Here is a 144,179-nt window from a genome sequence, read left to right as displayed (position 1 = left end):
TATTTCAAGAAACTCAGTGTTACCCATGACCCAATATTAGTTGCTTCTATTAAAATAAAAGTGTAAAGAGAAAAAGTATGAACTTTCATGTGGTTATGTGGTTTTTAACAAATGAATTAGAAATGGTGTAATTTATTCCTATATAAGCTACCTTTTTTGAATCGGAAGAATTGTGATGGTGAATTAATACCTTTTATTTATGGTAAAATAACATTGCTTAGAATTCAAAATGAGTCACAAATATAATATTGGCTTCTCACAACAAGCCTTTGAGGTAGTTGAGGCAAATGACATCCTTTTTATTCACAGGTATTCTAACAGTGAAAATGGAATTGTTAAGCATTGGACTTGAAACTGAGCGCTTCAGGTTGGGGACGGGGGTCTTGACTCTGTTACAACAAGCACTGTGAACTTGGGTGAGCACTGTCTATCAAATAAAAGGGTTAAAATTGTGTTTTTCATAGCAGTCTTATGTCTATAATCTGAGAAAGAAAACTTCACTAATGAGAAATTGTGCCAGTTGGTCCCAAAACTGTCATTTAAAAATGTTTTTAAAAATTTTTAAATTCTATAGTTATTTTAGATATTTCCTCTCCTTCTTTCCCTGTCTCCTCCTCTGCCTTCCTCTTTCCCTCCTCTCTTCCTTCTTTCCCTTCTAAGAATTAGACATAATAAATCATAGGAAAAAAAGTCCCAAGAGACAGCAGCTTCTGGGTTGATTGATTCAGCCACGCAATAATGACATTATCTAAAACTTGAATTCTTGTCAAAGTTTTACTCTCCATTCCTCAGCATATTGACTTGTTTTTGGCTAATGCCCCTTCTGTTTGCAAGATAACTGTGACAGTTCCATGGAAATGTGAAAACATGACAATGTCCAGAAGAAGACATACTGAAGACATACTGCTTTTTCAGTGTGTCTCTTTGTATATGGAAGAAATACCACTTCCTCCTCCAGACTTTCTATGTGTCATTGGCCATAGAATTGCTTCACATATTTATGCCTAATTCATTGGTGGCAAGGAAAATGGAATCATCACAAATGGATTGGACCAGTCGGAAAACACACCTTCCCTCTGGAGCTGGGGCCAGAGCCTCCTTTCTTGCTACATGTATCTTGAGAAAAATGGTATCTTTGCACATGGGATTTGCTTCCTGTCTTACTCTACTGTGTCTGTACTTGCTGATCTTTTGCCTGGAAATTCCATTCTCAGTTATCTGCCAGGAAAATCTTCATTCTTCTTTCAAAACACATGTTGGATGTTACTTTTGTAGAAATCATAATGATGAGGAATAAAAGCACATAAGTTTGTACATTCAAGTATAAATGGTATTTTAGAAATAGTCTTTAATATCTGAATAAAAAAACACGCTTACAATAAAAACAAATTTGAGAGTATGGGAGCAATGGAAAAACAAGTCATTGAACATCAAATAGTGTCAATAAGATATAATGGGAAGCAAATATTCTGGTTCCTTGGAGAATCTAGGTCACCAAAACGTAATATTTGCACTTCTTGCAGGGAAGCAAATAACATCAAGGTTTTTGGACAAAGGAATTCACAGGCTCAAAATGAGGTAGCACGGACACCAAAACACTCCTCACACTGTAAGGTTGTGGCAGTCCACAAAGGGGGATGTACCAGCCCACTCTGAATACAGCAGGCAGCAATCTTAGTGGAAACCCGAGTAGAGTTGAAGGAGGGAGCAAAGAAAATGGTATGTATGTATATATGTGTTTATGTATGTATTTATTCATACTTACTTACCTACCTACCTAAACAGGATCTACCACATCTGGGAAATGACAGACCTCTTATTTCTCCCTCTCTCTGACTGACAGTGTAAATGAAGAGACATTTGCAGATTTATGTTGCTTCACTTCCTTTTATCTTAGGATGTGGGAAAGAGAGTAATTCACTCAGCAATCTTTGTTGGTTGAACTGGGATCATAGCCGCTATGACAGGTCACTACCGTGACCAAACCATCCTCTCAGCTACTTACGAGACCTGAGAAGTTGTGAGTCACCTGGCGCATGAGTCAGAGACGGAGGTTATTAGCAGCCTCCTCCAGGCAGTCCTCTTTGATCCTGCCCAGCCCTGAATGCAGTTACCTTCTCCGTCTGTATATTCTCTGACTTGTTATTATTCTATATTTTGTACTGACTTTTTAGCTTATGTATTTTCTCCTCAATTTCCAAAAGACTGTGAATGTCATGAAGCTCTAATCACTTTTTATCCCTAGTCCCAAGTCTTTAATACAGTAGGTGCTCAACACTTGGGCTAATCTCACCACACTCTGTGGCTGCATTCAAGTAGCTGAATGGAGCTGGAGAAAAACACACAACCATAATGACTGGCTCCACTTCATGACCACAGACCACAGGAGAACTTTCAGTACTGCTCGAGAATCCTACTATGACCTTGCTTCTTATTCCCCTGAGGAAATAGAAGTCGTAGAAGACAACGTCCACATGTGCCCTTGAAGAATACTCCAAATTACCTGCGTCCATATACTGTGCATTCCCTTCTTTCACAATCAATGGACTATCTGAGGCTGCATCCTATCTTGGGCACTGGATCTCACCCTCTCTTGTCAGAGGTTTTGGTCCAAAAGTGATTTATTTCTCTGTCTCATCAATATTCCTCTCTGCACTGAACCTTTATCAATAGCATACAAATATAGTATCTTCCATGAAGAAAAACCTTGTTCTCTACATTCTTCTCAAGCCACTGCATCACTTCTGTTCCCATTGATAGCAAAACCCTTACTCGTAGAAAGTATTGTGTCTTCTCACTGCCTCTATTTTATTTCTCTCACATTTAGATCAACTTTCTGTCGATACCACACCACTGAGAGAGCTCTTGCGAAGGTGACTCCTAACTGCTAAATAGCATCCTCACTATATGTGGTCTACCAGTTACACTTTCCATAATTGATCATCCTTTTTTTCTTAGAACACTCTCAGCACCAGGTTTCTGGGTTTCAGCTCTTTCTCATTCTCCTTTGCCCTGACTGGCTTCTCCTACTCAGTCTCCTGTGCAGGTCATCCTCTCCCCAGCCATAATTGGTGAGAGCACTTCAGGCTGTGTCTTTGGACCTCTTGTCTTTTCTAGAAATACTCATCCCCTAAATGCCTTATTCAGATTCATGGCTCCTGTCTTCATCTGCTTGGGCTGCTATAACAAAATACCATAGAATGGGTGGCTTAAACAATACACATTTATGTCTCACAGTTCTGGAGGTTGGGAAGTCCAAGATCAAGGTGTCAGCAGATTTGGTTTCTAATGAAAGCCCTCTTCCTGGCTCATAGATGACTGCCTTCTTGCTGTGTCCTCAAATGGATGAGAGAGAGTTCTGGTTTCTTTTCTTCCTTTTGTAAGGACACTAATATCATCCTGGTGACCCCACCCTTATGACCTCATCTAAACTTAATTACCTCCCAAAGTCCCTGTCTCCTAATACCTTCACACTGAGGGTTTGGGCTTTAATATATGAATTTTGGGGATACACAAACATTCAATCCATAACATATATATATATTCTTAGTCCATAATCATATATTTAACTGCCTATTTGACATCTCTGAGTGTGTTCCTGGCCTCCTATTACTTATCCAACCTCTCTAAGCTCCTGTGTTCTTCACCTGCCCGAGCCACATCAGATCTCTTGTGACTCTTTGAGGAGACCAAGCATGCCTCAGCAGCAGGGACTTTCTTTTCTCTGCCTAGAATTGTCTTCTCCCACAAAAGCATGGCTTACTTTTTCCTTTACTTCAGATCTTTGTTCAAATATGCTATTATCAGAAAGCTCTTCCTGCCAACTCTCTATAAAATCTGGTCCCTTTTACTTTCCAAACTTTATTTTTCTTCAAAACACCTTTCCTCACCTGCATATATTATTTTTCTTTATTATCTCTCCTCCCCACTAGTTCATGAGAGCAAGAACTTTGGCTGTTTTGTTTATTGCTTTGTCCTGTGTACTTTAAAGAATGCCAGGCACATGACAGGTCCTCAATAAATATTTCTTATAAAGAGGGAATGAATGAAGAAAGCATTGAATGATTATACAGTTGATGGGACAAGGGATTGAGCATTAAGGAGAAAGCATAGCATAGCATAGTAGGATCACCGATTTTTGCAGTTGAAAGGGAACTTAGATGGTTGAATTTCCTTACTTTGAATATTGAGAACCTAAAACTCAGGAAGTTTAGGAAACTAGTTCTCTCTTAAAGAGTTAGAGGCAGAGATAGTTCTAATTTGTAGGTGCCTGAGACCCTCATTCTAGTGTTCTTTTTGTAGATCATGCTGAACTTTGGCTGCTGGTAGTATAATTTTATTGAGGTCTCTATAATTCAGTTAAAACCCATTAATATAAATTTTCATTGAGCTGACAAGAATGTAATATACAATAAATATGATATTTAGATTGTCTCAGATTTTGTCTTGCTGACAATACCCATCATATTTTCTTCTACTTTTGTCTGATTTACTCTATCTTAATGTCCCTAGCCCTTTCCCCTTCTCATTCTATGTGCTACTATATCTATTACCATAATTTATTCTACCATTTTTATTGTGACAACTTCTGTATCTTAAATCCACATTTTCCTCTTGAGCTCTAGACTTGCCTTTTAGGAATTTGTGTTCATATGTCCAATACAAGTTGAAGGTATTCCAAACTGAGCCTTATCATCTCCTGCCCTTCTTAACCAGGATCTCCACCCCTACCATCCCTCCCTCTAACAATCCCCTTCTTCCTCCTGGGTCTTGTGGTCCATGGATGATGCCATGATTAGCAAAGCCCTGATTAAGTTAGTAAAGCAGCTTTGTGGGAATCACCCTTGACTCTTTTCTTTGCTTCTCTCCCATGTTGAACCATTGCCAAATATGGGTGTTCCTTGCTCATAAATCTCTCTCCAATTTCTCTCTCTCTCTTTTTTCTATCCTAAATACCATATTCCCTGCATCGGTTTCTCATGTCTCTTCCTTCATCACTGCATTAAGTCTCCATATAGGGTATGGTCCTCTAGTGTTCCACAGTGTTGCCACATCTTTCTAAAATCTTATTATGTCTTACCCCTTCTTAGAATTCTTTAACAACTCCCTATTGCTTCTGAGAGTAAAATCTCGAAGTTTTAATATGACACAAAATGCTCTTTCTTTCTTTTTTTTTTTTTTTTTTACATAACTTACTTTTTATTGAAAGTATCTTGCATTCGTGACTGATGCTTTCTGGGTAACGCCATACATTTTAACATTAAAGGTTAAATTATTTTTTACATGCAAGTAGTGTTTATGGTTTTCCCCACATAGGATTACTGATTATAAAAAGATGACACACCACATGGGTTAAGTGTCTCTTTTAATAGAAAAGCCAGCAAACTGTCTAATTCTGTTTCCTCCCAAACCACAAACTGAGTAGTAAATGAGCCTCTAGCCAACATATTCAAAGCTGAGAGGATTAAAAATGCAAAAATAAGTCCTCAGATCCAATTAAGGGAGCCCTGCTACATACAGGTTAATCAATACCAGTGGACTCCAGGAAGCTGGAAGACATTCTGATAACATTTACCTCAATTAGCATTTCTCCAGTTTCCAACTCATGAATAAAGATAATATATTGTTAATTCTATTTCAGAAAATGTTTTGCAAGTTGTTTTATTTACAATGCCAACTTTTAAAAGTCACTAAACTAAAGTTAACTGGACAATAAACTAGGCATAAGTTGCTTTACAAAAAGAGGGAAAGCCCAAAATGCCACTTTCTATAGAGAACCCGCAGTTCAATTTTATTCAGAGCAAAGAATAAAGAACTTTTGATCATACTAGAAGAAACTGAGTCATAAGTTTGGAATCTGTACTGAAACTACACATGCATTGAGGACAACATTCTGCTAATACAACTGATTTGCTGCTGCATTTGTGGACTGTTTTTCTAATATTAACAATTATAAACAAAGCAGTGCAACCAGTATTTGGAACAATCCTTACAGTGTTACAGCATCAGACACAAAATTTCACTTCTCCTCACACCACTTGTCCTCTTTGCGTACCTGGGCTTCCTCTTCTTCAGTAAAATCATTTTTGATATTGAATGTCTTTCGAATCTCCTCAGGAGTTTTCTCCTTGATCATATTGGCAACAGTCTTGCAGGTAACATCAAGCAGACCTTTGATGTCTAAGTAGTTTGCTGCCAGTATAATCTCAAAAAGTTTTCCTTGGTCAACTTTCAGGAATTCTTGATCCCAAACAGGGATATCATCTGTTCACTCTTCTTTGTGCTCACCATCCTCAGGAGGAGGCGGATCGTCCTTGTGGTGGGTGCACCCCTGAATGACCTTTTTTAATATTGCTGCATTAACCTTTGGCAAGGGGACTGGATCATCACCTCCTTCATCATCCATTCCTAAATCTTCTAACGTGGTCTTAATAGTCACAGATTGTTTCGCAATTTCAACATCAACTTCAAATATCTCTCCGTCACAACTCTGCAACTTAATTGAAGGCATGGTGTTAAGATTCAAGGAGATGGCGGGCCAGAGGCTGATGAGAGCAGGGTGGCGTCTGCAAAAAAAAAAAAAAAAACACAGAAAATCGGAGAACAAGGCCAACACTCAAAATGCTCTTTCTGATTTGACTCCTGCTAAACTTTCTGGGCCTGTCTTCTTGCTTTTCTCATCCTTTCTCCTTTCCAACCATGTTGAAACCTGCAGGTGTCTGGTTATGCCTTGAACTCTCACCCCTTCCTGGAATTTGCTTGACTGCTCTGTCCACTTCTCCTCCTTGCAAGCTAGGAGCCATCTCTTTCAAGGAGCCTTTTCTCCCCCCAGACTGGCTTTGAGGCTGCTCTTTGGTGTTCTAGTTGTGCTTGCCAGACACCCATAATAGCATCACTGAATTTCACAGTAGTTATCAGATTACCTGTTGAACTCTTCCGTTAGACCATAAGATGCTTGTGGACTGAGGTGTGTTCATATCTTTTGCTTATTTAGCATTTAGAAGGCTGTCTGGCACGTGAATGTTGATTGCACAAAGAACTGAATGAGATGTCTGCAAAATAGCATCTTTTGCTATGTGTATTGTCATTCAACGTATTTGATGATAATGAGCCTGAGAGATCATGAGTTCACTTCTGACTTGTCTTAACTCTGGCCCACTATAGTGCTTGCCTGGTTTTGATTACAATTATCAATAGTATGATTCAATTACAGTTCCCATTTTTATATCACTCAAATTTTATGTAATACTTAGAGATACATAGTAAAATTCAACTTTCCTCAAACAAAGAGCGCTAGTGAAATTATTATGATCGCATTTCTACAAATGAGAGTACTGAGAAATACAGAGGAAAACTGACTTGTCCAAGGTCACACATGTGGAAGTCACAAACTGGGAATTTGAACTCGGTTTTTCTGGGTCTTTGTTAAGTGTCTTACAAGTATGCCTCCTTGGTTCTATGCACTTTATTTACTTTAGTTACAGTGATTGAAAAGCATCATTTTGCTTTATACATTTCTCAGATGTCCAGAGAGTAACATTTCAGAGAAAAATCCTGTGCTACCTTAGAGTTTAAGGGCAGAGGGAAACTGAGAATTTTTTTTTTTTTTTTTTTTTTTTTTTTGCTGTACGCGGGCCTCTCACCGCTGCGGCCTCTCCCATTGCGGAGCACAGGCTCCGGACGTGCAGATTCAGCGGCCATGGCCCACGGGCCCAGCCACTCCGCGGCACGTGGGATCCTCCGGGACCGGGGCACGAACCCGCGTCCCCTGCATCAGCAGGCGGACTCCCAACCACTGCGCCACCAGGGAAGCCCGAGAATTGTTTTATAGTGATGTTTTCATTTGAAGGATGATGGGAGAAGAAAAGTGAGAAAAGATGAGAGAAAAAAAGGACAGTGTATAAAAGGGGATTCTTTTGGATATTAAGGGATGCATAAGTTCAAGATTGAATTTCAGACACAAAATTGTCTTGATCTGAAACTTCTCAGAGTTCTAAAATTTCCTTACTCTGTTTTTTATATTTTTTTCAATTTGGTTTTCTCAGGCTTCTTATTGTATCACATACAACAAAGAAACTGTTACATGAAGACAGCTTCTCTGGTGATATTTTAGAACAATAATAAATTGAGTACCAAAAATTACATAAGAAGTAGTTTGTTTATTTTTAACATCTTTATTGGAGTATAATTGCTTTACAGTGGTGTGTTAGTTTCTGCTTTATAACAAAGTGAATCAGCTATATGCATACGTATATCCCCATATCCCCTCGCTTGCGTCTCCCTCCCAACCTCCTTATCCCACCGCTCTAGGTGGTCATAAAGCACCGAGCTGATCTCCCTGGGGTATGCAGCTGCTTCCCACTAGCTATCTGTTTTACATTTGGTAGTGTATATATGACAATGTTATTCTCTCACTTCATCCCAGCTTACCCTTCCCCCTCCCCATGTCCTCAAGTCCATTCTCTACATCTGCGTCTTTATTCCTGTCCTGCCCCTAGGTTCATCAGTACCGTTTTTTTTTAGATTCCATAAATATGTGTTAGCATATGGTATTTGTTTTTCTTTTTCTGACTTACTTCACTCTGTATGACAGACTCTAGGTCCATCCACCTCACTACAAATAACTCAATTTCATTTCTTTTTTATAGCTGAGTAATATTCCGTTGTATATATGTGCCATATCTTCTTTATCCATTCATCTATTGATAGACACTTAGGTTGCTTCCATATCCTGGCTATTGTAAATAGTGCTGCAGTGATCATTGTGGTACGTGACTCTTTTTAATTAATTAATTAATTTATTTATTTTTGGCTATGTTGGGTCTTCGTTTTTTGTGAGTGGACTTTCTCTAGTTGTGGCGAGTGGGGGCTACTCTTCATTGTGGTGAATGGGCTTCTCATTGCACTGGCTTCTCTTGCTGCGGAGCATGGGGTCTAGGCATGTGGGCTTCAGTAGTTGTGGCTCGCGGGCTCTACAGTGCAGGCTCGGTAGTTGTGGTGCACGGGCTTAGTTGCTCCACGGCATGTGGAATCTTCCCGGACCAGGGCTTGAACCCGTGTCCCCTCATTGGCAGGTGGATTCTTAACTACTGTGCCACCAGGGAAGCCCCATGACTCTTTTTGAATTATGGTTTTCTCAGGGTATATGCCCAGTAGTGGGATTGCTGGGTCATATGGTAGTTCTATTTTTAGTTTTTTAGGGAACCTCCATACTGTTCTCCATAGTGGCTGTATCAACTTACATTCCTACCAACAGTGCAAGAAGGTTCCCTTTTCTCCACACCCTCTCCAGCATTTCTTGTTTGGAGATTTTTTGATGATGGCCATTCTGACCAGTGTGAGGTAATACCTCATTGTAGTTTTGATTTGCATTTCTCTGATGATTAGTGATGTTGAGCATCTTTTCACGTGTTTGTTGGCAATCTGTATATCTTCTTTGGAGAAACGTCTATTTAGGTCTTCTGCCCATTTTTGGATTGGGTTGTTTGTTTTTTTGATATTGAGCTGCACGAGCTGCTTCTATATTTTGGAGATTAATCCTTTGTCAGATGCTTCTTTCGCAAATATTTTCTTCCATTCTGAGGGTTGTCTTTTCGTCTTGTTTATGGTTTCCTTTGCTGTGCAAAAGCTTTTAAGTTTCATTAGGTCCCATTTGTTTATTTTTGTTTTTATTTCCATTTCTCTAGGAGGTGGGTCAAAAAGGATCTTGCTTGATTTATGTCATAGAGCGTTCTGCCTATGTTTTCCTCTAAGAGTTTTATAGTGTCTGGCCTTACATTTAAGTCTTAATAGTTTACTTTTGTGTATGGTGTTAGGAAGTGTTCTAATTTCATTCTTTTACATGTAGCTGTCCAGTTTTCCCAGCACCACTTATTGAAGAGGCTGTATTTTCCCCACTGAATATTCTTGCCTCCTTTATCAAAAATAAGGTGTATGGGTTTATCTCTGGACTTTCTATCTTGTTCCATTGACCTATATTTCTGTTTTTGTGCCAGTACCATACTGTCTTGATTACTGTAGCTTTGTAATATAGTCTGCAGTCAGGGAGCCTGATTCCTCTATATCCGTTTTTCTTTCTCAAGATTGCTTTGGGTATTCGGGGTCTTCTGTGTTTCCATACAAACTGCAATTTTTTGTTCTAGTTCTGTGAAAAATGCCATTGGTAGTTTGATAGGGATTGCATTTAATCTGTATATTGCTTGGAGTAGTATAGTCATTTTCACAATGTTGATTCTTCCAATCCAAGAACATGGTATATCTCTCCATCTGTTTGTATCACCTTTAATTTCTTTCATCAGTGTCTTATAGTTTTCTGCATACAGGTCTTTTGTCTCCTTAGGTAGCTTCATTCCTAGGTATTTTATTCTTTTTGTTGCAGTGGTAAATGGGAGTGTTTCCTTAATTTCTCCTTCAGGTATTCCATCATTAGTGTATGGGAATGCCAGAGATTTCTGTGCATTAATTTTGTATCCTGCTACTTTACCAAATTCATTGATTAGCTCTAGTAGTGTTCTGGTAGCATCTTTAGGATTCTCTATGTATAGTATCATGCTATCTGCAAACAGTGGCAGTTTTACTTCTTCTTTTCCGATTTGGATTCTTTTTATTTGTTCTTCTTCTCTGATTGCTCTGGCTAAAACTTCCAAAACTATGTTGAGTAATAGTGGTGCGAGTGGGCAATCTTGTTCTGTTCCTGATCTTAGAGGAAATGTTTTTTAGTTTTTCACCATTGAGAACAGTGTTGGCTGTGGGTTTGTCATATATGGCCTTTGTTATGTTGAGGTAGGTTCCCTCTATGCCACTTTCTGGAGAGATTTTATCATAAACGGGTTTTGAATTTTGCCAAAAGCTTCTTCTGCTTTTATTGTGGTTATCATATGGTTTTTCTCCTTCAGTTTGTTAATATGGTGTATCACATTGATTGATTTGTGTATATTTAAGAATCCTTGCATTCCTGGGATAAACCCCACTTGACCATGGTGTATGAACCTTTTCATGTGCTGTTGGATTCTGTTTGCTACTATTTTGTTGAGGATTTTTGCATCTATCTTCATCAGAGGTATTGGCCTGTAGTTTTCTTTCTTTGTGACAACTTTGTCTGCTTTTGGTATCAGAGTGATGGTGACTTCGTAGAATGAGTTTTGGAGTGTTCCTCCCTCTGCTATATTTTGGAAGAGTTTGAGAAGGATGGGTGTTAGCTCTTCTCTAAACGTTTGATAAAATTTGCCTGTAAAGCCATGTGATCCTGGGCTTTTGTTTGTTGGAAGTTTTTAAATCACAGTCTCAATTTCAGTGCTTGTTGTCAGTCTGTTTATATTTTCTATTTCTTCCTGATGCAGTCTCGGAAGGTTGTGCTTTTCTAAGAATTTGTCCATTTCTTCCAGGTTGTCCATTTTATTGGCATATGGGTGCTTGTAGTAATCTCTCATGATCTTTTGTATTTCTGCAGTGTCAGTTGTTACTTCTCCTTTTTCATTTCAAATTCTATAGATTTGAGTCTTCTCCCTTTTTTTCTTGATGAGTCTGGCTAATGTTTAATCAATTTTGTTTATCTTCTCAAAGAACCAGCTTTCTGTTTTATTGATCTTTGCTATTGTTTTCTTCATTTCTTTTTCATTTATTTCTGATCTGATCTTTATAATTTCTTTCCTTCTGCTAACTTTGGGTTTTCTTTTTTTGTTCTTCTTTCTCTAATTGCTTTTGCTGTAAGGTTAAGTTGTTTATTTGAGATGTTTCTTGTTTCTTGAGGTAGGATTGTATTACTGTAAACTTCTCTCTTAGAACTGCTTTTGCTGCATCCCATAGGTTTGCGTCATCGTGTTTTCATTGCCATTTTTTTCTAGGTACTTTTTGATTTCCTCTTTGATTTCTTCAGTGATCTCTTGGTTATTTAGTAGCATTTTGTTTAGTCTCCATTTGCTTGTATTTTTTACAGTTTTTTTTCCTGTAATCGATATCTAGTCTCATAGCGTTGTGGTCGGAAAAGATACTTGATACAGTTTTAATTTTCTTAAATTTACCGAGGATTGATTTGTGACCCAAGATATGATCTATCCTGGAGAATGTTTCATGAGGACTTGAAAAGAAAGTGTATTCTGTTGTTTTTGGATGGAATGTCATATATATATCAGTTAAGTCCGTTTTGTTTAATGTGTCATCTAAAGCTTGTGTTTTCTTATTTATTTTCATTTTGCATGATCTGTCCACTGGTGAAAGTGGGGTGTTAAAGTCCCCTACTATGACTGTGTTACTGTCGATTTTCCCTTTTATGACTGTTAACATTTGCCTTATGTATTGAGGTGCTCCTGTGTTGGGTGCATAAATATTTACAATTGTTATATCTTCTTCTTGAATTGATCCCTTGATCATTATGTAGTGTCCTTCTTTGTCTCTTGTAATAGTCTTTATTTTAAAGTCTATTTTGTCTGATATGAGAATTGCTACTCCAACTTTCTTTTGATTTCTATTTGCATGGAATATCTTTTTCCATCCCCTCACTTTCAGTCTGTATGTGTCCCTAGGTCTGAAGTGGGTCTCTTGTAGACAGTATATGTACAGGTTTTGTTTTTGTATCCATTTAGCCAGTCTTTGTCTTTTGTTTGGGGCATTTAATCCATTTACATTTAAGGTAATTATCGATATGTATGTTCCTATTACCATTTTCTTAATTGTTTTGGGTTTGTTATTGTAGGTCTTTTCTTTCTCTTGTGTTTCCTGCTTAGAGAGGTTCCTTTAGCATTTGTTGTAAAGCTGGTTTGGTGGTGCTGAGTTCTCTTAACTTTTGTTTGTCTGTAAAGATTTTAATTTCTCCATCGAATCTGAATGAGACCCTTGCTGGGTAGAGTAATCTTGGTTGTAGGTTTTTCCCTTTCATCACTTTTAACAAGTCCTGCCACGCCCTTCTGGCTTGCAGAGTTTCTGCTGAAAGGTCAGCTGTTAAGCTTATGAAGATTCCATTGTATGTTGTTTGTTGCTTTTCCCTTGATGCTTTTAATATTTTTTCTTTGTATTTAATTTTTGATAGTTTGATTAATATGTGTCTCAGCATGTTTCTCTTTGGGTTTATCCTGTATGGGACTCTCTGTGCTTCCTGACTTGATTTACTATTTCCTTCCCATGTTAGGGAAGTTTTCTACTATAATCTCTTCAAATATTTTCTCAGACCCTTTCTTTTTCTCTTCTTCTTCTGGGACCCCTATAATTTGAATGTTGGTGCATTTAATGTTTTCCCAGGTGTCTTTGAGACTCTCCTCAATTCTTTTCATTCTTTTTTCTTTATTCTGCTCCCTGGCAGTTAATCCACCATTTTATCTTCCAGCTCATTTATCAGTACTTCTTCCTCAGTTATTCTGCTATTGATTTCTTCTAAGGTATTTTTAATTTCAGTAGTTTTGTTGCTCATCACTGTTTGTTTTCTCTTTAGTTCTTCTAGATGCTTGTTAAATGTTTCTTGTGTTTTCTCCATTCTGTTTGTGAGATGTTGGATCATCTTTACTATACTTACTCTGAATTCTTTTTCAGGTGGGTTGCCTATTTTATCTTCATTTATTTGGTCTTGTAGGTTTTTACCTTGCTCCTTCGTCTATAACTTTTTTTTTTTTTTTTTTTTTGCGGTACTCGGGCCTCTCACTGTTGTGGCCTCTCCCGTTGCGGAGCACAGGCTCTGGATGCGCAGGCTCAGCAGCCATGGCTCACGGGCCCAACCACTCCGTGGCATGTGGGATCTTCCCGGACCGGGGCACAAATCCGTGTCCCCTGCATTGGCAGGAGGACTCTCAACCACTGCACCACCAGGGAAGCCCTATAACATATTTTTTTGTCATTTCTTTTTTTTTTTTTTTTTTGATGGGTAGTCCTGTATTCCTGTCTTACTGGTTGTTTGGCCTGAGACGTGCAGCACTGAAGTTTGCAGGCATTTGGATAGAGCTAGGTCTTGGTGCTGAGATGAAGACCTCTGGGAGGCCTCACTCTGATTAATAGTCCCTGGGGTCTGAGGTTCTCTGTCATTCCAGCGGTTTGGACTCAGAGCTCCCACCACAGGAGCTCAGGCTCAGCCTCTGACCTGGGAACCAAGATCCCCCAAGCTGGTCACTGGGTGTTCCTCCCGTCCCCCACTCGTACCTGGTAGGTGCCCTAGTTGTGCAGGGACGTGAATTCCACATCCTCCTGGTACGCCATCTTGACTTTGTCCCCAGAAGTTCTGTTTTTATGAGACTCTTTTTAGGACAGATTTGGAGGCTCTAAAAATTATTCAACCTTCACATCTATACAAATGTTCAAGCCTCTGATGTGTTTTCAGTTGTCCAAAAGGTTACATCAACATTCTGTATTATTTTGGCATTTATTATTTTTCTTTTTTCTTTATTGTCGGTGTTGCCACCAAGGAACCAATTTCTAGCCACAAGGCAGGGCAGAAGGCTTGCAGCCAGTGCTACAATCAATGCTAATGTTGTTCTTTAGCCAACTAGAAATTTGACCTGGGTATTTCTCTGGAGCCTGAAATCATCAGGTCATAACACTAACATCTCCCAGCACACAGCCCAATCTTATTTAACCTTGCTTCTGGGCATTGTACATTTTAAAACTATTTTACTTTCCTGAACAGGCCTCCAACTGACTTATGTTGTGAGTATGAAATTATTTTTTTTATGTAGAAGAAAATACAGTACAAGAAGTGAGCAATAATTCAATAAGAATTAGATAAAGAATTAAATTAGATAAAGAATTAGATAAAGAATTAAATAAATGGTGTGGAGACCTTACCTTAATTTGTTAAAGATGCAGATGGCTGATTACAAATTGATGCTATGGATAATTGAATTTCAAATGTGTTTAATAACTAAAGTAAAGGTGCAATTTCATATTTTGAAGTTTTTGCTTTTGATTTCTGGCAAGTCATCATCATTTTGGAGTAAAAATAAGTTTATGGAAATCCTTATAGTATAGGAACAGCTTCAGTGGTTCTCTGTCACTATGGAAAAGGTGTGTTTAACTGTTATCTACAACTGACTGCTGGAATAGAGTAGGTATTTTTGTATCAACTGGAGCAATGAATAGCTGATGAGTTTAACTCATGTTACTGGGGAATCAAATCTTCCCATTGGCTCCTCTCATCATTGTTTCTTTCTTGTGTTCTTCTAGCAGCTGTAGTTTATTTAATCAACATTAAAAGGAGTTGGATCTTTTTTTCCAAAGAAGAGTATGTCAGTCTGTAAGATCATTTGGAGATATACTTTCCAGAGCACCTGTCTGATCCTGGTGTCTATGGTGGCTAACATCAGATATCTCCAAATGTATTAGTCGTATTTTGATGCAGTTCTTATCTATTAAAGAGGCCCTGACTGAAGTGCAGCTACTCTGAGATTTGGAGCACCAGATGTTAAATCAGAGACATAGTATTGTCCAGTGGTTGTAGGATGGGAATGCAAATCAGCATTCCATTTATAGGATTTACTTATTTATCAATAATAAGAACGATTTAAATCATATGTAGTGAATCTCATGGGTTCATTTGCTCAGCGATTGCTCTGGTAGACTTTCAGTGAGTGACTGAACTCCCTTGACCACATTAGGAGAAGGTTGACCCTAATTGAGACAATCAGAATCTCCCTCACCCGGGAATTGAACTCAAGGAAGGTAAGGAAGGATGGAAGATGGTGGGAATGAAGTCACCTAATGGTAACATTTCTGTGCATTCCTGCCACAAAAGCCTCTGGTACTGCACTGATACTTCCCCTTCTTGAAGCAAGAGAAATAGTCTCTTTCCCTTTTAGAATTTTCTGAAGATAATTGGAATCTGTTTCTTTTGAAAACAAAGAATCAGAACTGGTTCAGCCTATTTTCTGCCTAATTAAGGTATAGAATATGGCTAATTAAGAAACTTAATTTTCACATAATTGTGAAATATTTTAATTCACAAGAGATATGAACTTGCTAGAAATTATTGCTATGAGAGACAATTACTCATAGAATTGGTTGTAAACAAACTTGTGAAGTAGGCTAGATTTATCCTGAAGTTTTCTGTTTCATTTTTCTGGACCCTTTATTACCATCCTTCTCCTGCCCATGCCCCTCAAAAATTTTTTATTTTTTAAGCCACTGTTACAAGTGACCCCACATCTCAAATGTCTAGCAGTTTGGGTTTATGTCTATTACACTGGTGTAATTACTAATGACGCCGCCTTTTACTCGCAAAAGTCCCTCAGTTTACGGCTATCTTACTTAAATGTTTTTAATAGCCTTGATAGAAACTTCTACCATGAAGAAAAGTTGACATGATCAAGTGATCATCAGATTACTGAATTTTTCTGTCATCTTTTTTATTTAAAAAAAATAGATATAAAGACCTCATACAACTCACTAAGCAAAAAAAGCAAACAATGTGATTTAAAAATGGGCAGAGAATCTGAATACACATTTTTCCAAAGAAGACATACAAATGGACAACAGGTACATAAGAAGATATACAACATCACTAATCATCAGGGAAATGCAAATCAAAGCCACAATGAGATATCACCTTATACCTGTTAGAATGGCTATTATCAACAAGGTAACAAAGAGATAACAAATGCTTGTGAGGATGTGGAGAAAAGGGAAATCTCGTACACTGTTGGTAAGAATGTAAATTGTGTGATCTGACAAGTAATCCTATTACTGAAATAGCTAAAATCATATCTTAAGTGAGCCACTTTCTGTACTGAAATCTGTGATGAGTTTCTTCATCCCATTGTAAATTGATCTTATTTCTTTTGTTTGAAATTTTTCTGCCCTGGCTTCAGTTATAAACATGTCAGCATTTTTCCAGGGTCCAATAATAGCTTATTAACAAGTGGGACTTCAAAAAAAAAAATCCAAAAAACAGAAGTTCTAATTACCCAACCATGGAATTTTGGGTATAAAATAAACTGAAAATTTTTCTTTAAAGGCAGCATTCCCATAAGAATGGTTGCAACTATTGCCCTTCTTTGAAAAGCACACGTATTTGCTAATCTGCCAGGTAAGTCTACCTGTTTCCACTTGGCTTTAGTAGTTTTTCTGAACTAAATGTAGACAGATAGAAGCACCACAGCACCTCCTTTACCGCTGCTTAATTCTCCTGTGTAATTTTCTTTATTGCAGATGTCTACCTTTAAACAGATTTGATGAGCTTTGTGAGGTTTTGACTTCAAAAGGGGCTCTTGAATTTTTAATCACCTCACCCAGGAACAATGTTTTCTTGGTGTGCCTTCCATTTCTCTTTTATATGGGGAAATTACACACATTTTTACTAAGTCATCAATTCCTGCTTGAAATTCTACCCTCAGCTTCATGCATGCATGGCTTTATAAAAGTGGGATAAGTTTTATATGCTTCAGGGACTGTGCAGCCAAAGCAGTGTCCAGCAGAGATTTGGCCATATCTGACAAATACCTGCTGTCAGATTTTTCCCTTCTCCTCTGTTTGACACGATAGAATCCCTTACAAACATGTCGATTCAGACCAGCACGCTGCATACTAAATTATGACAACAGTATTCACACATTAGCATCAAAAAAAGTGGACTCATCATGTGGTATTGTTGTGAAGTGAAACCTTGGTGATGAGACAAGAAAAGAAGGCTGTCCATCAATTATCTCGGTATTTTGAAGGCTGTAGCATAGGGTGGATATTTGACTCTTGCTGGGGGATGGCAGGTTTGCTGTGATTTGTGTGAATCTCACTATATGATTTTGGTTTTGCTGACAGATGTTAGAGGAATAATATTCAACTTTTCTGATGTGTTCTAAAATCCTTGGGGTAAAAATGAATCTATGCAGAATTGAAGAATATTGTAGTTGTATTTGTTAATTGAAGCTGCTGCGCTTTGTACCTTATTTCAGAGCATCATGCCTGAACAGACATAGAAGGAAAGCAATTATTTTTAGCAAATGTGAGATTGGTTTGCAGCCTTGTTGGCATGTGGTGAGCCTCTAGACACATAGGGAAGGGAAAGTGGGGGGAGGGGTCAAAGGCTGGGTTTTCACTTGTAGGATATTCTTGTCATTTCTGGAAAGCAATAGTGTTTTACATGTGTTTTGTTCCAATCCTTGATGCACAGTAAGTTGGCTTTAAATATGATGGAGTTAAGTAAAGTCGACGTATCTGTGACAACTGAAAGATCTACAGCCATTCTCTCATTCTTTCAATGATTTAACAATTTAGCCATTTTAAATCCTTATAACACGTAGCATTGAAGATTATATTTTCCTGTTCCACATTCAGGCTGGGAATCATTAGAATAGAAAACACCCTTAAGTATATACCCAGTGGAAGGGGTCTCCATGACACATAACAGGAAAGAGTTAGTCCATGGGGAGTGAACACTCAGGAGCAAATGTTGAGACAACTGAAACAACCACACTGCTCTCTTTGCTAAAAATGAGCAATGGGAAATGAATTTAACAAGACATTCTTTTGTCCAAACCATTCTGAATACTACTTCACAATTAACTCTTAAATATATTTTAATCGTGTCACTGTATTGATAAAACAATGTAAATGACTCTGCATTTCCTAAACTACAATGGCCATGTGGCACACTGCTAGCAAGGTCTTTCTCAAACAGGCTGGTGAATCTAATCCCCAAGGTAGACTCTCTTGGTCTTAGCTTTGGGTTTCTACTAAAAGGCATCGGCAATTATGGTGTCTAGCCTATTGGAGAACTTCTTAGCCACTGTTAATAGTAATTGCTAACATCTTTAAGTGCCGGTTATTGTACTGAGTGCTTTATGTGCATCAGCTCTTTACCTCTTTTATCTCATTTATCTCTTATCACAACAACATTGTGCAGTAGGTTTTATTTTCCTCATGATGAGAGTTAGACGCCCAGATGGATGGAACTTCCCCAAGGTTGCAAAGCTCAAATATGAGGCAGTCAGTATGACTCTAGAGTTAAGAGTAGCTTAATTCTAGAATTAACCACTAAACTGCACTGTTTCCATTTTGCTTCAGTTTTTCTATTCAATATCTCTGTGGATTCTGCCCTAGACTAAACTCTTGGGCTTGCTACCTTGGCTGGTCTGTGTGCGTGGCTTTCCGTGTTGCACCTGAGCCCCGTCTCACGTCAAACTTGGCTTCACATTTCCTAGTCCTTAAACCACCCTATGTCCTCTAGATCCAATCTGACCTCCACTTCCTGCTGGGGGCAGCCTCTCTGCCAATATCCTGAAGAAGCATTATATTAATTTACCTCTGCCTCATCACTTTCATCGACTTTTCTTTCATCTGTCCAGAAGTCTTGGAAGTATCTCCTTAACTATCAATTAATGAATTCCACTTCTGTGGCTTTCTGAAAACAGCATTAATCTAGTTCTTCTCCATCCTTTCTAAGTGCCCTCCTTCTTTTGTCCCCTAAACTTGGGCACTCTGTATGGTTCTGACCTTTCATTGTATCTCCCCGCTTTTCATACTTTCTCTTTAGATATCTCACCCACTCCCATAGCTTGTTACTGTTATTAGGTGGATAATTCTGAAATCTGGGCCTTCTCCCAGAATTTGTCATGCAGTACCTTGCTTTTATTTGTCCTCCGACTAGTTTTTCCACCACAACCCCATATTTCTGTAACCAGTCTTTAGTTTCCACGTGTATACCCCTTCCCTTTGCCCTAAACCTCTTCCTTCTCCTTTTGATGCCCCCTATTTTTTTAATGCTCTTACAGTATATCAGATAACTAGGATCCAATTTCAGCAGGATTTGATTTCTCCCTATTCTTCTTATATTGAATGACAGTAATAACAATAATTAATGCTTATTGTACTATTACTATGTACCAAACAGTGTTCTAAGTGTTTTCATGGATTATCTCATTTAAATATGTAGATTTCGAAGTAGCTACTCATTGTCATCCCCGTTTTATGGACAGAGACCCAATCAATCATACTGTCCTGTTAATTTCTTGGTCACAAATTCTCCCTTATCCATCCTTCTGCCAGTGGTATTAGCAGTGACAGTTCATATTGGTATTGTCCCAACCTTGCACTGGTCTTTTTTCCTCTAGACCTTACTCCCCTCAACAGTGCCTTCTGCATAGTTGTCAAGGATTATTCTTCCTAAAATATTGCGTTAATAGTGCCACTTTCTGGCTCCAAGGCCCTTCATGACTTTTTTTGTTTTACATATTACAGTCCAAAATTTTCCCCTCATATTCAGAGTTACCACCTGTATTTCCAAAAATTATTTTCTATTGCCATTGCACAAAAGCTGTCGGCAAACTAATTTCCTCCAATATCTTTTGAATTTTCAAAGTTATTTCTTTCCAACCTCCTTACTTTTATTATTTGACTCTTTGAGTGTGAAGGCTACTCATCTCCCTCTTCCTCGCTCCTGTCTCTGTCTATAGAAATCTTATAATGTAAAGGCTGGGCTTGAATGCTATTTTGCACACTAAATATCCAAACAAAAGGGATGTCCCTCTTCTGAAATTTCATGGGACATTTGTTCCTCTCACATAAAACCTTGTTTCTGGTCATTTTTGTATGTTCCATTTTTTCCTACTAGGCTGTAAACCTCTGGGGGAGTCGTAGCTGTCACATTCACCATGTATTCCCCTCGGAATAAAAGAGATATTTTTATGGAAGGAACCCTTAGAAAATATTTGACTGTAGGACTGAGTGAAGAATCTCCTTTATGATGTATCCATTTTCTTAGTTATTAATGTTTTGGGCATAGTTCCTTTTTAGAATCTGATAATACTGAGAATTTTTAGCCAGAAAAAGGAGAACTACACATAGGGGTAAGATTTTGTATGACTTCAGTGCATTACTGGATCCCCTGAAGCCAATCCATGTTAAGATGCTTTCAATCCTATTCATCCATGTATTTTATGGTCTGCAGTTAAGCAGTGTAACGATGGAGGTCACCCAAGCTGGGAGGAGTCCTTTCATATTTCTGTGTCAAGGTTTCCAAACTATAAATAATACTTCTGTGTCTGCCTCAATGGAATGTGAGGTAATAATAAATACATCTGGGAAGTGTTTATTGGCACAGACATCCAGGACTCAGGGTACATGGCACATAGGGTACTGTATTAGGGATAGGGGAAATTATAAAGACCCACCCCCAGAATCATTCTTACTCTCTGAGGCTATAATTTGTATATTATAATGAGGTAGAGAATGAAGGACTTCAGCCGTATATGTAGGGTACAGTTGTGTACCTTACTATAAATAAGACTCACATCCACTCCACTATCCTTTCTTCTAGGATCCTTAATGAAAAGAGGCAACAATCTTGTCAGTGACTATATCAGAGTCATGTGTGGTGTTCCTCTTCCCTTTACCAGCCGTCCTCACCTGCGTTCTCTGGAGAAAGCTGTTATGATTTTGAAGAATAGATGTAACCATTGCCTCCACTATCCCATTGATGTAGGGGGATCAGAAGATGGACCAAAATTCAAGATAAGGAAAATAGAAGGTAGAAGAATAGTGTGCCTGACCTTCCGCATGTAACTCTGTGGGTGTCATTAGTGGCTGGCTGTAGATCTTATATCTGAAGTGTGGCTTTTTTGGAATCACATGCTGCTTCCTGGTTGTAGTCACAGTTACTGCCTTGATGGTGATCCAAAGACTTTCTCCTTCCATTGCTTCTTTCAACTGCTCCTGACCTTGCAAGAGAGCCATATTTGCAGTTTATTTCTAATAGAAAGTATGATCCACAAAACTCAAGTGTCTATGTGAATTCATCCTAACTTCTCTTTGTAAAAGCTGAAGGTAGATAGGTATTAGGGAAGGCAACATCATGGAAGAGGCAGATGAAATAAACAGCCAGTTAAACCGACATGTATTAAGCACAAATGATGGGCTGCACACTAGGTGTTGGAAATCTAGAAATGAGTAAGACATAATTTGTGTCCTCAAAGTGGTTAGAATCCAGAAAAAGAGGCAGGTGTCTCAACACACAAGACTTTTGTAAGAGCAGTGACTGATATATTCTCTAGGCATTGTGGCAGCATAGAGGAGCATCTCAACCGAACTGAGTGGGTTAGGGAAGATTTTCTTAAAAGAGCCGCCATCACTATCAAAATGAATTTGCTAACATATGTGATGTTATGTTGATGCTTTATAGAGGCACATATAGAAGGGAATCCAGTCCTTTAAGACCTCATACAGTAACATAAACATACTGACTTAGAATGTAAGACAACCCAAGAGCAGCCATGTTTACGGCAGTAACACTTCGTTCAGTGTTGTGTCTATAAGGCTGATAGTTCAGTGTGTGTGTGTGTCTGTGTGTTTATTCCTTAGGTCCTCAGATCAGTCTAAAAATAAAGGTCTTAATTAATGCAAAATGTTATGATGTGATGGAGACCACCGGAAATGGGCTGAAGCTAATAATTCATTGCACCAAGGTCTCTGCAGCTAATCTCAGATAGGAATACCTTTTGCTCTCTGATGAACTGATATGCTTGTGAGAGAGTTAATGTCACCTTCCAAGTCTCAGGAGCAATCTATCCCACTGTCACATCTTTCTTTTGAACCATGACATTCTGAAAAAAATGATTGTAATTCTTTATTCTATTATTTCACAAAGGTTATACTGTCAAGCACTCTCCAGGAGGTATATTTTTAAGATTTGGCTTCCTCCCTGGAATCATGAGCTCTTCAGATGCTATGATAATGGACTTGAAAGTCATCTATGAGCTGGTGGTTCTATTTATATGAATAATGGGCATTCTAATTTCTAGTTATAATGGTTTTAGTGATTGGATCTTTCCACACTTCTCCTGGCAGATGAAACATTCTAGTTAGAAAATGGACCTCTGGCCCATTCCCCAAGGAAGTAACAAGTACTTTAGAAACTTTTAATTAAAGATAGAAAATTTGGGTTAATAGAGTGGGAATATATGTAAGAAAATCACATAGTTTCAATTAGACTTTAGAAAAAGAACACAAATCAGTGATGAATTTGATTTTATTTTAGAAAAAGATGATACGTAAACTTAGCTACATTTTATGCATCTACATAAATACTTGACCTGCTGACCTGATCTACATTCCATTCTTTGTAATTAAGTTGCAGGCCTTTTTGCCTTGAGAAACATAGTTTGTTTATCTATATCCATTGATCTATCATCTGTCTACCTATATATCTATCTCTCATCTGTCATCTATCTCATATATCTGTCTATCCTATATATTATAGATAATTTTGAATATGTATACATATGTACCATTTTCTTATGTTACAATTACTATTGAACACACTTAAAAGTGTGTTCATTGCATTTCTGTTAGATAATAATTATTATAATTTTAACCATCTTATAAAAAGTGAAAATGCGTATGTTAGTTATTCCTATTGTCCTTGCCCTTTTCTGCTAATTTTGGGATTTCAATTTGTGTTGAAACTGATTAGAAGTGAATGAATTTACACATTCAATTCCCCAGACGAATATGAAGAATATGATGGCAAAAGATTTATTTCAAACAATATATTCCTTGATATAAACACGTGCTAGGTCAGTTTCCTTGCTAATTTTTGAAATAGATCTAATTCAAAAGCTTTTTAGAGCAGAACATCCTGCATTTGATAGTAATTGTGACTGATTTTCGTAATGCACTGATGTAGCATGTCCAATCTTAGGCAGTTAGTTAAATTCTGGGAAAGAAATTAAATTTGGCAATAGTTGGAATTTTTTTGCCTTGCAGTTAAAGAAGGCTCTGCTTCTTGTTATGCTTTGTGTGCATTGCTTTCTTTTAGCATCACTTAAGTGTACTCTAATTTTTCTGTCAAATTCTAAGTGACTTATCATTTTTTCAGTTTCCATTTTCGAGCCCCAATTCTGTCCTTGAAATACTTGTGCAAATTCAATGTGGAATTAAGTGAAGGAAAGAAACTGTTTCAACTTTCTGTCCTTTATTTCTTAAGGAAAATGTTTCTCCTTCCATGAGGATTGTCTCCTGCTCAAAGCATGTTTTATAGAGCGGTGAACAATAGGAAATGGACATACTTCTCTCTTAAAAAGTAAACATTTGATATCACCCAGAGGTTGTTTTTTTAGTTATTAAGTAAATCATGCAAGGAAATATACAAAGTGTTTTGGTTTTCAGAAGGCCAGTTATGTCAAGTATATGTCCTAAATAAACCAAGAGGTTTAGAAGACCGATGCATTAGTATTTAAACTATCTCCAGGAAAGCAAATTTAGATTTGTGCGTATTGGTCAATAAAATAAATTCCAAAAAAATTCTCTTCCCCACCCCATCACCTTATTTTGTGCATGCTGGAAAAGGTATAAAAGTGGACACAGGGCTTCCCTGGTGGTGCAGTGGTTGAGAGTCAGCCTGCCGATGCAGGGGACACGGGTTCGTGCCCCGGTCCGGGAAGATCCCACATGCCGCGGAGCGGCTGGGCCTGTGAGCCATGGCCGCTGAGCCTGCGCGTCCGGAGCCTGTGCTCCGCAACGGGAGAGGCCACAACACTGAGAGGCCCGCGTACCGCAAAAAAAAAAAAAAAAAAACTGGACATAGCCCAGACAGCTGCAGCAGGGCAGGTAAAGTTGGTGCAATAGAACTACGTGACAGGACTCTATTACAGTAAGTAATGCAATTCCAGAAATAACTTATGTGGAACATATTGCCTCTGCTACACATGTCAGAAAATGAACTTTGATTGATGGTGTTGCAACACAAAACCATATACTAAAATTTGGTAATTATGATGACTGTGTAAAAGTGTACACAGCCTTGCCAGTAGTGTTAGTGGCTCTTATAATTAACAAATGGGCAAAGCACAACAATTTTGTATGCAGCTCACGTCTTACAAGTGTTTCTGGTTGCTGCCATCAGCATGTACGTAAGCAGGAGGGCGCGATGCTTCTGGTGATCACCACCTCTGAGAGGTGGAGGCATTCTCCGGGGGGGGATTATCCACGGATAACCACACCACCTGGAGTGCTATCGCTACTCTAAAAGTTCATTCATGTGCGAGAAAAATGTGTCCTTTTGTGTTGGAGGAGGAAGTCAGCAATTTAGAATACCAAACGGTGATATCTCTGGCTGTGGTTTATACACATTAAATCCTATAGAACACTCACCCATAAGTTGAAATACTCTGTCACTTAAACAACTTCATAAAACTTACAAAAAAATAAACCCAACGAATGTTCACAGCATTTCTGTAGAAGCATTTGCTGACAGTGAAAGTGGCAAAACTGCTAGGTTTTAGATTGTCTAGAGAAGTGGCTTACTTTGAAAGATGAGTGATTTGATTTAGAAAAAGTTGGCTACAAATTCTGACTTTTCAAAAAGTGTATTTGCAAATTGAAGTTAAAACATATGGGGCATTTTTATTTGCTCATTTTTTAAATTGCAAGACTGCCTTATAAAGGAAATTAAAGAAAAGAAGAAAAACCACATGGACTACCACCAAACCTATACAATTTTTTTCCATATTTCTTTGCTGCTTTAGTCCATAGCAGGGTTTTTTTTTTTAGTTAATTAATTAATTAATTTTTGGCTGTGTTGGGTCTTCGTTTCTGTGCAAGGGCTTTCTCCAGTTGAGGCGAGCGGGGGCCGCTCTTCATCGCGGTGCGCGGGCCTCTCACTGTTGCGGCCTCTCCCGTTGCGGCCTCCCCCGTTGCGGAGCACAGGCTTAGAGCGCAGGTTCAGTAGTTGTGGCTCACGGGCTTAGTTGCTCCGCGGCATGTGGGATCTTCCCAGACCAGGGCTCGAACCCGTGTCCCCTGCATTGGCAGGCGGATTCTCAACCACTGTGCCCCAGGGAAGCCCCATAGCAGGTTTTAAAAAAACTGAATACAACTTGGAAAAGAACCAATTATAATAACAAAGCTTACAAGGAATTTATACATTTTCTATAGTTCAAAATAATTTCTATAATTAAATATATTGTAAATAAGTCTTTTTCCCAGAATATATTTCACCAATGAATATACTGAAATAACTAATTATTTCAGTGTCTTATAGAAACAGTCTTAGTCAAAGTCATCTGTATATTTCTCTGTAGGTGTGTGTGTTTGTCTGTGTGGGCAAGTTTTAACTGTATCTAATTCCAAGAATTTCGTATTAAATTTTTTTCTAAAGAGTCTGTAAGGCTAGGAATATTATTTTTTGCATTGGTGACAACATTGATTTCTCCCCTAGGTGAAATTTAGAGGTTGTTAAAGGTTTGGATCTATAGTTTAGAAATTGGGAATTGACTCATTTTTCTTTTCTTTTAAAATCAAATTTTAAGCCACCTGCTCTGTTTTTCTTATTTCTTCTTAATTCCTTTTAGTTTTAAATATAAAGTAAATAATATTACTACATTTGGTTTAACTTTGAATTTCCAAGGTAAAATTAGTAAAACATGCAGAAGTGTTTAAGCTCTGTGAGGCATAAGGCTGTGCCTGTCTTGTTCTCCATTGGTCTCTCATAATAATGCTGAATATTTGTTGAGAGACTGCTTTCTGCCAGATGTTGTTTATAGGACGTTCATGTGATATCTTGTTTGGTCGTCTTGACCACTGCTCCTTTCTGCCTTAAGGTAGCTGGAGTAAATGCTTTAGAGAGCCTCAGCATTGAGAAAGATTACAGTGTCTCATGTCCTACTTTTTGCTATAGGTAATTCCTTTTTTTTTTTTAAAGAAAAGTAAACCAAACCCAAAGGCACAAAACTTTCATAAATACTGAAATTAAGTCCATTTTTAAAATTAGATTTTATTCTGATCAAATTATGGGTAATTTCCTCAAAGCTGAGCTTTAGTCATTTTTAATCCTCCCCTCAGTATTCAATATGTGCTTAATTTGCCTTCTATGAAATTCATCTATGACCCTCTGTGCCTATTACAGTCCTGGAGCCATACCACAGTGCCGGCTGATACGGTGATAGAAACAGGTATATGACATTACCACTGTCTTCAAATAACTGGGGAGATAGGGAATGCACATTTTTATGGACAGCTTAAAAGTAAAAGAACATTTTAAGGGAATACCAAGAAGAGCTTACTGACAGAAAAGCATTCATTGCCATTTCATTCATCTATTCATTTTTTTCCGGTTTCTGTATTGCTCGGAAAAAGACACATTGAGCCCATACAAGGAATGAAATGTTGATGGCATGAAAATGATACAAAATAAATAAAAGAAAATGCACACTCCAAGTCCTAATAAGATTTACATGTTTCAGCATCACCAGAGTAGGGTGAAGAGTGCCCCAATATAGTAGTCAGAGCACTGGGTTTCAATTCTGCCACTGAGTTGCTTGAAACAAGCTACTTAATTTATCTGGCCTTCAGTTTATCTATAAAATACTATTGCTGAGTAGCAGTTTGTGATGATTCTTGTGGTAGATCCTTGCTCTAGTGTTATCTTCAGATTGTTTTTCTCTTTGAAGTTATTTCCCTTTTCCAGAGATCTTTCAGAAGCATTTGGAGTACCAACTTATGAAAAAATGAAAGCTGACATTTAAATACAAACGGGTGAGGGTTATGGTTATTTTTTCAACAATTTCATTCTGCCTACATGTACTGAGTCTGCACCTATGGTGTGTAAAATATTGTGGTAGTGCAAAAATTACGAAGATAGAGTCTTTTTCCAAGACAGAGTTCTAGAACATGACCAATGAGAGAACCAAGGGCTGTGGTATAGAATCTTTAACGTGAGGAGAGTGAAATGAGGGAGGACTTCATGGCAGAGATGACATCTGAACTGGGTCTTTTAATCAGTCAATTATCATTACATCTGTATAAATGTAGCATTTATTACCTGAAGCACATGATGTGGTTATCAGTATAGGAAACACAAGCAAGAAGATACAGACCCAGATTTCATTTTTCATCCACTAAGTGGATTTCTGAGAACAGTGAAATTTATTTTTAAAATATTGCCTCTGATTTTCTTAGCATCTGACATTCAGATAAAGACATGAATAACCTCATGGGATTTTTAATAATTCATATTTTATTGGGAAAAGTACAAAATCATTTCCATTTTCTTAATCTAATAAGACTTATCTCTCGCTCGGATTATTGTTCATTCTGTAAAATAGCCTGTAATTTCATGTTGGAAGAAACATTACTGCATCCAATAGAATGTAGTTTACTATTCTCTGTCCTTTCCAAAATCATGCTCTGCTTGAAACTTTTGGTTTATGGGCTTTTCCCCTCATGAGAGTACTAACCTGAATGTATCCTATGGAATGTCACATTGCACAAAAACTAGCTTTTCCAGCTTTCGTGAAGAAGATTATATAGTCCTTGGGTTCCGCCTGGCAAGATTTTCCTTACTGTACACCTCCACTCATGGTAAGCCCCACGGACTGCGAACAGCTCTGCCTTTAATGGATGTTACTACATTTCCTCAGTGACTGATTTTTATTAGTTTCAAAAGATAACAGCATATCTATGCACACACGCTGATGTTTCTGAAGGGCACTGTGATGAAAGATTAGCTGCCTTTGCTTTCTTCCTGATCAAACAATGTGTTTTAGAGAGCATGCGTGCGTTTAGCTGTGTCACCAAAAAGAATAAACTCTGTTGACATTGTTACTTACCAGCTTTGTTCAATCTTAATGCCAAAGTCTGCCTGTTTGGTCAGTAAAGGTTGAGATCATGAGGTTAGATATCAAGTAAAATTCAGAATTTTCCGAATGTAATGCTAATCCAGAAATTATTCCAAAGGGAAGAGGCAAGAAGCCCATGATTTCAGCACAGGTGTTTAATGGCCAACCACGGGTTAGATTCACTTTATAACAGTGAACCTGGGGGATTGAAAATTAACACAGAGCGTAGGTCTTCATTATAGTGAATACCAATGAGAGAAAAGCACAATTGTGAGATCTGAACAAAATTAATTCAGCTACACCTGGCAAGCTGTATATCATAAAAGACTTTAGTACACATACTGGCAGCGTTGTAAAAGAGCAAAAGGAAATCACTGGGCCTGGCAAGATGCATCATGGTTTTATCTTAGACACTGAAATCTGAGGGGTGTTTCAAATCCTCAGTTATAGCTTCTACAATGGCATTTATGCAGTTATGTCAAACAATCTAAGTATAATGTATGAAAACATTGGCATCGGTCAGATACACAAGAAGCATAGGAAGTCTGTCTGTAAAAGTATAGGACTTTCCTTTGCAGCCTAGAAATCTTATCTTAAATGGATAATGTGTGCAGCACATAAGGAACAACTTCTGAAGTCATATTCACTCTACAAGCCCATATGGTGCTTCTGCAATGTGCTGGATACTGTAGTAACAGACTCAGTCAGTAATAACATGAATAAAATGCTTAAACTGTGGGCTCTTTCTTCAGGCTGTTCATGGTCTGATAACATAGGATAATCTTCAGCATCCCTCAGCTAGATGGGACATGATCTATACAGGGAAGAAAAATGATATCCAAGTAGCTCGTGCATAGCTGGCTTAAGATAGTGTTACGGTTTGTGGAAAGTCTGGAATTCGCAACTGAAGGGTCATTGAAGAACAGTTAATTAATGATGATGGAAAGTATATGTGACAGAAATTCATAGGGTTTCTTTTTCATAGGTTTTGTCTTTTGGTACTTTCAACATCTTGGTAAGAAATTGTCAGCATCTTCAGGTGTAGTATCAGAAATCTCAATACCCTTTGACTTAGATTAAAACAAAACAAAACAAGTTATTGGCTCACATACTTGCGAAACCCAGGGGTAGGTCTGATTGCGACACTGATCTCTTCACATTTTGGGTGTGCTTTACAGGGCATTGGTCTCCTACCAGGCTCCACCTGGTGACCTGTGGTCCAAACTCAGTGAACGAGAACGTCTCTTCCCAACAGCTCCCAGACAAGTCTTTGAGTTCCCTCTGCTTAAATGAGCCATGTGCACATCCTACTTCTCAGTGTGCTCTCTTCTGCTCTCCTGCCCTCTCTTCTCACTCTATAGCTGTCCCTTGGTGATCGCATCTGCACCTAACTTCAACCACCACCTGCATGCTCATGACTCCCATGGAGCTCCTGTAGTATTCCTGAACCACAGACCTATATGTCAAATTGCATACTAGAAATCTTTACTGTGTGTCCCAGAGGCACCTAGGTATTCAGAAGGCTTTGTTGTGTAGACTGCCACCTGCTTCATTTCAAGAGCAGGTGTGGGACTGTGCAAAATGGATTTTAAGGGAAGCAGTATGTGTCTATAAGCTAGGAGTCTAAGAAAAATGAGATTATATCTTGCTTCTATACTTACTACAATAAACATCAGTTTCATTATTTGCAAAATGAACACAGCAGTACTCACCAATTGTGTTGCAAGGATTTATAAATGTTATATATGCAAAAGTTTCATTCAAGTGTTGGAAATATAATGGACTAAGGCGTGTTGACTCTGATTGATGGTGATTATTGGCGTGCTCTGCTAGGAAGGATTATGAAGCAATGTCCAAGCTCTTCAGGAAAGGGATTGGTGATTGGTTAGTGATATCTAACCTGGGCATGAGAAGGGGAAGAGGCAGTCTTCATGCCTCATACTTGCTTCTCTAATAGGAACTCAAGGAATAGAAGAAACATTTGTATGTTCAGTTGTGGTTGTTAATGTTCCCATCATTCTTTACTAAACATTTTTAGTATATAAGTTTCAGGTGTACAGCATTGTAGTTTAACATATATATTCACTACAGATTGATCACCACCATCATCCGTCACCATACAGTTGACCCACTTGACCCATTTCACCTACCCCCCTAACCCTTTTCCCTTCTGGTAACTACTGATCTGTTCCTTGTATCTATGAGTTTGGTTTTTTTTGTTCATTTGTTGGTTTTGTTTTTTATTTATTTACTTGTTTTTAATATAATTTATTTTTTAATCTTTGAAAATAAAAGTTTACCTAAACTTCAGATCTACAAGGTTAATTATGAAAAATAGCGATCATTTGTGCCTCTCTGTCCCTTCCCTTTTTCTAGAGACAACAAATTTCAATTATTCTAGCTGTTTCTTTTAGTTTTTACTTCTCGATCTCTAATTAATATGATTATAATGCTACTTCTTGATTTTTATTTTTTTTGTCATTATCTGTAGTGATAAAGACTAGCTTTCTTTCACCACCATTCCAACATACACACATACACTTTCCATCATCCCAAATAAAAAAATATTGCTAGATCAATATTCAGTATTTATATTGTTATGATTATACAATTATATTCATATTCTGATTACATTGTTACTCTTACACACCTTTTTGTTTTCCATATTCAGCTGGCTTCTTTATTTGCTTTCTCAATATGTGTCCTTAATTCATCCCCAACTGTACCACAAGTATAAATCTCTCAGCTATCATATTAGTATCATCTTTACTGTCATCCTGAGGATTCCTTTCACCCGTCTTCTCCTTTGGATCCTCCAATTTCTGGACCCACTATCTTCTTATTCCTTGTCCATCTTTTTTTTTTTTTTTTTTTGCGGTGTGCGGGCCTCTCACTGTTGTGGCCTCTCCCGTTGCAGAGCACAGGCTCCGGACGCGCAGGCTCAGCGGCCATGGCTCATGGGCCCAGCCGCTCCGCGGCATGTGGGATCCTCCCAGACCGGGGCACGAACCCGCGTCCCCTGCATCGGCAGGCGGACTCTCAACCACTGCACCACCAGGGAAGCCCCCTTCATCTTTTTAGTGGAACATATCCTCTAGAAATTTTCCCAAAAAAGGATGCATTGGAGGTAAGGTTTTTGAAAACTTGTGTGATTGAAAATCTTCTTTTTTCTACCTTCACACATGATTTATGGCTTGGCAGCAAATGCTGTTGGAAAAATGGCAAGGTTGCCACAAACCTTCAGTTTGTAAAATATAGTATCTGTAAAGTGCACTACAGTGAATCACAATAAAATGAGGTATGCCTGTACAAATATTCAGTTCAATGGATCGTGGGCTTAAATGTAAAACGTAAAGTTATAAAAATTTTAGAGACAACATAGAAAATCTTCAGAATTTAGGGAGAAGCTAAGTTTTCTTAGATTTGACACTATAAGTATGGTTTATAAAAGGAAAACTGATAAATTGCACTTTATCACAATGAAAAATATTTTGTTCTGCAAAATATCCTGATAAGAGGATAAAAAGACAAACTGCATACAAGGAGAAAATGTTTGCAAATCACATATCTGACAAAGTATCTAGAATATATCAAGAACTCTCAATAATCAACAGTAAAACACCAAGCTACCTAATTAGAAAATAGGTGAAAGACATGACAAGACATTTGATGAAAGATGAATATAGATGACAAATAAGCACATGAAAAGATTTCAACATCATTAGCCATTAGAAAATTGCAAATTAAAACCGTGAATATCACTACATACCTTTTAGAATTGGGTATATAAATTAGGATACATAATCAACAAGTCACTTATGCTCTTTATTTTTTTCACAATTTTTTCTTCTTTGTTTTCAGATTGATTAATTTCTGTTGATCTCTCTTCATGTTCATTAACCCTTTATTGTGCAGTCTTCAATCTAATTTTTGCCCCTTCCATTGCATTTTTCATTTCTAATTGTATGAAATACAATTATCCTTACAAATACATTTCATTGTATTTTCCAGTTCTAGAATTTTCATTTAGTTCTTTTTAAAATTTCTTTGTTGAGACTATTTATCTATTCACTCTTTATGCCAATCTTGTGTATTTGAGTAAATTAATAATAGTTGTTTTAAAGTCTTTGCTGCTAATTCTAACATCTGGATGATCTTGGGTGCCTATTTCTGTTTCTATTGACTGTTTCTGTTTTCCTTGATTAGGGATTACATTTTCCTCTCTCTTTGTGAATCTTGTCATTTTGGATCATATGCTAGACATTCTTGGTGATAGTTGTAGATAACCAGAATTACATTGCCTTTCTTTAAAGAGTACCCAGTTTTCTTCTGGCTTGGAGTGAAACCACTGTTGAATACCTTCTATGATATCAGGTTTTAGTTTTTCTTTGTTAGAGTGGGTTATTCAGTTTTGTCCTCGATCCTATGGCGTTTTCTTTTCTCTAGATATGATTCTTATTCCGAAGTAATCATCTTTCTGGAGTCTCAAGGAATTAGTGATGTCTTGGTAAGATCCCTCTAATCTGGCTGGGTTAGACCTCCCATAATTACCAGGGTTGTGTACCCCGGTATATCCACTAAACTCTCAGCCCCACACAGTCTGTAGAATTTTCAGAGTCCCACCTTGGGCTATAGTCCAACCCTTAGCTAAGGATCTATAAAGAACCTACACAGAATTCTGGGAGGACACCTTTGCCTAGCTCCTACCCTTCTGGCAATATGCCCTGCAAACTATAGCTTCTTCAGAATCCACAAACTCTTTTTTTTTTTTTTTTTGATTGGAGTATAATTGTTTGCAATGTTGTGTTAGTTTCTGCCGTACAACGAAGTGAATCAGCTGTATGTATACCTATATCCCCTCCCTCTTGGACCTCCCCCCTCCCCCCATCCCACACATCTAGGTTGTCACAGAGCACCGAGCTGAGCTCCCTGTGCTCTATGGCAGGTTCCCACTAGCTATCTATTTTACGCATGGTAGTGTATATATGTCAATCCTAATCTCCCAGTTCGTGGAATTTACAAACTCTCATCTCTACTTCTTCATCTCAAACTATCTGCTGCCTTTTGCCTTGGCCTCATCTCCATGATTTGCCCCCAGAAGAAAACTGAGGTCACCATGAGGCTCAGATCATATGTTCCCTTCCTTCCAGAATCCCAGGTTTGTATTCATTGTTGTCCAGTGCCTAAAAACAGCTACCTCATATATTTTGCCAAGTTTTAAGCTATTTATGGTAGGAAAGCATGTCTGAGACTGATTACTCCAGCACAGCCAAGAGGCAGTTGGCATAGAAAACTTTACTTTAATTCTCTTCTTTTTTTCTGGCTCTATTTTATATGTTTAAAATTTTAAGTCGTGTGCAATTTTTTTTTTTTTTGGTGACTGTTGTAAGATAAAAATCTAAACATTCCTTCCTTAATTTACTGAAACAAAAACTTTCAGCATTGTTACTGTTTTTGCTGTTTAACTGTGTATATAACTTTTTATATATTATATTTCAAGGATATAGAGTATACTGTATTATCTTGCTTCCTTTTACTATGATATCTAATGGTTTTATTTATTGTTGTTTTATAAGAGATTTAATGTCTGTAAATCTTAGTGGGCCATTATTACTCAACACGTAAAATTTCTTAGTTATATTTATGACTTATTCTCCCAGTTTAGAATTATTTTGTAATATTAAAGAACAGTTCAACCCAGATATTTAGATAATATTAATATTTAAACCAGCATGCAAAAATTGTTCTTATTACATCATTTCATGGACAGAATTAATTTGAGGAAAAAGAAAAGATACCTGGCTTACTTCCAAATAGTTTTCCTCTGGTTTACAGAGAAGGTCTCTTTAACAAAGTTATTTCTATAGACTTCGTTATTATAGAAATAACAAAGTTATTTCTATTTCAAAGTTATTTCTATATTTCTATTTCTATTTAGAGATATGTCTATTGTTTTCTTTGAGGGCACAGCAAGGACTGGGAAAGATTAAACAAATGAAGGTGATTTACAAGTCTATTTTCAAAATGTCTGAACATGGAGGTATTAAGTTTTATATCATGTTATTTTTAACTTTATATCAAAAGAATTTCTTATCCTTATAATAGAATGAACCTCCTGTAATTACAGTCTGGCACAATTTACCAGGCAATGGTGAGGGAATTCCTCAAATATATATGGTCACAGAGTTTTAGTTTATCAAATATGTTAATAGGTATATATTTAAAATAACTCTTCTTTGAAGCCAACCCTCACAAAATATTCATAGTGATATAAACTGTGATTGATGACATGGAAATGTGTTTACACTGAGAACATCAAGCTTTTCCAATTTACTTAAAATTTTTGTACTTTTAAGTGAAAAGTCAATCATCTCTGTTTGAACATGTCTCATTGAAGACCAACATAAGTTTTTGTAGTGTTGAAGTCTTACTAAAACCTTCAGGTTGGATTCAAATCTTTTTCAGAGTGAGGATTGATAGGATATTTATTTCCCCTTCTGTGTTTTGAAGATTTAGTGTACTTTCTACAGAACTGCTAAAAATACATGTCTTTTAGTTCAATTCAATTCAGGGAGAACATGCTTTCCTACTCTCTATGTTTGTGTATGTGCTATAACTCATAATGACCATACCGAGACTCGAAAGTATTCAACATACTTTTTACTTATCAGCAAGAAATACAAAACTGTGCTGCCTTTAGCACTGGGTTAAAATTCATTCTAGAAAATGCTTAAAATGTCATGACCTCAGAGAAGTTATTCTGATGAAATGAGAGGAAACTTGGCTTTCATTACTTTGCCATTTTTATACTTGATGTTTACATGTATTTTTCTTTCTTTATTCATTATTTGTTGGGTGTTGGTGACCATAATCTAGTAAAAAGCATCTGGTTGGCATGTGAGCTGCACTGCCAAAGTCTCTAAAACTGAAGCGTATGTAATTCATTATTATCCGCTCTTTTTTGAAGCAAACATTCCACATTTCTTTACTGGAAAAAGGACAATACTATACTTTATTAAAATTAGACAAATGGAGAGTGGATTTGGGGGATCTAGACAAAGATAAAACCCTACAGGTATAAGAAACAAATCCGTGTGTTACTTATGACAGACCAGATTAAATTAAATACTGTTACACAGTAGACATGGAAGAGATTAGAGTGAGAAGAATGAGATGATTCATAATAAAAAAAAATAATACTAATCATTTATTGAGCACTAATATGTCAGACACTGTGACTAAGCACTAAACATGTATTTTTTCAAATATAATTCTCAGGTAAATCCTGTGATCCAGATACTGTTATTATTTTTACCTTTTTTGAGTCTCAGAAAGTGACTTGCTCAAAAATAAAGTAACTTTAATATTACAGAAATCTGTAGAATATCAGGAGAGGAATAGATCTGGCAGGCCATTTAGTCAAATGATAAAAATAATAATGGCAACAAGATCACTAATTGTAATTGCTAATGTTTATTATGTGCTTACTATATGCCTTTCACTTACTCTACAGGTATTATCTCATTTATGGTCACAATTCGTCTATGAGGTAGGTACTACTGTTCTCATTTTACAGAAAAGAAAATGAAGGCACTGAAAGATTATAAAACATTTGAGCATGTCCTCTAAAGTATCAGCACTTCTTTCCCAAATTCTGAACCTGTTGAAAAGGAAGCCAGAATGGCAGCTAGTGGAAAATCAAAATACCATGTTTATGAATGTGGCTCATTTCTGTGGACAACTGAACCTGCTAAGAACAAAGCTGAGGCATAGCCCTGCTAGCCTAGGCAGGCCTCTCCAAATGGGGGTGGTGGGCCGTAAGAGGTAGGGCATGACGGAGCAGAGAAGCTGCGCTCTCTGCTGGTGGGTCCCTTCCAGAAAGAGAAAAAGCGCAGGTGTTTGGCCTTGAATTCTCACTTTCCCCTACTCACTTCACCAACCAGGTAGCCATCCATTCCTATGGTTAAGTGAGGCAATGAGGAGGACCAGAGGACAAAGATCCCTTTTGGTGGAAGGAAACAGCAAGAGTGCAGAACAAGTGTTTTCCCCAACCAACTGCTAAGTGATGAAGCAGGTCTACTCATTGGCATATCCCGGCATTCTTTCTAGTATGTCAGTAAGGTAATGAATATAAAGCACTTAGTACAATGTCTGGCACTTGGAAGCACACAGTAAATGGTAGCTGTTTATATTATTATCAATATAGAAGCTGATGCTCCGTCTTGGAGTTAGGTTTTTGTGTCTCCTTTGCTCACACACTTAGCCCCGTGTTGCTTTCCAAGGCTTGGTTGTGGGAGGGGAGTGTGTTTTCATTGTGTTGGCTGGTGATCCTTCAATAGAGTAGCTTGGTCTTATCCTCAGCTACCTAAGACAGGATAATGAGAGGCAGAGACGTACAGTGTGCATCGATAGACTTCAGCAGCTGCACGGGGAGCCTTTGGCCATCACTCAGTAGGAAGGAGTCTGTCTTGCAGTGGCCCAGCAGTGGTTTAGGAAACTCAGGCTTTGTTCTTTGCAAATCAGGCTTAACTAGGTCTGGAGTAAAACAAAAGTAATGGTTTTTTAGCAAACTACTGCTTCGTCTACAAACACCTTGTCAGCTTCAAAGACTCGTTTCTGTGGGAACTAAACAGCTTGAGCAGAATGCTGCCAATTTACAGGAAGTTTGAAGACTCTTGGGGAGTCTTTGATGGCAGCAACTACTTTTTCATTAATTTGAAAGGCTCTTTCATGAGTAGCCCACAGTTTGCAGAAAAAAATAAAATGAAGCAAAAAATACTTTGACAAAACTTTGGTTTTTTCTTGTGGATTTCTGGATGATAGAGTCAGATGTTGAAGCTTTTTAGGTATGTGTTACGTGTATACATATATGTAATATGCATATATGGGGAGAGAGAGAGAGAGAGAGAGAGGGAGAGAGAGAGACTGGCATGGATCTCTTCATGCCTGTTTTGTGACTTCTACTGCTCATTTATTTTCTGGGAGCTTCCTATGTGCTAGGCACTGCACTATTTGCTGCACTATCTCATTTAAGACCTGCCTGTCTTGCTCACTTCCGTCTTCCTGGTCTGGCACAGTGCCTCATACATTGGTAAGCATTTAGTAAGTATATCTGTTGATTGCTGAATCCATGAAATACTAAAAATGAAACCATGAGTCAATATGAAGGTATTACATCACTGATGTTTCTGATATTCTATAGTTTTCCATTTCTGCTCCTGGTTAATTCAACAATAAATAATTACTGAGCACCTATTATGTGACATAAGGTGTACAAAACTCTGAGGATATAACTAAACAATTCATAACCCCTGGATTTAATGACGTCAGCTTATTTCCCAGCATATGCCAATATTAACTGGTAAATTTAAAGATTTTCATTTTAATTGAATTATTATACATATATTCATATTGAATTACTATACATATGTCTATACCAAATGAATGATTTAATTAAATATTTTAACTGCTAAATAATCAGGGATAACCGGTGAATCTTGAGACTTACTAAATCTTATGATTTATTTGAAGCTTTCTGTATTAAACAGATTTGGAGGGGTGGCATCTCTGTGTTTGAAGTGCTGATAAATGCTGACTTTTAATGGTTCTGAACTGATGATCTGGTGATGACAATGTTCCGAATCTTACTTTGTTCTTCTTAGAGTTAATGAAAGCAACATCCTTCTGCCTAATTTTGCATTTAACCAGCTAAGTCAAGCAACCAGAGTTTGACTTTACTTTTGTAGAACATACTCTTCAAAGAAGATGATGATGATAATCTGAACTATTCTTTTTTTTTTTTTTTTTGCGGTACGCGAGCCTCTCACTGTTGTGGCCTCTCCCGTTGCGGAGCACAGGCTCCGGACGCGCAGGCTCAGCGGCCATGGCTCACGGGCCCAGCCGCTCCGCGGCATGTGGGATCCTCCCGGACCGGGGCACGAACCCACGTCCCTTGCATCGGCAGGCGGACTCCCAACCACTGCGCCACCAGGGAAGCCCTGAACTATTCTTTATTATCTTTTAAGAATCTACCTCAGTGCCAGTATTGGTCACTTGACATGTTGTCCCTCATCCTTAAAACATCCTGCAAGGTGGGAGTTATTATTCCAGTTTTACAGATGAGGAAAACCAGTCTCAGAAAGGAGACTTGACTTGGTCATGCCACACAGTTAGTGAGTGAGTGGTGCACGGAGGACTCAGACCAGGGCTGACCTCAAGAGCTTTGCCTTTTGTCAGGCAGAGCTGCCCGTCTTCATGATCTGTGATCACATTATCAGTGAATGTCTTATGTAACTGAAACTCCTTTTTATTTCATTCATTTACCAGAAGTCCCAAGATTATTTAAAGTCCTAACCTTATTTATTAGAAACATGGTAACTAGCCCAGAGAATCAGCAAAAAATTAGATTACATCAAAAGTATCTAACCTTCACTAAATTCTAAATAGCTAAAAGTACAGAAATTAATATTTTTAAATGTAATGGCAAATATATAGTGCATTATAAAACACACACATATTCCAAGCAAAGAATAGATGAATTTCTTTTTTCTTTGGATTCAGCTTATTCAACTCACATATTTTTAAATAATTTATCTCCAACTTCTATAATATGGCCTTTATTCTTTGATCTTAATCCTATTTTTCATTCATAGGAAAGTGATATTTTTATGGGCCAGTGAAGCTTATATACTGTTGAGTGACATTTAGATACTGTAGTTATTTCCATGTGAGGAGAATTAATCTCTTCAAAGAGGGAACTCAGTCCTTCTCTCCACTGCTGGTTCCATCACCGAATATCTCCAGTTACACTTGCTGCCTGAAAGCACACAGCCTTCAATGCTGTTTTAAATCTTAAAACCTTTTAATGAAGTTTCAGTGTAATAATTTGCTTGTTGAGCCACCTTTGTGTCCTACTTTGTGACGGATTATTAACAAATATATGCTGTTATGTTTTGATTGTCAATTTTATTAGAAATTAACCTTACTTGCTTCCTAGGATTATGAAAAAATTTAATGTGATAGTAAGTGGCTTAAAACTTTTGCAGCTGTAAACAAAAAAAAATACTAGAACATATTCATGAAAATGGAATTGTAGCTTTCACATTGAATTAAATGTTTTTAAAAGAATTAAGTATCTCAGGTTGATTCTTTTTAAATATTGATTTAATTTTTACGGTTTAGTTTTATGTTCAGTCTTGTCTCAGGGAATCTTTCCTTGTTTTTTCTTTCTTTCTTTTTTTTTTAAAGTAGAGCTCTCTGACTTTCCTCTTTTTACAGGCAGTGGCACATGTGCTCGTTAAATGGGCAATTTTTCTTTCTTTACCTGCCATTCTCCTTTCTTTCCTCCTTCCCGTCTTGAAGCCTTATTCCTTGGTTCCTCTGTGACAATACATCTATTACCAATGGCTCAACAGACCTGAATATAAACAACATTGGGAATGTTTTCAGGTTTCTTGTTTTCTGGGTTTTTTTGGTCTTTTTTAGTCTGGGCTTTGGCAAAGGTTCATGACAGACAGTAAATTGCTTTATGAAAAATGTTAGTTTAGCTTCTGGTTGGTAATTGGGAGTGGATTTGACCCTATGGACTTGCTTCAAATTTCCATAGTGGGGTAACTGTTCCAATGGGAATTAAATTGGCATTGAGCTTGGGAGTCCACTGCCCCTGGGCTGTCCTGGGTTTGCTTTGTCTGCCTATTGACCTTTCTGTATCAGTTTTATAACTGGATCACTAAGCTCTGTTGGTGGTGAGATTAAAAAAGAGGGAGGGGAGAAAGAGAGAAAGGAGAAGGATTCAGTGGTGGTGGTGAAAATCCCAAAGGAAACTCAAATTCAGCATGAACCCTGTCTCCTTGTTAGTATTCAGCTTTTAGATAAACGACAGCAGTAGGATGTCTGAGGCAAAGAGTGGAAACAGATGATGGAAATAGTCCTAATCATTAAGAGACAAAAACTGAGGAACAGGTGAGCGTCCTCTGTTTCGGGAGCAGGTAAGGCCAATATATCTGTTCCTGACAGTCAGATACATCAGGTTGCACAAATTATAGGCTTTTACGGAGAGGATTTTGGAGCAAGGTTAAGGTTTTAATATGAATTCCTTCTGGTGACAATTATCAGTTTGAAGAAACTGTATTATACCTTGCAGAAAGAGGGCACCCATCTCAGGTCACTGAATGCTTAGTCTTCTAGTCCTGCTTGAACCATCCTGTGTAAAAAAATGTGTGCCTGATTTAAACGCCTAAAATGGAGGCAGGCATTTTTAGAGAAAGAAAGCAGAGGTGTGCACAAGCTCTTCAGGCTTTAATTCTGCATCTATTTCATGGGAAAAAATAGCTCCCCCGAAGAAACAAACACCATTCTACTTATATCATGTTCTTTAAAACATAATTCCTTTTCTTCAGTTATTCTTGAAGCAGAATTTTCACATTGTGAGGTCGCCTCCTCCCAGAAAAGATGTTAGCCCCTTCCCCCTAGTTTTAGTGATTCAGTATGTGAAATTCTTTGATGCTTAATATTTTAATTTCTTTGTTGTGATTATTCTACAGCTTGAAAGGTTACTTTGAATTTTATACCTTCTTTCCTAATAGTTTAATAGGGTATCTGTACCTTATAAGAAGAGTAATGAAATGAAAGGTGTTGTTTGAATGGGAAAAGGGAGAGGGTAGAAAATGGGGAAAAAACATAGCTGGTTTTTCTTATCATTGGAGGTACAAAAAAGAATGGTTTGAATGAAAAAGAAAAAAATAAGGAAGTAAATACCAGGCATGGTTAGAAGCCAAATGATGTGTGTGTTTGTGTGTCAGAGCGAGAGTGACGGATTGTGATGTTGGTTTAAACACAATTGGTTTCAAGGATCCCAGAATTCCATTCTTCCTGTATTGAGATTTAGGTTTTCAGATTTCCTTTCTGTTTAGTTGTTTTTTGGGGTTTTTTTCTGTTTTCTTTTCAGTTAACTTCTTATGAGCCCTTCACTGTTTGTTAGTGTTTTTCTGCACACGCACAGTAATGAAGATAATTTTTTAAAACATTTAAATATTGAATTTAAGGTGGACTAGAGAGCATTTTCTTCAGGTCTTGTGGATGAAGCCTAAGCTACAGTCTCCACAGGGTTTCAACATGATGTTCTGACACAGGAACCACTAAGAGTCAACTTGCGCTGGGGCCAAAGGACCTTCATGGGAGAACCCATTTCTCAGTGGAGAGTCAGTGCCTTAGAATTTGCTCTAATATTAATGCTTAGGGCTCCGTGATGAGGGGTAATGAGATATCAGTCTGCTATGTGCCTTTCCTTACCACTTCTTGGCAAGTAAAATATTGGGAACATGAAACATCTCTGTTTTGGTATAGACATGACTTGGCGCCACACATAGGGGGAGAGGACATCGTTGCATCTGAGGGCAGAACCCAGTGTGTTTCTGTGTATTCAGGTGCTCTGGAGAACATAGCACAGCTGTGGCATATTAATGGTCAGACTCCCAGAATTGAGGCAGTCCCCAGGTTGCCAAGACCAGTTTCTGGGCCCAGCAGAACAAGCACTGGAGGTACCACCATCTGTGAGAAATATCCCTGGTACCTTTCGAAGCTGCACAAGGCACCACCCTTGCACAGAGGTCAGGACCCTCATCGTCAACAGAGGTTCATGATGCAGCAGCGGCTGAGACAAGGCTTGGGGCCAACTAACGGCTGGGAGATTCCTTCTCGTTATTGGCTTAGTACCTCGTGGGGCTTGGATGCCGTGAGTGCCTTCTGTGTCAGAAATGTCAGGCACCAGACTGGGCTACAGAGACCTTAAACATTTTCTCAAGAGGTGGGGGCCGGGGAGGAGGGAAAACCACGTGCCCTTTGATGGTCAGGAGGGCTGATTTCTAAACATATGGGATCTTTCCTCTGGATTTCCGGAATAATTGGAGGCAGGGGTGAAGTGGGGCAGCCATTAGGGTAATACGTATCAGGCAATAATAGATGAGTCCCAGATCCAAACAATATTGTATTTTTTGTAGTGTAACTTGAGTTTACCCCTGCCTGCCTCTTTGTTGCCCTTCTCACTTCTACCCCTCATCAGACTGGAGAGACCCAGTGAAATGTATTCATCACCTGGCACTAGTCATAGTTTGGGTGGGAACAGCTACAAAATCCCTTGCAGTTGAGCTCCAGAATCAGGAAGACTCTAGAAAAAAACAACTGCTTTGAAGTTTCCGATTTCTTACATAGGACTCATTTTCTGCCCTTGATAAGTACAATCCAAATGACACAACTATTTCCCCAATTAGCCAGTTAGGTGGATTTTTGGAAATATTTGAAAACACATGACTCTGCAGTTTCAATCAAATGTAAGCATAATAGAGAAGAAAAAAAATCTCATTCACTAGTTTTTCATCCAATGAATGGCCAAATACTCAGTATTAGTCCCCTAGAGACCTTCATCTTCAGGCAAAATTTGTTAACTTGATCCATATAAAGCATAAAGGCAGCTTCTTATCTTTTCCTTCAGAATTTATAGTGTTGCCAAACCTAAACATGTTCCTGAAATATTCTCCTTTCATTCAAAGAAATTCTATAAGATAACAAAATTGTTACTTCGAGAGGCAATTATAACTTTGCCATAAAGGCAGGGTAAGAATTAACCAATTATCCTTTCTGTTTTCTGGAAACCGTTTCTCATGGCAGGAGAAGAATAAATATTAGATAGACAGTTGGACTGCTTGCTTTTTTGGCTCAAGAACAAGCGAACTATCTCGCAGGAGGCTGAGCAGTGTTCACAAGCCGTCCATGGTATGATTTATTGTTAGGACTTACTGACGTATGTTATGCACAGTGGAATGGGATGCCTTCTTTTTTGCCTGTGGCTTGTTAAGTATTTAAATGAGCAGACAGAACCATGCATCTCCTTCCTCCCCCCGTGGGCCATGCTTTTTCCTCTTTCTCCTTATTGGAATAGACAAGAAAGGAAATGTTTGCTAATGGGGTTTTCTTCCTAATTTAACAAGGCTCAAGAAAGTGCCAACTTCTTTCCAAGCATTATCTCCAGTTGCTCTTTGCACAGATTCATTTTCTCCCTTCAGACTTTACAGGGCAACGGGCCACGGAAGAAGTTTGCACAGCTCCACTTCCTCTACCTACCATCGAATACTATCGTTTGCCCCTGTGATCTATCCAAGTTATAAGCTGCTGACTTCCTGTTCTGGAATTTTACAATGAGGAAGAAAAAAATAAAACCAGTCAGAAAAAAAAAAAGTGTCCCCAAGTGAGTCAGTATCAATTAAAGGGACTACCTGCTGCAGATACCACATCAGCATCAATTTTGTCACTTAAGAATTTTAAGATCAGAAGCAATTACATTCAATAGCACCTTGTTTTTATGTGTCTACCCTTCATAGCCTTGGCTAGTAAGTCGGCCTGCACCATAATTTACACTGACATCTAATTTCAGCAGATCTGCAAGCGATCTAACAGAAGATGGAGCTACTAAGAGGAGAGGAGTCCAGCTTTATCACTGCAGACATGAAGATTCATTATTTTTGCCAATTTCAAAAGTGAACCTTATATATATCTATGCTTTTCCCCTCTGTTTTGCATATCTCATTACTTAATTTATGTGTTAGGGGAATGATTTCTGCTTAAAACTAGATGATTAAACACTTTCGCTGGTTACAAGAAACACCTAAGTATGGTAACTACTCCAGTTATAGATTTTTTAGAGAATTTGCTAAAGAAAGAGCAAACACTAAGATTTTTTTTTTTAAGGTACAGTTATACCAAGAAAGCTCTATTTTGTGGTACACACTATTTGGAATGTCTACCCAGGTCATTGCAGTTTTCCCACTCTGAGGATGGCATCCATACAAGGAAGGGGGCTTCAAGAGGCCATCCCAGGCCCTACGTCCCTGTGGCCCTTCCCTTCTTGATTGAAGTTGAGTGGCAATTGACTCAAATAAGTCTATTTAGAAGCCATCCTGGAGAGCTAAAAAAATTTGAAACTAGGAAGAAATTTCAGTCTTTCTTTGATGGTGAGACCACCAGACAAGCGGCCTGAAAAGTAAAGATTTCCTATTACTGAATATACAGAAGGAGTAGGATGGAGTAGATGAGGGTTTCTCAGCTTCAGAGCTGTTGATACTTGGGGCCTGAAAATTCTTTTTTGGGGGGACTGTCCTGGGCATTGTAGGATGTTTAACAGCTCCCTTGACATTGACCCATTCAATTCCCGTAGCATCACTCAGTTGTGACAACCAAAAATGTCTCCAGACATGCCACATGTCCCCTGGGGAGCAATATGACCTCACGCCTCCGATAACATCCGTGAGAGCAGACAAAGGCAGCACATGGAGAGAAGCAGAAGCTGGAGATGGTAGGGAGTTTCCTACAGACATTGTCTGAAAGATCTTTGAATTATTTTTCTTGTCTTAAAGCCTCAGATGTACTTCTGCCCTTTCCACTGTTACATGAAACAGTTAGCATAGTTTTTTTCTTTTTTTTCCATTCTTACTTCCTAAAACTTTGAGTTGAGCTTCTGGGAAACAAAAATAGTCCTGACTGATGCGGTAATAGATGGTGCTAGATTAAGCTTATTTTTAAAAGACCATTTCAGAAGGAAAAGATATACATACTGGACGTATCCACCAATCTTCCCCTGAGTTTTAGAAACAGACGTTTTTAAATAAATAAGTAAATTTAAGAAGGTAGGTGTGGGTTTGGGGTGGAATGGGGAACGCTTGTTTAATAGGCGCAGAGTTTTAGTTCTGCAAGATGAAAGGAGTTCTGTGTCTGGATGGTGGTTAAAATAGCACAACAGTGTGAATGCACTTAATGTCACGGACTGTAACGGCGGTTAAAATGGTAGATTTTTGTGTTATGTGTATTTTACCACAATTTTTTAAAAAGGTAGCTGTAGGGGAGAGAGAAGGAGAGAAGAAGAAGAATGGGTTGGGCCAGGTTCAGGTTATGATTCCTGATGCGCTTACTGGTCGGCAATTCATCGTGAAGCAGGGACACCACCCCCAGTTTACAAAACTGACAGCATTTTTCCTCTGCCTGTGATGTTATTATTCCTTCAGCAGTTGCTTTTGAAGAAGATGTATTGAGGCACAGAAGAAAACCTTCTGAATTATTCTCTGTCAGTTTCTTTGTTTTAACACTGTGTCAGGTCACCTTCAGAGACCTCCAGACCTGGTAGGAACTGTCGTATATCACAGGATTGCAAAGCTGTCTTGGCCACGTGTGGGTTTAACCCATTCACAATCCTACCTCTTGGGATTCACAGTTTGAAGAGGGTTTATTTTTTTCCTCCTCATAAATGGTTTGTCTTCTCAATCCCAGGGATTGATCAGCTGTAGCTAGGGGCATTTAGGGCTGTGTCCTTTGAACACTGAAAATGGGCAAGTGCTCATCTGGGGTCTCCAGTGTAGAATGCGGATTGATTCTGACCATGAAGGGAAAAGGATGTCTACAGGCAAAGACTGGTAAAAATGACCATGTCAGGGGGGCAATAGGACCAAGAAGAAAAGAGGATCTTGTAGGAATCATGTGCTTAAAGTAAGAGACATGTTTATTTTTTTCTGAATTCTTCCTGAGGTATCTTGCTCAGTTAGTGCAACTTGAAATAGAATTTATAATATCAGCAGATGCATTTTTTTTTTTTACAGCTAAAACATAACATACACGCAGATTCCTTGCTTTGAGTGGCTGATTAGAAACTATTTGCATTTAACAGAAGTTTAAAAAACTTCTCTAAAGGAAGCATTTTGGGGGTGCGGTGGAGGGAAGGCAAATTTATAAAACATTCAAAGTCCCTTTAACTCTTAATCATTTAGACATAATTAGTTTTCTTTTGCCCTTAACTTTGCAGATGGAGCTGGTAATCAGGCAGTAAGGCTATAATCAAATTTCTCCAAGAGTAAGTGAATAAAACTCCAAATTTTTATAAAAGCAAAAAATCAAGACAAGAAAATCGAGTAAAAAAGGAATACCCAGGGCTTCCCTGGTGGCACAGTGGTTGAGAGTCCGCCTGCCGATGCAGGGGACGTGGGTTCGTGCCCCGGTCCGGGAAGATCGCACATGCCGTGGAGCGGGAGGCCCGCGTACCCTGAAGAAAAAAAAAAAAAAGGAATATCCATCAGATTTTCTAATCAAGTTAATCTTCTCCAATACACAGCTGTATTAGAAATATAGGAGAAAGTCTTTGAGACAACTGGCATATTTTCCTTGTATTCAGATTTAAATTATAGTTATTAACTATTCTGTATTTTTATCAGTCATATTATATCCAAGGCATAAACACTGTTAAAATGATTAAAGTCTTAGTATTATAAATATCTTCTAAACCAAGAATTCTCTGGTGCAAGTATTTCTAAGTAATGTTAGGTGCACAAAGTGCTCTGCTACCTCATTGAACAGACGGGATGCAGGATCACATCTAAGGCGGTGTCGCCAAATTCTCTGTGTCGTATTTGTTTTCATACCCACTGCCATTTCTCATTTATAATCTGAGGCAGCATGGTGTTTTGGTGAGATAGTTAATTGGTGGGTTTTGAGAGTCACGATCTGCTTCTTGGTCTTTGTCTTAATTGTAAAAATCCTTCACATGTGTTTTCAAGGGAGCACATGTATGTTTCATTAGAAAAAAAAGAATTCTGTTTGTGTAAGTTTAAACAATGTACTGCATGAAAGCTTGAAGAGACCTTGAGTTTAAACTTTGGTTGGACCATGGACACCTTTGAGAATCTAGGATAATCATATAATTTATCATACAAACCTGAACTCTTTGAGAGAGTAAGTGGGGTCCAATGAATAATTATTCTGAGCAAAGAGGCATAAATGAGGATTAGCCCAGGCAAATTGGGAGGTATAGCCATTTTAAGGTTTGATGAAAAGTATGGACCCACTTTTCAGGAAAAAAAAGTGCTCATGCATGAACACCCCCTGTTTCTCATGCATCACTCTGTAGAATTCACATCTTCATTTTAAGAACCCTGAGACCAGATACATTTGTCCAACATTTATTTGTTGCTGGTCTACTTTGTCCCAGGCACTGTTTTCAGATGCAGGAGATACAGCAGGGCACAAAACTAAAACAGTCCTGCTCTCATGTGATTTATATTATACTGTGGTAGGCTGACAACCTGGTAGGCAGAATTCTAAAGATGGTCCCCCAAGATTCCCATCACCTGGTTATTCAATCAAACCCTAATTCAGATACTGCTGTGGAGGGACTCTGCCAGTGTAATTAAGGGTAAGGGTCTTAGAATATGGAGAGATGCCTGGATTATCCAGGTGGATCCAATCTAAATACTCCAGCCTTGAGAATCAGAGAGTTTTCTTCAGCTGGAGTCAAAAGAGACTTGGCGGAAGAGGACAGAAGGAGTGATGAGGCCAGAGGGTACTTATAGAGATTCGAAGCAGGAGAAGGACTAGACCTGCTGCTGGTGCCTTTCAAAGTGAAGGAAAAGGTCATGAGTTAAAAATGCACGCGGCCTTTAGAAGCTGAGAAAGACTCAAGGCTGACAACTGAAAAGGAAATGGGGGCTTCAGTCTTACAACCACATGGAACTGAATTCTGCAAGTAAATTTAATGAATTGGGAAGCAAATTCTAGAATCTCCTGCTAAGAGCCCAGCCAGCTAACACCTTGATTTCAGCTTCGTGAGACCTGGACCCAAGAAGCCCACTGGACTTGTGATCTGCAGAACCGTGAGATAAATTTCTGTTGTTTTTAAGCTACGAAGTTTGTGGTAATTTGTTATGATAGCAATAGAAAACTAGCACAGACAAGAAAAGAAAAACAAGCAAAATGTTTGCTAGTGGCTTATGAAATGCTAAGGAGTAAAAATAAAAAAGAAAGGAAGATATTCAATGGGAGGGATGGTCTCCCCGGGAAGGTGACTCTTGAGAAAAGACCGAACGTCTTGTGAGAGTGAGCATAGCAGGGCGGCCGGTATAGCTTGGGCAGGGGGAACTGGGGAAAGAGAGGAGGCAATGAAGTAGAGAGAATGGGGGCCATTTTCTGAGGGCCATGTTGGTCATAGCAGAGACTTTGGCATTTATTCTAAGTGCCAAGGAGTCATGAGAAGGTTTTGAGCGTGGGACGGAGTACCATGATTTGACCCGTGTGTTAGCTGGGTCACTCTGGCTGCTGTGTTGAGAGCAGACTGCAGGGAGGTGTGGGTAGAAGCAGGGATATCAGCTAGAAGGCTACTGTAACAGTCTAAGCAAGAGATGATGTTGGTTTGAACTTAGTTCTGGGTCCTAAGGACTGGTGAGAAATGGTCATATTTAAGGTGCAGCCAACAGGTGTTGCTGGCTGACTGTTTGCAGAGGATGTAATAGACTCTTTCACAACTGTTGTCTTAAGACAAACTCGATTATAGAATGCGTTGATCAAGAAAGGGGAAATTGCCAATGTTTACAACGCATTTTTGGTGGACTGATTTGGCGAATTTAACTTGGTGTGCACGCACATGCTTCTGAAGTGTCGACATCGTGATTCAGTTCCCTTGGTAAATGGTCTGAGGTGCTGGAGTTTAAAGGCCGTTCTGGGACTCTGAGTGTTCCCTCAGGAATGATTACATCTGTAAACTCTCAGACCCAGTACTGCCCCTGCTTTAAACTACTTTAAAAACTGCATATAAAGTGAGTAAACAAATACAGAAGTGACTAAAACACACAGACCAAGTTTTAAGAAGTTTGGAAACTTAATAAGAGATGGAACATAGGAATTTGGTAAAAATATCAGATAACGTGGAACTCTGTAACCTGGAAAAGTCAAGTCATGGGCCTGATTTAATAACTTGACTGAGTATGTAAAGCACTACAGCTCCATCAATGGCGGCAGCTCTCCACCGTATCTACTTGAGATAACCCGGGGGATTTAGGTCAGCTATGAGACACAGCTTATTTGCAGCAAAGATTATTAAATAATGGAAGGAGTGCCTGAGGAATCTCTGGAGGCATTTTAATTCAAACACCTGAGGGACAGAAATCCTAGCGTGATAGTGCTGGAACTCTCCACAAGATGGCAATCATGGGCTGATGCCAATTTTTGTTTTCTCTTGATAAAAATATCTATAGAGTTTACACTTTGGCAGGAAAAAATAAAGACCCATGACTTACGTTTCACTGTCATATCTTGTATTATATTATCTATGGAGGAGTTATATTTCCCCAAACCTCCATCTCCACTGACGGGTTTTTCTAAACATTATTTTGTAAGGCTGAGGGAGGCACGTTGCAGTACCGAGGTGGCATATCCCTCCCTGCTTTCACATCCCAACACGAGAACATTGATCTTCATGGGAGGCTTGAAGAACAAGAATGTGTCATGTGACTTAGAGGTCTAAGCAGTGAAATGAGGCACTGCTTAAAAATTGGTATATAGAAGAAAGTCAGAAACCTGGCTATTTCCTCAAAGAATGAGAAACTATGATGTAGGTCAAGACATGTGGAAATAGTATGTTTTACAAAATTCTGAGTTATGGTTCCTTTAAGAATAGCATTGTCATTCTTCACATTCAAGATGAAATGCTTCCGATTTAAAATTCAAAGGAGAAAATGCTCTTTTTTTTTTTTAGAAATTATTTAACTACTTTTCCCCTTGTGTAGGAGTTACAAAATTTCATGTACTTAGGGGTACTTCTTGCAACTTTATTCATCTATCACAACTTTATTCTCTATTTTGCCTGATGGCAAAAAAAAAAAATCTGTTACTGGTATATTCTATCAGTTCAGAATTTTCTCTGCCCCCCTTCCTAGAATTAGTCTCCCTGATGCCGCCTTTACACCACAGAACTATCTGGTTCCTGGACTTTGTGCATGTTGTATCTCTGAGGTGGACACTGATGTATTTGGGCCTGGAGTGTGGCCAGTCCTCCATGCTGGCATCCACGGAAAAGTCAGGGTTCCCTCTGATTCCCTAGTCACAGGGACCATTATCTGCCTATTACTCTGACATCCCCTCATTGCAACCACAAGATCCATCGGGTCTTCCTTCTTGTTAGTAAGCCTCTTTGTCTCAGCTAACTTCCACAATCTTTCTTTGGCAGAGGAAATCCAGATTCTCTTCCACACTCCTTGGAGAACTCCTGCGGGGCACTGGTGGGTCTGACGTGCTGTTTGACCACAGCTCCCTACAGGCTCTTCTGCTACTTCCTAGCCAGCACAGTTGGGTTGCTGTGTGTTGCAGCTGACAGGCATTAGGGTCCTGCCTTTATAACCTCCACCTGAGGACCTGAGCGTTCTGACCGCCACAGGCCTCTGATGATTTCTCCTTTGCCATCTGTTTACCCTTCACTGCATAGCATATACAATGCAACATCTTGACATCAATTTCAGCTACTGGCTCATCAATTAGAAAATCCAAAACATAGCGTGCATAGGGTGTTTAGACTGGTTTGCCTTTCTTAATGTGTCTGAAAAATGGTGAACCAGTGCTAATTCAGGACACTTTGGGGAAATAAAAGGTTATTGATTATAGCTAAGAGTTACGTCAACAAGTTCAGGATCCTCCAGTTACTAGCTGTGTGACCTCTGACAATGAAAAGATGTAGTTTGATAAAATCATCCATTTGTGAGGAGTAAGATCATACATTTACAAGACCTCTTCCTGTTTAATTTAAAACAATTGTGTGTAGGTAAAACCTAAATTAAGACAAAAGCATTTAAAGCCTGGGCTTCCATAATTCCTCAAGACAGTTTATACACAGAGAAACTCTACAGTTTGAAAGAAATATGTAAAACTTGCTCAATTTTAATGTCCTGAACACAAAAATTGTGCATATAAATGAATTCAAGTCTTTCCCATATTATTCTCCATCTAAAATTGCCATAAAATTATGTTAAACAGTATTCTTTTCAATAAATCTGAGCATATGATTAAATTCCACTTCTTTAAGATTTTTAAGAGTAAGGAGGAAGGAAACGTGGACCTATTCAGGCAAAATGAGGGAACAAATGTTATTGGAAACAGCGAATAAAATCGTTACAGATGGCAGTATAGATGTTGAGAGAGTTCTCAGTATAAATATTTAAGTTTACATGAATTTCACATGGTTAATAATTTATAATAATTAAATCACATGTCGGCAATAACACTTGTGGGTTCTTCTTCACACAGTATTGAGTATAAAACTCTTTAGGTTTAAAATGTCAACTTAGATTTCATGAAATATGCCAAAGGGGAATTTCACGTGTGCTTTGCAATATGCTGGTTTCCAACGCGGTTCCTTTCCCACTGTGCTTATGCATCGCATGTTTAGTTGCCTCTGTGTGAGTGAAATGGCTTGGCAGAGGGGAGGGGGAGGGTCACCCCCCCAGCCTGACATAAGTGGCAGCTCCATAGATTTTCACTGGAACATTTATAAAGTTTTAGACAGTGGCCACTGCCAGCTCAGAAGATAATTATAATAAGTGAATTCTGTCTGGAAGCCAAGGAGAGAAACTCTATCTGGCACTGAGAGAAAAGACGATGACTTTATTGTTTTACCAGCCTTTGTACTGGAGTCTGTGGCAGCAGTAGGGGATGGAAATCGTGCTTTCCCTCCCGTGCCTTTCTGACCCCAGAACAAAGCAATTACATTTTTAGAAGAAACCATTTAGAGGACAACCCATTTCACTGCAAGCATCCCGGAATCCAGCAGCTTAACATGGCTCTGGTTGCAATGACATCTCTAAAATTGTATCTGTGCTGCTGTGTGACTCCTAGCGTTTACTATAATTTGGTGGCGGAAACTGTATGACTTGGCGCCTACTGTGTGCAGTCCCTTGTGGCAGGCTGCTGCCATCATGGCCCTGTGCCTGTGGCTGCACTGTGGTAGGAAGCCAGCCTTCAGTGGGCTCCTTTGGGAGGTGGGAGGGACGAGAGGGGAGCAGTAGAGAGAAGGGAAGAAATTTCTTCACAACAGCTGGGTAGGCAAGTGGCTCAGCTCATTACAGGATTCTGATCGTCCAGTGTGTCTCTTTTGAAACAAAATTTCTCATTCTTAAAGCAAAAGAATAATTTTGCTAGTTAATGGGATTTTCTCTGCAAAGCTGCTCTCAAGAAATGACGTATAAGTAGCCCTGAAGTAGATTCTGATGGCTCAGTTAAAGCTATTGCAATATGCAATTTCAGTGCATTGTCGTCTCGGGAGAATTGTTGCTTTGTTCTAACTGGCAGTGCAAGTCGCTTGTGAGGGGCAGGAATAATGTGTCATATGAAAGAATTCTTTAACAGCAGATTTTTATAGATCTGAATGTAAGTATTTTGTTGTTTTGTTTTGTTGGCTATGTATAAAACCCATATTTTAAGGACAATGGGAATCATTCAGATATCCCTATGCTAAGAACAGGCAGCAGGCATTCATGTGTTTGAAAAGTTGGCTGTTGCTTCAATTTATATAAATTAAATCCTTTCCACATTGATTTATGATCTTGGGTTATTACTCACGTGCTTGGACTTAAAGTACTATTATTGGTTTTAGAATGTAATAAAACTTACAATTAAATATAATCAAACTTAAATATATTGTCGCCTACTACTTTTTGATGGTTCTTTGTATGACAAAAGAAAATCCAAACGTCAGACCAGTGAAAACTCTTCATGGGTCACCAATGATGTATTGTTCTTGCCTTAGTGCCTAGTTTGGTTTGTACAAACTGCTTGCCTGCTTCTGATGTGAGATGCCACTCACCTGTTACACTGTACTCTGGAGGTGGGTGTGGGCAGGGAAGACGAGTACGTTGCTTCTCATGGTTGTGAGCAGATACTGTTTTTTTGGCACGTCTGCTAGCTTACTTCATGCCGCATAGATGGATTTAGAAAGTATGCCTGAGAATTACTCCATCGAATGGTTCAGGAAAACTGTGGTAACGTGGTGAAAATGATATGACTTACTTTACAGAAATCTAGACATTTTATGTGGCACAGTGGGAAGGGAAGTAAATGGAATCCTAACAGTATGCTTTCCTGAGTGCTCGGAAGGGCCTGGGGATTAAACAGAACTCTTTCTACTTTTCTTCTTAAATGGCAGGGCATGTTTGATAACACAATTGGAGATAAAGCTTTAAAAATACTTTTAAAAGAAAGAGATAAACCGTAACACTGAGTTTAAATGTTTGCTCTGAAAGCAGATTTTTTAAAATTTTTTTATTTTTTTTGCGGTATGCGGGCCTCTCACTGCTGTGGCCTTTCCCGTTGTGGAGCACAGGCTCCGGACACGCAGGCTCAGCGGCCATGGCTCACGGGCCCAGCCGCTCCACGGCATGTGGGATCTTCCCGGACCAGGACACGAACGCGCGTCCCCTGCATCGGCAGGCAGACTCTCAACCACTGCGCCACCAGGGAAGCCCCAATGGTGAATTTTAAGCAGAGAAACATCTTGGTCTAAATGTGTTTTGATAGGTAGCTCTTAAAATCTGAGAGAGATAAAGTTAAGGATCTATTTTATTTTTATATTTTTTTAAAATTTATTTATTTTTGGCTGCGTTGGGTCTTCGTTGCTGTGCAGGCTTTCTCTAGTTGCGGTGAGCCGGGGCTTCTCTTCATTGCGGTGCGCAGGCTTCTCATTATGGTGACTTCTCTTGTTGCAGAGCACGGGCTCTAGGCGCCCGGGCTTCAGGAGTTGTGGCTCACAGGCTCTGGAGCACAGGCTCAGTAGCTGTGGTGCACGGGCTTAGTTGCTCTGCGGCATGTGGGATCTTCCTGGACCAGAGCTGGAATCCATGTCCCTTGCACTGGCAGGCAGATTCTTAACCACTGTGCCACCAGGGAAGCCCCAAGGATCTATTTTAGAACAGTTTTGCCTCACCTAGGCTGTTGTGTTTGTGATCTGGATATGGGAATCTGGGCATTGTCTATGTAAAAATGGGATTTAATGTCATGGGAATGAATGAGATCACTTAGGACGAGGGCACAAGGAGAAGAGAAGATGAATGAAATTGGGAGAATGTGGTCACAGAAGCCCAGAGAACAGAATTTCAAGAGAGAAAGGTCTAACTGAATCCAGTTTTGAGAAGCTGAATATCGGGGCCCTTCACTGAATTCAACAACATGGAGGCCATAAGCAGCCTTGCACAGAGCAGTTTCTGTGATACGGGGAGATGGCAGCCGGCTTAGAGTGGGTTGAAGATACATTCAGAAGTGCGTGTGGTTCTTTCAGGACTTACACTAGAGGCTTGAATTCAAGAGAAGGTGTTCTTTTTGTTTTTTTTTTCCTTTATGCTTTTTGTAGCATAGAAAGTATAGCAAATTAGTATGCTACTGGGAGTGATTGAATGGGAAGGATACTAAGGAACATGAAGTTGGGAAGCTGGGTATACCACACGGGAACCTCTGTTTCCATAGAGCGCGTTCCTGTTGACCAGGCAGGAATGGACTTTCTTACTGAGCATTAAGGACCTCCCAGAATCTCCAGGAGAGATAGTCGAGCTTGGAGACTCTCCCTCCAAGGAAAGACCTTCCAAACACACCGAGGAGCTCTGTAGCGCAGCCCCCTGCTGTCTGTTGTAGAAGCCAGGCCCACACTCTCAAGCTGGGCTTGAAAGACCTGAATTAACTTTCTCTGATGCCCCTGAGACCCAGATGCTTTTGCCATCAACCTCAACAAAAATGAAGCATGCAGGGGTCCTGCTTCCTGTCTGCCATCTCCCAAATTGAAATAAAACTGGTGGTTAGCTTGGAGGCGACAGAGACCATGCCTGACAGAAGCCTGGGGGTGACACACGTCCCAGTGCTTCTCTGCCCTGGCCGGCAGCTGCACAGTCCTCTCCCCAGGGCTCTGACAACGTGAACGCAGCAGACTTGCCAGAGGAACAGACATTCCTTCCTCAAGACTAGCCTTGTGAGAGAAGACAGGACTCGAGTAGCAAAGTCACTTGTGCGTTTCAGCAGCCGGTGCTTTAGCACCATGGCGTGTTTTCCAGGTTGTGCAGGGAGGACTTCTTTTCTCACAGGTAGACCACAGGGGGAAAATGCCCACGTCACGTGTTTAGTGTGGTGCAGATGATTCATGCATAGGAGTGAATGAAGTGCAATTAAAGGGCCAAAAATTAATTAGCTTTTCTATGTGGATGTTCTCAGTGGGATGTTGGTTTAACACTGCCTGAACTATTTAACTCTTTCTTTAAGCAGATTTAACTTTTTCTGTTTTCAGTGTTGGACTCTGATAACCTTTTAGTATTCAATAGTGTGAAACAGTCCCCCATGTAATATAAGAGAACTCAGTTTCTCTTATATGAAAGTCATCTTTCTGTTGTTATAAAAATGTGTTAAATGAAAAACTTATGGTTTTAAAATGCCCCATTTTGTAAATGTATGTTTGTAGATAATTTTGAATACAGTGAAGATCTGTTTTATAAAGTCACTAACTGTGGTATTAAATCAGTGTAAGTTCTATAGGTTGGTTTACATCGGAATATTAAAACTAATTTTGTATGGCATACTTTCATAATCTATATAAGATTTGGTGACATTGTGTGAAATATTCAAACTAGATTCCCTGTCTGTCAGTGAATTTTGAGGGCTGTTCCGTTATAAGGAAATGTCATAGCGCCAAGTGTTGCCATGTCTAGGGGAGGAGAGGTTGATAGAAAAACTCTACGTAACCCTCTTCTTCCAAGAAGCTCAGAGAGAAAGTACCAGGCAGCAAATGGTATCTTAGGCAGAAAACTCACACTTTTACAATGTGTACTGTGAACAATGAGAGTCCAGTAGGATTTAGCCAGGGATAAAACCTGCTCATGGTCAGCCAGCCAAGCAGGCAGCCAGAATATTTCAAAGCATATATATATATATATATATGTTTTTATTTTATTTGGTTTTACCAATATATATATTGGTTTTTAAATCACTGAGTTTGTGGTAATTTTAATTTATTTTTTATATCTTTATTGGAGTATAATTCCTCTACAGTGTTGTGTTAGTTTCTGCTGTACAACAAAGTGAATCAGCTAGATGTATACACATATCTCCATATCCGCTCCCTCCCACCCTCCCTATCCCACCCCTCTAGGTGGTCACAAAGCATCGAGCTGATCTCCCTGTGCTACGTGGCTGCTTCCCACTAGCTCTGTTTTACATCAAAGCATACTGATGTGTTCATAGAACTCAGCTTATTTCTGTCTTTAAATGTAAACATCTACAGATACAAAAACTAATAACTTTGTACAAAAAACTAATAACTTTGTACAAAAAGAAATAAGGGCCCTGAGTGGACAAAGCAATATTCCAGTAGAGAAGAGTAAGGAGTAAGAATTTGTAGGATGTTGGATCTTAAGTAAGAAATCGAGACTAGATAAGCAGGCAGTCGATAGATCAAAATGAATTGGTATTTTTGCCAGTTTCTAAAAAAGAGAAACTGGGAGTTCATCCTGGAAGCCATACTACAGTATTCTGTAATGCATTTACTTAACAATAGTTATTGAGCACATGTTTGCTAGGTCAACAAAACAGATCATGTCCTCGTTCTTAGGGAGTTTACATTCTTGTAGGAGAAGACGAACGTTAAATATATCACATGTGATAAGAATTTGAGAGAGTAAGCTAGCTAATATGTATAGAATGAATATGTACCAAGGACCGGGGGCTATGATTGGGCAGACAGGAATGTGGAAGAGAGAAGGAAAGCCCTCTGTTACCCCATGGCACTAATTTTTCAGTGTTGTGAAAACAGTGTTTCATATGCCCTCCTACTCCTTTCCGCATACACCTCAGGAAAGTTAGAGGAGGCAGATCTTGGAGAAAATTGTATGGTCTGGAATGTTTGTCACGCTCTCTCCAGTCTTCTCCTTTTGTCTCTTTGAATGGCTTGTTTAATCAAGGATGGCTGGTGGCACTGCTGCCCCAAGGAGAATAGGGACTATAGTAGAAAGAGTGCTTCTCTTTCCAGCGCTGACCTGTGTGCTTAAGGGCTATTCGTAGTCCTTCCAACAATGCTAATCATTCTTCATTCTCACTCTCCAGCCCCACCTCAACACTGAAACATGTAGAGGAAAAGACAGCTAAGACCAAAGGCAGAATGGAAGCAAAGTCTCAGATGCTTGGTACTTTGGGGGAACTGTAAGAAGTCTAGTGGGACCAAAGACGAATTTGATTTTTCCTTATCACCTTCTGTCTTTATTATAAAATATACTTTGAATTTTCATGTTGAGATTTTTCCTGGATCTCTCATCTTTGGGCGACTTCACGTTATTCGTAATTTCTACTCTAAATATCCTTAGAGGTACTATGAGTAAACTTCTGGAATTTACTCATAGTAACTTTAACAGAAGGTACAGTAAGTAGCCTTACCTCTTAAGTTCACTCATGCATCAGACATGCTAAATGGCTAGACCCTCTGTGTACAAAGGTGAGTTAGACAAAGGTGATTTTTGCCATTTCCTTTAAGCTGAGCTCACCAAGAAAAAAAGTCAAATAATTAGTGTAATGGGATAATGAACTTCAATAGAACATTATTTCAGAGGCATAGAGTATAGAATATTTAACTCTTTAACAGATGTTGACCCAGTGGGAGGACCCAGGCAGCCTGTGTTTCCTTGTCTCCTGGGTCTTCTGGTTTCTGGCTGGCTTTGGGCAATGGGAGACACTGGGGAGATACAGAAGGCAGGAGTGAGGCAGAACTTGGGGTATTTCTTTTCCCCACACTGTACCTCAGATGGTGACTCAGCTAGATCTCCTCTGTGGCTCCAGCTCCTACAAGCCAGCCCCTTCTTCCATGGTCTCAGCTTCCGGGTGAAGTGCATTATGGTTCCAGTCCTTGCTGCGTGGCTTTTGCTCTACATTCCGGCGATGCCACCTTGCCTGTTGTGTCCCCAGCTGGAGAGGTAATAGTCTTTTTGCCTTTGCTATTCTTCGGGTTGCCTCTTCATCTCCTATATGACTTCTGAACTCTTATTACTGGGTAAACGTCCTCTGTTGAAATGCCTAGAGTAGTGACTGATAGTATCAAATGCTTTGTTCAAAGCACTGTGCCTTTCTGATGAGTACAGACAATATTCTAGGTCAGAAAGAAATGAACTTTATGCAGAGGCTCTACCTTTGATAGAGCATATTGAGAAATTTTATTTCTCTACCATTAAAATGGTCTTCCTTATTTTTCCTACTGCATCTTCATCAATCCTTGCTGCCCTGTCCTCGAAATGCCCTTAGACTATGTTACTTTTACTTACCTTTTCTGAGATAGTACTTCCTAATCGTGTGTCCCACTGGTACCGCCGTCATATTTATTTAGCCACCTGGGACGTCAGGGATGTGCCTCTGGCCTTGCTGGTCTCTAACCGTAGTCTTCTTTCACCTTTAGTGTTCTCAGTGATGGTATTCATATTTGGCCGAAAGCCTTCCTGCCTCTCTACAGATCCTAAGTTTTGTACCACCAAAGTACCACTTTGTGACCTCACGAGTAGCTTGGGGAAAACTTGCCTACTGGGGCTCCTTATCATGTAATTCACTTCACAGCCATTCTAATGACTATCATAATGTCAGAACAGAAAGAATCTAGAACAAGCTGGGGGAAGACTTGAGTTGTTTTTCTGGCTCTCTGATGCAGGGCTGGCTGAACTGATACATGACATGCAGAGAAAGAAAGAAAAAAGTACCAAAGTATCTGCCCTCCCACCTCACTGAGTTGTTCCGAAGGCCAAAAAAATAGTTTAATAGGATAATATTAGTCGGCTGCTTGATTTAAATATGCTATTAAATTTTTAATTTGATTCTGTAAGGTGGTAGTAATTCCAGGTGAAAGAACTCAGGCTGAGAAAGGCCACTGACTTCTCCAAGGTCACATGGAATAATACTGGATACGGCACACCTGGAATTTCAACCTGTTGGCTTGCCTTCAGTGTTCATGTTCTTTCCCTTCTACCGGGATGCCTTTGGATGTGAAAAGATGATTCATCAAAGTGTGTTCAGAAAAAACATATGTGCTATACAAATTCTGGAGCAGAGCAGTAGACGTTATCATCCTTCTTTGAATTAAGGCTGTCACATACCAGAGAAAATAACCAGCAGATTAATTGTTCTCTCTAAACAGCTGACATACTTAACAACTTTCTGAGCTATTTCCCTTGAGTGAAAGCATTTTTTATTTTTTAATAATCTGTGTTCACGTCACTGTCGTTGGCTCTGCAGCCTTTCTTCTTGGAGTTTTAGCTACAGACTCTGGTGGGGGCAGGAGTCCATTTGATCTCTTGAGCCTGCGTTCAGATCCACAGCACTGTGAATAAAGAGCGAAGCATGCAATAAAACAGTGTGAGGTGGCACTTCTGTGCAAATCAAGGTAATCTAGCTGTCAGCTGTTTGCCTGAAAAGTTCAGTGACATGCACTGGCTTAAGTTTTGCTTTTGTTGTATCACAAAAAAGACGCTACGAACTTTCATACTCAAAGTATGCCATACTCAAGTAGTCATTCAAACCTTTTCCATAGCTGTACTGCGTTCTGAAAATGTTATGTTGCATTTATGCTACATTTTCACTGTCATTCTGTTTGCTCCACGTTATGTTTATTGCTGTTCGTTCAGATTATAGTTTCCAACTGAAGTGTACCACACCGATGGTGTGTAGACATTAAAAGAAATATTTTTTCCCCCGGCTGTCTGACATTGTTACATTCTCATTCTATCTATCTTTCTTTTTTGACTGTGCAGAGAAATTAATAAAGATGACCTTTTAGCACAAAATTATGAAAGAGGTTGAGCTCATCAGTGTGTGCTGTCATAAAAACACCTGCTTATTTTATGACAGTAAAGAGCAGCCTGGCTGTCAGCTTCACCTCGATGAGCACACTCTGCTTGCTTCTTCATTTTGCTGGGAAGACAAGCAGCTGTAGCTTCTAGGACTCCATAATAAAACGTTGATTTCATCAGGACGTTTATTAACTACTGATGACAAAATTGCAAGTCATTTGACCACATTTCTGTTTCTTTTGTCATTTTTGGAATTAGATGAGAAGTGTGGAAACATTACGATTTTCCAGTCCTATTCATTTCTAGGAATTTCATCGAAGACTCTGCCATTATATTTTTAGCAGTACAGTTCTTCTGGAGCAGTGTGAAGTGGGCAGTGGAAGAGAGCTGTGTGGAAATAGGGCACAATCTACTTTCTGATTCCTTCGAATTGTCCTGCATGTGCCATTACTCCACCTAGACACACATCCCTTGTACATTTTGATTCATGTTCCCAGGTAACCGAAGTAATCACAGAAGCCGTAGTGTCCATTGGCCAATCCTACCTGACAAGGTGGCAGGTCTTCTCTGGAGCAGTCTATTTCCAGCTGCTGCACTGGAAATAGAGAAATGAAAAAAGGCAGTGGTAACATAGAGGGGCAGGACAAAACTAGAAGAAACCGTGAGGCATTTCTGGAGTGATTGTTCAAAGGTTAACAAAGAAGGCGCTGACCAGGAGAAAATAGTAGTCTAGCGCAAGGATCAGCAAACCGTCTGTAAAGGGCCAGATAGTAAGAATTTTAGGCTTTCAGGCCTACACTCTGTTGCAACTATTCTACTTTATGATTTTCTTGTGAAAACAGCTATAGACATTACATAAACGAAATGAATGCAGCTTTGGCCAATTAGCAGACTTCGGGTTTATGTTTCTGTTAAATAATTCTATAAACGTAGACCATTTGTAAGGACATGGGAGTAGAGAGAGCAGTGCGCGATTATAGTTCCCCCAAGTATTTTGAGTGGAGATTCGGCAGTAATGGTGCCACATCCTAAGCATGAGTGACCAGGGTCCTTGAACAATATGAAGGTTTGGGTGTTTATTTTTAGAGCATCCTACTTATAACACATTTATTGATACGTAATTACCTCCTAAATGATTTTCCGACTTTTAGTCCCTCTGTCCTCCTGATGTCTCAAATTGTCTCCAGGGTTTGAGAACTATTTGACTTAATCTTCTTAATATCTCTTCATCACCTACAGAATAAAATATTATTTCTTTAGCCTGTCATTCAAGACTTTCACAATTTGAACCCAACCTGTCTTCCTGGTTTTATCTCTGGCCTCTCCCATATCTTAAGTTCTTGCCGTAAAGTGGTTTTTGCCACTCCTCTGAGCACGGTCTGACCTCTCCACTTCTCAGCTGTCGTCACCTGATCCCTCTGTGCCTTCTGCTTTGTCTGCTTTTGAAAAATCTACCTGTATCTTAGTCTCCAAAGAAGGTAATGATACCACAGTGCCATATATAATTATATGACTAATTACTAAAAATACTAGGAAATTTATCTTTGCAAATATATGAAAACTTAGGCTTCTATTTAATAACAAAACCGGAGAGCTCCAAATTAGAGCAATTTAGAGTGTCAAATTTGACCCAATGAGCTCAGAAGGTATAATAAAGATATCATACTGATTTCTGCAAATTGCAGTTTTTATCTAACACTTTCCCAGCGTGAAACCACCCCCTTGTGAGGACTATTAACTCAAGTTATTCAGACTGGAATGATTTAATATTACTGCTGTTTGAAGTTTAAATAATAGTAACAATAATAACATGTAGATACAGCTATACTGAATAGTAACAACACAAAGAGCTAGGAACACGCAGGCCTGTAACCAAATAACACTTTTCCTGCAAAATAAATCTGGGTTAATGATGAAACTTATCTTCTTCTCTCCCGACTCCTAAATAGCTTAAACATACAAACAAAATAATCCCAAAGAGCAAAATGTTAGCATTGAATTGCAATGTCTTTTATAATACATCCCTTCTTACCTAGCTAATGTAATTTTGATTTTTCTCAATCCATATATCACTCACTAGAGTTGCTAATAAAGTCCTTATACTAGTAATATTTCTTTGTGGGACATTCCTGCCCACTGAAACACATAGTCCACAGCACAGCTAGTAGAAAGCAGGATCCATGTTCTTTGTTTCCTCCTTTAAGATGTTCCTGGGAAGAACAATATCTATTTAACAATCATTTTAAGTAAATGAGAATTTATGTACAGGGACTGGAATAATATATGAATCTCATCTAGGATATATACTCAAGATAATGTACCTAGAAATATTTCCACGACATATAGTAGATACAATAAAACAAGAAAACAGTTCTTCCTATTTCTACATTAGTTCCAATCAATACAGTTGCTGTCGTAAAGCTTTATTTTAGCGTTTTAAGACCCAGGGCCTTAGCCTGTGCACTTTCATTCCTGGTAGCTTTGGTCAAAGGAAGCATGTTGCTTTGAATCTCAAAGCCTTGGAAACGTTAATATCCACTGCTATCCCTCTGCAGCCAATAAGTACAGATGAAAGGTCAGGGAAGCTGCAGTTTTCTGAATCTCATAACTGAATATCATGATTCTTATCACTTTGCTGGCAGGGCTTGATTCAGAGGTGAGAAAATCTGTTTAAAAATAACTTATTTTGTTGTTCAGACAGACCAAAGAAGGTATATTATGTAATTGTATGTCTGCCAAACAGGGAAAATCAAGGGCAAATTTGGGAGGAAACAGTGAAACAAAGAGATGATAAACTGTTGAGCATAACAAGTTAGTAAGCCTTTTAGTCACTGGGAAGAAGAGTTGAGAGAGGAGAGGGGAGGGGCGGGGAGAACTGAAAAACATGGCGGGACCTGAAATGGGTGGGGACAGGTGGTTAGTGGGAGGCCCAGTGAGGTTTAAGTATTGTGTGTATATATCACTACAGACAGGTCTTTTCTGACTCTATGTATACAAAATGGTGGAACATCAGTGCCCCAGCTGTTGGTTCCATGGCACAATGCAATTGGTCCAACTTGGGTCTGTGTTACCTCTGGCCAACCAACTATAGCTATGATACAGGATAAAGTAATATTAAAAAGATTGTCACAGACCCTCTGTGTGATCTGATGTGACTACATGCCTCAAAATATTTCTGCCCAAATTCTGCACTTAGGATAGTGACTAGCACATAGAAGTGATAAAAGTCCTTGCTTTCTAGTAATTTCCCTCATGTTGGAAATGCATGTTATTAAGAGACAGGGATGAAACTAATAGCTATTATAACATTCTTGCTGTAGCTTTAAAATTAGCCTATTAAGCTAAAAGCTAGAAAGATATCAATGCTCCCTTCAAGGAGTGGTATGAAACAAGCTCACAGATAACTAGAAACAATGGGTACAATGGCAAGAACTATAGGGAAAGATACATTACAGGAGTTTAGCAGAGGGGAAAAAGGGTCACACCTATTTGGTATCGATCAGAAGCCTTCATGAATGTGATGCTATTTGAACTGAACCATGAAAGATGGCTTAGATGATGAAAAATAAAAACAAAAAATAAAAGCAAAAATGGGGAGAGAGAACATTCTAGATAGAAGGAACTGCATGAAAAAGGACGTGGACATGGAAAGCTGTCAAATATTAGAATTTAGTAAATGATACAGATTGACTAGATCATTAGTTATGTAAGAAAACATTGGGACAGCATATTGGTCCAAGGTCTGTTAACTAAATTGTCCAAAGCTTTGGAGAGCAGGTTTTGAAATCCAAATATGATAAGTTTTGTATGTGTCTGTTTGCCTTGATTTTGATCTGAAAATGGTGAAAATTTGACATCTCCTGGAGGGAGGAGTTGCAGGTTATGTCAGAGAGAATCTCCTCCTGTTGGACTTTTTTAGCCCAGCTGGCTGCTAACACAGTAAACAAGGATAGGAGACAATAAATGTCAGCTTCACTCGACAGACACAACACATATTATTGATCAACAGTAACTGTTGATACCAGATGGCAGGGTCCCTGTGAGATGTTATTGTCAGGAAACTTCAAATAAATTATTTCTATTTAGGCTTCTTGGTAGGAGATTTTGTCATGTTCTGTTGGAATATCACTTTTATACAAATTAAATAGAATATAGAATAAAAGATTCCTCACAGTGCTCTTTAAGACAAATATACAGGGAAAAGGGAAAAAAAGCATTTGAGTTTCTGAACGTCAGCAGGTGAACTCCTCCTTCGAAGGAGTTGAAGGCTGTCCCCCACCTCTCAGAGAACCTGCTGAGGTTGACGTTTCAGAGAAATGAGTGTCTTTCAACTCAGGTGTAGGAAAACCTTGTTTGATGGAAAGGATTCTTTCCAGAAGTCACAGTAACGCTCAGATTGTTCTTTGGTTTGATGCAAAGGAAGCACCTCAAATTTCTTGAGAATGAAGATGGTACAAAACAACACAAGGGGCCATGTAAATAGTGAATAGAGCAAGACTAAGCTGAGAGCTGATTGTGATACTGGTGGAGAAAGGTCCTTTGACTTTCCCCACACAAGTAGGCAAAAAGCACATTTCTGATTTGAAACTGGGAGTGTGAGGATAATGTTTCTTTTTAATTTTGAGAATCACCCCAAATCATATAGGAAAACCAGAAATAGCAATGTAATCTCTATCTCCTGTGAAACAAGAGATAGCTGGGACTTGGGCTCTAAACTTGGAGGAAGGGTTGCTTGAAGCTGGGATGTCAAATGAGGTAGAGGGGAGACCGAGAGAGGAGAGCTGCACTGCAGAGCTCAGAGCTCTAAGTAGTCCACCTTGAGTACAAAACCACCATCTCTTCTTTACAGCAAGAATCTAGAGACCCCAGAAGCTCCTTTCTATATAAATAAACCTCGTGAAAAAATCTAGTCCAGAAAAAACTGCTTTAAATTATGAATAATAATCAAAGAACCAGAGAAATCAGCACTATATATAAATGATACCATAAGGCAAAGGAGTAAAGTAACGTGAAAACACAAATAGCAAAGAATTATCATAATACCATTGTCATAAAATAAATGATAATTGTTTAATTGTGAGCAAACATATTGTGATGAATTTTAAAAAATAATTTTGAAACAATGTTCAGTATAAAATAAGAGCTCAGGGAAGACATGGTGAAACAACGGAAGATGGAATATGGAGCTTTTAGGAAACAAAAGAAAAATGAATTATAGAAATCAAAACCATAAGAATAAAGAAAAGTCACTGAAAAAAACATATTGATTGTCATGGAAGATAATATTGAAAAGAGCAAGCACTGGAGAGAGAATTTTGGATGTGGATTTTAGGCCAAAGGAGTGAACGTAATGCACAGTGATGCCTCTAACAAGAGAACTGAAACGATGGAACAAACTCATTTTTAAACGTAATTATAGAACATCTTTCAGAGATTAAACATGAAGGATTGGTGAGCTATTCTAAAGTTACAAGTATAAACGAGAGATTTATTTTAAAAGTGATAGTGGTTGAGTGGGGGAAAGATGGATATGAGCTGAACTATAATATAGTACAGCAATAAAAATCAGTGATAAACAGGAAAATAGGTGATATTGATTATGTAGAGCTGTGCTGACCAATACAGTAGCCATAGTCATATGTGGCCATTTAACCGTCATTAAAATAAATGTAAATTTAAGTTTCAGATCTTTAGTCACACTAGCCACATTTCAGGTGTTCACTAGTCACATGTGACTAATGCCCATCGTATCAGACAGTGCATATATAGACTATCTGTAATCATAGAATCACAGAATCATGCATGCTACAACATGGAGGAATCTTGAGGACATTATGCAAAGTGAAACAGGCCAGTCACAAAAGAACAAATACTGTACGCGTCCACTTACATGAGGCACCTGGAGTAGTCAAATTCATAGAGAAAGTAAAATCTTGGTTGCCAAGGGCTCAGGGGAGAATGGAATGGGGAGTCATTGTTTTAGGTACAGAGTTTCCGTTTTGCAAAATGAAAAGAGTTCTGGAGATGGATGGTGGTGATGGTTGTACAACAATGTATTTAACGCCATCAAATCCTTCACTTAAAAATGGTTAAGATGGTACATGTGTATTTTAACAATTGAAAAAGTAAAAAATAAACACACAAAAAGCCAAAAAGTAAGTTTAACCTGCAAATTAAAAACTTTTAGCATGTTGAGGGAAAATTGACACAGAACATCAATAAACTAAAAGTAAAATATCTTTGCAAAGTTAATAGATTTCAAATAATTTGGGGGTTTCCAGGCCAAAAGAACAAGTTGCCTAATAAGGGAAATGTATCAGGCTGGCCTCAGGCTTCCTGTTCAGCAATTGAATATTGCAGATAAATTGTCTACACCGGGCTGGTTGGGCCAGGGGGGATGTGTGACCCAAGAATTTTAACAAGCCAAATGGTAGTTAAACTAAAAGAAGTTGGGGAATATTACTCCAACTAGTTTTAAAATCCAGTTGACTATGTATGAAAGTGTTGCCTTCCTGCTGCCCCAGTCACCCGGTGGCCGGGTATCTGTGTTGTTCTTACATAGCCGTTCTGCTAGTTCCCCCATTAACTCTGCTTCCAGTCCTTGAATTCTCTGATCTTCAGATATGTTTGCCCTCCTCTTGCAAATCAAGTTGCCATCTTTCTGAGTCTATGCGTTTTGCATTTCATTTCATTTCATTTCATTAATGACACAGGCTCTTCTGTAGGGCCCTGCTCTAATAATCGTTGCTTCCATGACCCTCGACCCTTATTAACTCACGTTTGGCTTTAATACCTAACTTCAGACTTTAAACTTTATCTGTCAATTTGTAGAATAAGCATCCCTTAGCCTTGCTTCTTTCTTTTTCTCAACTTCACCTATTATTCTCTGGCTCCTAAGGATGATTATTTCCTAGGATGGCCTGTGGCAGGTCTATTAGCAAGTCTAAAACTTGCTTCTTCTGGTTTCCAACACAGTATCGGATAGCAACATTATAAATGGGTTTGGATGAAGACGGTCATGATTACTGCGAGGCTCTACTTCCATCTCCATAAGTGACTTGTTTACGCTGGAATTGTTTACAAGGGAAACATTAGCACTGGCATGATTCCAGCCAGGTCAGTGCCTAAATAATTGAGACAAGTTTCCCATAGATGAACAATGTAACATTAAATCATTGCATACAGGTCTCAGCTTCACTAAAGAATAATTTATGTGAGTTTGTGAATATACATTTTTTAACGTTTGAAGTTTTATGGGCACATTTCAAAGGTGATTGAGCCCACAAATGTATCTGTCAGGAAGGGGGCCATAGTATTGGTGCCATTGCTTTGACATATGATTAGAATGTAAGTGACAGTGTGACATAGGACATTAAGCTGCGACTAAATGAACAAGGGTAGTAGGGATATAACCTGAGCAATGAAGACAGGTGTGGGTGAGGCAGCACTAAAATAAGTTTTTTTAAGAATATAAATGAAAAATGAATTAATGGGGCTTCCCTGGTGGCGCAGTGGTTGAGAGTCCACCTGCCGATGCAGGGGACATGGGTTCGTGCCCCGGTCCGGAAGGATCCCACATGCCGCCGAGTGGCTGGGCCCGTGAGCCATGGCCGCTGGGCCTGTGCGTCCAGAGCCTGTGCTCCGCAACGGGAGAGGCCACAACAGTGAGAGGCCCGCATACCGCAAAAAAAAAAAAAAAAAAAAAAAAGAATTAATGTATAAAAAGATGTTTAAAACCAGGTTCCAACATAGTGTAAAGTAATTATAAATGCAGATATAATATTTAGCATACTCATGTTCAGGTGAAGTTTATGAAAGAAACTTCGGGTGTGCTGAAGAGAAAGTAGATCAGAGTGATGATTTACCTTTTCAAATTATGGTTTTCTTAAGATATATGCCTAGGAGTGGGACTGCTGGATCATATGGTAGCTCTATTTGTGGTTTTCTTAAGGAACCTCCATACTGTTCTCCATAATGGCTGTACCAATTTACATTCCCACCAACAGTGTAGGAAGGTTCTCTTTTCTCCACACCCTCTCCAGCATTTATTGTTTGTAGATTTTTTTGATGACTTACTAGACAAAGTTTTTCTTCTATGAAAAAAATTAGGCTAATACTGACCTTGATCAAGAAAGGGAAGAGGACCCCGAGAAAACAATGGGTATAAATACTGTCATAAGTGTCTATAACACACATTCTTAAAAATTTATTGATAACATATAAAATAAAGAGAAATTAGTTCTAGATAATGAGTCTGATTCACTAATCTACAAATGAGAGAATAAAAGGAGATATTTCTGAAACTTAATTCATAGAACAATTTTTAACTTCTCTCTAAAATTAGTGCAGGGTTGTTTGATTCTGGTTTCATTCCTACTTTGAGGGCAGAATCTTCTAAGGAACGTCACAACAGTTCTGAAGTTGTGAAGTCGGCTCAGGTGCTGACAGGACCATGTAAATTCCATACCCCCTTCCTGGTGACTTCATGGCTGGGCGCAACCACGTTTCAGGGTTTGGAATGGATGCTGTCAGGGATGAGTTCTCAAGGTAACATTATTGTAAACATGATTCTTAAGTTGAGGTCTGATTCTAATAATAAAGCTTCCATTTTGTTCCCTTGTCCACATCTCTACCTAGTATCTGTTCTGATACCTGGAGCCCTATAATGGTCCCCTTTGATTAAATCTCTAACTCAATAATCAGCCCAGTCCTTCATTTTTTAATTTTTAATTTTTTGGCAATTGAGCACTGCTTTTATCTTGCTCTTGTAGGAATTTTTAACAACCACTAGATTGTGTAGCTAAACAAGATTCAGAAACCTAGAATCAGGTGAAAGCATTAGAGCTGAGGAAAAATGGCAGACATGAAATGCAAAATCCAAAAGCGTTTTCCGTGTCAGGCATGCTCTGTCAACATTATCTGTACTGATGCAGGTATTACTGAGGACTCTGGACTTGCGTGGTGTTCCCTGGGCACAGTTCCTTAGGCTCAGACCTCCTCAGAGTTGTCTGATCATGTAGGCTTTCACAGTACCAGAAGCTAGCACTGGTCCACTCTGTCTTCGTTTTGGTTCCTCTGAAAGCAAAGCCTGCGACCAGGACTTGATTACATGTAATGTATTTGGGAGGTGACCACAAGTAGCAGGAAAGAGGGAAGGTGTAGAGCATGACAGGAAAAATTGGTGCGTTACTGATGTCACTGCTACGGGCCAGGATGGGCTCTATTTCACCAGAACGTCTGTGAAGCAAAGAGAACACCTCCAAGAAATGTTTGTGTGAAAAATGGGAGTCTGAGTATTTGCCCACAGCTGCCATCCCCATTGATTGAGATACTCCCTGCAAAGTCTCCTCTGCATTTCTAGGCTGCCCTTGGTCACTTTGGAATGGTTTGTTTTCTGTCCATTATTTTGACTGGTACATCCTCTCCAGCCTCATACTGAGCACAAGGAAGTCCATACAGCAGATCAATGCCAGAAACTCTGAGATCAGCTTCTAGTTTTTACATTCACTCTATTCTGTTTTCACTTTTCAGTGTCATTCAGATGAATAGAAGAGAGAGACACTGGATATTTTAAGTCTTTGCATTCTTACAGGTCTCTTTCTTCCAAGGCAACAAAAGCCAGCCAACTGCACACTCCATGTGAGTCTGTACTGTTGCCCCCATACTATTTCAAGTGATAGCACTACTGTCCAACCACATGCTTCTTCCTCCACTGTGATCAGAGTCTTAGTTTCTGAGATGCTACAGCCCACCCCTAGTTATCACCACTAGCATTTAATAGATGTTCTTATTTGTCTGGGGAGTGATTTAGGTCTAGAATTCCATTCTGAGGGTCTGTTCTCCCAGGACATTCTAGGAACCAACTGCCTTAATTTGAATTCTTCTGAAAGTAGATCCTGAAATAGGACTTGGGTACAGGTAACTACTTTGGGAGGAGTATCTCCAGGAAATAGTGATTGAGTAGAGAAAATGAGACAGAGAATATTAATATAAGGCTGTGTTGGGACTTTCCTGGTGGTCCAGTGGTTAAGACTTCACCTTCCAATGCAGGGGTGCAGGTTGGATTCCTGGTCGAGGAGCAAAGGTCCCACATGCCTCGTGGCCAAAAAACCAAAACATAAAACAGAAATAATATTGTAACAAATTCAATAAAGACTTTAAAAAAATGGTCCTCTTAAAAAAAAAAAAAAAAGGCTGTGTTACTGAGAACTTTGCTATAGGCAACAAAGGCCCAATTCTGCTGGTACCTTGAGACCATATAATGCCTACATACCACAGGAGTTGATTGTGTGCTGCTAAGTTGTATTGAAACCCTGGATAAGAATAATGAGAGACTGAGAACTGTTAGCAAGTAGGCTAAGTGTAATAACCAGGGAACTTTCAAGGTAGCATATTGAGATGCCCTTATTCCTTGTAGGGGAAGGGCAGATGTAGCAGACTGAAGAACTAATTTTTGCAGTCTCAGAGCTCAGAGACAATTGAATGTTCAGAGGCGGCAGGTCTTTCATGGAATGCCAGGGCTATAGTGGGGGAAATCTAGGAACCTGAATGACAGGAGGAGAGATTTGGATGGATATCTCTGGGGATGTTTATGCTACAACGTATTTTAGATTCTCTGGGTATGCAGTGGTGACCCACCCTCCCCTGCTAAGGGCTAGCACTTCTGCAGAGCTGTAGGTGCTACTGATTCAGATCCTACCTTACACTCCATGGAAGTCTAGGATGCTTCCCCCAGCCTTCTCTCCTTAGCTGAGATCAGCCTTGCATAGCGGTCTGATGGCTCTCCCAATCTTACCTGGCTCCCCCTTCCGTACAGTCATTTCCCCTAATGCAGTGTTTGCACATCATTTAATCTTGTCTTGGCATCTGCTTCTTGCAGGGCCCAGACTACTATATGAAAAGTATAAGAAAAGAGAGACAATTGAGATAGAACAAAATCTCTTTTAAAAAAACCCCTAGGTAAACTAGACTAAATTGTTTTACTCACCATCTTCTGGTAGCCAACAAAAGGAGAAGAAAGTCAGACAAAGAGAGAGGAATAGTTGAAAGATAGCAATCAAAAAGCAACACAAATAAATGATAAAATGATCATGAACCCAAATCAGGCTTAGAAAGATGTTAAACAAGGGGGATGTCAATGAAAAGGAACAGTGAGAACAAAACACAACACAAAGAAGAAATCTACAAACTCTGCTTCTCCTAAAACAAAGTCCTGTTCTGTAGAATAGGGAAGTAGTGATTCAGGAGGAAAGGGCATGCATCTGAGTGAGCGAGTATCCTTCTCCAGGAATGGACTAATAACCCTGCATCAGTTTAGTCCTTTGTGTTATTTCCTAATGCTGTATTGGTTGACCTCAAACCTCGAAGGATATAGAGCTGAGCTACATATGGTTATAAAACATCTGAAATCAATATTCTTATTTGTGTCATCCACATGGATAATTGTTTTGATGTGATGGCCTCTGAATAATCAAGCTGTTTTATTTTTCTGGGGATGCTTCGTCACAATAGCGAAAAGCTGCATGCACCTACAGCAGGTGTGTGTTTGTATCTCTTAACTTTACTTTCATATCCCTAGAATTTGATTCATTGTGTTATAATAGTAATAGAGCAATATAGGGAATGTACTGGTTGTGTGTTCATAGTGGTGGGGGTATTCTGAATGTTATTAAAATCCTAAATATACTGATGAGTCCACTTACGGTCTTGTTTGTTGGTTTGAGAAATTAACATTCTCATAGTTATGACTGGAGGTGAGCTTTAGAAGAAATAATCCTTTAGCCGTCTGACTAAATTTTCTGCAGCTGTTGTATTACTTTGAAACATTTAAGTATACACTTATGAGTTTGGTTTTGATAGCTTATTAGGCATTCATTAAAGAAACAGAAGATTTCTAATAATACTGTCTCTGGCAGTATATAGCATATTTGATACTGATAATCTTTTATAACATATTAAAATGTCATTTTTGTCACATTATTCTCTATCAACAATACCAGTGAAAGCTATCTGCCCATCCAGGATCAATCTTTAAAATAAAGGTATAGCTACCCCGATTTTCAAATTTGGACTTAATCTGTTTTAAGAATAATACTGAAAATAAAAGAATGTATTTCTTTTTAAAATTTATTTATTTAATTTATTTATTTTTGGCTGCATTGGGTCTTTGTTGCTGCATGTGGGTTTCCTCTAGTTGCGGCAAGTGGGGCTACTCTTCCTTGCGGTGTGTGGGCTTCTCATTGCGGTGGCTTCTCTTGCTGCGGAGCACGGGCTCTAGGCGCGTGGGCTTAAGTAGTTGTGGCACACGGGCTCAGTAGTTATGGCTTGCGGGCTCTAGAGCGCAAGCGCAGTAGTTGTGGCACACGGGCTTCGTTGCTCCGCAGCACGTGGGATCTTCCCGGATCAGGGCTTGAACCCGTGTCCCCTGCGTTGGCAGGCGGATTCTTAACCACTGTGCCACCAGGGAAGCCCAAGAATGATGTATTTCAAATTGACCTTTGTTTTAAAATAAAAGACAAATCTTGACAATAAGCTTTTTTAGTTGATCTCAAGTTGTATCAAACTAATTTCTTGATTAAAAAAAATTGTCATTTGGACTGTTCTTTTACATGTTAGCCACGAAGAACTGTTGAGGCTCCTTTTTAAAAAAATTCCTTCTGTATATTTATTTGTGGTAGGAGAGTCCAGCAAGTGTTCACATCTAGAACATTTTACAACTTCATTTCAGAGAAGACGACTACGCCCAAATAATGTAACATTATGACCCATCTGGAGGTGGGGTCCTAAGAGCCTTTTATCCCATTATATCAGCTTTCTCCTCTTTCAGGCTAGAGCCCAGACCTCCACTACACTTGAAAGTAAATCTTGCCTCCAAGTAACAGATTTCTGTAATTCTAACTCTTTGGGGAGAAATATCCTTATCAAGTGGCATTTGTTGAGGGCGGAAGGAAAAGACAAAGAGCATCTAGGCCCGAAAAGGAATTGCTCTGTGGTTGCTTAAAAAATGAAATACTTCAACTTGTTCTTCATAGGAAGTAAAATCATTATGAAATCAATTATAAAGGAAGGATGCAGTAAATACTTAATTTATCCTGTGCAGTAAATTTGAGTTTAGGTGCTATTAAATCCAAACTGCTGGAACAGTAATAAAAATTCCTATCCCACCTACAATAGCAGTACTTTCACGTCTGACCAGTCATCCTTGTGTCAGCAAAGGAAGTGCATAGAATTACATGTTGCTTTGTGACCACATATAAACTAGTGGCACTTTTTGAGAGCAAATGATTCAGGTCTTTCCTTGCATTCAGGTCTTTCCTTTCCTAACATTTTGACAGTTATGAATAAAGTTGCCATTCACATTTGTGCACAGGTTTTTTCTTTTTGCGGTACGCAGGCCTCTCACCGCCGTGGCCTCTCCCGTAGCGGAGCTCAGGCTCCGGACGTGCAGGCCCAGTGGCCATGGCTCACGGGCCCAGCCGCTCCGCGGCATGTGGGATCTTCCCGGACCAGGGCTCGAACCTGTGTACCCTGCATCGGCAAGCGGACTCTCAACCACAGCGCCACCAGCGAAGCCCTGTACACAGGTTTTTGTGTGGACATAAGTTTTCATCTCTTACTGTAAATGCCAAGAAACACCCTATGAATTTTTTTTCTGTGACAGTAATTCTTTGTAATCTCTTTTTCTAATATATGCTATGGATTCTAGTATATGTATTATTGAGAGCGCCACTATCATAGAAGTGTATCAGATTTAGCAATCTGGAGACTTGGGTTAGCATTAATTAGCTGGGAAATCCTGGGACAATAACTTTATTTTTCTGGGATTTTTTTTCTCCTGTAATATAAGTATGGTCAAATCATACTCATTAAAAAATTATAATTATTTTATACAACTCTAAAAAGCATTTATAAAACAATTTTAGCAGAAAAACATTTTTCAAATTTATACTGAATTCTAATTTTAATGACAGGCTAAGCGGAGATTCTCTAGTTGAAAGAGTTCGGCCACAAGCCAGGGTCTGCCTGGTCTCTCCCCTCCCCTCCTTCCTTTTTACATTATGGCAGCCCTCGAGCAAAACCCCAGAAGTTGTGTTTTTCACTTTATTTTGTGTACATTTTCAATGGATATTACTTTAGTATTTTATTTTTAATCATTAGCCACAAACAATTTAATTTTTAGTTTATTTCTGTTGCTCATAAAATGCTACCTCATCTTCGACTTTAGTTCATAGCTGTAGGCTTCACAGCTGGTACACATCTCTATTCTGTACACATCTCTATTCTGTACACAGCTCTATTCTGTAGTGTGTCCAGTTGATTTATAATCACAGCATCACTCAGTTCTTTGGTTGACTTTACTTTGTTCCTATTGGTTGGAATATCGGATGATAATGGCTGTTCCCAACCAAGAGTGTAGTTTCCAGTAATTGCTCTTACAATTGAGAATTGCATATTTCACATGGTACATATTTATTAAAATGTTTGAGAATATTCACTTTACCATATTCTGTGAATATCTACAATAGCCATGCCCTGCAAAAAATTGAGAAAATACGTTTCTACGTATAGTGTCCTTACATGAGACAAATGTGTATGGTTGGTTATGGAATGTGTTTCTGTTCAATGCTTTTCCAAATTATTAAATGTCTCATACTAAGAAGGATTCATTTTTGGTTTAGAAAGGTTCTTGGCTTGGCAAGCTTTTATATGTTTGGGATAGATACCCACTGAAAATTAATTCTGTATTTAAAGTAATCATAAAGTAACTCTTCTAGAGCCGTAAGTCCCTTTATTTTTAACATGAAAAATGACTCTGTAAGTTATCTGATTTGTTGAATTAGGTTTTTATGTATTTGGTTTTCCTAAAGCAAGGTGTACATGAATATTAAGCATCATCTCTTTCTTTTGCTTCTGACCTTAATTCTTTTCTTGTGATCAGTAGAAACTGTGACAAATGTGTTGCCATCACTGTGTTATTTTTAATGTAGTTCTGAATTCTAATTATATTTTCCTTTGAAAATTTTTGCCCTTCAGTTCTATATAGTTTTCAGCTCTCTCTCATGTGGATGGGCAAAAGTAGAAGGTAAACATATTGGATAGACTTAATGCTCTCAGTTTCTTTTCACTTTTCCTGCTTGCAAATCTGTGTTGCATATAAGCATATATTTTGTCCCTTGCTATTAAAGGTACAACATGCTTATAGAATGCTGTATTCTGGGGGGAGCCAAATGGAAAGATGCATCCTGGAAACTCTGTTTGGTCCTGCCACACCCCTAACCTTGTAGTCTCACAACCATTCCCGCCTGCCCTGTACCATCAAGGTCATCCCCGTTATGCCTTTTCCCCTTTGTAAGGCAGTGGCCCTGCATGTCACTCGGACTCTTAGGTGTGGTTCCATCAGAGTCAGTCACATTCCTACCCACTGCTCTCTCCTATCGGACTCGTTCTCTCCCTTTGATATTTTTCATTGCACACACGTACTCTCTGAGATGCTAGATATTTTACTTATATATCTCATTGTCTCCTTTCCCTCTGTTAGAAGGGAAGCTCTGTGTAGATAGATATGTTTTTGTTTTGCTCCTTACTCCATCTCTCGTTCCTAAAATAATAACACGCAGAGGAATCTTCGTATTTGTTGAAAAAAAATGAATAAGTAAATCCCCTGCTGAATATTGCTCCCCTTTGTAAATCTCCCTTTCCCCTTAATCTCTCTAGTGAGAGATTGTGAGAGAGATGGTATATTAGTTAAGACAGTGGTAGCTGCTACGGCAGATAAACCCCCTAACCTCAGTAACTTGGAACAACAGTTTATTTCTATAGGACTTCCATAGATGTCTAAAATGAGTGTTCATGTCATCTGGAAGCACTGCTCCCGGCAATACTTTGGAAATCTAGGCCCTGTCGGTCATTTGGCTCTACCCTCCTTAACGTGGGCTTCCGAGGTGACTGTGCTTATCTGCGTCAAGCCAGCAGAGGGGGAGAAACCATGGATCATGGCACAGGGGCTCTATCGTCACAGGTCACATTCCATTAGCTGGGACCTGGTATGCCCCTCCCCTCCCAGGGAAGCTGAGAAATGCAGACCTTCTGTAGGTCGCAGAGGAAGAGGAAGAAGGTTTGGTAAATAGCCAGTCTGTGTCATAAATGGGAACATCCCATTTATGGTACTTTGTGGATTGAGACTTGCCTATGGTGTCTCATTGTTATTCCAACGAGATTCCATCCCAGAGAGATCAGGGAAGTGATACCAAAAGCAGCCTCATTGGGGAACCTGCACAAATGCCTCATGAAAGTGTCTTTAGCAAAGCTTCAGTCTTCTCCTTGTCACCTCATTTGGACACTTTTTAAACAGTTTTTAATTCCAGGATGTGAGAATCTCAGAATCCAAACTGCAACATTTTCTTGCCTTTCTCACGTCCAATACCCAGAACCATTTTTAGTTTTTTTTTAAATAAATTTTTATTTCTTTATTTTTGACTGCGTTGGGTCTTCATTGCTGCACGTGGGCTTTCTCTAGTTGGCAGTGAGCGAGGGCCACTCTTCACTGCGGTGTGCTTCTCATTGCGGTGGCTTCTTGCAGAGCACGGGCTTTAGGAGCGTGGGCTTCAGTAGTTGCAGTACATAGGCTCAGTAGTTGTGGCACGTGGGCTTTAGAGTGCAGGCTCAGTAGTTGTGACGCACGGGCTTAGTTGCTCCGCGACCCGTGCGATCTTCCCGGACCGGGGCCCGAACCTGTGTCCCCTGCATTGGCAGGCGGATTCTTAACCTCTGAGCCCCCAGGGAAGCCCCATTTTTAGTTTTTCTGATTTGACTTCATATGTGGCTAAGCAGTGCCAAGCACTTAATTATGAATTTGGGATGGTGAGAGGATTCTGGACTAAAACTCAAGTTCCCATCGAGTGAATTCTGCTCAGTAACGAAGAGCAGCCAGGTTTGGGAAAAGAGCCTGGGGTTTTAAGTTGTCACCCAATATCACACCAAAACAGTCTAGATAATTACTACTTATTTCAGATGCTAAGCGGGTAGGCCAGATATTTGTACACTGTAGGAGGTATTTTTAAATGACAGCTTTTTGATGACTATTAAACTATGTGGGAGCAACATGTTAGAAGGTTGTTTATTCAAGCAAATAGTAAAAAACATTTTTTAGGCACATTAACCATTGAAAAAAGAGAGGAAAGACTTCAAATGAAAAAAGTCACAAATCTAATATTAGATACACATATTTAGTGACTTAAAAATAGTGATTGCCTTAAAGGGCACTGGGCAGTCACCTAAAAGACCAGGCTTTCCTAGAGAAGTAGATTTGGTGATTGATACAGATACCTCCTTGAGTTTTAATTCTGCATGAAGAAAACAGCAATGCCAGTTTTCCTTTCATTAGGAATACGTGGTGGTGCCAGATGTGAGATGCATGAGTGTGGAGGCGGCAACCCATTTCTACGCTCCTTCGCGCATCCCTGATACCTCACTGATTTGACAACATGGTGACGCCAGTGAAGCACTCCTTACGATTTGCCCCTCACGTGCTTTATTTAGCAACATTTGCAGACCCAGAGGATTCAGAGATGAATAAGAGGAGGTCTCTCCTACAGAAGAATGTAGCCTAATGAGAGGCACACGCATCACTGAGCAGCTATGATATGAACCAGAGGTTCAGACAGGTGCCTATTCCTCCTGGACTCTGGACTCCTGGAAGGCAAGACAGTCATTCTTACCTTTGTGTCCCTACAGAGAGGGGCTGCCTGCCCATAGGGGCTGAAGAAATGCTTTTATTTCTCCTGGTACTTTCAAGTAAAAGGGGGTGACAGTAAGGAGAGTAGAAGCCATTATTCCTAGGCTTGCTGGCATTGGTTAGAATCTTCAGGCTAAAATGGGGTTTTTATTTTATTTAAAGATTTTTTTGATGTGGACTATATTTAAAGTCTTTATTAAATTTGCTACAATATTGCTTCTGTTTTATGTTTTGGGTTTTTGGCCACGAGGCATGTGGGATCTTAGATCCCCAACCAGGGATTGAACCCGCACCCTGTGCATTGGAAGGCAAAGTCTTAACCACTGGACTGCCAGGGAAGTTCCCCCAAAATGGGGTTTTTAAACCACAGAAATAATAACATTTGGGGCTGGAGAATTCCTTGCTGTGGGGCTGTCTTGTGTATTCTAGGATGTTTAACAACATCCATGGCCTCTACCCACTAGGTGCCGGTAGCACCTCCCTGTCTCCTAGTTGTAACAAAATATTTCCAGGGAGGACAAAATTACTCCTGTTTGAGAACCATTCAACTAGAAGCTATATCTTCTCTCCAGGCTCTGCTTTTTACTTTCTGCATATTGATTATATTTACTTGCTGTAGGATACTCAATTTACCCTTTCACCTTAAATATTTAACAATTTTCTCATGTTAAATGTCACCTCAGCTAGTATGGGACATCAAGGCAGGGAGTGTGTCTGCTTTTTTTAAAGTGTGTGTCTTTTAAGTACCATTCTCATGGAGCCTCATACCTTCTGTGGGGGTCACAATAAGAATCAGTAATGAGTGAATGAATGAGGCAGTTGCTAAAATCGTTGCATGTTCTGTTCTGCCCTGTATCCACAGCCTTACAGTGAGACTTTGCATTCCTCCCGTAAAGAGGTGGTCTATTTCCCCACCCTGTGAATTTGGCCCGCTTTCATGATTTGCTTTGACCAATGAGATTGTAGCAAATGGGATGCAGGAGGAGACTTGAGATGTTCCTTCGCATTGGAACATGTGAACTCCTGGGGGCCAGCCTGCTGGAGGATAAGAGACCATGTGAAGAGAGGTCCCATCATTCCTGAATGTGCCAGCTGAGACCGTTAGAGACCAGCCAGCCCCAGATGACCACCAACGGACCTTTGATGCATAAGTGAGCCCAGCTCAATTTACCAATCTACGGAATCATGAGCTAAAGAGATGGTTGTTGTTTTAAACTAATTTGGGGGATTGCATCTTAGATATCGAAAGTTAACAAGTGAATATTTCTTCACATTTTCATTCATTGGAGCTTAGGGCTTTTTGGTGGAGAGTGGATAAGAAGTGGTGCATTAGTTTGCCAGGGCTGCCATAACAAAGTACCGTAAACGGGATTGCTTAAACCAAAGAAATTTGTTGTCTCATAATTCTTGAGGCTAGAAGTCTGAAATCAAGGTGGTCAGCAGGGTTAGTTCCGTCTGAGAACTGTAAGGGAGGAATCTGTTATAGTTCTTTCCTTTGGCTTTTAGGTAATTACCTTCAGTTTCACACGGCATTCTCCCTGCGTGTGTCTCTGTGTCCATCTTTCCCCTCTTTATAAGAACACCAGTCATATTGGATTACAGTCCACTCTAATGACTTCATCTTCACCAGTTACAGGTGCAACAACCTTATTTCCAAATAAGGTCACATTCTGAGGTTAGGATTTCAGCCTATGAATTTGGGGGGGGGGGAGGATACAATTCACTCCATAACAAGTGGGGAGAAAGATGACAGAAAATGAGCCGGAAATGACGCCAAATTGATACTTGTTGAGATTCTTATGTCTTCCTAAGGAATTGAACTTTATTAATGTTTGTGCAGAAAATAGAGGGCCTCCAGAAATCCTTAATGTCGGTGCTACTATCCTATATCACAATTTTATTATGAAGGAAGTAGAAAGGCATGAGGATTATAGTGGTAAGTGGTTCAGTAAGGAGGCTAATTAAAGTAATTTCTCTTCAGTAAAGACCTGGATTCACCCTGGAGAGGGACAGAAAAGAGACAAGACGTGTTTGTGGGACATTATTGCTATAAATATGCTGTGGCTGTCAGTGGACACCTGACGTTTTATTCAGTTCTGGGCATCACCCTTTAACAGGGTGATAGGCAAGGTGGGGCACACACAGGCGAGCGTGATCAGCAGGAAAAGAGTCTTGATGACATGTCATACAGCTTAAGCTAGAGAGAGGGAAAACGCAGTGAGACTGATCACTGCTTTCAGCACTTTGAAGGGCTGTCATGTGGGAGAGGGATTAAATTTGGTCTCATGTGGTCCAACAGAACTAGGACCAATGAGCGGAAACGTCTGACAGACATCTTTCAGCTGTAATATGCGAGCTGAAATTCTTTAGTCAGAGCACCCCTAAGAGGTAACAGTTGGGAGATTTCTTCTGGTCCTGAGATTTCAAGTTCTGCTATAGCCAGAGAGAAGAGGAACTACTTTGTGTTAAGGTCTTTGCAGGGTCTGTAATGTTTATTATGTGACATTTAGGTAAGCAAACAGCTTTCTGTGGCTTACTCTGTGAATGGATTAGACCCAGACTTCAAACACCTTAAATGGTAAGACATTATTCTAATTGTCAAGTAATTAAATGACATCAAACATCAGTTTTGTGAGTTAAACAAAAGGAAATTAACCTCCCCTCAAATCCACAAGATATCTAAAAGCAGTATAATGTTTAAAACTTTGATTTCTTTTCTATTTTGCCCTTGTAGTTTGTCCAACGTAATTAACCTCTTATCATATGTTGCCTTATTTTCTAGCCATTTCAGTGTCAGAATTCATAAATGTAGTCTATCATTACATAATGCCAGAACACATAAAGATTTCGTTCCCTCTAATTGTTCTATTCTACCCAACTAGATTTTAACTTGCTTTTGAACAAGGACCAAAGACTATATGCTTTTTATTAACATGGCTTAGAAAAGTACTTTCAAGCTAATTTCCGTGGTCTAATGAACATCATAAATAAGACAGAACTTGAATATGTTTTTGCTTCATCTACCAAATTATTTCATAAATAGAGACAATACAAGTAGGTACATTTATTAAACTAACAGAGTAATAAACCCATCAATAATATTTATAAAGGGTCCTCTCTCTGCCCAGAGGAGTGCTGGTACCATGGGGAAGGGGGAGTGTCCTAAGATTCGCTTGCTGTTTAATAGCTCAGAGTCTAGCTTGGCAGGCAGAACTCAGAGATCAGAAACTGAGTTCTCAACTGCATGGCAACATGAAGAGAGATTGCAATAGTAGTTGGGGCTGCTTTTAAAACTAAGTCAACTATGAAGGATGGGAAAAACAAATACAAAATGCAGATGAGAAGGAGAGAATGTCAAGAATGGGAATCTGTTTGAGCCAAAACCTAGTGTTGTGTGTTGAATTGTGTCCTCCTACATCTTTATATATACACGAGTCCTAACCACTGGTCCCTGTGAATGTGAACTTATTTGGAAATAGCATCTTTGAAAATGTAATCAAGCTAAAAGGAGGTCATACTGGATTAGAGTGGGTCCTAATCCAATGACTAGTGTCCCTGTAAGAAGAGGAAAATTTGGACATAGACACAAACGGGAAGAATGCCCTGTGATGACGTGATGACAGAGGCAGAGATAGGAGCGCTGTATCAACAAGCCAAGGAAAGCCAGGAATTACAGGAACTATCAGAAGCTGGGGGAGAGGCATGGAGCAGATTCTCCCTCAGGTCCTCAGAAGGAACCAACCCTGCTTATCCCTTCATTTCAGACCTCTAGTCTCTAGAACTCTGAGACAATAAATTCCTGATGTGTTAAACCACCCAGTTTGTGGCATTGTCATGGCAGCCCTAGGAAATGAATACACCTAGAGTCAGAAGAGCAAAGTACATCTTGGGAGACCTAGGTTAGTGAAACAGAGTGGGTGATGGGGAGGAAGGAGCAAGACATGAGTTGTTTAATCTAAATTAATCTAAATTATAATTTCTGATATAAATTCTGATATAATTTCTAATTTGCAGAAATTATAATCAGGGGCAATGTAGTGACTACTTTCCTATAGCACTGATTATAGGCCAGACACCGTTACAAATGCTTTACATAGGTTACCTCATTTAATTCTCACAACAACCCTGACAGGCAAATATTAATGTTATTCTCATCTTACAGATGAGGAAACTGAGTAAAGATGTTTAAATAACTTTCTCAAAGATACATAAATAGTAAGTGATGGAGTCAGGATTAGGACCTAGAACATTTGATCTTCTGACCTTACCTGCACTGGAGGTGACCTAAGATGCAGGAATTATGTCTTCCTTTGGGTACAGACACAAACTGTAAGCCCCTTATTTTCCCTTTCTCAACAGCCTTCTCTTATTAAAAATTTTTTTTCTGATAAAATGTTTAAAACCACTTTTGTTGGTATAACAATTTGTTCTGTAACTGTCTATAAATCAGAACTATTTCCTCTCACCTTAATACATTTTGTTTTCAGAACATTGACTCATAAGTAGTTCCTCTCTGTGTTAGGTCCCACAGTCCCCATAATTTTGCTGATTTCTTTACTCTTCTTGTCCAAAGAGTATGTTAATTGCTTCAGGAGTCATACTTTCCCCAGCATGGTTATAATTAATTGAGAAGACAAGGCTTGGATTACCAAAGCAAAATCACATCTTGTCATCCATAGTAATTCCCCCCTAAGGATTTTCCCACTGTTTCTAATTAGAGGAAAATGAGCCAGCACATTAGATACACTCAAATACGATTGCCAAAAGTTTCTTTAAAGTGACTTTACTTCAAGTTTTAATAATATATATATATATGTAGTTATATATAGCAATGGTTTTGGCTGCTGCTATCTTATGAATTTAAAGAGAAAAATCAATATGAATGTCATGGTTAATTTAGATTAAACATCATAGGAAAAACTGATTTTCCATAATACTTAATAAAAATATAACACAAATATATTATAAAAATATAGTTTAAAGGATAGTGTATCTAACTTAGGGGGAAAAGCCATAAAACTTATGGATAATAGAGACAACATTTGCAATGAAAAGGGAGACAATAAGGTTTTTTTCAAGGAGAAAAGTAGGATGCTATTTAAAATAATGAAGTAGTCCTTCCTTGATTTAAAAATTATGTGTGGGTTTTAGAGTTAATTGAAACAACACAGATATTGGACTCCTTTGTTATTTACCTCATAGTTCAGTGTGGCATCAAGGAGCACACACACGTGTAATTTCTAACAACTTAATGGCTTATAGATTGCCGAGACTGGGAATAATATCAACAAGTCATTGATACAGAACTTCCCTTGTTTCTTATTTTTTTTAACATCTTCATTGGAGTATAGTTCCTTTACAGTGTTGTGTTAGTTTCTGCTGTATAACAAAGTGAATCAGCTATATGTATACATATATCCCCATATCCCCTCCCTCTTGCATCTCCCGCCCACCCTCCCTATCCCATCCCTCTAGGTGGTCACAAAGCACCAAGCTGATCTCCCTGTGCTATGCAGCTGCTTCCCACTAGCTATCTATTTTACATTTGGTAGTGCATATATGCCCATGCCACTCTCTCACTTCATCCCAGCTTAACCTTCCCACTCCGTGTCCTCAAGTCCATTCTCTATGAATGCGTCTTTATTCTTCTCCTGCCCCTAGGTTCTTCAGAACCTTTTTTTTTTTAGATTCCATGTATATGTGTTAGCATATAGTATTTGTTTTTCTCTTTCTGACTTCACTCTGTATGATAGATTCTGGGTCCATCCACCTCACTACAAATAACTCAGTTTCGTTTCTTTTTATGGCTGAGTAGTATTCCACTGTATATATGTGGCACATCTTCTTTTTCTATTCCTCTGTCAGTGGACACTTAGGTAGCTTCCATATCCTGGCTGTTGTAAATAGAGCTGCAATGAGCATTGTGGTACATGACTCTTTTTGAATTACGGTTTTCTCAGGGTATATGCCCAGTAGTGGGATTGCTGGGTCATATGGTAGTTCTATTTTTAGTTTTTTAAGGAACCTCCATACTGTTCTCCATAGTGGCTCTATCAATTTACATTCCCACCAACAGTGCAAGAGGGTTCCCTTTTCTCCACACCCTCTCCAGCATTTATTGTTTGTAGACTTTTTGATGATGGCCATTCTGACTGGTGTGAGGTGATACCTCATTGTAGTTTTGATTTGCGTTTCTCTAATGATTAGTGATGTTGAGCATCCTTTGATGTGTTTGTTGGCAATCTGTATATCTTCTTTGGAGAAATGTCTATTTAGGTCTTCTGCCCATTTTTGGATTGAGTTGTTTGTTTTTTTTGATATTGAGTTGCATGAGCTGCTTGTATATTTTGGAGATTAATCCTTTGTCAGTTGCTTCGTTTGCAAATATTTTCTCCCATTCTGACGGCTGTCTTTCATCTTGTTTATGGTTTCCTCTGCTGTGCAAAAGCTTTCAAGTTTCATTAGGTCCCATTTGTTTATTTTTGTTTTTATTTCCATTTCTCTAGGAGGTGGGTCAAAAAGGATCTTTCTGTGATTTATGTTATGGAATGTTCTGCCGATGTTTTCCTCAGAGAGTTTTATAGTGTCTGGCCTTACATTTAGGTCTTTAATCCATTTTGAGTTTATTTTTGTGTATGGTATTAGGGAGTGTGCTAATTTCATTTTTTTTATGTGTAGCTGTCCAGTTTTCCCAGCACCACTTATTGAAGAGGATTTCTTTTCTCCATTGTATATACTTGCCTCCTTTATCAAAGATAAGGTGACCATATGTGCATGGGTTTATCTCTGGGCTTTCTATCATGTTCCATTGATCTATATTTCTGTTTTTCTGCCAGTACCATACTGTCTTGATTACTATAGCTTTGTAGTATAGTCTGAAGTCAGGGAGCCTGATTCCTCCAGCTCCATTTTTCTTAAGATTGCTTTGGCTATTTGGGGGTCTTTTGTGTTTCCATGCAAACTGTGAAATTTTTTGTTCTAGTTCTGTGGGAAATGCCATTGCTAGTTTGATAGGGATTGCATTGAATCTGTAGATTGCTTTGGGCAGTATAGTCATTTTCACAATGCTGATTCTTCTAATCCAAGAGCATGGTATATCTCTCCATTTGTTTGTATCATCTTTAATTTCTTTCATCAGTGTCTTATAGTTTTCTGCATACTGGTCTTTTGTCTCCTTAGGTAGGTTTATTCCTAGGTATTTTATTCTTTTTGTTGCAGTGGTAAATGGGAGTGTTTCCTTAATATCTCTTTCAGATTTTTCATCATTAGTATATAGGAATGCAAGAGACTTCTGTGCATTAATTTTGTATCCTGCTACTTTACCAAATTCATTGATTAGCTCTAGTAGTTTTCTGGTAGCATCTTAGGATTCTCTATGTATAGTATCATGCAAAATTCCCTTGTTTCTCTGTCAACTGACTTTCCTTTGAGGTGAGAGAAAACCCCAGAGGTATACCCAGAGATAAATATTCTTTACTCTTGGCATAGAAAGGTTTTAGTTTATCAAACCAGCTGTGGGCTTGCCCCATCCATTACCCAGAGGCTGCTCCTCTGCTGGGCCTTGAGAGGAGTGATTGCAGTTGCCCTGTGGGTGGACTAAATACACTAAATAGGCCAAATTTTCTTGCATCTATTTCAGAAAAAGATAAAGACAATAGTAACTTATTTTTTCAGAAGCTTCAAATAACAGGTTCTGATCTATCGTATGGCAACTTCTGGATTTATAGAAGAAAATAATCTATTGCTAGTTAATTATTTTTAAGCAATACTAATATGGATTCCTTGCTCACGGTTTAGTTTTGGTTGCCAGTTAGCTGTAATAACAGAAAGGATGGATGCTTTAAACCAGAGGATACATGCCTTAATTTTTAAGAGGTATATAAGACACACTGTTAAGGTAGGGGGAAAATTACTTTTTCCTAAATCACAGATTTAAATAATGGTACACCTGAGAATGGAATCATACTCATGACACTTTGGATTTGGGAGGAGGGGGCACAGGTGTGGTATGTGATGGAAAAGGTACTGAAAGGAAGAGATTTGGGTTTTATTTTCTAACCCTTCCATAAACCAAAATGTGAGCAAATCATTCTTTATCACATGCTACGTATTTATCCTGCAGGGTGCTTGAATTTTTCAGCGCCTCAGTTTCTCCTTTTATGAGTTTAGAAGAAAATAAGAGGATTAAGCTTTGTTACCTCTGAAGTAGTTCTCAAAGGTAAGAGTTCTGGGTTCTTTGAATGTCTGCTTCATACTTTGGCATATACAACATTCTAATTTGAATGCATTTTCTTGTGATCTTCATATATTTTAATAAAATGTCACCTCTTTTATAAGGTTGAGCCCAAAGAATTGCCTGTCATTCCAGACTCTTGAACTTAAGGCTAGTTTCAGTGCTAAGGCACAAGAGGGCAGCCTTAGGGCTCAGTGGCTAAAACCTTCACAGCTCAGGAAAGGGGACACCGGGGCCGCTCTAGTCAGACTGACTCTACGAACTGTGTTTTCCATTGTAACAAGATTGTCCATTTCCTCCAGCAAACATTGCAGTATCATTTGCTGCAGCAAAGGGCACCAGTGCCATCTGGCCTGAGTAAGCACCTTCTAGTTCTCAATTTCTGTGCCTTTCATTCCTTCTCCATTTCTTAGACCCCTTCACCAAAGCAGTGTAGTGATGCCTTTTGGCTTGTCTACTCCACAGTTGGACACATCTTTATTTTTCTGTTTAACAAAGTATAGTTTCTTTTCTTTTTTTTTTTTTTTTTGCGGTATGTGGGCCTCTCACTGTTGTGGCCTCTCCCGTTTGCGGAGCACAGGCTCCGGACACCCGGACACGCAGGCTTAGCGGCCATGGCTCATGGGCCCAGGCGCTCCGCGGCATGTGGGATCTTCCCGGATCGGGGCACGAACCCGTGTCCCCTGCATCGGCAGGCGGACTCTTCAACCACTGTGCCACCAGGGAAGCCCACAAAGTATAGTTTCTTATTCAACTCTTTTGTCAGTAAGAGAAGAATTTCCCCTATGGGAAGTATAATTTCATCTGTATCTGCATTATATGGCTTCATTCTTATGATTAAGAACTTTCTGGATATTTTATCTTACACAATTCCTAGCTCTACAGAGTTCTGAAACACGTGAATAATTTCCCTGAGTTATTTATAAGGATAGCTCCTGACATAGAGCAACCCAGTAAATGAAGTTTTCTTCTTCTTACTCCCAATCACCAGAGAAAAAGTGGCTCTGACTACAAGATGAATTCCATACCCATCCACGACTTCCTTAGCATCAGAACCCATTGAGAACTGCTCAAACTCTAGAATCTGCCAAGCAATGGGAGGCAATCAGTGACCTTGGCCCTGTTCCAAATTGGGACTGACTCCCCCCACCCCCATCAACATTTTTTTTCCCATCTACAACATTTGCAGTTGGAAAACATGTTTCTGTTTAAAAATTTTTTCTTTAAATGTTAGCACTACATCTATTTCATATATTGAAGTTTTCCATTTTTCTCTTAAAAAAAAGACTAGGTTATATAACTTAGTTATATTTAAGTTGTTTTAAATAAAATCTTGATTCTACCAGTTAAGAATAAAATGCATATAATGATGAGAAGATACAGTGAAATTGATTTTCCCAATGGCACCATTATCACTTCTGTTTTATTGTTTTAATAAGTCATCAGACATTCAGTGATGTTTAATTCTGTTCCAGGCTAGGTTTCCAATTGGCTTTCTGCTTTTCCTGCCTCTCCTTGTTTCAACTCTTCGAATGGTGGTCTCCTTTCTTTAACCCCAAAGAATGTTTCTTTCTTAAGTAGAAAGTAACATCCTGGTATCATCACAAAAGATGATTCACACTACCACTTGCCTGGGAAATGCTATTTTAAAAGCTTTTCATTTTTTCAGCCTACCCTCTTTGAGTTAGCCTCCTGCTTCACCTTCAAAGTTTGTGTTTTTCTCCTCATCTGCTTCTGTGTCAGCACAGAGCTGTCACCAGAATCTGTATCATCATTCTTTTTCCCAGCCCATGTGTCTAGGTCTGACCTCTGCTTCCCTCATGTCTTGGTCTTTGTTAAGCATTTCAGGATCAAATTAAATTTCATGACAGCAGCCCTCTGGTATTTAAAGAAAAAAACCTACCTGGTTAGGAGGTATATAGTTTTGAGCAACATTTCAACTTGACAGAAATCCATATATGATTTATGTAGCACATTATTTCCCTGTGAAGAAAATAGCATCTCTTTATAATCATTAAATAATTTACCTCTACGAGTGACCCTTAGAGAGGAATAATAGAATCACTGTGTTGAGAGGACTCATCAAAGTCCACATACCTTCTGTCTTTTGGGTGGGGCTCCTGTCCTTGGAGAGAGATTCCATTTTTAAACAGTTCTAGGGGAGGGAGTTTCCAGAATCCTTCCTGTCAACATGTTTCAATGTATCATGTTAAGTTGGTCTTCAGCAGAGGAGGGCATATTCCGTGTGCCTTTCTGTACTAGATGTAAGTTTAGAAAATGAGAAATAGGCACACAAGTGGAACTTTGTATCATGGGATTTGGTTGGTTGTTGTAATAACTGTGACCATGAAACAGACCTTTCCCATAATTAACTGTTCTTATTAAACACAGTTCTCAAGAAAGCAAATGGGGGAAGATTTATATGCAAGGCTGCTATCTTAGGTAAAGTAAAAAGAAAATGAAAATACCTTGGTGGACTGACCGTGGTTCAATACCAGTCATTTTCCATTGTAACCACCATCATTATTTCTGTATGTCTTCCTCTCTACCCCCTACCCCTGCTTCTCCAAATTCATTATCTTTTACTCTGTCCCTTGTTTTATTTCCTCCAGCCAAGTTCCAACCTGATGTTCTTGAAATTCAACAGGAATGTTTTTTATACTTGTTTCTCTGTCTGGAATGTTCTTCACTAACACCTGTAGTTGGCTTCTTCACCTTACTCAAGTTTTTTACTCAGTGGTCGCTTTTGCAGTGAGGCCTTTCTTAAGAACTCTAACCAAAATCACATTCATCCCTGCCACACATACACATACCTCTTATCCCACTCCTGGCTTAATTATTCTTTTTAATATTTATCACAATCTAACATACCATGTAATATATTCATTTATCATGTTAATTGTCTTTTTTCTTCTCTAGATTGTAAGCTCCACCACAGCGGGGTTTTCTGTCTACTAGGCATTTCCCTTTTAATGTTCATAATCCATTTCAGGAAAACACATGTGAAAATGTTAACTGGAAACCTATTTCCCATTATTACAAGTGGTGGGAAAACGTGTGATGCATTATTTGTCAACCCAAGACCCATAACCAGTTTCCCAACATGTAACTAAAACATTTATATAAAAGTAAAAAACTATCATGGAAGAATGTAAAATGCAGGAAAAAAATCCTTTTCTGTGCTTCCGACAGATAATCTAATTGTTAACATAACAGTTGCCTTATATGCGGGAGTGCCTCACATTTTAGGGCAAGAGGTACCCCAGACACACATCCCCTGGGTTGATACTGATTGTCAAAATATTGACATGGGATTTTGATGTTTTATACTGGCTTTCACAATATAACTTGTAAGTTCATGCACAATACTTTGTGAAAAACTTGTATTTGAGTTTTAGAAAAATATTTCCTAAATATTGATTCTAAAAATATTTCATTGAAAGATATTTTCTGTGAAGTTTGGATATCAAAAGTTCCACCCAGAAAACGTGAACCAGGGAAACATTATGAGAGGGGGGCCAGGATTTTGCTCAGTGTTCTCTCCACAGTTCTTAGAACCACGTTTAACACATTGTTAAGTGCACAATAAATATTTGATGAATGAGGTAAGAACATTTAGTTTACTCGGCTCTGGTGTCTAAAATACATGGCCATGATGCAGACCCCAACTGTGGATCTGTATAAAGTCCACTCTGCAAGTCTCTGGGAGACAAGATTGTGCCAGGAAGGAAGTGGACCCTAAAGACCTGGGCTCTGCTAACCACAGCTTTGTTGGTGAGCTATGACCCATGGCGAGTGACAGCTTTCTGGAATCCAGTTTCTCCCTCTGTATAAAAGTACGGAGTAGAACTTCAACATCCTTCAGGTCCATTGCAATTTAAACATGTTACCATCTGTAAAATAGAAACCAAGATATTACTTCCTTGACAGGGCTTTGAGTGGATTAAATGAAGATTGTATTTAAATCACATAGCACATGGTTAGTGCCCAATAAATGGTAGCTACTGTTATTATTTTCATTGTGTTTAATCTGTGCATAATGTTGACTTAATTTCTAGTTTTCTTTTAGCTACTATTGTGCTGAGAATGAAGTCAAGTGGTATCTGTGTAGTGTTAGAGAAGATTATTTTTGCCAACTGTTTACAAATAGAGCGAATGTATCAACATGCATTTGGTTGTTGTAAGATTATTTTGTAAATTATTTTAAAGAAGACATAAACCCTCAGACTTTGGAAACTCCTATTGGACCTTCAGTAGAATTATAAATGGTATTGGTTTATCCATTTTTGTATGTCTCCTGCCCTTCATTAGTATGAATAATTAAGCATGAACCGTACAGAATTTTCAAACAAGAAAATTCTTTTATCTTGGGACACTTCTTGTTTCAATCCTGTTTCCTTTTATTTTGCATCTCTTTTGCAGAGGGTTACTTTTCTTTTTCTCTCCTACCTCTCACTTTTCAAATTTAGATTTTAATTCTCTTAGGTTGGAAAAAGTATATTTCTAGGTAGGACTGATGATATGAGTGCTTTAACCTTTTCATACTTTATTACAGTGAGAGATATGACAGTAGCAAAGAATAACTACATGAAGCAGACTCTCAGAGCTTTCTAAAGCATTATTTTGGAAGAACCCAAAAGGATTGAGGATGGAGGGGAGAGGCTTGAAATTACTATACACACCAATAAGCATGTGTTACTTTGATAGGAAGTTTTTAAAATGCAAAAAAAAAAAAAAACCCACTGTGAAAACAAAAAATTTTTTCATTTATGGAAAAACAGGGAAAATTTCAGAGTTTCAGCTCTTAAGTGTAGTTTCCCCATCCCCACCCCACTGGCTTGATCACTGGACTTGACCAACTTATCACCTGCTTTCAGACTAAGGTGATTTCCTTCAAATCTTGGGCTTGTTTTATGAGAGGACCAATAAATGAGCATGTGTAAAGAGAAAATTATTCTTTATTTCCTGGAAAATATGACTGTGCTTGTGATAGTATAGATTTATACTGTGCTAGCATTATTGAAGATCATTCCAAGGGGGGAGAAGAAGGGAGGGATAACTTAATAAATCATAAAAATACTTGAGAGTTTGAAATAGCTAGTAACCTGGAATTGACTGTGTACATATGTGTTTTCATAAATGTTGATACTGCCATTCTTGATGATACTGTACAGCATTTTGAAATGAAGGTCAAAGAAGCATGCAAAAGTGTTGTGGACATTACTTATACTGCACCTCCCATTAATAATGAGGGAGAAATAGGTACGTTGGGGAGCACTTTATGTCAAGTGTCAAGGGTGTGGTCATTTATTTAGCTGAGGAATTGTCACCGCTCCCTGTTTTACAAATGATGGGGGGAGCTAACGAGGCCCTTTGCACAGGAAACTAAGGCACTATGTCATCTAATGCAGAGGTTGGCGACCTATGGGCTGCAGGCCAAATCTGGACTGCCACCTATTTTGGCATGGCCTGTAAACCATCCTAATGGTTTTTATCTTTATAAGTGATTCAGGGGGAAAAATAAACTCATAAAAGAGTAATATTCCATGACACGTGAAAATTATGTGAGATTCACATTTCAACATCCAAAAATAAATTTTTATTGGAGCACAACGGTGCTCATTTGTTTATATATTATCTGTGGCTGATTCGCAGTACAATGGCAGAGCTGAGTAGCTGCCACAAGGAATGAACTGTTTGGCCCTCAAACCCTAAAACATATACTGTTTGGTACTTCATGGACAAAGTTTGCTGATGCCTAGTTAAAGGCATACACAGCCTTTGAAATAGAGTCTAGGAGGCTAGGGATTTGCTTTGCTTTACTTGACTCTTCCCATTTAGAATTCCCCAGGTGCCAGAATTCATTCTAGTCTTTGCCAGGAAGAATTTAAGGAGCTATAACTCAGCAAGAAGTTAACCTTGCTGTTGACGTTACCGATCTTCTACCATGATTATAGTAAAAGGGCTCCACCCTACCTTGTTTTTTGTGATCAAATCTCTACCTTTTGACTGCAGTTTGAGTACCTGGGGTTCTGGTTTTATTGCAGTGGACTTGAGAGCTTGTCATGGGACCCTGCTATCATCCTTCTACCCCACCCCCTGAGCCTGCTATTTTGTCTCGCTTATATTAATCTTTCTTAAGACCTTAATATATCCCCTCTATTCATTCTGGTGTTTGCTCCATGCAGCCTGCTGTCAGACTGCCCTAAATCAGCCTGCTTTCCTTCTAGAGTTTTAGATGATTGGCCTGAGGTCAGTTTTCTTAGTCATTAACTTCCTGACTTTCCTTTACTCCCACTTCAGATGACCATTCCTAGTTCTGTGAATATAGTTCTTTAACATAGATATCCAAGACTTGTTTATGATGATTTTTGGTCATTAAAGCTGGTAAATTGCTGTGAGCCTTTTGGGAAAGATGGCCCTTGTTGACCTTATCATCAAGGGCATGTGAGATGAGGGTGAGTCCCAACTCCCCAGGCCAGTCCTCAGAGCGGCAGGCACAGATGCAGAAGAGAAGACTCGAGGTCTGCACTCAGTGAAAGGACTGAGAGATTGAAGTCCTTCCAGACTTGGCTGTGGGCCAGTCAGATCTTTCTTAGACTGGAAGCTTGAGTGGTTTTGACCAGTCTCCACTTGCCAGGATCCACAAAGATGGAAGTAACCATCAAAAAGAAACCAGGACAGATTATACCTTAAGCTGCTTCAACCAAGTCAGTTTGTGCTTTTAATTAAGTAATTAATTAAAGATAAGAAATACGTGCTCTGTAAACCTGACTTTTGGGCCATTTCTAGGAGTTTACATGTGTAACCTCACCCTATAGTAGAAGGAAGAGTTACATATACTCAAGTTTGTGTTCTGGCTCTGCCAATGTGAGCCTCAGTTTTCTTATCTGTAAAATAGGTGGCACTCGCTTCACTGTGAACATTAATGGAATATCATATGTAAAATGAATAACACATAATAGACACTAAATAAATGTTAATTCTTATTAGTAAAACTATGTCTCCTTCACGGAACCAAGAGGAAGATGGATTTTTCTCCACCTGAGTCAGAATAATAGGGCAAGCACTCTTCTCTACTGGCTTTGTGTAGTTGCAGTAGTGAGAAATTTACATCATAGCCCTGAGAAGAGCTGGGAAATTTGGGTTGAATGTAGAAAGAGGAGCATCAGGGACTGCTGATTCAGCTGGAGTTTCAATTACTTGAATTTATCTATGAGCCTCTGACATAAGGGTGCCTCAGTTATTTAAAATGAGATTAAAAGTGAAAGGAGTGGTATCTGGCGATGTATCTACAAGGAAAATGAATTCTGCCTTTAAAATGACCTTAAAGCTCTGGCTAATGATCAGATCCAGTTGGTTAACAGATGGGTTGAATACACTCAGGTTGTGAAGAGACCAAGGGGAGTAGGTCACAGAAATACAACTATCAAAATTAGGCAATAAACTAGAAAAGGCTGCTCTTCGTTAGGGTTTAAATTGAACCAGAGGACTTAAATGGCAAATATCATCCCCATCTGCATGGCGTGGTCTCTGAGTCGCTGCTGTCATGTGACTCTAAAGGACTGACTATGCTCATCTGAGACTGAGGAAGATTGCCCTGGACACACAGAACCTCGGAGCACGCCTTCCTGGTCATAAGTCTCTGGTCAGTAACACGGTGTATTGTGGTTGTAAATTTCTCGTTCAGTATCCTTGAATGGCTTAAGAAGTTAACCTTGGTTCACCTGGATTAAGCGTGCTTTCCTTAGTAAGGGTCTTTCAAACCCAGAGTTTTTAGATAAGATATAAAGTAAATCAGGTCTCTGCTGTTTATACTTTTATGTTAAATATAGGAGTAAATTTCACTCTCACTGGAACAACCTGGGGGGACAAACCCTTAATATTCCAATTTGAGAATTTCAATTGCTTGTAAACAACTGATGCTGATTTGGAAGTTCTAAAAGATGTTGAAAAGAACTGAGCTATTTGTATGGGTGTTATATTAGTTAGAAAACATTTTTTCAGGTGTTTAAAAATGGAACAGAAAAAAATGAAAGTGCATATTAACAAATGATATTTAATTATGTAAGGCCACTTATTTAAATAAACTAATGAATGATACTCATTGTCAAAATAGAATTTAAACTGTTGATTCATCCTTTCAGCAAATTATTGAATGAATATTTACTATGAATTGAGTAATCTTTTAAGATTTGGATATACAGAAGGGAACAAAACAAACCATTGTTTTATAGGAGCTTAACTTCTAGTCAGTAGAACAAGACACAAATACATTAATGAATATATAATAGGTCAGGCAAACATAAGTGCTTTGAAGGCAGCAAAAGGCCAGGTAAGAATGGAGAGCAGAAGAAGAGGTGAGTGGGGAAGGCTGTGGGCTATATTATACAGCGTGGTCAGGGAAGGCCTAATTGATAAAATGATGTTTGATCACAGACCTGGTAAAGATGAAAGAATGAGCCGTGGACATTTGTAGGGAATAGTGCTTCTGAAAAGGAGCAGCAAACACAAAGGAATGTGTTTGAGAAGCAACAAGGAGGCCAGTGCTCTGGAGAAGAGTGAAGGTAAGGTGAAGGATGTTTGGCTATCAAGGTGTTGCAGAGGCCCAGACCACATAAACCCGTGTAGCTGATTGAAAGGAATTGTTTTGTTTTTTGTTTTTTGTTTTTTTTTTGCGGTACGCGGGCCTCTCACTGTTGTGGCCTCTCCCGCTGCAGAGCACAGGCTCCGGATGCACAGGCTCAGCAGCCATGGCTCACGGGCCCAGCCGCTCCATGGCATGTGGGATCTTCCCGGACCGGGGCATGAACCCACGTCCCTGGCATCGGCAGGTGGACTCTCAACCACTGCGCCACCAGGGAAGCCTGAGGAATTTGTGTTTTTACCAAGTGAAATGGGGAGCCACTGGAGGATTTTGAGTAATGGAGGGGCATGACTTGACTTTTGTTTTAGAAAGATGGCTCTGGCTGCAGTGTCTCCACTGTAGGGGAACAAAACCAGGAGGAAGACCAGTTAGGAGGCTATGGCAGGAACCCAGGTGAGAGAGGTCGGTAGCTTCCGACAGTGTGGTAGTCACGGAGGTGTCCAGATGATACACATACTTCTAAGATATGGTCAGCAAGATTTGTGGAAGGATTAAATGTGGGATTTGAGGAAAGAAGCAGAGTGACAAATGATCCAAATTCTTCTGCTTCCATGTATGTCAGGGTAAGAACCGACCACATGATCCGACTGCAAAAAATCAACTCTAAGAGCTGGAAGTAATGCAAAAAGCAAATCTCTGAAGCTACTAGAGAGTGAACAGAGTAGATAGACTTGAGTGAGGAATGCATGTCCTCTTGGAGGAGGGAGATGATTACCTGTATCACTAAACTCCCTCTCCATGGCTTATAGTCTAGAGCTGTGTCTTCTGAGTGACACAGTGACCATTTATAGTGACACATAACAGTGTACCACATAGGGTGGCACCAGGGGCTCAGGTGGAAAAATTCCCTGTCTTTCTGGCTTGGGGAACCAAAAAAGTGAAGCTGAAAAACCATGAATGCTGAAGAGTGTGGAGAATCCCAGAAAGTAAAGAGCTAGACTATCTCCAAATGCTGCCTACCTACATGTGAATAATACATGTGCAGAACAGACTTGGAGCAGCTCAGATAAAAACAAAAAAATTGAAATGAGACTGGAGCTGTTGTCCAAGGAACAGGGTTGGAAGTTCAAGTCCAACTAGAAAACTTACCTGCTAAAACAAAGGAAACAATACTCACTAGAAGGAAACAGAAGAATTTAGATCCTCCACAAGTTGACATTCATCATGTTGAAAATACAATGCAAAAGTTCTCAACATACAAAGTACCAAGAAAATGGAACACATTTTCTAAAGAAAATAAAACCTACTGAGTCTAACTCCAAGATCAACCAGATGTTGGAAATAACAGACAAGGATTTGAGAGTGACCTAGATACCTATTCTTTATGAAGTAAAGGAAAACATGTGTTCAACGAATGAAATCTCAGCAGAGAAATACACAATAAGAAAATAATCAATGGAACATCTAGAACAATATAATTACTAAAATAAAAATATTAACTGGACAGACAGCTGAATGAACATGACAGTGAACTTGAAGATAGATCACTAGAAATTATCCAAGATGAAGAACAAACAAAAAATTTTGAAAAGAGTGAACAGAACCTTAGTGAGCTATGAGGTAATATCAAACAGTCCAACACAGGAAACTGGAAAGACAAAGAGATTGGGGGAAAAATTTTTAAGATACGCCAAAAATTTCCCCAAGTTTGATGAAAGACAGAAATTTTGTATATGTAAAATCTTAAACACCAAGCAGCATGAAGACAAATATGCATGTGTTGAGGCACAGTATAGTCAAACTGCTGAAAGCGAAAGATAAGACCAAATCTTGAAAGAAGATAAAAATGGCATGTTACCTACAGGGGAATGATAATCTAATTATGAGCTGCCTTCTCGTAAGAAACCACGGAAGCCGGGAGAGAAGAAAACAACTTTAAAGTACTGAAAAGAAGGAAAAGACAAAAGGAAACTGTCAATCCAGAGGTCTGTTTCACTGAATCTCCTTCAAGAATGAAGGTAAACTAAAGACATTTTCAAGGTAAAATTTGTCACCAGCAGACCAGCATTACAAGATATGCTAAGGGATATTATTTTATTTATTTACTGATTTATTAAAATTTATTGAATCTTATTTTATTCTGGTAAAGATACTTAACATGAAATTTAACCTCTTAACAAAATTTTAAATATGTAATGCATTACAGGCGTGCTTTGGAGATACTGTGGGTTTGGTTTCCGACCACCACAATAAAAGGAATATCGCAATAAAGCAAGTCACACCAAAATTTTTGGTATCCCCCTGTATATAAACCTTATGTTTACACTAGACTGTAGTCTATTAAGTGTACAATAGCATTATGTAAAACTATGTACATACCTTAAGGAATACTTTATTGCTAAAAATTGCTAACCATCCTCTGAGCCTGTAGCCAGTCGTAGTAGTAACATCAAAGATCACAGATCACTGTACACAAGTATAGTTATGAGAAAGCTTGAAATAATGCGATAATTACCAAAATGTGACACTGAGACACAAAGTGAGAAAATAGATAAAATAGATCTGAAAGCAAAATGTATTACCGGAGGGACAGTTCATAGGGATAAAAAGCTCAGTTCTTCGAGAAGTCATGGCATTCGCAAATGTGCATGGGCCCAATAGCAAAGATTCAAAAGACGTGAGGCAAACGTTGACAGAATTAAAGGAAGAAATAGTCAAGGACATGATCCTAGTTGTAGATTTTAATAGCCCTTCTCAGGAACAGATAGTTATCTGAACAGTACTATCAATCACTTTGATTTAATTGCTGTAGGATAATATAGCCCAAAATGACAAAACATTCCTTTGAAGGGCACATGGTGCTTTACCAGGATATACCGTATTCTGGCAATGAAACATCTCAATAAATTTAGAAATATTTAAAACATTGTTCACTGACTATGGAATTAAATAAGAGATAAATAATAGTAAGATAACAAACTCCCAAACATATAGAAGAAATTAAACAAAAGACTTCTTAATGGTCACTGGATCCAAGAAGAAATTACGACAGAAATTAGAACCTGTTTGACTAAAAGGATAATAAACATACAGCATATCAAAGTTTGTGGGAATGCAGCTAGTGGTTCAGGTGGCCTCACAGGTGTCCAGGAGTGTTGAATAATATATTATTCACAGGTGAGGTGGGAGGACCGTTCTTATGGATAATTTGAGTCTACTCTGTACCTAAGTCCTTTTCACAAAAGATTTCCTTCTGCCATTCCCTCTGTGGTTTTGAGTTACTGTTCTGCCTTTTGTCTTTCCTTATGTCAGCTGATACTAACTTAATTCTAGAGGGGAAGTAACAGTCTAGCAAGTACATACTGGAAAAGGGAATGAATGCTTTTCAATTAGATCAACAATTCCTTTGAATCTCTTTTTGAGCTTTAGGTGGGCTAGGGAGGGAAAATAACCATTGGAGTGAAAGACAAAGTGAGAAATGGTAGAGCAGGAAATTAATGGAGCCAAGTCTTGAAGAAGAAGCAGTTGGTATAAGAGCACAGTTGAAGAGATTCACCATTTAAATTGGAGGGAGTGAGGTGAAAGAGACTTATCTTCCGTATACTCTGGAGGGAATGAAGAGGCTAGGAGAACTCTTTAGTTCAGTGGGAAATCTCATATGATTTTGTCTGGCCCTCTGACAGGTACAGGGCCTATGCCTTCAGTCTACCACAATTGCTTTAGGTATTCAAGGTCCCATCTGTCCATCATTCCAGCACTTTCTATGAGTTCTGGCCAGTTGAATTGGGGCTGTCTACACAGTATGATTCAGATGGCTGCTGGTCGTGGTGTTGGTTTTGAGCACAATCTAGGAACACAGAGGTGCAGTGTTTCACCTGATGGGTAGTCAGTGGATGACTTGCTGGCTGGGTTGTTTTAAGGTATTTACTGAGTGGCTGGGGAGGGAAGCGTCTGGTCTTGTTTCTGTGATGCTCACAACCTTCTACCTAACTTGCTCTTCTTGTTGTTGTCTCTCACATTCTCTGCTTCCCAAATCGTGAAGTCTTTTATCTTCATTTTCAGCACCATAAAAATTCACTTGATTCTAATTCTCCCATTAACTTGAGGGTTTTTTTAAATTTTTAAAAATTTTTATGCTTACAGTGGCCCAGCCCTGAAAGCCATGCAAAAGTGAGCCATTTCTAACTGAAAGTGAGTCTGAACTTGAATCTAGGTCCTCTAAGTAAATAAGTTAAACATGACAAGGGATGGGTAAACACATCATCTAATTCTTCAAAATATCATCCAGAACAAAGACTAAAGATACAGAGAAACTGAGATGAAGTGGAAGTTGTGGGTAATTAGGTGACGTGACTGTTTTTAGTGGTAAACTAGTCAGGGTCACCAGTTGAGAATGGAGAGTAAAGGCATTACGGTATTTCTCTTTTAGCAATGTTATACATATAAAATCTCAAATATTCTATATGTGTGAGGATATCTAGTGAAAGAATGAAATAAACACTTTCCAACAGAGGATAAACCCATTATCTAGAACATCTGCCAAATAAAGAACATTGGCAGAGAATTACAGTTGAAAAATGAGAAGAATGAGCTTCCTCTCAGTGGCAGTATTATTCCAAGTTGCGAAAGTGCTTTTTTGACTCAGCCTGCTTAGAGTTTAAAAAAAAAAAAAAGCTACCTAGGAATCAGTCAACTTAATTTGAATTCAGATTATAAATATATATATGGTGTCTGGCCATCAGACTCAGTTAAAGAAGCTCTGATTGAGGTTGTTTCACATGCTGTGACCAACAGTACCTCTTGTTCAATTATGCTCCGTTTGTGCCTTTAGGATGCTAGGATTCAGCAGTAAGGTATTATTTAATGTCAGAAGAAAAGCGTTTTGGCTCTGTAGCTTTAAAAGGACCATGTGTTAGGATATTACCCATGGAAAGAGTTTGCCCGTAGGGGAACTAGCTCTATAAAGCAAAGAATGACCACAGGGAATAAACAAATTCTATAGAACATTTGAAGAACTTTAACAAAATAACATTTTATATTGTAGAATATACCTCCTTCCTAAAATGTTCCAAGAAAGTCATAACCACTGATTCCTGTAGTCATCAAGGTTAGAGAATGTCCTTGGCTAAGAAACCAACTGTCCTTCGTGGCTGATTCTATTCCCCCTATGCTGCTGTTTGTTCTCCATAGTAGGTTGATGGGCTTCATGTAAAGCAGGTTTCCAGAGAAGGAAAACAGATCCTTTAGTTTGCTTTCCTTTTCTGCTGCTTCTCTGAATTTTGTTTTTAATACAGATTATTTTATCTGATACTTGGATTATTTGATAAAGCTTTTACATTCTGGATATATTTTTAGCTTCAGAAAATACATTCTTTATTTAGTCATCTTCAAAAGGTGGCTGTAATGTGGAAAACTCTCCAAGATTTTTTTCAACCCTAAGTAAAGAAGTTTGACTTGGGACATCCACCAAGCAAGTTTGCTTTTGTGTGTCTACTTCGCAGATGGCAGAAAGAGGGTAGAGTGGCAACTAGAATTGTTCAAAGTGAAGTCAACTATTTCTTGTCATGCTTTGTAGATCAGTCATATTTGGGGAATTGACTAACACTGATGTTAGTTGCTTGTTGCAGAGTTACTAGTGGAGATCGATGAGTAAGAAAGCACTGATTTAAGAGAGTTTCCTGTTTATCTCACTGAGTTGACTGCCAAGAAAAAAAAGTTGGCTGTTTTCAATTACAGCTATCTCTATATTCTAGAGCCAATGAACACTGCAGATGACTTATATACATATAATTCAACTAAGCATTAAGAAGTTTGCAAATAATTGGATGTTTCCTGTCATGCAGATAAAATGGTAATTAACATGTTTAGTTCCATCAGCATATTTGTCATCATGGACACATTATCATAATCTAGGGTCAGCTATCTTTGCAATGGCAAAAATAGGGCATTTTTTTAATCCAACATCTTTTATTTCTTGCCCCCAAATTACTTAATTTTGCTTAAAAGTTGTGTGAATAAAGCTGTGGTATTTTATATTATCCTCAGTTTTCCCTACTTCTGCTGAATATGCATTCTGCTAACTCTGATGCTTGAGTAGTAAAAATTTTATGTTTCACTCAAAGTTATAATTAAAGATCTATTATCTAAAAATTAGAGTAATACCATCCTGCAAAATTAGTGTAATTGTACATGATTTAATATTTAGCTTCAAACCTTACAAAGCTCAGGTTAATACAACCATGTTTAAAATATAACTTGTCTTAGTATTTTATATGCTTTATCCAAGTATTATATCTATATTAAATGTAAATTGGTTATTCTTCCTCAAATATTATAACTAAAAGAAAATATTTGTGATAATGTATCTTTCAAAATGCATACATTTGCTTTAAAACAGTTCATAAGTATCTCAAAACAATATTTCAGAGAATACTCTCTTTATAAAATATGTACATACGATGTTTCATTCTACCATGAAACACTACTAAATTCTACTGTGGAGAACTAATGCTTTAAAATATCTAAGTGCACGTTGATATGTAATATGGCTTGCTATGAAACATTGCTTTGAAGAAAGCTAATACTTAAAAGTCTTTTTCAAAATAAAAATCACAAAATCCTTATTTGAAAAAGCTCTCTAGAATATTCAGATTACAAAGAATACTTTTTTGGGGCATTAACTATATTTTTGAAATCTGCATTTAAAAAGCTGGTAGTATTTAGAAAGCATATTTATTTATGTTACCTTTTGTGAGGAATAAAAAACTCAGTAATTTTTATTGAACATCTTTCATAATCTAAGTCTTAGGCAATGGCCAGACAATAATTCTATGATTACTCCACTATTTCATGAAGACCTCATTAGAACTTTATTTCTAAATCATAATTCATTTGTATACCCATTGAAAATTCTATATTAAGAGTGAATCATCCCCTTGTGGGAATATTTGCGAAAAGACCTTAGTTTCTAAGATAAAAGAGGCTAATGTCACTATTTTTCCTGAAAGGGAATACTAGTCCTTTTGGTAGGACTAAGACCACTTTTTAAATATATTTCAATAATACTTATTCTTATAAATCACTTATCAGGCTCACATTTCTTTGAAACATATAAGTTTTGTGTTAGGTGAACATTCTTTGAGGAAAATGGAATGTTAAGGGCCATTATTGACCTTAACTTTGTCTCGGTTTTCCTCTGTGGCTGTCTGAATACCATCTCTAGAGCATGAGCACAGGAATAATTTAGATAAACTAATATCTTATGATTCTCTTCCAAAGATATTGATTGGGATGATTCTTAAATAAGGTTATATCACTATTTGCTTATAGGATAAATCCTTCGGATCATTAGTTTTTGTTAGTTTTTGGTTTTACTTCTTTAAATAAATTTCATCCACGAGTGCCATTTGGGTTAACTCCCATAATTATTTCATACATTTTCTGTGGTGGTAGTGTTCTTTTAGCTTAAATCTTTGATCATAATGTGTGTGCTGTGTATATATGCCTTCATAACGATTAGCATGGAGTAAGTTCTTTATAAATATTGTTGAATGGATATATATATATATATATATATATGGTTCATGGTTTTTGTGAGGTATATTCAATGTCCTTCAAATTATATTAAACAATCTTCAAGACACGGCATTTCTGGTTCTGATACTTTGATATCTGGAAAAGAAGTGCTACACAAGTGACATGAGGCAAAGTGGATAATTTTTCAGACTTAGTCAATAGTACTCTGGTGGAATGTAATAGATCTACTAACCTGTTAATGAAATGAAATCCAATGGGATTTTTAAATGACTTAAAAGACAAGAGGGAAAGTTATAGTGTGATAGTGACAGCTGGCAAACTTGCCTTAAACGCTTTTAAGGACAAAATTGATAACATCCATAATTGGCTACAGTTCAGGGTGCCCAATTCCAATGTGCTGTCAACCGTATATATTTACTATTGATTAACACTCCAGCTACATTCTTTCTGGACATTTTGATGTAGAAAAGTTATTTAATTTTAGGGGCAGCACCCATATAGCTTTTTCCCAGACATGTGATTAAAATTTATGAAAAAGGAATAAATATGTTGCCAGTGGTAAAGTTAATGTTTTCATTAATCATATCTTACAAATTTAAGGAAACTGCTTTGGAGTCAAAGAAAAACCAATTTTAGTAAAAATGGAGGAAACCATCTGAAAAGAACGTACATGCTGTTGGGTTAAGTACTGGATGTATATATACAAATAGTATGTTGCTTTCCAAGGAATATCCATACGTGTGGGTCACATGTACAGAGTCTGGGGAATTCAGCATAAATGTTGATGTCCATTCCATAGAACCATTCCAGAGATGCTGTATATTAGAACTTTATTTCAAGCCTTAACAACTCCTCAAATTTCATAATATACAAAGAAAACAAGCCTAAACAAATAAGACTGTTCTCTAATGTACATAGAAATTTGCCTCACTTATAAAAGGGGTCACAGGTTTTTTCACTTGACAAATATTTGTTGGTTGCCTTATGTTATCTTAGTAGAATATAGAACAGAAAAAAAAATCCTGTTTTTATTAGCTTACATTCTATAGAGGGTGAAAAAGCAAATAGTAAACAAGAAAATATAGAGTCCAATGGTAATAGGTACTTTGGGGAAAAAAATTAAAGCAGGAAAAGGAGAATAGGAAGGGTAAGTAATAGGGTGGCCGGGGAAAGCCTCACTGGGAAGGTATCTGAGTAACAACCTAATGAAAATGAGGTTTTAAGTCAGAAGGTCAAGGAGAAGAGTATTTTAGCAGAGGAAACATCTTCCTGAAATGATAGCCTGATGAGAAAATTTGAGGGCCAGAGAAGACCCCAGGGTGGTTTGGCAAACTGAGCCAAGTGAATTTAGTAGGATGGGATGCCAGAGAAGTGATGGGGTTTAAGGGCAGGTAGTTATGAGCCTCGTAGGCTACTGTCAGGATAGTTGGCTTTTGCTGTGTGAGACTGGGAAACCCCTGGGAGGTTTTGAGCAGAGGGGTAATTTTCTGTTTTGGAATTGAAAGAACCGTTCTGGGCACTGTGCTGAAACCCAGCTGTAGGAGTCAGGGATGGAAGCAGGGCGACAGTGACTTGGATAATGGAGTAGTGTTCAAACTAGGTATGCAACCTCTGAGGCTGCCTCAAAATTTTATAGGGACATAGTCTTAAAAGGAGTGAATTTCCAGATCAACTAATGGCCTAAAACTTAGCTGCCTGATAATGAAACTGAGGTCAAGGCATTGCGCTTGCTCATCCTTCCCATCTTCCATCTCCCATCTCCTTTCACTTTCAAAAGAAAGGCTTTTTTCTCATTTGTTCCAGATTTTACAGTGGTACATTTCCCCAGGGTGTAAAAACTTCTAGAGCGAAAAATGAAGGGACAATTTCAAATCCTTGGATTTGACATCTTTACCTCTTCCACTCCCTTTCTATTGCCAGAAAAACCACCATCCCCGTGGGCGATCCCTTTGAGAACAAAAACAAAAGGAGACTGAGAAAAGTACCTGGTTTTATCGTGTCACAGATTAGTGTCTCTGCTTCATCTATTAATCTGTCTATTCATCTCTGTATCATAGAAACTTAAATTATCATAGAAATCCAAATTATCTGAATTTAGATTCAGAAGATTGTTTCCACGTGGATCTTTATTCAAACAAGTATTTACACTGAAAAATCAAGTCAGACTTTTATGTCAGAAAATAAGTTTGTGGGCAACTGGTTTGATAATAAGAATTGAATTCCTAATTTCAAATTTTCCTTGAAATGAATTAACTAAATCTGCAGCTCTATGGCTTTAGCAAAATTATATTTAAAGCCTGTGATAAATGTTTTATCTAAAAAATTATTTGGCCAAATAATTTAGAAAATAATTATATTTTGATTTTTTCTTTGCCCTTTCTAATTGTATTTGGTAGAAAGAGGAGCCTCTAAGTGAAATAGTAATAGGTATACTGAGTAGCTGTTTGGTGGATATCGATAATGCTTCTTTTTGCAGTATACTTTCCATAAATTAAGAATCTAATGACTCCAATGACTAGAAAAGAAAAAAGTTGGAGTTCGGGTCTCTTATGTTCAACAGAACTAAGTATTTAAACTATCAGTTGATTATTAAAATTTTATTGCTAGACCACTATGGATTTTTGTCACAAAACATGGAGTTTAAATAGTTTAGTAACATTAAAAAAAACCCCAAAAACCCCCAAATTTCTATTCTAACGTAGTTATGTGATTAGAGTGTCTCAGTATGAAAATAAATTGCTCTTAACTGTTATTATACAATGAATTTTTATGTGTGGATATACCAACTAACTGGGGGAAAAGCCACCATCTATCTCATTAGGATATGCAGTTTCAATAAAATTTTGTATGTTTACTTAATAATTATGAAGTATTTTAAAGTTTATTGCTTCCATCAACTGTATTCCACTAATAGTTGGAAAGATAACTTAATTCAGAATATCTTTTAGGGCTTCCCTTGTGGCACAGTGGTTAAGAATCCCCTGCCAATTCAGGGGACATGGGTTCGAACCCTGGTTTGGGAAGATCCCACATCACATGCCGCGGAGCAACTAAGCCCGTGCGCCACAACTGCTGAGCCTGTGCTCCGCACCCCGCGAGCCACAACTACTGAGCCCACGCATCACAACTACTGAAGTCCACGTGCCTAGAGCCTGTGCTCCACAACAAGAGAAGCCACCGCAATGAGAGGCCTGCGCACAAAAATGAAGAGTAGCTCCCACTCGCGGTGGCTAGAAAAAGCCCGTGCGCAGCAGTGAAGACCCAATGCGGCCAAAAATAACTAAATAAATTAATTAAAAAAAAGAAAACAAAAATTTCTAAGAAAAACTTTTAAAAGAATTTAGAATGTTAATAGACACAGGAAAAACTTCAAGTTATAAATATATCTTTATTACGGAAAAATTTTAGGTGATCAGTAGAAGATTCTAAACCAGCACTATAAACAAAAATGTAATTCTAGTAGAATTACACCTGTGAGCTGTGTATTTTAAATGTAATTTAAAATTTTAAAATAGTATATTAATTTAAATCTTTTTAGTCCAATATATCAAAATATTATTTTAACATCATGTAATTAATAGAAAAATTATTAATGAGAGAGTTTATACTCAGTTTTCATATTGATTTTTTGAAAACTGGTGTGCATTTTACCTTACAGCACATCTCACTTTGGACTAGCCATATTTCACATTCTCAGTAGTCACATGTGGCTACTGGCTAATGGTTATTTGCTAACATGCTGTATAGCACAGCTCTAAATTTGAAATACGTACATGTATATATAAATACATAAGTATGCTATATTATATATTATTTATATTATATAACATATTTGTATTATATACATAGTTATGTTTGTATATGATATAATATACATATATAATAATATTATTTATATATAATATAAACTTCTATGTTGTAACAGAATGGAAACAAGTTTAATTAGAAAAATAAACAATTTTACATTTCCACTTGTCATAAAAGTGCTTATTCATGTTTTTAATTGGCAGATGGGATTAAATCAAAATGACCTTTAGGTTTCAAGAGATATATGTAAAATAAAAAAATTCATCCTTTGCAGCAGTTTAAACACATAATGAAATTTTTAGTAGTTGGCTTAAAAATGTTTAGAGGAATATGTGAGCAAGTATGTTCAAAGACTGTTAGGCTATTTCAGTAATCCTGGTAAGAGATGGAGGTAACTTGAGCCAGATTTTAGAACACAGTAGAATTCTGTGTGTATTAAAAAAAATAGGTTTTATTGAAGTATAGTTCATTTACAATATTGTGTTAGTTTTGGTGTACAGCAAAGTGATTCATTCATATATATATATATATATATATATATTTCAGATTATTTTCCATTATAGGTTATTATAGATAGTGAATATAATTCCCTGTGCTACACAGTAAATCCTTGTTGCCTATCTATTTTATGTATAGTAGTTTGTATCTGTTAATCCCATACTCCTACTTTGGGTCTCAAATTTTTTAAGACGAAAGAAAAAGAAATGTGTGCTCTTTAACCTTGAAAATATTGCTAGTGAAGCGTTCTCATTAGGAATATATAATGTTAGCAGCCCGCAGTACATTATAAAGATTACTAAAAAAAAAAAAAAATAGAACCTCATGCTGTGCTGTTACCCTTGGTAGACTTCCCAAAATTGTTATATTTTAATGCTATTGAAACCTCTGATTGTGTTTGAGGCAAGACAGCAAGATGTCTGCAATGGTTTGGCAGGACTTCAATCTGTAATGGTGAGCATTTCCCCAGCGTCTTTAGTATTATCTTCATTATATTTGGGACTCCTTCTAAATTACGGTTTGGTGCTCAGCTTGTGTAGTGTATATTTTTTAAACCAGTCAGACCCTACCACAGTAAATTGGAGATGACACACATATAAGATAGTTGTCTATCCATTTCAGTTTTGGCTTTCTATGGATAGGTGGCAGTTTAAATGATTTGAAATCAGGTTGCCATCCAGTTTTTTCAGGTTGAGTGCTTGTAAGTCTGAGCTACTTCTCACGGAAGCCTCTGAGGAAAAATTAGAGCAATTCCTTTCCCCTGATTTCCGTTGATCTTATACCTCCCTGTGGAATTTGCAGTCTTGGAAGAAAGATATCTCTAGGCGGTGAAGGTCTTATTTATCTTGGTGTAACTGAATTCTTAGATCTTTTTCCACTGCCCTTATGTGACACTTCCTTTGAAGGAATATCACGTTTCAAAGTGTCCATGATTCTATTCTCTTCAGGATTCTAAAGAGTCTTGTACTATTTTAAAAGAAGTCTTTATTTTTGTTTGTTTGTTTTGTTTTTTAGATTCCATATATATGTGTTAGCATACGGTATTTGTTTTTCTCTTTCTGACTTACTTCACTCTGTATGACAGACTCTATGTCCAAACACCTCACTACAAATAACTCAGTTTCGTTCCTTTTTATGGCTGAGTAATATTCCACTGTATATATGCGCCACATCTTCTTTATCCATTCATCTGTGGATGGACACTTAGGTTGCTTCCATGTCCTGGCTATTGTAAATAGAGCTGCAATGAACATTGTGGTACATGACTCTTTTTGAATTGTGGTTTTCTCAGGGTATATGCCCAGTAGTGGGATTGCTGGGTCATATGGTAGTTCTATTTTTAGTTTTTCAAGGAACCTCCATACTGTTCTCCATAGTGACTGTATCAATTTACATTTCCACTAACACTGTATGAGGGTTCTCTTTTTCTCCACACCCTCTCCAGCGTTTATTGTTTGGAGATTTTTTGATGATGGCCATTCTGACCGGTGTGAGATGATATAACATTGTATTTTTCATTTGCATTTCTCTAATGATTACTGATGTTGAGCATTCTTTCATGTGTTTATTGGCAGTCTGTATATCTTCTTTGGAGAAATGTCTATTTAGGTCTTCTGCCCATTTTTGGATTGGGTTGTTTGTTTTTTTGATATTAAGCTGCATGGGCTGCTTGTAAATTTTGCAGATTAATCCTTTGTTAGTTGCTTCATTTGCAAATATTTTCTCCCATTCTGAGGGTTGTCTTTTCATCTTGTTTATGGTTTCCTTTGCTGTGCAAAAGCTTTTAAGTTTCATTAGGTCCCATTTGTTTATTTTTGTTTTTATTTCCATTTGTCTAGAAGGTGAGTCAAAAAGGACCATGCTATGATTTATGTCATAGAGTGTTCTGCCTATGTTTTCCTGTAAGAGTTTTACAGTGTCTGGCCTTACATTTAGGTCTTTAATCCATTTTGAGTTTATTTTTGTGTATGATGTTAGGGAGTGTTCTAATTTAATTCTTTTACATGTAGCTGTCCAGTTTTCCCAGCACCACTTATTGAAGAGGCTGTCTTCTTTCCATTGTATATTCTTGCCTCCTTTATCAAAGATAAGGTGACCATATGTGTGTGGGTTTATCTCTGGGCTTTCTATTCTGTTCCATAGATCTATCTTTCTGTTTTTGTGCCAGTACCATACTGTCTTGATTACTGTAGTTTTGTAGTATAGTCTGAAGCCTGGGAGCCTGAAAAAAAAAAAGGTCTTGAAGAGCCTAGGGGCAAGGTGGAATAAAGACACAGACCAACTAGAAAATGGACTTGAGGGCATGGGGAGAGGGAAGGGTAAGCTGGGACAAAGTGAGAGAGTGGTAGCGTATATATGGACATATATACACTACCAAATGTAAAATAGATAGCTAGTGGGAAGCAGTCACATAGCACAGGGAGATCAGCTCGGTGCTTTGTGACCAGCTAGAAGGATGGGGTAGGGAGGGTGGGAGGGAGGGAGATGCAAGAGGGAAGAGATATGGGGATATATGTATATGTATAACTGATTTATTTTGTTATAAAGCAGAAACTAACACACCATTGTAAAGCAATTATACTCCAATAAAAACGTTAAAAAAAATAAAATAAGAGAAAGTATGACATTTAATGTTGAAATTTATTCTATGGATGATTGAAATTAATAAAAAATTTTGTCTGAAAAAAATAAAATAAAAGAAGTCTTTGGACTTTTGTAGTCATGAATTATTGCCATTGCTTAATTTCCTTTAATATTCATATTAATTATTTCCATCAGACCAGGCCTTTTGCTTTGGGTGGACAGAAATTCCTGGAACAAATTTCCTTTTATTGCTGCTATTAACATATTTAAAAATATGTAGTAAAATAGTATTTATATGTCCTGAATTATTTCTTATAAAGTCTGTTAGACTGCATATAAAATAGATGATCTTATGCATCTTTTTTTGCTAGAAGTAGTTTGTCAGGGTGAAATGAATCAAATTTGATTTTTTCCTTTGGGATGAGACTTTTATTGACATTGGTTATATATGTTGTTAAAACCACTCATTTATGACAGTCTATCTTCTGCCATGTGGAAATAAAGCCTGAGATGAGACATGGAGCTTTGAGTAGAGATTTTGCATATTTTATAATTTTTATAAGATCTCGATGCATTTTTTTTCTCAGTGTACAACATTTCCAGTAGGAGCACAATCTACTGATTTTTCTGGGTAACCCATTCTTAGGAATTTGAATTGCGGTTTGTTCTGGGGACATTTTCTCTCCACCTATCTTTATTTTCTTCTTAACCATCTTCACATAATTTGCTTGTTTATACCATACACACAAGTATATATAAGCTCTAAGCATATAAATTATATGCATATTATCCACTATAAACCTACAAAGTTATAGGCAAATTTCAATTAATGGTTAGTGTTTGAAAACTTATTAGCTGCAATCCTTGAAGATTCAAGTATACCCTGTGAAAAACAACATTGTGCGAGAACCCAGAATATGCTTGTGGGTGTTTGGTGGGAGTGGATGGTGAGAGTGAAATGTATTTGTTCTCATAACTGTATAAAGATTGAGGACTCTGGTCAGGGTACGTATGCTTAGTTTGATGTCATAATTTATCTGTATGAGGAAGATGATAAATATTTGAATGTGTTCTAAAATTTTCATCTTTTTTAGAATATTTTGCTAGGATGATTTCTAGACAAGAAGTTTTTGTTATTCATTGCCTCCTCAGTTATTTTGGGGTCTGGTCTAGAATTTCTTTAGGTTAGACTAGTATGTATTCATGCATGTTGTAGTTCACAGTATTATGTAAATTCTGCCCAATTACTTGTTTTACTCTCATTCACCTACTCATTCCACACTGAGTGCCAGCTCTGTGTCAGGAACTTTCCTAGGAATTAGAAATATAAATTTAAGTCATAATTTCCACAATTAAAAAACTCGATCTAGAGAAAAATACCATTCTATAAGCCAGGTACTATATTGCTATCACCTTACTTGCATAAAATAAGGTAGAAGAGATAAACCATGTCTTGATATGCATAAATAACTCATTATCAATTCTTTAGAACAAAATTATTAGTGGTGACCTTTGTAGCCTATGCTTATTCCAATATTATTATAATTTTTTGAAATTAAGAGTAGCTTTGAAATTGGTTTGTAAGCATTATAAGAAAATCAGTATCTTTGTAATCATGTTTTTTCCCATGGCCTGATTTTGTTTAAAAAAAAAAATCTCTCATAATTATATATGTAATTCACCAGATTTGGATCTGAATGGCTCTTGGCTATTTTAAAAATCAAATTTACCCAAAGAGGGAGAAGTGATTTGCTTCATTTAAAGTGATTAAGAAGTAACTTAGGAAAGAATCTTCCAAAATATTTTAGGCAATGTGACAAATCTCAATACTGTTTCTAAAAATGCAATCTAAGATAAGTCTCTAAACACCTATATGCACACGTGCATGTGTGTTGCTCTCACATTTTCTGCAGTCATAGTCTACCATCATTTGAAACCCAACAGAATGGCCAAATCTGAACATCATAAAAAGCTAGAGGTGCCTTAGGGGTACTTTAAAAGGAATATCATTACAAAGGAAGTTTCAATTTCACAAGTATTTTAGAAAGACCAAGGAGCATGCTCTAGTCTCTACTTATTTGTCTACCTAAATACAATCTGTTATATAAAACCAACACGTGACTCTGCCAGAAGATGCTTTGACTTGGGAGGATTATGAGCCATTTTGTCAACTGATATAAAAGTATCTTTGATCTCAGAAGAGGTTGGGGGTAAGAACTGCCCTAGTCCAGGGCATATAATGTTCATTCTTTCTGCATTTCATGTAAAACCAACTTTTCAAAAGGTTATACCTACTTTATTAATTTCCGTTTCTTCCCCGAGTCATTACAAATGCTTTAATTACCTTTTGCTATATAGTCATCATTATCATATGTTGTGCCTTGCAATAAAAACAGTTATATTTATGAGATTTTTTTTGCAACTGACATTAGCAGCCAATCATTGTTACATTTGTCATTACCAATTTAAAAATTCAGTAAGTACTTCAGAATTCACAGATCCAACAACTGTAAACCACCAAAGGTGACATATTTCGCGAGGATGACATTTATCTGGAGTTGTATGTCTTGGTCTGTTTATAAAACGTTAAACTCTAGGTGTTCCTAGTAATAATTGATAGAGCTATATGTGGTTGCTGTTTAGCACCTTTAATAATGGGATGCTTTTAAAAACATGCCTCAAGGCAGTTGTAAGCCACATTTAAATAATTATGTTGTACAAAGGGTACTGGAATTTAATGAAATTTATATAGTAGTGAAGTCAAAGTCACAGGTCATGTGTTTCTTCCTCTAAATGCTTTCATGAAGGTTCTATTATTATATTTTAGTGTCTTGTGTTTTCTTCTGTGCGCTAAAAACACCTCAGTGTAATTATTGTTTTGTATGCCATCTCCACTGACCACATTTTGAGAGAGCAGGAGTTACGTCTTTTTCATTGTTGTATTCCTAACACTTAGCACCTATACACAACGTGGAGACTGGTAGCTATTCCCATAAATGTTTGAATAAATGAATGAATTGGTAGCTGAAATGCATTTTTACTTAACTATACCCTTTGCCAAAATTTGAAAAATGCGAATTCAGAACAACAATTGAAAAGGCCTGGAATAGGTCAAGAAGAGTTAGGGCTCTCCTCAACTGCTATTGAAATTTGCAGATAGAATTTTTCATAAATATAGTGTCTGACTAAAATTACTGATACTGGTTTTTCTCTCTTGAGGATGCTTGTACACAATTTAGTGATAAATTTCCAGAAGTGGCAAAAATAGTTGCTGGTATTTTCGGGCAGAAGAATATTCCAGGTGTCCCCATCAGTCCACCTCCCCATTCTTTGTACGGATATTGGATGTTTCCTCAACCTTACAGAAAATATATGCTTCCAGATAAACTCTTTAATCACTCCTTCTATACAGACATGATTATTTACCCTATACTTTGAGGAAAACTCTTTGTCCCTCCCTAGGATCTCTCTATTCTGTCTCTTTCTTGAAAAGGTGGTTTGTCTGAGTTAATCACTGTGATGCATCATTGCCCTGAATTAAGGGGGAAAAAATGAGGTCTCAGATTTTTTGGTTATACTCTAAAATAGTGGTTCTCAAATTTGTCATGCATTCAAATCACCTAGCGCTCTTGTTAAAATGCAGATTCTGATTCAGTAGGGCTGGAATGTGGCCAGAGATTGTACTTCTAACAAGTTCCCAGGTGACCACATTTTGAGCGGATGCTAAAGCTACCCTAGATATTTGTGGAGTAGCAGACATAGCAGATGTGTACACAGTGATGCTAATATATCTGGTTTGCTGAGATCCCAGGGTAATTCCCTGGCAAGATGGTTTGCTGCTTCAGTTCTGATGCCTTTCTACTGTTTCTTCATTTCCATTTGTGGAATCATTTTTTGTAGTAGAGTTCATATTCTTTAATTCAGTCTGCTCTATCGATTACAGAGAAGCAATAAGCAACATGTCAGGTCAGAACTTAAGACCTCTGGAACATTTAAAATCTAACAGACAATATGTATCTATTACAAATATATTCAGATAAATTAGCTCTTTTAATTTTGAAGTGCATGTTTTCCTTTTTGACATGGGAATAGTTTACTTGCATACTGAAGGTAATAGTCATGGGAATTGTTGACATCCATTTTTTGTAAACATGGGCTGAACTGCTTATTTCCTTTGCTGTTTTGAAAATACACCTTTTAGTGACTAACTTCGAACGTTATTAGAGGGATTTGGTCTGAATTATGACTAAAGTCTTGTCAGGCTGGAAGTTCGTTCTCCTTGAAAACAACTTTGCATTCTAGAATTCATCTCCAATAAAAACAATACAAAAATATTCTTTGGACCAAGAATTTCAAAAATGTCAGATAGTAGTTTAAGGCATTTGTAGCTCAATGGATGTAAATGTTACTAGTTTTCTCCTTTGCTTTCAGCAGATCCCTTCTCTCTGAGTTAATTTGGGGTTAGAGTTATTTTACTTAGCTATGAAGAGATGTGATTTGTGGAAACAGTGTTTCATATGGTGGAGTAGAGGTTGTTAGTTGTGCAGAATGGCATGGTCACATATATTGTATAAAGTAGGTTAGTAAAGACAGAAAAATATTTTCCTCTCTGTGAGGGTTTATATTGTTGGGACTATGTTTATGCCCAAGTGGACATGTGCACCAGGCTTGTGACTACATATCTTTTATCAAATACAACTCAGTTCTGATATATACTGGCAGAGAATGAGAGGTGTGACCATATTTATGAATTCAACACATTTTTTGAAGTTTGGTCACCTTGAGAGTTCTGTTGCAGTAAATATGAATTCAAATGTGAAATGATTTGAGTTATTTCATCTGGTCAGGAGGGCTCAAGCACCTTAGTAGTAATGATAGTAGTTAAGTCTTTTCTGGAACAACTTTCTGGAAGATACTACCTGATAAGTATTCATGAATCAAAAAGACAAGTGGATGAATGCTCTCTAATTCATGTTTATCAAGAACAATAATTACTACATTTTACATATCCATTTTGGGATAATGTATGCATGCATAAAAATAAACACAGTTCCAGTTGAATAATTCTTGTCAGAAGAATGATTTTAAGACTGCAAGCCAAGCCTTTTGCCTATTATTAACCAAACTACTTCATTAAGTAACAGGGAAGGAGACATTGAAAGCACATTTTGTAAAGAGAAATTATTTCATTACAGCGAATAGTTTTTCATAGTTGTCCAACTAGATCAGGAAAATAGCTTTGCATTATACCTGCAAGTATCTATTTAGAAAAGTACAGAAAAAGCTTACATTTGCAAAAGTTTCTGTTAAGAAGAACTGAAGTGATTAAAACTTGATTCTTCGTGTGGCACTGTGAGCATCATTTCATTCTTGGTAAAGTGATAAACTGCAAAAATAAGTTTTTTATTTTCCTTATAAGGATCTTCAAACTGAAGTCACATCTCTAACTTGGACTTCACCTGTGGATCAAACTCTCTCTTTGAAATAGTTACTGAGGCTTTTTACCCTATTCTTGGAAATGATTAATGCAGTTAGACACTCTGACCCCACATTTGTTACAGTGTTGTTTTACATGGTGGAATAGAAAATTTGAAATAAGAGGGAATAATAAAACTAGTCTACACTTTTCCTGATGATTTGTCAGTGAAAAATGTTTTGTCATATATATTGGAGAGAACATTCTTCTAAAGCAGTAAACCTTGTTTGCCTTGACCTAAAGTGAGGTATTGCTATTTGTTTGTGATGATATGATTGTTCTTAACTCCATCTTCCCATGTGTACATGTGTACATACAGTTCCCCAAATCATACAGCGTTTTCATCAGATTTATTTTGTTTGATGATGATTTTTATTTTTAAGCATTTACAGTATATCTAAGTGACCCTGTAGTGTTTGCTCAGAAGTTCTCTGGGGTTTGAGGCTATAGATCTATAGATAATTTACATGAACTCTCATTTATGCAGCAGGACACTTTATTTACATAATCTAAATGATGCCCTGAGACGCACTCATGAGTAACAAGTTGGTGATTGCCATTAGTATCTCTTTTCAGCTACTTTTCTACCTAGTCTGTTCAACGGGCAACTGACCCATTCCCCATCCCTGCTTCTGTGTTGCCTGCTCCAAACTCCTTACAGATATGGGGATGTTGGCAGAAGGTGAAACAGCAGATTGGGTAAGTTATCAGTACAGCTGTAAATGGAGATGACCAAAGTGAAGGAGGGCCAGAGGTGGGTGAGGGACGATCAAACAGAACTGAATTGATCCTGAAGTATGGAGACGAGGTGGGGAGGCGTGGATCTGAAATGCACAGACTACTTCAGTTGCCTTCCTAAGCCCTAAAAGCCAGTTTGTCAGAAAAATGATTAGTTCTGGCAGAAAGCAGTACTATCCAGGCACAAGCTTTACTAACCCTTTCATCAGGCCTGGTGTAGAGTTCAATGAGTGATAAAAGGAAGGGCAGTGCAGTGGTAAAAACTGAGGGACCATAAAGGCTGCTCTGAAAAGCTCTTCGAAATATCACCTGCTGCTCATGGTGTTGCAGAAGCAGGTGAGGGCAAGGAATTAGCAGTGGAAGTCAGGAATTTTTAAGTAGAAGGGTGATTGGGTGGAGGTGTGGTGTAAACTTACAGGAGGGTTTGAAATCCGTGCCGCTGGGTAGCATGCTGGGAGGGAAGGGGCTGAGTTGAGGAGTGAGGGGGTTTGCACAGGAAGGAGGGCAATGATGGGAGCTGGAATTTCAATCCAAGGGATGCAGTAAACATTAAATATCAAGTTTTGATGGGAGCATGGCACCTTCAAACCAGGCTGAAGTAGATATCCAAAGCTGCATATCATATTGGGGAGGAGGGTGTGCTGGGTAAAGTAAGGCTACAGGAAAGTGATAATGAGAGCATCAAGCCCATAGAGGCATCCTGGGGAAAATGAGGCAGAGAATAATGAAGAAGAGTCCAGCCCCTGTGAAACAAGATTAGTGGGAATGAAGTGGGGAAATGGGCCCTAATCAGTAGACTAAAATACAGGGCAAGTCATCAGTAGCAAATCTCTTTGTGCCTAAGTGGTTAAGAGCCGAGTGGTGAGTCGTATAGCCTGATCTTTTTATGTGGGTGACGAGGGGCCCCACTATTTCTTAGGGTCTCTGAAGCGCTTGGCAATGCACCTCTAGTCTCTGGACTTGTCAAGCATCTTTCCAAGACATAGCCTGACATGGTAATCCCCATTAGTTCCAGGGTAGGTTAAAGAGTGTGCAGATGACTAGTGCTCTAGGCAAGTGACTTGGATGGGTGAGGCTTGGATTGAAAGACCATATTCTACACAGGCAAAGTTATAGTTTATAAATGAATAGGTATGAATAGCCTAGTAACCATTCTCAAGTTGAAATTATTTAAAGCGTTTGCTACTATTTACTACTTTTTAAAAACTGAAGTATAGTTGATTTACAATGTCATGTTAGTTTCAGGTGTTGGGATTTTTGGAGTGGACGCTGTCTCTTTCTATAACCCTAGTTTGGTTCTAGTATTATTAAATCATGAAAGAAAACTGAAGTAGATAATGAGAAGATCTAGTACAATGTGATAATTAGTCACTAGGCAGTGGACAGTTTGGGTTTCATCTTTGATTCAACTAGTCCTGTCCGAGGCCTGTTTATGGCCCAGCAAATGTTGAGATCAACGACCTCACAGTCCTTGTTCCACCTGAGACACGAAGGCTAATAGGCAGTAAAATTACTATTATGAAGAAACATCAAACCCAAATGGCACAAGGCTTTTAATATTTTTAAGACAGTTTAAAAGGCAGTTAAATACTATGGATAAATGAAACTCTCCAAATTCTTGTTGCTCTCGTGTATATGTAAATATTTAAATGGATAAAAGTGGAGAATAGCAGCAAAGGAATTCATTTTTCTCAAATTTCCATACGCCTGTGAATGGAGTTGTCATTAGTGTCAGAGCGAAACATGATTCTCTGCTGAGGCATTCTGAAGAAGGAAAGGGGGCAGTGATGGGAGCTGGAATGCCAGTACAAGGAAAATGCCTCTTTCTATGAAATAATTTGGGCAGAGCTTTCCTTTTTCTCCATGGGTGATTGTTCATTCTTTCTGGATGCCCCAGAATTAACTTTGAAGTTAAACAGGTACTTTTGGAAGTTGCCTTAAATGTCTCAGAACCATTGCATCGTTCTCTTTTCCTAAGAGAAGAGGTTGACTATCATTAATTCTTTCCTAGAAGAGTAAACTCACTCTCACTGTATGCAATTTACAGCCAGAGCACAGGTTGGCCAGTGGCACAGTTGTTCACTAAGCACTCCTCTCTGGGGGGATTCGGTAGGAGCTATTAATCTGGATGGAACAGACACTTCCCACACAAGTGGATCAACAAAGCCCCATGAGGCCATGCCATCCACAGTGTGCTGAAAGAAGGAAACATTCCAAGAAGGCCCTCTTCATTGATCCAGCCTGGCCAAGTACATCATTTTTGCCTTTTGTTTACTTTGGTATGCCAGGTGCAACCTATTTTCTCTCAGCTCTTTGTTCTTAATCTGCAGCAAAAACATTCTTTGCTGATTGCTTTTGTTAAGCCCTCAAATTCTTACACATTTGTCAGGAGCTTTATTTTTCATGTCTCTGTTCTGTTCTGTGACAAACTCATTTCCCACCGGTCTAACATTTTTAATCAGAGAAATAGTAGGTCTGTCAGAATTTTGGAGATTTAATATTTATTTGCCAAGGATATTTTAGATGGGCCATGTAAGTATATCTATCCATATTATTGGGATTTTATACAAACTGTAGGTGTTGGAGGGCACAGAAAAGAAAAGAACTGTATACATTTTTAATTTAGGGGGAGGTTTTAAAACTTGAGAATCTTTTGTGAACCAAAGAGGGAAAGAGTATTTATAATTTGATGGTGGAACCTTGCAAACATTCACCCTTAAGTCAGAAAGAGGAATTGTGTAGGCTCATTTCAATGGACTATGAATGTTTAATGATGTTGAAAGATTATTATTAGAGTCTGTACATTGCAGTGATTCCACAAGTTCAGTTGTTTGAAAGGACTCACCAGACTCAACAGAGTATGCTCATATAAGGTTTTTATTTACAGTGCATCAAGAAAAAGAGTGTGGGCAAGCACTGGGGCTCTGATGGACATCCAGGTGCAAGTTTGGGTCCTTACTTGTTCAAGGACACAGTTTGTCTCTGAATTAAATCACCAAGGTTTGGTGAAGAATCTTGGCTTTGGGAGAGTTCAAAGCATAAATTCCCAGTAAGGGATCTGTGGTCTTCTTGTCATGTAGTCAAACCAGGCTAGCTAACAAGTTATATCAGGTAAAGACCACCAGTAAACAAACTGGCCCTGGAAGGTTTCCAGGGGAGTTTTGGGGTTTAAACTGTGCATCATAAATCCCATGGCATTTATCTTGGCCAAAGGGCAAAGCTGACATCCAGAGTCCCCAGAGATCAGGATATACCTTTCTCAGTTCAATTGTAAATCGACTCTGTCCTATACAGATACTTATTCCTATACCTCAGGAAGACACATCTGAATACATATTCAATGCAATTAGGCCTAAATTCTCCCAAGGAAGAAGAGATGAATATCTACAAAATTCTAGAGCTGGAAATGGAGCTGGAACTAGAATATGGGTCAACTTATTTCATGTCAGTGTTTTCCCCATTAATCCCTATTTGAACTCCTCATAGTTTAGAATAAATATGCTTTTCTTTTAACCTTAGAGCTGGTTGTGTCAGACAGGCCTGCGTTGGTAACGCATACAGAAACCTTTACCACTAGTATACTCAAAAGATACAAGAAGTCATTTTTAGAACAAAACAAATACCACGTTTAAAATTTAATAGTGCCATATTTATATTAGTAAAAATACATTATTAGTAAAATTTCATCATCATGAAGATAATTCAAATGAGAATTTGAGAAGTAATAATTTAAGTTTAGGGCAAAGTTTTCACTGTTGTGAGGATGATGAATATGTAAAATAGGTAAAGTTTAAGTTGTTTCTCCAAACCCCCTCCTTCCCTGCCCCCATCGCCTTCCTAGGAGCCACTGAGGAACAGAGAATGCTTCTAGGGCCTCTTTTGAAGGGAAACGTAATCTCATTACACTATTTATATAAAGGTGTGAGGCACTTAATTTGTTACTTTTCTAGGGGTATTTGTGTTTTAAAATAGGGACACAGGATGAAGGAAATGCACAATAAAGCCATGAATTACCAACTTGTAGAATTTCTAGCAGAAACAATGGGAGCAGTGAGTGATGGAATGCATCTCTGAACAGTTTTTCCTGGTGTCCCTAACTTAGACCATTATCTATGCCAATTATTTCTGTGATGACTGATAGTGTCTTGCATATCCTGAATGAAAACTGTGACCTCCTCAGCCCCAGTCAACTTGACCTAACCCAGAGGCCTCATTCTTATCACCAAACGAACTCATCTCCTACTCAAAAAAAATGCTGAACTATTTTTCTCAAGAAAGAATGATCATAATACATCTTTGATTTCTATTTTCTAAAACTGTATCCTTAGTCCTATCAAGATTATGAAAAAGATATATATTTTTAAAGAAACTTAATACAATGAAAGAATATGGAGTTTTAAAATTATATTTTGCACCACCACTGGTAATGATACAAATATCTTCTATTCTTGAGTTAGGATATATATTAGAATAGTATATTGAATATATATACACAGACACACACAAGATAGTTGTTTGAGCATCTTAGTTTTCTCTAGAACTTCTGAAGAAATCAGTTCATAGAGATTTTGTTCTGTGAGAAATACAGCCTCACACATATCTGGGACATAATTAGTTAATTTTCTGAAAGACAAATGGTTTATTTTTAGTAAGGAGTGGTCTGTCATTGAGCTACAACCTTGAAAACAAGGAGGGAGAGCAAAATAAACTGCCCGGAATGGTTATCATCAACGTGTGTATTTGGGATAATAACATGAGCCTTTTTACTTCCGATTATGTTGCTTTTCTACCTCCTACTTAGATTATTTCTGCGCAAGCAAATAAATGGTCCGTTTAGAATCACGTCACATTCAATATGGGTAAGATTGAATCATGCTTGGACCAGCAGTCCAGTTCAGAGAATTCAAACTTCCACTAGGAACCCACTGAAAAGATAATAAACATTTCTACAAAGGCATATTTCTCTTGGATTGATCTGGAGAGCAAATCAATAACTCGGAGAAAAGGCAAATACTAAGACCAGGTGGCAAAATGATTGTCTTAAGTCTACAGTGTAAACACCTGAGGACCTCAGAATGGTTGTGTGCATTTTCTCAATCCTGGTGGGACCAGATCTTGAGCCAGGTGGTAATTTTGGGGATGAGGGTGGGTTGGATTAATGAGAACAGATCAGCTCTTCTGCAGAGGGTGTGGCCACTTGTATGTTTGTGTTTGGGCGGAAAAAAAAGTAGAGACATTACCATTTGGTGTCTGTGTGAAAGTAAAGGTTTCCATTCTAGAAGATGAAATAGTAAACACTTTGGTCCTGTTAATTTATTCAGATGACTCTAATGATATCATTTTTGATGCCATTTGCTGTTGTTCATGAACTTTTCTCATTGCGTCCCCTGAAAACAAATCACTGCTAAGCAAGAGCTAAGATTATTTTGTCTAATGATTCCAGATCTTTTTAATACTTTTATATTGAAATTCAGCTTACATTTCTCTTTTTGTTGGAGGCTTAGGATATAAATTAAATACATAGATTCATAAATTTTTATATATGAGACAGGAAAGATTCTCAACTGGTGGACCATATAGGGTACACTTTGGCCATTTAAAAAATTGTTTTAGCTTGTTGCCAAGGATTAAACATTGGAAGACTTTACTTAAAGATATGATTCTCTGACTTGAAAATTCAGAGTCCTAGCAGCACCAGGCTTCATTCCTGCATGGCCACAGTCAGCTATCCCTGATAGCTATTGTCTTCTGGGGTCTGGACAGTGGTATTCCACACTGCCTCAGATCCTTCCAGACTCCCTTCACTACTCATGACATATTCCTGGTGTCTGTGGGCACTTGCTGCAGATGATCAGAAGCAACTCAGCTATTATCTGTTTGGCTGCATGAAAATCATTCCTTTTTTATTTTTAGAGGTATTGGAACTAGGACATTCACACCAAGTATACCTTCTTTATATCCTCAGGAGTCAAGTTCTGTCCTAGTTACTGTAGCATCTCCCTAATGAATGAGTCCATGTATCACAGTATCTGCATTTCTTTCCATTTGTTTTCTGAGCCACTGTGTAAAATGAGAAGAGTGTGCTATAAATTTTCTACTACCTTATTTGTATATGATGAGTGCGTCAAGGGTCCCCAAGTACCCTTTCAGGTTTGGTGATTTGCTAGGAAGTCTCAGAGGACTCCGCATATAGTCATATATATGGTTTAGATTTATTACAGCAAAAGGACAAAAAGGCAAAATATAGCAAAGGGAAAAGGCACATGGGACAAGTGTGGAGGAAACTAGGTACAAGTTTGAAGACTCCTCTCCCCATGGTGTCACACCAGACCATGCTTAATTCCTCAAGCATCAGATTGTGAAAACACATATAAAATATTATCAATCAAGAAAGCTCATTAGAGACTTAACGCCCAGGATATTTTGGGATTCTTTGTAGGTACCCTCTGTGGAGCATGTACCCAAATTTAAGACTTCTAGAAGGAAAGGAAGCATTTAGCAAAACCCACATTTATTGCACAGTCTAGACACATAAACCACCATTATCAGGGAACAATGGGAGCACTCCTGAAATTCAAGTTCCTGGATGGCAGCCCCTTCTGGACATAGCTGTCAGGCCTTCCATGTTGACCCTTGTGTGCAATGAGAAAGACTAGGTTATTCTTTGCTTCATACCTAACTGTTGGCAAGTTGTTACAAAATAATGGAAACCACCCAGTTAGGAATTCCAGGCTTTTTCCTTTGGTAGGCAGTTAAATGTGGGTAATATATATATATATATATATATATATATATTTTTTTTTTTTTTTTTTTTTTTTTTTTTTGCGGTACGCGGGCCTCTCACTGTTGCGGCCTCTCCCGTTGCGGAGCACAGGCTCCAGACGCGCAGGCTCAGCGGCCATGGCTCACGGGCCCAGCCGCTCCGCGGCATGTGGGATCCTCCCGGACCGGGGCACGTACCCGTGTCCCCTGCAACGGCAGGCGGACTCTCAACCACTGCGCCACCAGGGAAGCCCACTGTGGGTAATATTTTGAGGTAAACCCTGTCGTTTACCTCTGAGAGATCTACTAAGCACTAAACAGAGGAAAACATCTCAGACTGAGCTGTTTATGTGATTAATCCATTCGCTTCATTCATCCGACTTATATTAGGCACAAGGTCTTTGGGATACAAGATCTCCGGTTTTGTGGAAATGATAGCTTAAAGTGAGTAGAGAGACATTAAACTAAAGATTTAATAAGTAAGATGTATATTAGAAGATAAAGCTGTAGAAAATAGAGCACTGTAAGGAACATCAGGACAGCTAGGGTTTGTGCTTGTGTTGAGGGTGGAAGTGGTCAGGGTAGATCTTATGGAGAGGGTGAGATTTGAACAAAGATTTGAAGGACATGAGCAAACTAGGGAGACAGATCTATAGGCAGAGCATTCCATGAAGACCAAAAAGATATAAGCAAAGCTCTCAGGTGGGAGAGGCACTGACATCAAAACAGCAAGAAGGTGGGCTTCCCTGGTGGCACGGTGGTTGAGAGTCCGTCTGCCGATGCAGGGGACACGGGTTCGTGCCCCGGTCCGGGAAGATCCCACGTGCCGCGGAGCGGCTGGGCCCGTGAGCCATGGCCGCTGAGCCTGCGCGTCCACAGCCTGTGCTTCGCAACGGGAGAGGCCACAACAGTGAGAGGTCCGCGTACCGCAAAATATAAAAAATTTAAAAAAAGCAAGAAGGCCAGTACAGCTGGAGCAGAGTGAGCAAAGAGAGTAGTAAGAGATGAGATGAGAAAGGTGATGGAGAAGGAAGCCAGGCTGCAAGAAGGTGGAATAGGAAGGCCCTGAGCTCACCTCCTCTCGTGGGCACACCCAAATTACAACTATTTACAGAGCACCTATTGATGCTATTGAGAAAGACTGGAAGCTACCAGAAAAAACCTTCTACAACTTAAAGTATAAAGAAGGAACAACAGGACAGGTAGGAGGGGTGGAGTCAAGGTACAGTCAAGAACCATACCCCAGGGGGTGAGTGACCCACAAATAGAATAATTACAAATGCAGAGGTTCTTACCAAGGTATAAGGGGTCTGAGCCCACATCAGCCTCCTTAGCCCAGGGATATTGCACCATGAAGATGAGTCCCTTTGAAGACCAGCAGGGCTTGCTTTTGGGAGACTAAGAGGGCTTTGGGAAATAGAGACTCCACTCTTAAAGGGCACATACAAAATTTCATATGCTTTGGGAACCAGGGCAGAAGCAGTCATTTGAAAAGAGCCACTTGGAGAGTCTCCTGGAGAGGCAGGAGGAAACTGGAGCTCACCTTTGGGACATGGACACCAGCATCAGCAATTTTGGGGAGCTTATGCTTCCACGTGGACACTGGTGCTTTCAAGCACCATTTTGGACTCCTCTCTCTAACCTAGGGATCTAGCCCCACCCACCAGACTGTAGGCACCAGTTCTGGGCCACCTCAGGCCAAGCAAATAGCTGGGTCTGGTGGGGAGACACAGCCCCACCTACCAGAAGGCAGGCAGGAAGCCTGCCTTAAGAGGCCCTGAGCCCACAACTGCCCCTGGACACAGCCTTGCCAACGGGAGGGCTCAGGACCTGACCCCACACACCACTGTGCAGGCACTAGACCCAGAGAAAATATTTTCAAATGATATGACTGATAAGAGGTTAATGTCCAACATATGTAAACAGCTCTTAAAACTCTACATCAAAAAAAATAAGCAACCCTATTATAAAATGGGCAGAAGACCCAAATAGACATTTTTCCAAAGGAAACGTACAGATGGCCAACAGGCAAATGAAAAGATGCTCATGTTGCTAATCATCAGAGAAATGCAAATCAAAAACTGTAATGAGATATCACCTCACACCTGTCAGAATGGCTATCATCAAAAAGACCACAAATAACAGATGCTGGAGAGGTGTGGAGAAAAGGGAACCTTTGTACATTGTTGGTTGGAATGTAAATTAGTACAGCCACTGTGGAAAACGATATGCAAGTTCCTCAAAAAATTAAAATTGAACTACCATATGATCCAGCAATTCCACTCTTGGGTGTATAGCTGAAGAAAATGAAATCTCTCCTTTGAAAAGATTCATGCACCCCAGTGTTCATAGGCCACTTCCATATTTCAAATATTGTAAATAATGCTAAATGTCCATCAACAGATGAAGGAATAAAGATGTGGTATATATACACAATAAAATATTACTCAACCATTAAAAAGAAGGAAATTCCGCCATTTACAACAATGCGGTTGGACCTAGAGGGTATTATGCTTAGTGAAATAAATCAGACAGACAAATACCATATGTTATCACTCATTTGTGGAATCTAAAAAATAAAACAAATGAAGGAATATTACAAAACAGAAACAGACTCACAGGTACAGAGAAAAAACTAACGGTTACCAGTGGAGGGAGAGGGGGAGGGGCAAAAGGGGGAAGGGGATTAAGAGGTACGAACTACTATGTATAAAATAAGTTACAAGGATATATTGTATAGCACAGAGAATATAGCCAATATGGAGTATATTCTATAAAAATATTGAATCACTGTGTTGTACACGTGAAACTAATTGTAAATCAGCTACATCTCAATAAAAAGTTAAAAAGATAATGGAGAGCCAGGGTATGCGGGGCACATATCCACTATAAGGATTTTGGGTTTTACTGTTGAAAAATTGGGAGCCATTGCAAAATTTAGGCAAAGAAATAAGTTTTCTGATGTATAACAAATACAGAAAATGCACAAATTGCACAAATCATGAGAGCACAAATTACTGAATTTTCACAAAGTAGGCTCACCAATTTAATAGCTGTTCAGATGAAGAAACTTACTAATACCCATAATGCTTCCCTTCTATCATCTCCCAGTCACTACTTCCCACCAAGGAAAATCTCTATGCTGACTTGTAACACCAAAGATTAGCTTTATGGTTAAAAAAAAAAAATCATAAATTATGTACTCTCTGTATCTGGTATACTTCATTTAATATTATGTTTGTGAATTGTATTTGCAGTTCCTACATTCTTATTACTGGCTGGTATTCTATTAGATGATGATGCTACACTTTATCCATTCTCCACTTGATAAACATTTGATTAGTTGCCACTTCTTGGCTACTATAAATAGTGCTTCTTATGAACGTTTTTGTACTTCTTCCAATGAATGCATAGAGGCATTTTTTAATTTCACATATACTTAGTAGTGGAATTACAGGGTCACAGAGTGTGCTTTTGTTCAAATTTAGTGGATACTGCCAGAGTTTGCCAAAGTGATTATACCAATTTACATGTCTATCAGTAAGAATGGAATTCTAATTATTACATATCCTCAAAAGTACTGGGACTCTCTTTATTTCACATTATAGTTATTCTGGAGCATGGTGGGGGAAGAATTCCTTTGTGATTGATTGTCATTTCCTTGTTGGCTAGAAATTTGAAGACGTTTCATTAGTTTAATAGTCATTTAGATGTCTTCTTTTGTAAAGTACCAGTTTAAAATTTTTGTCCATTTTTTCTTACTGGTTTGTCTTTTTTACACGTATTGATTTATAAAAGTTATTTTTATATTCTATATATGAATCTGTAGTAGGCAGGTTAATGGTCTTCAGAAGTGTCCCCATTCAATTCCCTGGCACCTGTGAATATGTTACCTCTCATGGCAAAAGGGACTCTGCAGATGTGATTAAGGTTAAGTAGTTTGAGACAGAGTAGCCCGGATTATCCAGGTGAGGCCAGTCTAATCATGAGTCCTTCAAAGTGGAAGACCAAGGCAGAAGAGAGGGTCAGTGAGATGTGGCATGAGAAGGACTTGACCCACCACTGCTGGCTTTGAAGATGGAAGCAGGGGGGCGTGAGCCAAGGAATGTGTCAGCCTTAAGAAGCTGGGCATGGCTTTCAGCTGACAGTCAGAAAGGAAATGGGGACCTTAATCCTATAACCACAATAAACTAAATTTTGCCAACAGCCTGAATGAGCAAGAAAATAGATCCTCCCTTAGATCCTCCAGAAGGAAACCCAGCCTTCCTGATGCCTTGATTTTAGCCCAGTAAGAGCCACATCAAGTCCTGATTTATGGAACTGTAAGACAGTAAATTTGTGGTGTTTAAGCTGTTAGCTTTTTGGTAATTTATTATGGTAGCAACAGAAAACTAATGCAGAGTCCATTGTATATATTTATTGCAGACATCTCCTATTCTGTGGCTTGCCTTTTCAGTGTTTTAATGCTGTGATTTTAAGAGTTCTTTTTTTTTTTTATTATTATATACCTCCTGAGTGTCAGAATCTGTGCTAGATTCTCTTTTCCCCGCCAGCTTCATTGAGATAAAACTGACGTATAACATTGTGTAAGTTGAAGGTATATAACATGGTTGGGTATCCTTATATATTGTAAAATGTTTACTGCAATCAGGTTAATTAACACATCCATCACTTCAGTAATCGTTTTGTGTGTGTGTGTGTATAGCGAAAACTTTAAAGATCTACTTCCTAGAGACCTTTAAGTATACAATGCAGTACTGCTAACTGTAGTCACCATGCTGTACATTAGATCCCTAGAACTTACCTTACAAGTAAAAATGTATACCCTTTGATAACCTTCATTCATCCTCCCTCTGCCACACCAGGCCCCCGTCCCTGCCTCTGGCTACCACCACACTATCTTGTTTCTATGAGTGTTATCTTTTGGATTCCATATATAAGTGAGATCATACGGTATTTGTCTTTCTCTGACTTATTTCACTCAGCATAATGCCCTCCAAGTTTATTATGTTGTCACAGATGGCAGAATTTCCTTCTTCTTTATGCCTGAATAATATTCCATTGTATGTGTATACCACATTTTCTTTATCCATTCATCTGCCGACAGACACTTAAGTTGTTTCCATGTCTTGCACGTTGTAAGTAATGCTGGATTAGAGAAGTTCTTAACCTTTAAGACATTTAATTATAGTTAGTGCCTTCTTATGCTCTATTTAAGACATCTTTGCCTACCGCAAGGTCATAAAAATATTATCCTATGTCGTCTTCTAATATCTGTATTGTTTTAACAGTCACATTTGCTTAATGCTCTACCTGGAATTGATATTTGCTTAGGGAGTGAAGTAAAGGTCAAGGTTCAGTTTTCAAACTGGTCTAACTGACCCAACACCATTTATTGAGAATATTCATGATTCTTTGTCATGAATCAGATGCAAACAGTATTCTTTGTCACCTTGGCCATGAGTCAGATGCTATGTATGGGTCTGTTTCTGGGCTCTCTATCCTGGTTCATTGGTCCGTTTGTTTATATTAACACAAATACCTCACTGTCTTAAATTTTATTTTGTTATAATTACACTTAATATTTTCTGATAGTTTGTCACTCAGGTTTTTCTTCCTGGAGATCTCCTAGGCTTTGCCCCTTGCACCTCTGTGGACAATTAGCTTGTGAATTTCCATAGAAAAATTGCTTGCATTTTGGTTTAAATTGTATTGAACCTAAAAACCAATTTGAGGAGTATCTTTACAATATTGAGTGATTCAATCCATGAACATGGTTTGTGCCTGCATTTATTTAGGTCCTCTTTAATTTCTCTCAAGATTTTGTAATTTTTGTTTTATAGAGCTTGCACAATTTTCATTAACATTTTCCCTAGATATTTGATGTTTTTGAGACTATTGTAAGCAGAATATTTATAAAATATATTATTTTTGTTGGTATATAGAAAAACTTTTTATATTGACCTTTTTATTTATTTTATTTTATTTTATTTGTGGTATGCGGACCTCTCACTGTTGTGGCCTCTCCTGTTGCGGAGCACAGGCTTGGGACGCGCAGGCTCAGCGGCCATGGCTCACGGGCCCAGCCGCTCCGCGGCATGTGGGATCTTCACGGACCGGGGCACGAACTCATGTCCCCTGCACCGGCAGGCGGACTCTCAACCCCTGCGCCACCAGGGAAACCCTGTATTGACCTTTTAATCAAGTATCTTTGTAAAATTACTTCTACTAGTTTGTTTATAGACATGATCATGTCTTCTGTGAAGAATGGTATATTCATCTCTTCCTTTCCAATCCTTATAGCTATTTATTTTTCTTTACTAATAGCATTAGTTAGAACACTCAGACAAAATTGAAAGAGTGATATCACTAGATTTAGTCTGCTAAAATTTTGGGCTTTTGAAATTATGTTTATGAGAGAGATAGGCTCATTTCTTTTTCTGTGATGTCTTCAAAGATTTGGGCTTTAATGTTATGCCAGCCTCAAAAAGAAAACAAAGAGTTGGTAGATGTTATTTCTTTTCTTCTTATTGTAAGAGTATGTATAAAATTGATGTTTTTCTAACTCAAATGTTTAGAAGCATTCAGTGGTGGAGCCAACTGTGCCTGAAGATTTCTTCGTGGGAAAGTTTTTGATAGGTTTTTCCATTTTTTTCTTGTTAGTTTTAGTAAGATGTGTCTTTCTTTTCCTTTTTTTGAAGAATCTGCCCGTTTAAAAAAATTGTCTAATATTTTGGCATAGAATCATACCTAATATCTTTCTTATTTTAGTGTCTGCAGAATATGTACCAATTCATTCCTGATGCTGGTAATTTGGATTTTCTCTCTTTTTTTTGATCAGTCTAAAACTTTACACCTTTATCATTTTTTTTTGAAGTTAGTTTTAGTCTTTGACCTTTTTTTTCCTATTACTTGTTTTCTGGCTATATTTTGAAAGAAGAATAACAGCAAAAACAAAGATACTTCTATGACAGATTGGCCATGGAGTATGGGAGACAATGGTGACTCTAAGGCTTCTGGCCTGTGGAATTTGATGGTTGGCATCACCCTAAACTCAGGTAGGGAGGGCTGGAGAAAGCAGGTTTCAGGGAGGATGAGCAGAAGTTCAGTTTTGGATATGGAAGGTTTGACATGTCAATTAGACTTTGAAGAAGATATGTTGAGTTGATGGTTGGATATATGATTCTGGAATTTGGAGACATATCTGGACTAGATATATGAATTTGGGAGTCATCCTCATAGAAACAGTATCTAAGACCAGGAGAATAAATGGCATAGACAATGGAATGAGTGCAGATGATAATCTGAGTCCCGCAGCATTCCAAAACAAAGAGATTCATGGTAATAAAATAGAGCAAGCAAAGAGACTGGCAAGGAACAATGAGGGAAATGTTTTTGAATCCAAGGTAAGAAAATGTACAAAGAAGGAGGGAGAGATTAAATTTGTCAAATGCTGATGCAATGCTGAGTAAATGAAGACTCGGATTGACTATAGGAGTTAGCAACACTGAAAACGTTGGACAGTTTTACCAGGAGTAGTTTTAATGGAGAGGTGGAGGGCAAAAGCCAGACCAAAGGAAGGAAGAATGGGATAAAAGAAAGGGAAACATTGAGTATAGACAATTTTTGAGGCATTTTGCTCCAAAGGGAGACTGAGAAATGGGAGAGTGGTGATGAGGAAAGTTGGATTAAGACATTTTTTTAAGATGGAAGAATAACAGAATGTTTATATATGCAAAGGAATGATTAAGTAGAAAGAAAAAGTGTAATGGGAGAGAGGGAGAAACTTGCTGGAGTATGTTCTTGTGTTGATAAGATGGCAAGGGGCCTAGTAATTGTCCCCTTTCTCTCCTACATCCTTTGCAGTATACTGTGAGATTCCTTATTACTTCGTCTATGTCTATAAAACAGCTTTGCTTTTAGAATACCATCATAAAATGATTCATAATGGTGAGTGCTGGAGATACTGTAATACACATTTTTTTTCCTGATGGAATTAAAGAACACTTTAAAATCTCACTCCTTTTGGCCAGTAACATCAAAATTTAGAATATAGAATAAAACAAAGGATAAGTGAAATCTATACCTGAGCAGCAAATAAATATCACCAAGTACAAGTATTTTAACTCAGAGGACCTTAAGTGTCATTACCCAGGTTATTTTACATAAACTAAGGAAGCAGATTTACCAGCAAAAAAAACAGTAACAGCAGGGAAAAGTGACAGGAATCAACAGAGGAACTAGACAAAACAAGTGTTGGAAAATTAGACAAGTTCTTCTGAATAGATTTAGCGTACGTATAATTTAGTTAATAGATTTTATCACATTAATTTGTGGTCAGAAAGTAAAGAGGCAAATAGCTCTGCAAACCCCAAGAACTAAAAGTTGCCATACTTTGCCACAGTTGAATAATTGTTTATAGTGAGATTAAGTTCTTTTAGCAATGCATGGTAATACACGATGGAGAAATTTCTACAGAAAATTTGTAACAAAACTCAAAAACATATTTGGGCATAAAGGGATTAAAACTACTGATCTGAAAATGTTGCCTAATGATTTAGTTCACAAACTTTATTTCCTGTCATTCCTGATAAATGAATCATTATTTTTGCGCACAGATAAATAGATCAAGATCTGACCATCTCTAAAGTAACTGGACAAGCATATCCCAGGATGTGTGTTTTCAAAACACTGAAAGACAAGCGTATTGGTCATAAAATGATAGAATGTTAGTCGGAAAGGGCCTTAGAGTTTATCTAATCCATGCTGTATCTGCTCAAAAGTGCAAAGCTCACAATACATGGTAATGGATATGTTTTTATACTTTAAATCTCCATCGGTATTTCTCATTCCTTATTCAGAAGAGCTGTCTTTTAACCTTTGCGTTTATCATGCTAAAATATTTTCAGGCCACCAATTATCTAAAATTAATATGGATTTTAATTCTGAAATAAACTATTTTCCTATAATTAAGATTATTTTACAATAATTAGAAAGGGAAACTCAAATAGCCTATGCAAAGTATGAAACATGATGTCTTCAAAATTGAGTCCTTGGAAACTACTCCATTCCAGCCACTTTGAATAAGAATTTTTATTTGGGATATATGTGTCAGAAGATTAAAAAAAAAGCTAAACATATTTTACTGACAAATGAAATCAAATTTAACTGGATCCCCAGAGGAAAAAAGCATAAAGAAGTTATCCTTATGTAGGCTAAGTAATAGTAAACCATTTTAGGAGAAATTCTGGTAGACAGATTACTTTCATAAAGGGGAATGATTGCACACAAATGCAAAGTTGTTGGTTTAAGTATATGGTGCTATATCATTGTTTATAAGGCAAAAAAATAATCTAACCATAAAGAGGGAAAATTTAAATAGGTTATATTTAGCTATAAAATTGATTAATATGGAAATATACACAGCATAGAAGTGATAAATGCCAGGTTTGTGTGATACAATTTTTATAAGAAATAACATGCAGTGTGTGTGCAAAACCTTATATTTAGAAATTTATATGTTAAAAGAGTAATGATTCTTTGAGTGGTGGGAATGAGTTATTTTCATAACCTTTTATATCGTCTTAAGCTTTTGCCATGAACTTTTGTTTTAAAATACTTAAAATTTTTTCAGTTAAGTGTAATAATACATTTTCATTGTAAAAATTTCTAATCCATTCATGAGGTAAATGCTCTTAGCATTCGAGGTGTATCCTTCCTTTCCATTGCCTATATCTTTACATGTGCATTAGGTATGCTCATGTATGTATTCTTTAATCGCAAATGGATCATCTTACATATGACACTGTTTATTCATTTGAGAATATTACAGAATTTTTTCATTTTGGTACATTTAGATCCAAGTCAATAATTTTAACAAGTGCTTGCTATTTTATTACTATTAATATTTTTAAAAGTTAAATTCTTTTTGATTTATTTTCAACCTTGCATAATCATTTAAGGAGTGCTATCTAGCCATTAACAACGACTTTCCAGAGGAGTTAAAAAAAAACTTGAAGTTATTATCATATAGTATCAAACAAACCTTAAAGCAGAATAAAGTAAACAATATCTCAACAATGCAAAAAAATGCGATAGAACAAGAGTGAAAGGAACTACATTAAAATGTTAGTACTATGATCAGAGGTGACGTTTTTCTGTGTCAAAATGTTAAGAGTGGTGGAATTGGAGAGATTTTTCTCTGGCTTGTATAGTTTTTTGTTGTCAAATTTTCTATGATGGTCAGGTATTACTTTGATAATCCACAAACATAAGGTAAAATAAATAATTTATTTGATAACAACCTACATTCAACTTATTATACACATTTGATTTTAAACTCTTTCAAACTTTAATTTCTAAGGGGCTAAGGATCTTTGATAAAAAGCAGAAGGTCAAATCTGGAAAGATGGGTCACATGCTTCTTTTAGGTTCTAAAAATATACACTTTATTATTTTAAAACCTGGTAAAATGAAGTAACAACTGACTGAGTATCTTGTTATTACCATAGGTTTTGTTTCTGACTAAGGTATTTCATGCTCAAATGAATGATTTTCCTGTGGAAATAATACTGAAAAAAAACCCCAAAGCAAAAAACGCTGGAGTCATGCTTCCAGCCAAGAAGCGAATTTGCAAACACTTTGTTGCAGGGTCATGGACACAATATTTAATCAAGTATAGTGTGGTATATACTTGTATGAAATAAGAATAAAATATTTTAATATGTATAAAAATAGATTAATCAAGAATGATGCTAAGATGGTGACGTAGGAAGTACCAGGAATCTGTCTCCCACTAGACAACAGTCGCACCACCAGAATCTGTCTGATGTAAGTATTGTGGAACTCTGGGGTCTGCTTAAGGTTTACAACTTTCAAGGATAGTGTAAATTGCAGTTAATTTTGGTCAATTTCAGCTCTTAGCACAGTAGTAGCTACCCATTCTTCCACCCCAGCCCCATGTTAGGCAGCTGTGCACATGTTCCAGGTCAACCTGTACACAGCTTGAGGGAGTCAAAGTGTGGAAAAAATGACGTTGTCCTTCAGATATCAGGAATCTGTGTTTGATCACCAATTGGTATTTTGACCACAGAGATGCAGACAAAGAAGCAAGCAGCCATTTTTTTTTTGTACTTCCCCACATTGTTGCAAGCCCCTCCCTATCTGGCTGAAGTAACTTCCAGGGGGACTTTAAGGACTGGCACCCTTTTCTCCACTTATTTTCTTCTTTTTTCATATTTGGAAGCCAAACATTAAAGATTAGAACATTCAAAGCCAACCATAACAAAGCATCTGTGGATAAAATTAGTAAGTGACTGCACTTGCCCAGGGAAAGTTGCAGGCTTAGAAAAGACCTAAGAAGAACTTAAGTTTATACCTTAGTCTTATCCTTGACACAGAGACAACCTTTAACAATCAAAAAACCAAAATCGGTAACAAAAACGGCAAACTCTGGGGAAAAGGGTGAATCTGATCTTCAGACCTAACAACATCATTAGGTTCAAATATCTACTTTTCAAAAACAAAATATAGCACAAGGCATACAAAGAAACAAAGTATGACCTAAAGGGAAAAAGAAATCAACAAACTATCTCTGAAGAAGATCTGATGGCAAATCTACTAGACAAAGTTTTTATAACAGCTGTTTTAAACATACTCAAAGAACTAAAGGAAGACATGAAAGGAAGTCAAGAGAACAATGTATGAATAAAATGGGAATATCAGTAAAGAGAAAACCTAAAAAGAAACAAAAAAAAATCTGGAGCTGAAAATTCAATAACTGAAATGAAAAAAAGAAAAATCACTGGAGGGATTCATATGCAGATTTGAGCAGGCAGAAGAAAAAATCAGCAAAGTGTAAGATAGGACAATAAAAATTGAGTGTGAGGAACACGAAAAACTAGGATTGAAGGAAGCCTAAGGAACCTTTGGAACACCATCGAATGGAACAACAATATACTTTGTGGGAGTCCCAGAAGAAGAAGAGACAGAGAAAGGGGCAGATAATATTGGAACAATGACTGAAGACTTCCCAAATTTGTTGAAGGATATGAATGTAAACGCCCAAGAAGTTCAATGAACTCCAAGTAAGATGAATTCAAAGAGACCCACATAAGACACATTAAAATCAGACTTAGAAGTGACTCATTACATACAAGGGATCCTCAGTAAGATTATGAGCATGTTTCTCATCAGAAATTTGGAGGCCAGAAGGCAGTGGGCTGATATATTCAGAGTGTTTAAAGAAAAAAACAAACAAGAACCCTATTCCTGGCAAAACCATTCTTTAAAAGAGAGGGAGAAATTAAGACATTTCCAGATAAACAAAATTGATGAATTTCATCACTGCTAGACTGCCCTGCAAGAAATGCTCAAGGGAGTTCCTCCTTCCAGGGTGAAATGAAAGGACACTAGACAGTAACTGAAAGCCGTATGAAGAAATAAAGACCTAAATAAAGGTAAATACATGGGCAATTATAAAATCTAGTATTATTGTGACAATTGTTTGTAACTGTTCTTTTTATTTTCTACATGATTTACAATACTAATGCCCCTAAAGAATTATTCGTTTGTCTTTAGGCGCACAGAAGATGTAATATATAAAGTCAACACACAAATCAGTTGCACTTCTATACACCGACGGTGAACAATATGAAAACGGAAATTACAAAAAATTCCATTCATATATGGTAGCATTAAAAAAGAATAAAATACTTAGGTATTAACATAACCAATGATGTGAAAGACCTGTACAATGAAAACTACCAAACATTGCTGAAAGAAATTAAACAGATAAATGGGGACACATCTCCTGTTGATGGAATGTGAGTTAGTACACCTCATATTACTACCTTCACTGATTTACAATTTCAGTGCAACCCATATCAAAATCCCAATGACATGTTTTGCAGAAATAGAAAAACCCATCCTAAAACTCATAGAATCTCAAGGGACCTCAAATAGCCAAAATAATCTTGAAGATGAAGAACAAAGCTGGAGGATGCCCACTTCCTGATTTCAAAACTTCCTACAAAACTACAGTAATCAAAACACTGTGTACTGGCATAAAGATAGAAATAGAGACTAACTGAATAGCATAGCAAAGCCAGAAATAAATCCTCACATATATAGTCAGATGATTTTTGACAAAGGTACACAGACCATTCAAGGGGGAAAAGACAGTATTTTGAACAAGTAATGATGGGGAAAATGTGGTATATATGTACAATGGAATACTACTCAGCCTTAGAAAGGAAGGAAATTCTGACATATACTAAAACATGGATAAACCTTGAGGATGTTATGCTAGGTGCAAAAAATCCAGTCACAAAAAGACAAAAACTATATGATTCCACTTATATGAGGTGCTTAGATTAGTCAAATTTATGGAGACAGAAATTAGATTTGGGATTCCTGGGATTTGGGGAGAGGTGGGAATGGGGAATTTATTGTTTAATGGGTATAGCGTTTCAGGTTTTACAAGATAAAAGAGTTCTGGAGATAGATAGTGCTGATAGTTTCACATCATTATGACTATACTTAATATCACTGAACTGTACATTAATAATGATTAAGATGGTAAATATTATATTTATTTTACCACAATAAAAAATTTGGGAAAAGAGATTAATCAAGAAACACAGTAACTAGACAAATGCACTGTGAAACTATTTAATATAACACATTGTACTATATACAGTTCTCAACTTCATAATTTCCTTATCTACCTCTCTGAGAAAACAGGAAGTGATAGCACCCTTTCACCAGAGTCAAAGGATTCAAAAGCCTTCTTTGAGGGAGACACCATGGGTTACTGAAGGCCACCAGATAACTTTCTAAGAAAATGTCTCCAGACATGTCTCTCCTTGCTGCCCTCTTTTCTCTTGCAACATTTCCTGAGGTGAGCAGAGGCATTCATATCAAACTGTTCCAACCCTACTTTCAAAAAGTCTCCCTTGAGCTGTGTCTCTATAGCATCAGTGCCTTCCCCTTACACCCTGATGTGCATGGCAATCCTGCCTTTAAAATGCAGGAAATTTGTTTGTGCTGTGTTTTCTATCCCTTTATCCTTACCAGGCAGTTGCTTCACGGTGTTAGACTCTCAAAGCTCTGGCTCGAATGACGGACCAACTCAAAGGCACACAATATTTAGTGTGATCCCAAATGTATGATTCTAGGTCTTTCAAACTCAGGCACAAGTTGCCCTTTGCCTTAAGATCATGTTTAGCAGTTCTCAATTTAGCATTGCTTTTTTCATTGTTAGTCATTTTAAAGGATTGAATATAAGGTTTAACTATAAAATAGTGAGACTAACTTTTCAGCAATGTATCAGAGCTTTTATGGCCTAGCAAGTGTTAATACCTTTAATAGTCCCCTTGGAAAAATATCTTTTCCAAAAAGGATGTCATTGCTCAGTTTTGTTTAGAGCCAATTTCCTAACTACACGAGAGATGTTTTTAATACTATATTGAAAGACTTCCTCCTTTCCGCCACCATTCTTTCTTTCCCCTCTTTTCCTTAATTTCTCCCCTTCCCTCACTTAATTATGTAATAGGCCTGTGCATGCATCCATTCAATGATTTATTTAAAAAATGTTATTGAGTGCCGTTCTTGCTTGGTTCAATTTTGTGCTCTTGTTTTGCCCTTCTTTTGCTGGAGGAAACAGAATGAAGTGGTGTCAATGGTGACACCTAAGAAATTTCTTAAAATAGGATTAAACAGCAGTTGGAGGAGAAATTGTACAGCCAGATATGTACTGAAAGCTAGAAGTAACCTTTCCCAGGACACACTTGGAAATTGATTAATATCTCTGATATACGTGGTGTCAAACTGCTTGTAATGTCTGCATTAAGCAGGGGTTTATTTGGAGAAGCACTACAAATTAATATGAATAAAAAATTTAGGACTATCTGTAAAATATCCTAAATCATTCAACATAACCTTAGGCTGGTGTATAAGACCCTTCAGTCTAGCGCCAATCTCCCTTTCAGTCACCATCAACCAGCCCCGTCCCTATTCGATGCTTTAATAAACTCCTGTAGGTTAGTTGTTCTCAACAAGGGTCAATTTTGCTTTCTATCCCAGGGAATATTCAGCAATGTCTGGAGACGTTGTCTGTCACAGCATTTTTTTGGCTGTCAGTGGGGTGTCCTACTGACGTGCAATGTGGAGAGGCCAGGGATGCTGTTAAACATGCCACAATGCACAGGACAACCTTCCACAGCAAAGTATTATCCAGCCCCAAATGGCAATAATGCTGAGGTTGAGAAACCTTGCTGTAGCTCTTTTCCCAGAGCGCACCTTAGGCACCTGCTGTGACATCCCTTCCTTTCCAACCCTCTAATCGCCCATCTTAAAATTCAGCTCAGAGAACAGTATCTCTTTAAAATGTTATCCCAAATTGGTTTCTTTGTCCTATTAATAGGCTCTGAGAGCATTTTGTCATTGCTTCAGCTTTTTTCCTCATACTCATTAAGTCATAACTTAATTCTTTACATTTCTGTCTCCTGCACTGGGCTCTAAGCTGCTCAAGGACAAGGAAAATGTGTCTTGTTAACCTTTATCACTCCGATGCTTGGTGCTTAATAATGTTTAGAGAATGGAGTAAAAATAGATGATTAGTGTTTTAAAGGCCAACAGTGAGTCGCTGTCAAGGGTCAATCACTCTTCTTCAGTAAATGATAACTCCTGGTACCCCTCTGCTAGCAATCTGAGGTATCATCACCAAAGATTTCTGAAAAGAGAGAAATTGAGTGTAGTTGAAATACAAAATAACCTGCTTATCTATGAGTTTAACTGTTAATACATCACTGTTTTAGAATTTTTTGCGGCTTCTAACCAGTCAAACGTATGTCGATGTTGAGGAGAAAGCAAATGTTTTGTCCAGTTGTGCTAGGATGTTTTCTAGTAAAGAGGCACTTGACCGTGACAAGCCAGAAGGCCCAACTGTGTGGCCATGACTCAATTAGAGATGCCAAAGGGCTGGGCCCCCTACACCTTGTCTGGACTAAAGACAGAAAGAGCTCGTCTCTTTCCAGGGCTGAGGAGCACAGGTTAACTGCAGTGCTTCTGATAAAGGCAGCACTTCCAGATAGAGCACTTTCTAACCCGGCTACCCAGGAGATGCTGAAAACTTACCTGAATGGCTTGTGTTTCAATGGTAAGTTGATAAAGGGGTGGAGTAAAGGAGTTTCTGAGTTTGTGTAGTGTCAGTACTTCAGAGGAGGGTCACGTATATGCCTGTCTCCCTGTGGAGTGAAACACAGGCAGATATTCTTTTCTTGACACATGAAAGCTACTTGAAACACAGCATTACTCTTCATTTTGTACCTTTTGGGTATGTTTTGAAATTTCTAACCATGTGAGAAATTTTTTAAACACAATCCTTACTTTTGGAAGGAAACTTGAAGAAGGCTTTTGGGACCAGGAAGCAGTAATTACAACAGAGCATGAGAAAATACAAAGGAAGAGAAGGATTTCTAACTAGGACTGCCAAAACAGAAAAATAACTTGAGACTTGCTGAGCAAGCCCTGGGAAATTTTATGCTTTTTTACATCGACAAAAACGATACAGCTTTGCCATTTAAAAATTATTTTGTCTGCGATACAGACCTGAACATGAAAAAATTTTTCCTAAACTCAAAAAAAAATTTTTTAAGCCACAACCAATTCAATAAAATAGAAGGGGCAGCTTACATGCACATAAAATCACAAGGAAAAAGATTTAAAATAACTGAGGGATCACAGGTAAAAATAACATTTTTTTAAAAAAAGTAAGGTGAATCAGGATAGGCGGATAATATACAAAAGAGGTCTAAAAATATACTTAGCACTTCTGAATGTCCAGAAGCAAATGTGAAGAGAGCAACATGTTTTGTTACATATACCCTGGGATCCATATAACAAAAACATATTTGTCCCAATACTGAGATCTGGGGACGTGTTTCTTGTATATCTACCTGAAATAATGAGGAAGGTCCTCAACAACATCTTCACAGTAAGTGCCTTGAGGATGTCTCTTGTAAAAACTCTCCTGATCGGCTAAAGGCATCACCCGTGACTCATTTCTTTGGGCAGTCACTGCTGATGTTAGCAAGTAAGCCGCCCTCTGCTTAAACATTACGTTTTAAAATTTCTATAGAAATGGGATCCCTGAATATCTGTTGTGGACCCTAATGTGTTGCCTTCCCCATTCCCACTCACCCACACATGATTTGGTTGCTTTCTCTTCCCTGTAACCTACATAATAGTAAGCCCATAGCAGCAATTTTGCAAATCATAGTCCTAACCTCTTGGCTGGGTCAGGCATGGGAACCTGACCCAAGATGCACCAAGCTACTATTTACTCTAGACACTATTCTTTGCCCATAATTTATTAGTTCAGCACAAATCATGCTACCTCTTGAGCAATAATAGCTCTTTCCCATGGTATTTAGTATTGGGATGGAGAGAGGGGTTGCATACAGAGAGAGAGGTGATAGCCTCTCTTATGGAAGCTGAAGTTATAAAATAACTCATATATAGTCAAGATTAGACATCTTTAGCTAGACTTATGAACCCAAGTAGCGGGTGTTGGTCAGTAGCTAGAGGGAGTCATGGATCAGGTATGCAGAGGCAAATGCACATAAGACACAGATATGAATCCATCTCTGAGGCCTGATCACATCCCTGATCTTGGCTTCCATGAGACATCTCTGTTTCCTATAACGAATGGAAAGGAGGTTTCTGTACCTTAAAATCAAATGAGTTTAAACTATTGCAAATTCTTGTAGACATTTATTTTTATTGCTCTGGACCAAGTTTGGCTTAGTTTTGCTGCAGTGGGCCAGGGTTATCCTCCATGACAGGTGCCTGGAGAACAGCTGTTGAGTGTCAGTCAATCAGTGCCAAGAAGTAAGCTTTAACAGTCAGCAAAGTTGGGGAGAACACTGACAGCCTTTATGAAAATTGAGCTCTCTAACAAGGACATATACTTGAATAGAATGTAGTCTCAAACCTAAATATGGCAAGTTATTTAGAATATTGTTTTATTTTAATTTGGAATCACATTTTAATATTCTGGAAAGTTTCAGGATCAGAAGATGAAAGTCTCTCTTAGGTAAAGTTCAAATAGTCTATCGACTTTAGTGAAAAGCTGGCTTAATATTTGCCTCTGTCCATTTTTTTATGGCTCTTGGTGGAAAAGTATCCTTTAGGTTATGATCTTGAAAGTCAAGACCATGTGTTATTTCTCTTTGCATCTCCCATAAGTGTTCGTAAAGTGTCTGTCGCAAAAAGGATGCTCAGTAAGACTCCCTGAATGTTTCTTTCTCAAGAAGAACTTTCTAGAAGGTCTTGAACTGACAACAGTTGCTCTGTGGGGAGAAATGTAGAGGTTCTGATCCCTCTTCTGTAAAATCATCAAATATCTTCCTTGGCTGAAATAGCTCAGTTTTCCCATTCAGTCACATCAAACCCACTGTTACCAGGCAGCGCTAGGACATCTTGTGTTGTTCCGCTGTAGGAGTTGAGTAGGGAAGACTGCTCGCCAGCACACATGACACTGATAGTCATGACATGACCAGGGACATGATAGTGTGTCTCTGGATCAGGCTCCAAGTGAGGCAGGAAGGGGGAGCACATGGTATTGGCCGACTTTAAGCAGAAGCTATCCTTTTATATCCTTAGAGCAGAAAAGCTGAGCTTCCTCCACAGTGTGCAGAGTTGGTGTTCTTCATGCTGAGAGTTCATATATTAACTGGTGGTCAAGTGCTGACCTCCTCTTTTCCCATGAAGCTGTTTATCGGGTATACTTCAGACAGAATGACTACGTGCCCTTCTAAAGGAACATAGCTTGAAAAAGAGCTTATTTCTATGAGTGTAAAATTGTATAAAATCAAGGTAGAGAATTGTCTGCTGAAATCTGTATTCTTCGGCACTCACATGGATTGAGGATGTGCAACCTTTGTTAGATTCTTCAAAATTAGCTCAGGCTCTCGGGCTCCTGAGCTTGGGGCAGATTGGCTGGGCCGCCTTCCAACAGGCAAATAATGGGCAGAAACACTGCATCCTCTTGACGTACTCTCTCCAGCTCAGATTGAGAGAAGGTTATTCAATAATGACAATATTTTCCACAACAAAGTGTACCCATAGAGTTCCCCATCTCCAGCGGTGCTCTCATGTAAAAGTCTGACTTTAATCTGAAATATCAGTGATGTATATTTAGACAAGTGTCCCCCGCCATGAGACAAAACTCATTATGATGCAGTCACTTGAATCGCGAGTACATATGGGTTATTAAGTATCAAACTGTGTGTCTTTATTGCTCATTATTATATGTAGAGGTTTCAATAGCTTTACTGCTTTGAGAGGTGGTTAGAAGCTTGCAAATATTTAAAACCCAAATGACTAAACTGTTCGTTTATTCCAAGTTCGTGATTTTGTTTAGACAGGAGCAAAATGTTTTTCATGTGTAACTTTCCATCGTTGAATGAATTTCAGGCACAGAGTGGAGAAGACATTTTCTAAATTAGAGTGTCAGCGGCTAGGGAGACAATGTGAAGTTAAGACGTGGAAACCCTAATCTGGACCATTCAGGCTAAAGTGGCTTTTGAGAGAAATAAAGCGGGGGGTTGGGTTTACCATGAAGGGACATCTCTGACTATGTCGTGCCAGAAATCTGGAACTATCAAGATAAAACATCTGAGGCTTCTTTCTTTGTTAGGTATCAGTATCCCATATCACAAGGGGATATATGTATTAGTCACAACTGCTTAATTGCTCTATTTGCTCAGGTAACCTCAGATTTAAAGGACATACAATAATATAGGAGTGACAGACTTCCAAAAATTGTTATAATTGAACTTAATTAAAGCCTTTGGGAGCTAAACCAAAATATAATAAAAGCTCTGTATCAAGTCAAAACTACTGCTGAGAGCCATAACCCATTTTTAAAAAAAAAAGATAATTAGGAGAAAGAATAATTTGAGGTTTTTTTCCCCTTTTTTTCTGCAATAAAAGCTAGCATTAATTGCAAAGTAGACACTCATTTGAAGACATTTGAAGTTATAATTTTGAATATTCTAAGACAGGCTTCTAGCATACATGGAAAAAATATTAATAATCTACACCTTTCTGTTTTGAGCTGACAGTCCTGGTCATAACTATTTTAAAGATACTCTTACCCTGTCATTGTGGTTATGGACTGAATCACAGTCTTTTTTTGGAAAATAAAAATGCTGATGTGTAGTTCTGTAATTAATATATAACCTTTAATTAGGTTTCTTCCAGTCCCTTTTTCTGAGACTTTCAAGGGCTTAGACCTCCATGACAGTTGTGATCTGTGCCTGAAGGAAAAAGCTTAGCCCAACACCCCTCGGGGGATTATTGAGTTGGTATGAGTCTGAGAACACACCCAAGAGAAAACTGCCGCCCTTTCAAGCAACCTTTACGGTGTGGTAGCTTCACAGTGAGCAGGTTGTGTTGAATGAGACTCCTGCCTTAGCAGGTGGTTCTGAACATTAAATCTTACCTCAACTAAGAGATAAGATTTAATGTTCTTAACTAAGGGCAGGTCACTCAAGATAGAATTCTAAGAGACAATAACTTATCTGTTTGAACAACCCCCTTAGCTACTGGTAAGAACAAAATCATTTAGAAGTATCATCAGTTAAATGTTTTTCTTTTTTAATCATGTGAAACTTGGCTGAGGTCTATTAAGTCTTCTTTCTATGTGTAACACTTACTACATTGAGAAGCTAAATATATAAAATGCATTTCCAGCTGCTGGGACTAACCACCAGCTGGGATTCATGGGACTCATGAATCGGGCAGCACCCCATCTAGCAGGTAGAAGGGAGCACTGAGGAGCTGTACAAAATGAAAGACTTTTCTAGGCAGAAGCAGGTAGGACGAGGGGCTACTAGCAAAGAGGGGATTGTGGCAGATCACCTTCCTTCAGGGGAGGGCAGGGGTTTATCGGGCAGATTTCCTCACTAGTGCTGACCAGGCAATTCCGGACCGACTAGATCAAATTTCCCCTCCTGGGAGAGGGTGAAACGGTAATTAAGTTAGGTATTAAGTCTTGGTTTGGTGAAATGGGCTTAGTACCGTGACTCCATTTGGGGCCTGTTATCTTCTTTTTTAGCTGTTGGAATATAGAAATTCTGTAAAAAGAGGTGTGTTTAACTTCTACAGTCCAAAGAGACCCTGATGCTCAAAGTTATTTGATAATGATTGTTTAATGGTGACCGCCTGGCACACATCTCCTCATTGCATATTTGGGCCCTTCATTGTTCAGAAACAGCAGTCCACCTGTTACGATTGGTGCCTAGAGCAAAGTAACCTGGAATTAAGGTCTAACGCTGACCTGGGTTACTCATCCATTTAATGAATATCTACTTTGTTCTTCTGATGTGGAATACATTGTTTCAGAAACACTGAGAGACACAAATTCAGTCCCCAATAGGCTGACAATATATTAGGGAAGGCAAAAACTGTGCCCAAATTACTATAATATAAAGTAGAATAAAAACAGCCACAATTTCAAGTTATGGGGAAAGAATGGATTACTAAAAAACTGGTAGGGAGAGCATTGCTGATGACAGTGTAAATCAGTGCTAACTTCATAGGGAGCAATTTAGCAATGTCTGTCAAAAGGCCCAGGAATTCTACCCGATCCAGAAATCCTACTTTTTGGAATTTGTCTCTCACATGAGAGGCATCACATATCTTTCCAAGACACTTATTGTAGCGATGTTCTTAGTATTTATAAAAAGAATAGACTGGGCTTCCCTGGTGGCGCAGTGGTTGGGAGTCCGCCTGCCGATGCAGGGGACCTGGGTTCATGCCCCCGTCTGGGAGGATCCCGCATGCCGCGGAGTGGCTGGGCCCGTGGGCCATGGCCGCTGGGCCTGTGTGGCCGGAGCCTGTGCTCCGCAGAGGGAGAGGCCACGGTGGTGAGACGCCCGCGTACCGCAAAAAAAAAAAAAAAAAAAAAATAGACTATTGACGGTGCCCATCTGTAGACTTGCAAATAATATAATAATGGCAGTTGTTAGAAAGAATGAGCCACCCCCTGGTACGATGCAT

The 144,179-nt window shown here is 38.3% G+C and overlaps 1 pseudogene across 1 annotated transcript; it reads right to left on the bottom strand.

Annotated features, from left to right (window-relative positions):
* Nucleotides 1-5,765: 5,765 nt before the first annotated feature.
* Nucleotides 5,766-7,005, bottom strand: LOC307195449 (S-phase kinase-associated protein 1-like; annotated as a pseudogene). Its single transcript has one exon. The product of its transcript is annotated as an S-phase kinase-associated protein 1-like (transcript).
* Nucleotides 7,006-144,179: the final 137,174 nt, after the last annotated feature.

This window comes from Stenella coeruleoalba (genome assembly GCF_951394435.1).
Source record: "Stenella coeruleoalba genome assembly, chromosome: 12".
In the NCBI taxonomy this organism is placed as follows: Eukaryota; Metazoa; Chordata; class Mammalia; order Artiodactyla; family Delphinidae; genus Stenella; species Stenella coeruleoalba.
Note: the sequence above shows the minus strand (reverse complement) of the source record. Positions and strands in the feature narration are given on the sequence as shown.